Raw genomic sequence first — 144,179 nt, 5'->3', positions numbered from 1 at the left:
GACGTCTACAGCAGCAGTTTAATAAAGCATTTATGTCGCTACCTCACCACTCCCGTGTTTAATAACTGATCTGGGACATTGAACTTGCTGAACAATAATTTTTCCCAATGAATTAGCAAATATTGATTGTTCTTCATTTAGACACATTAAGCTGCTCTGTATGTCAGTAATACAAGCACGAATCTGAAGGCCGACGAGGAACAGTTCCAATGTCCTTTCCTGCTGCTTTACTGCACTTCTAGACACTGACAATGTTTGGCAGAACATCCCGACATTACTTATCAATGTGTCTATTGTTTGGTGATGTGGTCGATGCCTTTTTTTGTTTTGTGCTCTGTAACCTTTCCCCGTCCGTCATGTGTAACTTTCCATAGATGATCATCATACATGTGTTACCTAAAGACTATAATCTATTACAGTTAGGCTGGGTTCACACAATGTTTTTGTAGTCCATTTTTTAAATCTGTTTTATGCAAAAAAAAAAAAAAAAAAACGGATGAAAAAACATACGTATTTTTGTGCCTCTGTTTTATTCATTTTTACATCAACTTCCATTATAGAAAAAAGGATTTAAAAAAAGAAAGAAAAAAAAACGGATAAAGACACATCATTTTTTTTAGCACACACAGGAACGTGGTCAACCAAATTTTTGTGTACACTAAAAAAATAAAACGGATGCGTTTTCATCCGTGTTTCGATCCTATTTTTTTAAAAGTGGAAGGTAATGGAAAAACAGATCAAAACGGAGACACGCAGATACATCTGTTTTTTCATCCACTTTTTCATACGTTTTTGCATAAAATGGACTGCAAAAATGCTGTGTGAACCCAGCCAACATTTTTATAAGATATAGACAAGATGTACGGTTGACAATATTTGGCAGTATTGGCCATAAAGGACATGGAAATGGATAGCAATCTAGAAAAGAGGGTAGAATGAGAAAATGAGTTGGTGTTCCTTTCTGTAAGAAATGGTTCATTTTCAGGATATATTGTATACTGGTCTCTGTTGAAAATTGATAGATAAGCCTTACTACAATAAATTCCAGTTTGCAAAGCCCAGGATGCTTGGCATTTTGACCATAGGCTGTATTCATGTTTTCCAGGCTGCATTTATTTTCTCCAGCCACTGGGAATCAAATGCAGAGGGTTCCAGTTTCATGAACCGAGCCTAAGGGCTGTATTATAGGGTCCGATTAACCCAGTCAGTTGAGAGCCAAGAGCGTGGACAGGAAGGCATAGGAGATTTATCAAACATGGTGTAAAGTGAGACTGACTCAGTTGCCCCTAGCAACCAATCAGATTCCACTTTTCATTTTCCAGAATCTGTGAGGAATTAAATGTGGAATCTGATTGGTTGCTAGGGGCAACTGAGCCAGTTTCACTTTACACCATGTTTGATAAGTCTCCCCTATAGTGTTTACTATTTTACTTTACACTGTCATCAGCCGTGCATCACTATTAGAGATGAGCGAATCGGGTTCGGGTTCGAGTCGATCCGAACCCGGACGTTCGGTATTTGATTAGCAGGGGCTTCAGAACTTGGATAAAGCTCTAAGGTTGTCTGGAAAACATGGATACAGCCAATGACTATATCCATGATTTCCACATAGCCTTAGGGCTTTATCCAGTCGTGAGAAATAGTGACCGGCGCTATCGCAATATGAACACAGTCTTACAAGGATATCCTGTTTAGTGATGATGCCCTAAATATACAGGTATTATGGGGTGCTCCATTCCTACAGAAATGAGACGGCATGAATCATAACTTTGAAAAGAAGTAGCGGAAGGGCACTCACCATAAAACGTAACTTTTATTGTAGCTTCATAAAATCAGTCCATTCTTTTTAGGTGATACAGACGCCAGCACCATGAGGTGAACAACACGTAACAGCCGCTTCGCGTGCGTCAGCACGCTTCTACAGACGTCTGAAGAAGCAAGCTGACGCACGCAAAACAGCTGTTACGTGTTGTTCACCTCATGGTGCTGGCGTCTGTATCACCTAAAAAGAATGGACTGATTTTATGAAGCTACAATAAAAGTTACGTTTTATGGTGAGTGCCCTTCCGCTACTTCTTTTCAAAGCTTAGGGCTTTATCCAACTTCAGCAGCCACCGCTAATCAAATGCCGAAAGTTTGGGTTCGGATCGACTTGAGCATGCTCAAGGTTCGCTCATCTCTAGTCACTATTACACAAATACATGCGGGTCCGTCAGCTGATGAGTTTTAAATACAACCATCAGCTGATGATCGGCTCTTTGGCTGATCATGGTCTTTATTTCTGCTGGAATTGGCCTGATTTGGCCTGATTTGGCAGATTATAGCCCTGTGTAATAGGACCCTCAAGGCCCTATTACACGAAACGATCATCAGTCCATTACAGCCCATAATCGCTATCTCCTAAGGGCTGCCTGGACAATCTGACGATAACCCAGACAACACAAGCCCCCCCGGCTCTTACCCGCTAGCTGCCGATGCATGTAATTGCGTCGGCATAGAGCGGGTAACGAGGAGCAACCGAGCGCTGACAGCGTGTAATAGGGGCCTTAGTTTCCCTTATCTCTAATCATAGTGTATGAAAGTGCTTGTCAACCTTCTATATAGTTCTCTCATAAGTCAGAATATTGGAATGCCTAGATCTTACCATGGTGGTTAACCCCTTCACGTCAGCAATACGTATATATATATATATATATATATATATATATATATATATATATATATACTTTCCTGCTGCAGATGCCCCGTTTCTGACAGTGAGGGGTTGAGATGTGTGCTGGATCAGTGCAGTGTGAGCGGCCCTGCACATATAAGTGTGTCCAAAGCCCAAGATGATGACAATCCCGCAGCTGCCTGTCATTAACCCCTTAAACGCCACAATCTATAGCGATTGCAGCGTTTAAAGAGGACCTGTCACCCCCCGTGCCGGGGTGACAGGCTCCCGACCCCCGTTAGATCCCCCTATACTCACGTGATCCCGCCGGGTCCCGCTTCCTGAGCCGGTCGGGTCACGGAGATTTCAGCACCCGAAGCCCGGCACGCGCTGAGAGATGAGTCCGATGCCCATAGAGAATGACGGAGCATCGGACTCCCCATTCATTCTCTATGGGCATCTGACTCTGCTGTCAGCGCGCGCGCCGGGCTTCGGGAGCTGATATCTCCGTGACCCAACCGGCTCAGGAAGCGGGACCCGGCGGGATCACGTTAGGGGGATCTAACGGGGTCAGGAGCCTGTCACCCCGGCACGGGGTGTGACAGGTGTTCTTTAAGGAAGTCAGTGACTGGTTAAGCACCTGTCAGTGAATGATCGGGACTGTCCCGATTAGGCTAGGTTCACACAGCGTTTTTGCAATCCGTTTTGCAAAAAACGGATGCATTTGTGGGCATCCGTTTTGATCCATTTTTTTTTTTTGTCAGACACAAAAGTAGTGTCAGCTACGTTTTTGTGTCCGTCAAAAAAACTGATCTGTTTTGATCCGTTTTTATTACAATGAAAGTCAATGGAAAAATGGATCAAAACAGATGCACACAAATGCATCCAATTTTTTCATCCGTTTTTTGCAAAAAACGGATTTCAAAAACACAGTGTGAACCCAGCCTTTCAGGTACCGACGGGCAGGGGTAAGACACTTTCTTCCCTCCTGTTCGGTCGGCAATCTGTAGATAAAGTCTTCTCTCAGGCAGACAGCATAGATCAATATATGCAATCTAATGATTGCATGTTTAAATGTAAAATAAAAGTGTAAAAAAAAAAGTGTAATAAAAAAAAGTTTTTAAAAATATTTAAAAAACCCTTATAACCCTCCCATAAACGTAAAACGTACCTTCTTGCCTACTATAAAAATAAAAATATGTAAAAAAAGAAATAAATTAACAAACATGATTTATAGTAGTGTGTGGAATTGTCCGATCTTTTAAATTTAACATTATTGTTTATGAATTGTAAACGAAAAAAACACCAGGCTTGCTTTTTAAAATTATATATCAGAAAAAAAAATTAAGGAAAAAAAAAAAAAAAAAAAAATTTTCTTTTACACCAATATGATACCAATAAAATCCTCCTAAAAAATATTTTTTTTAGGCGACACGTCTGTGTCAAGGATAGTGCTCGTAGTAAGAGAAAATTCCCATAGCACGTTTCGGCGTCAAGCCTTCCTCAATTTCCTCGTCCTGTTGCTGTTGTATTTATTGCAATGAATTTTTTTCTACAATAAACTTTTGAAGCATGATGAGTGCCGAGAATGAACTTTTTATACCAATAAAAACCTTGACTCTAGGCTCACATACCTCTGCTTCCTTCTCTCTCTGCTCAAAGAATTGACATGTCAATTCTTTGAGAGGATTGCTGAGGAGAGCAAAGGGACGCGAGTTCCGCCGTGGAATTCAGACGAATTTGCTCAGTGTGAACATACCCTTAAAGGGAACTGACAAAACTTAATCTTAAGCTCAAGTGTGAACAAACGGACCCGAAAGATGAGGTTGAGAAGGAATAAAGAGAAGGCTAAAGCGTTGTGAAGTAGCCTGAGGGGGTAACATTCGTACCCTCTTAGAAAGACCTTAATTAAAAAAAAATGTTGAGGAAATTCAGAACGAATTTTATTCTAGAACCAATTCACTTATCTCTAATATTCGGGTAAAATTGGATGCTCATATTTCTTGGACATGTTGGACAAATGCTTGCTCTTCTCTGTTCAGTATGACATAAAATTTTTGTTAATAATAAACTAAACAGAATTCGGTGCTTGCATTATTATGACATTTCTACGCATTTCTGTGCCTATATGGTTTGCCCTAATTTTTCTGGTTGGTCACCACGGATCTATACACATTGTCCCCGAGGTTCGTTAGCAGTCGCGTAAAGTCTATGATGAGGAAGGTTATTGTCTCATCAGCTCATTAAGCAGACTCCACGGAAAGTCACACAACTGTCAGGCCGCTCAGCTTTGATGTTCCATTAAGTGATCAATGTAGATTACTGATGTTTGGCTAAATGTTTTTCAACTGCATGAGGTCAATATTTGTTAGTTTGTTGGTGGAATAATTAATCAATCAATACAGGATGCCTTTACTCCAAAAGATTCACCGCTATGTATCCACCCGACCTCGGAAGTTATAAATATTTCAGCTCTTCATTAAATATCTGTCAGATGTCACTGGCTGAAACACATACAGATTTTTCCTTTTTGGACCCGGTGGAAAACAATGAAAATAATGGCAGGGTTTCTCAAAGCCTTTAATATTTCCAACATCAACAGGGGTGCGGTGGAATTATTTACTGAAATTTTAGATAAGAGTTTATGGTAAGACGCAGGGCTGTGAGCAAAGGGGAAATACAGGAAGGGACCTGCAATGCATTATTAACTAAGGTGGTGTCATCGGGCATGACACCAGTTCTATGGTGGTGGGCTGAGATATAGCCGTGCACAGTGATGTTATGTCGTGACACCAGTGCCAGTTGGGCACACAGGTATGATGGCACACCTGCTTTTATTTTAAGGGGCAGGCTATGCTTTGTTCCCCTGTGGAAAGTGACCTGCTGTGTTGTTGCGGGGTTCCTTGGGTAATTATCACAGTGGTCCGGAGTGGAATAGTTACCCACCCGGGCTATTGGTATTGCCACCCACAGAAAGGGGAAATGTGTGTGTACTGTGTCGGTGCTTGACAAGGGATCACAGAGTCTCTTTATCATAAAAAAAATCTTATTTACTCTGAATATACTTGAGGTAGGCAGTAGATCATACAGCTTTGCCTTGATACAATACTTTACACTTTATAAGACAGTTAAGACTTAAGGATGCAGATCTGTATTGAGAGTAGAAAGAGTGGTACAGTCGTGCTGACTGAGCTGAGTGCTGAGAGGTATGAAAGAGGATAAGAAGAGTAGAGAGGAGGATGTCGAGAGAGTCCCAACCCAAGTAGCACTGTGCTCTGCCGGAACTTCGGAGGTGGAGATAGAAGAATACTTGAGAAGAGAAAGAGAATACTTGTGCCTGTGTTTTGACTCTTTGGTCTTTGCGCCAACTATTGTCCACCAGTGTCGAGTGACCCATCCTAGAGGGTGACACAAGCCCCAGACCTTGTTACCTGGGATGAGCAGAATGCTGAGGGTTCCCTGCTTACACCCGCACTGCGAGATAGAGTTCATAGACTTCTATTAACTTTGCTCTATCCAGAACAGTTCCTTACTTTCTTTATGGATACTGTCCTGCACTGTGTCTCTCCTTGCCAACGACATAGGTTGAGATGATCCCTGACTTGTCCTCTCTAGTGAAGGTTTAACACTGCATAATGTTGAGTGGAGTTACTTGAGAAGAATCTGTAGGTTGCTGCATGTGCCTAGGTCTGCTTCTAGACTGCACACTTTGACTGGGGACTTGGCAGGGGTCAGGGCCCAACTGGACCGCTGTAGAGAGCGTTCTGGCTTGTGTCCTTCCTCTACAGAGTCCAATGACAAAAGACCCTACACTTCCTCGACCCATGTGACTTCCTTTCTACAGCCCCTGTAAGGTGTGCTGTGAGTGGGTGAGAAGTGCATATGTGAGAAGCAAAGAGAGAGATGATAGGTGAGAAAAGGAAAGAACTCTCATTGGCTTACAGATCCATGTGGCACACACATTTCCCTCCTTTTTTTGTCCATGTATAATCTGCCTGAAATTTGGCACCAAGGCTCATAGAAAGAGGAGTGATAGGAGGCTAACTAAATCCATAGGTTAAAGATGAACACTGTTGCTGCCACCTATGGCACAATCACAGCCCGCTTAGCCAATCACTGACTGAAGATGAGACAGCACTGGGGCCAGTGATTGGCTAAGCAGGCTGTCACTGCTGAAATGAGTCCCATAGGTGGTGGTGTGTCCCAGAGGCCCTGCAGGGCAACATAGTGAGGTAAGAATAACATCTTTATTATGTTGTATATTAAGGCAGCATTGTAAAAATTAAAAAAAAAAGTTTTAGGGTAGCTTTACGCGTAGCGGATTGCATCTTTCACAATGTGCGTTCCACAGCAAAATCTGCTGCGATTCCTGCTACTATAAGTTTGAATGGGGTTACATACACATTTTCATTTTGCTGCAAGTATGTAAATGCCGACCCCCTTAACCATTTGCCGCTCGGAGCATACTTTACCATGTCCGCGATCTAGCTGCATTGGAGGCTACCGGTTCCTGTAGGTCCCACTCAGCCAATCAGTGCATGGCCCCACGGAAGTCACTGATTGGTTGGAAGGGACCTACGGGAGTCTCCGATGGAGTTGGAGTGCGGACCAGGAAAGTATGCTCCAGGTGGCTGGTTAAGGGGAGCGGCATTTGCTGCGAGTATGTAACCCCATTCGAACTTACAGTAGCGGAAATCACAGCAGATTCGCTACGTGTGAAGCTGCCCTAAAAGTGCATTTTAGATGACCACAAGAGCACCAATAGTATTTATATTGGTTTTTAGTTTTACAAGTTTTGCAGGGTATTTCAGCATTGTGCTAACTGCTTAAATGGGACAAATTTTTAATCAGCCGTTTGTCGGGAGCAAATAGACTCTAGTCAATTTATTATCGATGGCCGGTTCTGGGGAAAGACAAAAATTCTAAACAATCTTTCTTCATGCTACAATGGACTGCAATTCACATAACAACCACCGGGCGGGGCACATACAGAAATATAACATATATACTTCCCGACAGAGGAAAGCATGCATTGGAAAGGAAAGGGTTGGCTCCTTTAACAATAAAAAAAAAAAATATATATATATATATATATATATATATATATATATATATATATATAAGAAATTCTTAGGACTGTTTGGAAAACTATTCTGTATTGCAAACAAAGGCATATGTGTGTGTCTATTATTCTTGAGTACTCAAATATCTCCATAAGATTGCTAAGGAAAACTATAATTTAAAAATACTCTTAAATAAGCATTGTTCTGTACGGCTCACACGCTATTTGCGACTTGTTTTCTTCCAATACTGCACAAAAGTTGCACACTTTGCACAATGAACTACTTTAGCCCGGCGTTCTTGCTCAGCAATCAGTGTTGATTACTCCTGGCCTCCTTAGAAACCAAACAACTGACTCCTCCAGTCTATATTCACGCTCGCCCATTTGCTGCTAAAATAACCACCTAACAAACAGTGACAAAGTGTATCTCAATAATACCGGGAATTTTTTTTTTTTCTTATAATAATTGAGCAGACTAGGTAAAATTGTCAGCTAGTTGTTGGAGATAAATTTTCTGGCGAAACCTTCTGCTTTACTAAGATAAATGTCAGTTCACGTAGATTCAGTCTATTGTGGATCAACAGCTAGAAAACAGCTAAGATTATATTTTATCTAGCTCATGTCCAATATGTCTAGCATTGTATTTCGCAGACTTCAATACGTTCAATTGCATGCCTGCCATTTAATTGTAATTGCAATGCTTTGGTCGAAAAGAGTTTTGATTGTTTTACGTGGCTTTTTTATGTTGCTGGTTTGGAGTTTAGAAGCCTTTTTGATGTATTGGCAGAGAAAGAGAAAGAGAGAGCTGGTTACACTGAGGTACATTGCACTATTTGTAAAGCAGGAAAAGTAAAATGTAAAGATAATTGATACCGAAAGAAAGTGAAAAAAAAAAAGATTGCACAATCAAATACCCAAAGTTATAATAAAAAAAAAGTCAAACTTTTTCCTATGAAAAGTTGAAAATAGTATGTCAGTGATGGGCATGTTCTAACTGTCAGACCACTGAGCCACTGCAAGTGTATCCTTAAAGGGGTACTCTAGCATGGAACTACTTTTATTAATAGTGCTGCAGTTATAAGAAAAATAATGAGGAGCCTACTTTTACCTCACCGCCTTCCTCCGTTGTCCTCCTGCACTATCTATGATCCCCCACTGACCATTGCCACTTCCAAGACTAACTTATTTCGGCAGTGACAGCCTGCTCAGCCAATCACTGACCTTGGCACTGTCCGACCTTAGTCAGCGATTGGCTGAGCGGGCAGTGACTGCCAAGATAATTCCAACTCAGAGGAGGCAGTGGCAGCGGTTAGAAGGGGACCCAAAGACACCGCAGGAGGACAATAGCTTATTATTTTATTACGCTCATTGTTTAAATGTACTTTCTGTGTACCACTGTATTTATGTGTAAAGGACAAGTGATGCCACCCTTAGCAGATGGAGCCCAAGAAGAACTCCAGCAAGAAGATTGGACTTTCCGAGTGCTGGTGCAAGGTGCGTGGGGCCACAATGTTTGTTTGGACTTCCTCTGGTGCATACACTGGTGAGAGAATGAAGAAGTAGCTGAGGTACCCTGATGGTCATATGTGGAATAAAACAACAGATTCAGAAAGTTAAACCAAATGGCAGTGCAGCCGTCTCTCCTTCCTACTTGATCAAGTTCAAATACAGTTACCTTAATGTTAATAGAAAAAGAAAACAAATAGAGTTGAGTGAACTTTCAGCATTCTCAGGCTCATCCAAACACGAGCGTGCAGCATTTTCGCCCTAGGGAGTCCCAGAAAACATGGATACAGCCTATGGCATTTGGTTTTATTTTTATTTTATTAATAACATTTTATTTTGATAGTTCAGAGAGTTTGCTCACAACGGCTGATCTCTGGCTCTTTTACATGAGCCGATTATCCGCTAAATGAGCGTTCCTAAGAACACTCGTCAGCGATAATTGGACCATGTAAAAAATCCTTAAAGGGTTACTCCAGAGAAGAAAAGATGTGATCAAATAAACTGGTGTCATGACGAAAGTTATACAGATGTGTAAATTACTTTAATTTAAAAATCTCAAGTCTTCCAGTACTTATTAGCTGCTGTATGTCCTGCAGGAAGTGGTGTATTCTTTCCAATGCTCTCTACTACCACCTCTGTCCATGTCAGAAACTGTCCGATTCAAGAGAAGTTCACTATGGGGATTTGTTACTGTTCTGGACAGTTCCTGTCACAGACAGAGGTGGCAGCAGAGAGCACTGTGTCAGAGTGGAAAGGAAACTCCACTTCCTGCAGGACATACAGCAGCTGATAATTACCGGACGGTTTTTTTTTAACTAGAAGTAATTTACAAATCTTATTAACTTTCTGATACCAGTTGATTTTTGTTTACTCTGGAGAACCCCTTTAACAGTGCTACAAACCCTGCAACCCCTCTCTTATGGTTCTGCTGAACCAAAGTTACAGAAACATAGTTTGAGTGAACAGAATCACAAGGAGATGGGGTATTACATGAGTAATATAGCCAATTAAACAAGAGTACAACACACCCATCTACTCTACAAATGCTATGATTTAATAAAATATTATGATCATTATCAGAGCATAAAAATCCGGATAGCAATTAGCGGAGTTAATTAGGTATAATCAGCCCCCGTGCAAACACTCGTATACAAAAGAATACAAAATCTGCACAAAACCCCTCGTCTGTTCGGCAGCCATTCAGCCCGCAGTCGTCTATTATCAGGAGCCAGAGATGTTACATAGGAAACGTTCTTTGATGCTGTAACGTGACTTATATTTGGCGAGTCCAGATGCATAGTGCAATGCGGTGCCGGTTGCATCTACCAAGCACTCCATTATCTAAAATTTCACTGCAAATGGAGAAAAATCCCAGCTGCGATATTTTGAAACCTTTCACCTTGGCAGAGCTGGAGGCAGCAAATATAATGGTATGATATACAATAGAACAAAGTTAAGAGCCCCTACAACATAGCCTTTGTTGTGCGACTACAAGGGTTTGATAACATGGAGCTACATTTTTTACTCTCAGTGGACATCAGAAGTATCTCTGCTAATGGAAGCAGACATGGGACAAAGTGCACCGAATAGATACAAGCAGGAGAACGGCAAATGGATCATAAATAGAAGGCGCAAAACTGAAATTCTATTTTTAAGGGAAGAAACAAGTGAGACGTGTCTTTGTATTTTCTAGAAGCAGTTTGGTATGACGATAAATGGATCAACTATTTTATCTTTCAGCTGCACATATATCTATAACTATATCTAGTTCACTTATGGGAAATAGTATAATGAACCCACCAGGCGTAAAGGAAAAAAAATTGTTGCACGCAATAGCAGCACCTTGTAATCCAATGTGGTAGATATGCAGATAATGAAAAGATAGAGTAAAGACCATGGGGCACTCGGCGATCCTGTAGGCTTAAAAATCCTACTACATGAAGCGATTATCGTCCATATTCGGTTGATATCAGCCGTTAATCGCCCCATTTAATAGAAGACAACGATCGACCAACATGCATGATGTCAGCTGATCGTTGTCTTTCAACAGGCTGAAGCGCTAACGATCAGCCTGGCAACTATCTGCTGCCGTCGCTCCATGTAATAGGAGCAGTGGCAGCAGACCGCCGCTATCTCCTATGGGCTGCCCGGAAAATCTGATGATCGCCCAGGCAGCCTCCCCGCCTCTTACCTGCTCCTCCTTACTCATTGAAACGAACGAGGAGGAGCGTGGTCAGCGCTTACTTGCTTTCTACATTGCCCCGTGTAATAAGGGCTTTAGGCTTTTTATTCAGCAATGTACATCAAGGGGGGAGAGGGAGAAAAGGTGTCCACGCAAGCGCGTACACACTGGGAACAGCCATTTCACGCTCACTGGTGTTTCTTCCTGCCGAGTCCTGAAATGGCGTGTATGCGCCCGCAAGTCCATAGTTAGGCTGCTTGTTACGGCGCATGTGCAGGGAGCAGCCCATAACAAGCAGCCTAACTTTGCATATACGAATATGTATAATGGGCGGGCCTGGAGGGGGAAGGCTAGGCAAGAAGAGCAGGTGCTCCGGGCACATGAGGAATGCCCCAAATCCTCCGAACTTGTTAATTAGCATATAGGCATTAATCAGAAAACGCCACTATACTGGACCCCACAGAAATAAGAAGTACAGCCGTGCAATCATAAGGTAAAGAGCGGCTGGCTCATATCAGCAGGTTCACTAGCCCAAACCTGCTAATAGTGCTGCTTTAAGTGGTGTGTGATCTGGCATTTTCACAAGAATTGCTCACCCATCTCTCCGGCCCCTGCTATGCCTTCAGACCACCCTTTACTCCTCTGAGAATAATTGACAGTCGGCTCATCATTGACTGTCTGTCAATCATTCTAGGCATGCATATCTGTGCTGTCAGTTTTCCTTTGGGCTAAGTTCACACAATGTATGACAACGGCCGTTCTGTGACACAGCCTTGTCACAGAACGGACACTGTCTGTGAAGTTCATTTCTTTCGAATTGAAATGCTGGCATACTCATATGTCCAATGACACACCCGTATGTCCAATTACCCATAGAATCATGTATCTAATTATGCGCATGCGTTAGCGATTTTCGAAGTTTGTAATTTGTATTTTTTGATTTTTAAGGTGAATGGGGTGGAATGTAAGTCTAATTGTCATTTTGAAATATATTTAGTTTTTAAATGATGTATGTTCACTACTATTAAGCCATGGAATTGTTTTGATCATGGCACTTCCGGTTATTTCCGCATGTGATCTTTAGACACGTGACGTACATGTCACATGATTGGTTTTGGAATAGGCACTGTACGTTTCAGTTTATACATGAAGGTAATATATTGTATTATTTTGTAGTCTCTGTGTTGGAACCGCTGTTATATATATACTTTTTTGCACTTTCTTGGATTTTATTTACATATTTCTTTTTGTTTGATATTGCGCACATGTGACCGGACTTGGCAACATGTCACTTCCGGTTTTCTGCGTTCCACCGTGGCGTGCGTTCCATGGCCGTGCGGGATCCATAGCAGGTATCTAATCAAAGAATTATGTGATAACATATATATATACCGACTCCAGCGGTTGAGTATCACAACTCCTGATGAAGTTATGGGGGCATAACGGAACGCGTGGGGTGTAGGTGCTGTGTGCCAGTGGAGGTCCTGCTATTGTGATTATTGCTTTCTATACATACATTGATTTAGGTTATTGCGGTATGATTTGATATACATATTATTTCTTTGAACACGTGTTATATATATTTTGACATTTTCTTGCTTTCATTACACTTTTTTCTATGTTTAGTGCATTATTGGCAGGACATTTATTGTGAGGGTTGTCCCTCGTCTGGCACACTACTTGTTACCCTAATATTGTATGGGTACTTGTGTATTGACATCTTGGCCTTTTTAGCCTTTTTAAGTGGTTTTAATAATTTTGCTGTTGTTTGTCGGTATAAATAAACTATTTTTGATATCCTGTTATACTGAGTGTGCAATATTGTTGGTTAGTCTAGCCGCTTTTGTCTTTTGTTTTCCTTATGTATATTTTGGCTAGCTATTTTGTTGCACCTACTTTTTCTATTTTGACATTAGATTGGCAGTGCCCACCACACTCACATACATAGTCAATTACCCATAGAAGACAATGTAAAGTCTGACCGGAGCAGCACTTGCCATTGTCTTTTTGCCATTGAGTTTTGTGCGGTCGCTATTTAATGAAGAGTGGCTGCACAAAACTGACATGTCAGATTTCTGTGCGACCGCATAGAATCCTGGACGAAGTGTATACAGTTTGTATACACTTCAGCCGGGATTTCATATAAAACAATGCAATGTATTTTTTCAATAAGTAGCAGCCGTTGTTTCAATCTGCAACAACTATCATGGTTTTTTTTTTCTTTTTTTTTTTAAGGAAAGTTTTTTTTTTTTTTCTTTAACTAGTAAAACATGCCACCATACCAAGCCATGGAATACAGATAACATGTCAATTTAACCTCACAATTTTTTTCCTGTTTCACAGTATACTTTATTGTAAAATGATGGATGTTGTAGCAAAGTACATTTGGTTCAGCAAAAAAAAAAGAAAAAGCTGTTATAAAAGTGTAAAAAATAGATGTGATAGATGGAAAAATAAAAAAGAGTAATGGCTCTTAGAAGAAAAAAAAGGAAATGCAAAAACTTAAATTTATAGGGTCCTTAAAGGGTTAAAAATGGTTGCTAGAGATGGTCAGATCACAGAAAACAGCCAAGTCGACTGCCTTATGCAATTTACATAACTCCCATTGGCATTAATAGGATGTTTATATGTGGTGTCAGCTCAGCCGGAGGTGTTAAAGGGGTTATCCGGCGAAAAAAATTATTCACAGAATAACACACATTACAAAGTTATACAACTTTGTAATGTATGTTATGTCTGTGAATGGCCCCCTTCCCCGTGTCCCACCACCCCCACCCGTGTACCCGGAAGTGTGGTGCGCTATACATTACCTGTCACGTGCCGACCACGGTCTCCGATCCTCAGCAGTGACGTCTTCTTCGGGAGGCCAGCGGATCTTCCCGAGTGCTGGCCGCCCTCTGCAGCGTCATCCGAAGCTCAGCCGCGATTGGCTGAGCATAACTGTGCTCAGCCAATCGCGGCTGAGCAGCTGATGACGTGGCCGCGTCATCAGCCGCTCAGCCGCGATTGGCTGAGCACAGTTATGCTCAGCCAATCGCGGCTGAGCTTCGGATGACGCTGCAGAGGGCGGCCAGCACTCGGGAAGATCCGCCGGACTCACGAAGAAGACGTCACTGCTGACGATCGGAGACCGTGGACGACACGACATGCGGTGAGTATAATGCACCACACTTCCGGGTCTAGCGTGGGTGGGGGGAAACACGGGGAAGGGGGCCATTCACAGACATAACATACATTACAAAGTTGTATAACTTTGTAATGTGTGTTATTCTGTGAATAATTTTTTATCGCCGGACAACCCCTTTAATTGTGGTGACGCCAGTGCTAGTCCAGCACACAGGTGTGATGTTGATACCTGTGTGCTGTCTGGCTATGTTCCCCAAATGGTCGGTAACCTGTTGCGGGTCCGTTGGGCTCTTGTCACGACAGTCCTGAGTGGCAACTCACTCACCCATACTATCGGTACCGCCACCCACAGAAGGGGGGAAAATAACCCAAGGTGTGCGGTGGTGTGTGCATAGGTGCCAGTGCAGACAGAAGATGACAGAGTCCAGTGCGTAGTATAAAAAATATGACAGCTTTATTGTAGAACTCAGTGGGTCAGGGTGTTCCCTGGTGACTAATCTCCAGGGCTGTGGAGTCGGTAAGCCGCAGCTCCGACTCCAACTCCGACTACGTCTCCCAACTCCGACTCCTGCTCCTTCATAAATGGCCAGTCATATACCAGGGGAGTTATTTATCACACTGGCTCAGCAGCTTCTCCCTAATGTCCTACATGATCCTGGAGCGACTTCTGAAACATATAAAGTAGCTTCTCCTGTGTGAGCAGTGGATGCAGCCAGTCTCCAGCCTCCATGTCCTGAACTACTCACAACTAGACTAGAAGGAGCAGGTGGTCTTTTCCTGCTGACAGTCTTCTATGTTTCTAACTAAATATTCACCATACACACAGAAACACTGCTAACACTGCCAGACACCTGTAATATAGAGGTCAGCTATAGTGATATAGAGGGGTCACTGTGGGTGTGGGGGCACACCATAGCGTGCGCACACACACACACACACAGTGCTGCTCACAGTCTGACACCAAAGCACCAGGCTGTGCCCAATATATTGTGCTCAGCACAGCAAGTAGAGAACAGTATGGGTCCCAGTGGGTTAAGTGGATGCTATGCATCTCCACTTAATTCCCATGGGGTCAGACTGTTCTTGAACTACACCTGAAATAAAGGGTTTAAATGACCCCCTTCCTTCCTGGAGTGGATGCAGTGCGGGTGGGCATGTGGGGGGAGTCATACTCACCATCCAATGTCTTTACCAGACCTAGAACTGAGCTTGATGTGTGCTGTGCTCTGGCAGTGTCCGCTCGGCCAATCAGTGGCTGAGGCGGGACACCACCTTAGCCACTTATTGCCTCAGCGGAAACTGCAGGAGCGCCAACCAGGCACAGGTGTCAGGTCTGTTGAAGACATCGGATGGTGAGTATGAAAATTGAACCTTCCTCCTTCCTCAGGGATGTGGGCATGGACCCGAATGTTGCAGTACGGGTCCGTTCATCCCTATTTACAACTATAAAAAAAGCTATTTTACTAGCCTTGTGTTTCAGTAGGGTACATAGGGTGTATTTTTTGTGTATATGTGGTTAATCAATTACATGTGTGTGCTTTACAGTGGGCTTTATTACACAGCACAACCACCAGAGGGCATCAGAGCCCAGAAGATGACTCATTGTAGGTCTGTTTTTAGAAAATATATATTATATGACTTATTTTAGATGATTCAGTCTGTCAGTTTTTTGTGCTATTGACAGGCATAGCACCTTATTTTCTTTTGTACTGTTTGTTTAGGAAGAAAATTTAATAGGGGCAGAAAATTATTGTGTGGACCTGGAGATACATTGTTTAGTTGATGCAGGGAAAAAAAAGTAAAAGAAAAGAAAATCACGATAAATCGGATACTGGAAGAGGTCACCTGGTACACACAAAAAAAAATCTGCAACTTTTTCCAGGACGTATGGTGAGTGTGGGGTTGATAAATGGGTCTCCTACCTATCCTTTATTTGATATTTAATTTTGTATTTATTCGGGTGACTTTGCTATGACATAGCAGATGGGCTCATACAATTTGATGAATAGGGTCAGTAAATGAATAAAGCAGCAATGCAATCTGAAATCACATACAGATAAGATAGAGAGAGAGTGAGAGAGAGAGAGAGAGAGAGAGAGAGAGAGCTGTAGTGAGGCCACATGTGAATTACTGTGTTACATCTGGAGACTTTACTTGAAAAATGATATTGGTAAAAAAGAATTAGTGCAAAGATGGTGGACGGTGTGAGACATACTGTAAAACTTAAAATCGTGAAACTCTTAAAGTGAATCTGTCACTTTAAATGACTTTTCAGGGTGCGCTGCCCTGTGTATGTATATGGGGAGCAGGACTATATCTGCCCATTCTATCAATAGTTTTTCCCTTGTTAAAACCCTGAAAACTCCAACCCTGTATCTGCTTTCCCTATGCCCAGCTTCAGTGTGGATACAGACTAACCTCTGTGCTGCATCCCATACACTATATACATACTAAACACACCATCCTGCAATCCTACCTCACTGTAGCAAACCTTCAGAAGTTCCCAGACCAGCCCTGAGAAGTCTAAGCTGTGCTTTTAGCCACTTCACAAACCAGAAGCCCTTCATCTTCTCAGCACTACCTGCCTACTCATTCCCCTCAGCCCCCCCCCCCTCCATAGACTTGTGTGTTTGCTTGTACATTGGTACCTTGATCTAAGAGTAACTTGGATTATGAGCGTTTTGCAAGAAGAATTGTAACTTGGTTTAAGAGCATTGCTTTGGTTAAAGAGCTCCCTGTACTGGGTGGGAGGAGTGGGGGAGGGGCATGGCCTGCATAGCGGGGTCTACAGCACTGTACTCGGATCCAGGAAGTCTCCCTCACCTTTCAAATGATAGCAGATCCAGTTCAGGCTGAGGCTTGCATCAGGGGACAGGACTGTGGGGGGTAATCTCTTCATAGCTGTAACCCCTCTCTCCCCGGACAGAGAGTGCTGTATTTATCTGCCCTGCTCATTCCCTCATGCTCCCTGCAGTCTCTGTCCACCCTTGTGTTTCCCATCCTCTCCATTCCTGCTATAATCTGCCTGTATTCACACTCAGATATACACATTGCTGCTATAATGTGTCTGCACTTACCCTCAGCTACACATACTGCTGCTATAATGTGCCTTCACTTACACTCAGCTATACACGCTGCTGTATAGTAACGTTTCTGTCACTGTCCTCCTGCACAGCTCTGTGAATCTCACTTCCTGATTGGTACATGCTAATCACACCCTCCCCTTCCTCATTGTGGTCATGTGACCACACAGATCTCTGACAGCAGTCCTGCTTCTCTATTCTAGCCTGTTGTACTACGCTATTGCATTATTTGGATCTGCATCTCCATTTGCTGCAGTTTTTTTTCAGGTTTATGCACTTACTATACATTATACTCCACATGCTGATTGCTATACTGTACAGTAACTTATAAAATCAAACATCCATCTTTCTGTTTGTTTCATTTGTTCTATATGTAATTCAGGATAAAAAAAAATAGGTATTTTTGGGTGTGGAACCATTTTTCAGCATTTCGATGATTTCTTATGGGAAAATTTGATTTGGTTTAAGAGTGGATTTGCATTACAAGCACAGTCCGGGAACGAATTATGCTCGTAATCCAAGGCACCACTGTACTATTCATTTCTGAAACATTGTTTGCTATGACAGTTACACAAATCTATATACTCTGGAGTAGAGAAGGGAAGAAGGGAAAGGGCGGAATGATTGAAACCTTTAAATATGCTAAGAGCAAGAAAGAATCTTTTGGGGGTTTTTTTTAAATAATAAACTGAACCCAAGAACAAGTGGCAAAAATCTAAAGTTATTGGGGAAAAGATCAGAAGCAACCTATTATTATGTTACTCAAATAGTAGTAAATGCTTGGAACAAACTTCTAGCAGATGTGGTTGGTAACATATATCGATCGTTACTTAAAGTGTACCTGTCATTATAACTTTTAAAATCTAAATCAACAGTAGATGTGAAATAAAACAAGTTTGCAATTTACATTCATTATTTATTATTTAGTTATCATGGAAAACATAGCATTTCATGTTTTCTGATTCTAGTTTAAAAAAAAAACTCAGGAAACAGTCAGAAGACAGGAAGTCCTGTGTATCCCAGGCCATCTGAGCGCTCACAGAGAGAAGGCAGTCATGTGACTGTTGGACACAGTTGTGACTCTCTGTACTGGCCGGAATTCCTGGGTTTAGTCTCTGTTTTTAAATCAGCACAAGTAAGAAAATCTGCCTTCAGGAGACTGGACCTGGATTTCTGGTAAGTACAGCTTTGTTTTACAGCATGAAAACAACAACAAAAAAAATAATGACTGTATATGGCAAACTTGCTTTATATCACATCTACTGTTGATTTAGATTTTGAAAGCTGTAACGACAGGGACACTTCAAAAGGAAAGACAATAATATAAGGGGATGACTAAGTATACGTATATTTACATTACAAAGTATCTGTTAGGGTACTGTTGAATCTACAGGACTTGATAAAAAATCTAAGCAGGGCAAAATATAATAATAATAATAATAATAATAATAATAATAATAATAATAATAAACAACTAAAATAACACTACATCTAGGTTAAACACTCCCATCTAGTGGCAGACAACCAACATGACAAACTACAGTACAGCTTATTTGTTTAGAGATATAATAGTAGATTTATGCAGGGAAATGTACTGAATTTGTTTCCTATGCAAAAGAAAATAACATTTTTAAAACCTTTCTGGTTCAATTGAAGAAATTAGTGAAAAGCAAAAGCAGCACAACTTCTACACCAAGTTAAAGTCAGAAGAGATGGGAGTTACAATATACTAGGGAAGATTTCACCTATGTCCACTCCTTTTTTCACTATGTTTGGGACAGACGCCAGGGTAACACCTCCTTAGCAGGTTGCATTTTCCTATAAAGAAAAAAACTAGTTATTCTAATATATATATATATATATACCTGCAAACACTCTTGACATTTCTTGAGTTCAGAGAAGTCAATAGACACATCCAACATGTACCATAAATATTTCTGCCATATTCTGATAGCAGCCCTTTGCACAGCCTCTGCACCAACTTCTGGAGGTAGCTTTCCCTTCAAGTAAATGATTTCTTCAAGAAGCCTTAGAACTTTACAGGAGATTTAAATGGGTACCTAAGTGATTTCTTTTTTTTTTTTTAGTCAACTGTTGTAAGAAAGTTACACAGATTTGTAAATTATTTCTATTTAAAAATCTCCAGTCTTTCAGTACTTATCAGCTGCTGTATGCTCTGCAGGCAGTGTTGTATTCTGTGCATTCACATGTACAGGATCTGCAGCAGATTTCATGGCGCAGATTTGAAGCCGCAGATCTGCTTTGAATCTGCAACTTCAAATCTGCGCAATAAAATCTGCTGCAGACCCTGTACACGTGAATGCACCCTGAGGCTATGTTCACACTACGTAAAACTACGGCCGTAGTTCTCGCCGCAGAACTACGGCCGTAGTTTTGAGGGGTGGAACATAGCCTTATTTTCAATGGGATCCCGGCTGGAGCGTACACACATCGTATACGCCCCGGCCGGGATCCCATGCGGCGCCAGAAAAAAATGACGTGTCAGTTTTCTGCGGCCGGAATTCAGTGAATTCCGGACGCAGAAAGACCTGTCAGTTCACACAGTGAAGCAAGCGGCTCACTGTGCGCTATGAGAAGCACTGATGCGGGCGCGCGCTGATGCGCCTGCATCAGAGCTCCGCGTTCGGAAAGATCACCTAAAGATCACTTAAGTACCGGCCGGGATGATCCGAGCTGAGACCGACCCTTCCGTGACCCGGCAGGGGTCACGGAACAGCCTGGTGTTCACGTTGTGTGAACATAGCCTGACAGTGCTCTCTGTGCCACCTCTGTGTGTGTCAGGAACTGTCCAGAGCAGTAGCAAATCCCCATAAAAAAACTCTACTGCTCTGGACAGTTCCTGACATGGACAGAGGTGGCAGCAGAGAGCATCATGTCAGACTGGAAAGACTACACCCTTTTTCTTCAGGACATAAAGCAGCTGATAAGTACTGGAAGACATAAAATGTTTAGATAGGAGTAATTTACAAACTTGTTTGGCTTTTGATTTAAGGGTAGCTTCACATGTACCGGATTTGATGCTGCAGAACAGCAGAAGATTTTATCTAAATAAATAAACACAGCAACAAATCTGACCAAGAAATCTGCTGCAGATTTGATGGCACAGATTTGATGCTGTGTTGATTTATTTAGTCAAATCTGCTGCGGATCCTGTAGGTGTGAAGCTACCCTAAGGGTAGAATTACACGCAACAAGTTTACAGTAGATGTCACACTGCGCATATCGCAGAAAAACTGCTGAGTTACTCGAGTCTATAGCATTGCATTCTTGCTGTAAGAACTATGTAAACGGAAAAACTGTTGAAAATAAGATACAACATATTATGTGAACATAGCCTAAAATTTGCTGTTTGATAACAACCACTCCAATCTGTTCTCACTGTTAGGCTATGTTCACACAGACGTTTTTTGATAATGATAGTCATGAATAATGATCATTATTTACGGCTGATATTTTAAGAGAGGTTGTTAATATATAAAAGACATTGTGGGAACGTTAGGGTATCGCCTTAAAGCGATACTGTATTCAGCTACCCCACTCACCCCCACCCAAAACGCAGGTACTGTCAGGCTGCTGGGCTGAAGAACTTCCCTCTCGAGCATTCCAAAATGCAGAAAAACTATTTTTAATCCACAGCAACTGAGTCAATGTGGCTTGGACGTCCGTGACTTAGGCCTACTACGCCTCTCCTTCTTTGTTCTCCGCCCTCTTCATCATCTGTAATCTTCCCAGAAAGTAGTTCTCCTCGTCATTGGAGAAGAAGGAAGGAGAGGCGTAGCAGGCCTACGGCACAAACTCCTAAGCCACGCCTCATTGACTCTGCCACGGATTACAGATTTTCTTCTGTCCATGCAAGGCACCAGCTGAATTCTGGAACCCACGAGCGGGAAAAACTTCAGCTCAGCAGATGGACGGTACCTGCAGTTTGGAGGGATGTGTAGCTCATTACAGTATTAATTGAAGCTATGTTCACATATAGTTTATGGAGTGTATCTTTCCTGCTTTACATTTACTTTATTTTTTTGCATTGAGTTAGATTGAGTTCACATTAGTCTGCTTACAGTATCTCATGAACTCTGGTCCCTCAGGCTTGTACTTTGTATTAAACACCAGTACATATTGTATCTCCATACAGAGAATGTCAGCACTTGACAACAATGTCAATGTCAACACTTGAAGGTGTGGCTTGTGAGGGTGTGGCCTATCATGGATGTGCTCTGTGGCCTATTGTGGGTGTGGTTTGCGAGGGGATGTGACTTGTTACAGTTGGGTTTTTCCTATATTGTTCTCTTTGTATAGCCCTTATAGTTAGGACAATACAAAGGGAGCATTAGAGACCCCATTATCAGGCCTGCAGCATTTTACAGGCCCTAATATGAGGCCCCCAGCATATTATAGACCCCAATATCAGGCCCCCCAGCATATTACATACCCCATTATCAGGCTCCCAGCATATTATATACTTCAGTATTAGCGGATTGCTGGTAGAGATGAGCTAATGGCTGATCTAAATGAAGCAAAGTTGTATTTGCGCTCCTCTCATCAAGCCGCCAGCCTTTCATGGCTGCTCCGCTCCCTGTCACTCCACCCCAGGTGCCAGGAAAAAGCTGGATCCAATCCTGTGAAACAGAGAAGTTTCCCAGGATTGGATCCAGCTTTTCCAGGCATCCTGAGAGGAGCGGCAGGGAGCAGAGCAGCCATGAAAGGCTGGCGGCTTGATAAGCGGAGCGCAGATCAAACGCTTTGCTTCATTTAGATCATTGATTTACTCATCTCTAATTGCTGGTAGTTGACATAGAGAATGAAGGGAGGGAGGAGGATAAACGCTGCTTGCTGGCAGTGATAATCAGTTCTGTGGATAGAGATGACCACTCTCCCTATACCCTTCTCTATGTCACTGCCAGCAAGCAGAGTTATCTTTTCTGTCCACATAACTGATTATCACTACCAGTAAGCAGCTTCAGAGATCATCCTTTTCATTCTTCCCTATACCCTTTTCTATGTCACTGCCAGCAAGAGTTAAGATTAAAGGGGTTGTCCGGCGAAAAAAAATTATTCACAGAATAACACACATTACAAAGTTATACAACTTTGTAATGTATGTTATGTCTGTGAATGGCCCCCTTCCCCGTGTTTCCCCCCACCCACGCTAGACCCGGAAGTGTGGTGCATTATACTCACCGCATGTCGTGTCGTCCACGGTCTCCGATCGTCAGCAGTGACGTCTTCTTCGGGAGCTTGGCGGATCTTCCCGAGTGCCGGCCACCCTCTGCAGCGTCATCCGAAGCTCAGCCGCGATTGGCTGAGCATAACTGTGCTCAGCCAATCGCGGCTGAGCGGCTGATGACGCGGCCACGTCATCAGCTGCTCAGCCGCGATTGGCTGAGCACAGTTATGCTCAGCCAATCGCGGCTGAGCTTCGGATGACGCTGCAGAGGGCGGCCGGCACTCGGGAAGATCCGCCAAGCTCCCGAAGAAGACGTCACTGCTGACGATCGGAGACCGTGGTCGGCACGCGACAGGTAATGTATAGCGCACCACACTTCCGGGTACACGGGTGGGGGTGGTGGGACACGGGGAAGGGGGCCATTCACAGATATAACATACATTACAAAGTTGTATAACTTTGTAATGTGTGTTATTCTGTGAATAATTTTTTTTCGCCGGACAACCCCTTTAAGATCTGTGAAGCTGCTTGCTGACAGGAAAAATCAGTTTATAAACAGAGAAGATGATTCAGATAAGCGATTACAGTGCAGTTACACACAGTGACTCACAGGGGGTATCTTATCTGATTGTAGTCGCTCACTTTTCCTTTTCTTCCTCATCTGACCCAGCCACAGAATCTGCTGGACAAACTATTTTGGGCTTTTGTCTCCAGCACCATCTTCACCTCTATACAAAGTCCCCATGCGTATTGCTCCACATAATTTCCATGCCTTCAAGCTCAACACTGTTTTTACTAAACCTTCACTTCATTCAATATGTAAATGAGGCAGTTTGGTGCACTTGGGGTAGGCAGGGCCATCTTAACAGCATTATGGGCCCCTGGGCAGAGGTGCAAATTGGGCCCCCCCCCCAACCGCCGCCATCAAATCCCCCACATCTTTGCACATAGTGCCACACATAGTAGCCAATCACCCCATATAGTGCCCCCCATAGTAGCCAATCCCCCCATATAGTGACCCCATAGTAGCCAATCCCCCCATAGTAGCCAATCCCCCCATAGTAGCCAGTGCCTCCATAGTAGCCAGTGCCCCCCATAGTAGCCATTGCCCCAATAGTAGCCAGTGCCCCAATAGTAGCCAGTGCCCCTCATAGTAGCCAGTGCCCCTCATAGTAGCCAGTGCCCCCATAGTAGCCAGTGCCCCCCATAGTAGCCAGTGCCCACTAGTAGCCAGTGCCCCCATAGTAGCCAGTGGCCCCCATAGTAGCCAGTGCCCCCATAATAGCCAGTGCCCCCATAGTTGCCAATGCCCCCCATAGTAGCCAGTGCCCCCATAGTAGCCAGTGCCCCCCATAGAAGCCAGTGCCCCCCATAGTAGACAGTGCCCCCATAGTAGCCAGTGCCCCCATAGTAGCCAGTGCCCCCATAGTAGCCAGTGCCCCCCATAGTAGCCTGTGTCCCCCATAGTAGCCAGTGCCCCCATAGTAGCCAGTGCCCCCCATAGTAGCCAGTGCCCCCATAGTAGCCAGTGCCCCCCATAGTAGCCAGTGCCCCCATAGTAGCCAGTGCCCCCCATAGTAGCCAGTGCCCCCATAGTAGCCAGTGCCCCTCATAGTAGCCAGTGCCCCCATAGTAGCCAGTGCCCCCCAAAACAACAAACCAGTTACTCACCTGTCTGGCGGCCCCAGCAGCTCCTCTCCCGTCAGCGCGCCACTCCCGACATCCACCGGCAATACAGGGGGGTGGGGCGGGGGGGCTTCCTTGCGGTGCTCGGCACTGCTTTGGAGCCGTCTACGCTTCATAGGATGCACTTAATTTTATAAGTGAGTCTTATAAAGCAAAAAATACAGGCCTGTCACAGAGGGCAGGGGCCCCCGGGCAGCCGCCTACCATGCCCAATGGGTAAGACGGCCCTGGGGGTAGGGCTACCACTCCTAATGAACTGATTCGTCCCTGCCAGCCCACCCCTACTCATGAATATTCACCCAGAATTCTGCAGGGACCCCAGACTGGTTGCTCATCACTGCAGAGCGCTGGATGAATATTAATTAGGAGATTTAGGGTGTTTATTGGTGCACTAAGGGGCTGTAGTACCACCCCCAGTGTACCAAACTGCCAGATGGTACTGACCAGCTTGTTTGTAGATGGCTGTTCTCCTGTATACGCCCTGTAGACTAAGGGGAAAGAGAACCTTGCTTATTTCTCCCACAAAGGCATAAAATCTACAAGGAATTGGGAGGGGGGGGGAGGAAAGTTTTATGTAACACTCAGGGAGGGATTTATGAAGACCGGCGTACAAGTTAAGCCCTGCACCCTTTTTTGTGGCAGGATTCGCTAACAGGCACACGCCTCTTAGTGAATCCGGCCGGCCAAGCCCCCAAATCTGTGCCTGGTGAACCAAATCTACACCTGCTTCCAGCAGATGTAGATTAGCGTCATGATTTACGCCTGGCGTAAATCATGATGAATGAGGTGCGGGAGGAGGCCACTTCTTATGGGCTGCACAAAATTTTATGGTTGAAAAAATTTTCATTAGGCGCAAGTGCTAATAAATACTTAAAAATACTATGCTAAGGTAACAGTGGCGTACTAGTGGGCAAATTTTGCACAAAAATTTAAAACTCGCACATGATAAATCAGCTGAAAAAGGTGGCTAATCTGAAACCACACACCTTGGTACAAAACGGAGAAATGGCGAACATGGCAGAAAGTGGAAAAATCTAGCTAACTTGCCTAGATAAATGTTGCACAAAAAATACACAGTGCGCAAAACCTCAGTTTTAGCCAAAAAAAAAAAAAGAAGAGAGAGAGAGAGAAAACTTGTTGATAAATTTGCCTCCTTATTTTCAGAACTTTGTATTCGTGTGTGTATATATTGGTTTGCATACTGATTGATGCAGAGCAAAGTGAGATCTTTAATAAAAAGAACTGAATTTTATACAGTATGAAATTAGAATGAGCTCTCAAATGAGCCATCATCCCAAAATAAGGCCGACCTAGAAGTGACCCAGACACAACCACCTTTTCTAATGTCTCTCTTCCGCCTTTAGGTTGCACACTCTTTGTATATTTGGCCCTCTCCTTGTAACTAATAATTATAAAATGTTTTTTATATCCTTAAAGGGGTTATGCAGCGCTACAAAAACATGGCCACTTTTCCCCCTACTGTTCAGTTCAGGTGCATTTTGCAATTAAGCTCTATATACTTCAATGGAACTGAGTTTCAAAACCCCACCCAAACTGGAGACAACAGTAGGGGGAAAGTGGCCATGTTTTTGTAGTGCTGGATAACCCCTTTTTTATTTCCTTTTTTCTATGTATTTTGCAATATGAAGTATTTCAGACTGCAATATGTGAGTCTACCACTAGGTGTTGCTCAGTGTATATGGTGCTTATGTTGCACCTTACAGAACTTTTTCTCTTTGGATACAGACAATTGGGATCTAATACAATTATTTAAAGAATGGAAACAAAAGAACTTGGATACGGTATAAAGGACTAAAAATAATAAGAATCTTAATCTGAGAAATATTTTAAACACAATAAATCTGAACATAACAACATAGTAGTACCTATTCAGGGAAGAAAAAGAGCGCTGCACCTCACACCTATGGCTGATACTAGTGCCCCTAGGCTAAATAAAAAACACATCAGAATTTTGTGTATGAATTGATCAAGCCACACTGCCCCATGTACCATCGTGCAGGTATCTGATACACATGGGTCCTTACACTAAGTCCACACCGTGCCGGTCAGTGGCTACCAACCCCGCAGGCGTGCACAGTCCGGGAATGGGGGCCATGGGACGGCCCTGCGACCCCCATGCCACAGGACCAGACCCAAAAACACCACACCAGAACCCGGCCAGCACCGCCGGTGGAGAAGGCCGCCCCCAAACAGCACAAGTCTGGATGAGGTATTGGGCTCACCATAGCTGCTGCAGACAGAATGGGAATAGACAGGAGGGATTAAAACCATGTGCACTCAGGTGTCTCCTGCTAATTGCTGTCATGTGGGTTGCCAGGAGAAAAGAGAGAAACAAAATACTGTTCAGGGAAGAAAAAAAGCGCTGCACCTCACACCTATGGCTGATACTAGTGCCCATAGGCTAAATAAAAAACACATCAGAATTTTGTGTTTGAATTGATCAAGCCACACTGCCCCATGTACCATCGTGCAGGTATCTGATACAGTGTGGACTTAGTGTAGGGACCCATGTGTATCAGATACCTGCACGCGGTACATGGGGCAGTGTGGCTTGATCAATTCACATACAGAATTCTGATGTTTTTTATGCAGCCGAGAGGCACTAGTATCAGCCATAGGTGTGAGGTGCAGCACTCTTTTTCTTCCCTGAACCGTATTTTGTTTCTCTCTTTTCTCCATGTTTTGCACTCCTCCTTGTGAGACCCACATGACCGCAATTAGCAGGAGACACCTGAGTGCTCATTGTTTTAGTCCCTCCTGTCTGTCCCATTCTATCTTTGATAGCTATGGTGAGTGCAATACCTTATCCAGACTTGTGCTGTTTGGGGGCAGCTTCCTCCGCCGGTGGTGCTGGCTGGGTTTTGGTGTGGCTTTTTTGGGTCTGGTCCTGTGGCATGGGGGTTGCAGGGCCGTTCCATGGCCTCCCTTCCCTGTCTGTGCACACCAGCGGGGGTGGTGGTCGCTGACTGGCACAGTGTAGACTTAGTGTAGGGACCCATGTGTATCAGATACCTGCACACGGTACATGGGGCAGTGTGGCTTGATAATTCACATACAGAATTCTAATGTTTTTATGCAGCCGAGAGGTACTAGTATCAGCCATAGGTGTGAGGTGCAGCATTCTTTTTCTTCCCTGAACCGAACATAGTAGTACCTATATACTCGAGTACCAAATATATGCATTATATTGTGTAATATATAAAAAAAATTGGCTTGGGTTCTATGAAAATATTTAGATGCCATAATAGCTGATATTTTGGTGTTGTGGTTGGTATAATATGGACAGTAGAAATGTAGTATCATGTTTGTGGTCATTATGGCTAGTATGGTATGGCTTCAGTGTGGTCATTATGGCTAGTATGGTATGGGTGCAGTTTGAGCATGATAGTTGTGAGTCTTATGCTTGGTATGATTTGGTGACAGTAACTGGCAATATTATGTTTGAACAACTACATATATATCCTATAGTGCCAATGTTATTGTAAATATAGTCAAGGTGTAGCTGTTCAATTTACCTTGAATATGCAAAATGAAGAGCCCGTGGAGCCTCATTGAAGAGTCTCGAAACACAGGACTAGCCAGATATCCCTCTGAGAAGGACCCAGCCAAGGGTCAGCGATCTGTTTCTCTTCTGGCTCTACTAGGCATTGCTCCCACCTAGCCAGAATCCTGCTCCACACTGATGAGGGGCAACACCCCGAAACAGCTGTATTTGGATGGATGCTTGGCCAAGGCCTTGGCCTTGGATTGTAATCCAATATTTTTCATAATTATAAACCTATTACCAGAGAAATGCACCCCAATAATTATTGCCTCGTTTCTGCAGTTTATAGAAATACCCCATATGTGGCCCTATTGCGCTATTTGACGCAACCACAAGTCTCAGATACAAAGGAGCGCCTAGTGAATTTCAACGCCTCCGTTATATTTGGTCATTTCTGACTGTACCACTTCAGGTTGGCAGAGGCTCTGGGGTGCCAAAACCTAAAAAACACCCCTAAAGGGACACCATTTAGAAAACTACACCCAACAAGGAATGTAACAAGGGGTGCGGTGAGCATTTGGACCCCACAGGTGCTTCACAGATTTTCCGAACAATATGGCGTGAAAAAAGAAAAATTTATTTTTTACACTAAAACGTTGTTCTAGCCTTCAATTTTTCATTTTTTTAAAGGGATAAGAGGAAAAAAAAGACACAAAATGTGTAGCGCAGTTTCTCCCGAGTACGGAAATACCCCACATGTGGCGATAAAGTGCCAAGGGGGCGCAGGACAAGCCTCCAAAGGGAAGGAGCGCCAATTGGCTTTTGGAAGCTAAATTTCACTGGAAAGGATTTCAAGGGCCATGTCGCATTTACAGAGCCCTCGTGCTGCCAAGACACTGGAACCCCCCCACAAGTGACCCCATTCTGGAAACTACACCCCTCAAGGAATCTAACAAGGGGCACAGTGAGCATATGGACCCCACTGGTGACGGGCACAAATGTGGAACAATGTGACGTAAAAGTAAAAAATTTAATTTTTTCACTTTCATGGCACAAATGTGCCCGTCATCAAGGGGTCCATATCCTCACTGCACCCCTTGTTAGATTCCTTGAGGGGTGCAGTTTCCAGAATGGGGTCACTTGTGGGGGGTTTCCAGTGTTTTGGCAGCACGAGGGCTCTGTAAATGCGACATGGCGTTCATCATCCATTCTAGCCAAATCCAACCTCCAAAATCCAAATGGCGCTCCTTCCCTTCGGAGGCTTGCCCTGCGCCCACATGGCGCTTTATGTCCACATGTGGGGTATTTACGGACTCGGGGGAAATTGCTCTACACATATTGTGTGTTTTTTTCTCTTTTACCCCTTTGTGAAAATGATAAATTCAAGGCTAAACCAACATTATAGTGTAAAAAATGTAATATTTCATTTTCACGCCACATTGTTCCACATTTGTGCCCGTCACCAGTGGGGTCCATATGCTCACTACACCCCTTGTTACATTCCTTGACGGGTGTAGTTTCCATAATGGGGTCACTTGTGGGGGGTTTCAACTGTCTTGGCAACACAGAGGCCTTTTGAATGCAACATGGCCCCTCGAAATCCATTCCAGCCAAATCCAGCCTTCAAAAACGAAATGGCGCTCCTTCCCTTCGGAGGCTTACCCTGCACCCGCATGGCGCTTTATGTCCACATGTGGGGTATTTCCGTACTCAGGGGAAATTGCTCTACACATTTATTGTTTTTTTTTATCTTTTAGCCCCTTGTGAAAATGAAAAAATTATGACAAGATTAATGATTTAGAGTAAAAATTTTACAAAAATTACACTAAATGTTGGTCTAGCCTTGATTTTTTCCATTTCCACAAGGGGTTAAAAAAGAAAATGAACACAAAACGTGTAGGGTAGTTTCCCCTGAGTACGAAAATACCCCATATGTGGGCATAATGTGCCATATGGGCACAGGGCAAGCCACCAAAGGGACAGAGCGCCATTTAGAGGCTGGAATGGAGGATGGAGGCCATGTCGCAATTACAAAGCTTCTGTGCTGCCAGGTCAGTAGAAACCGCCCAACAAGTGACCCCATTCTGGAAACTACACCCCATAAGGAATCTAACAAGGGGTGCAGTGAGCATATGGACCCCACTGGTGACAGTCACTTACATAGAACATGTGCCGAGAAAATAAAAAATACCATTTTTTTCATTTTCACGTCCCAAATGTGGCCGTCACCAGGGGGCCATATCCCCGCTGCCCCCCTTGTTAGATTCCTTATGGGGTGTAGTTTCCAGAATGGGGTCACTTGTGGGGGGTTTCTACTGTCCTGGCCACACAGAGGCTTTGTAATTGCATCATGGCATCCTCTAATGGGAATGGCGGCCATACCTACTTAGCTGGGGAAAAGGGACAATTCTAATTTATTTGGGGGTATTAGGCCAATTATTAGTTTATAAGGTTGGAAATGACAGGTGTCCATCAAACTCAACCTGTATTGATCCAGAGGAAGGCAAAAACCCCTCGTGAGGCAGACGACAGTAGCCTCATCACAGGGGAAAAATTCCTTCCTGACTCCATAATGGCGATCAGAATAATCCCCGGATCAACGTGACCCCTGAAATAGGAATAAGGGACAGAATTTAGAAAATGTAGAACTCCAATGACGTGTGGTACGCCTTGAAGCGATCCAGTATGCAGAGGCCGGGGGGATCAGGACAGGTGTCACACTGGAAAATGGCGTCCTTCCTGATCCCCCTGTTACGCCACACTCTGCACTTCTTCTGGTGTATCCTGTTTTCCAGTGTGGGGGACGTCACCTGGAGAATGTTGTCCTGGTGCGATACGGGGTCCCTCATATCCAGAAGCGCTGGGTCCGCTCCATGGCTGCTAAATATTAGGGCTTTATTACGGCTTCTGATATTTTCGGATCGTGCCGCAAGCTACAGTAGCTCGGGCAGCGAGGGACCAGAAGAGGGGGTGCTGGTATAAAGGTTATCCCCGTACAGGTGGTGACCTTTATCCAGCAGTGGGAAGATCAGTTCCCGGACGATCTTTCCACTTGTTCCGAGGATGGGGGGGCATCTGGGGGCATTTGGGGGCTGGATTCAGGTGTCCCTTCCTACATACAATCTAAGGGTACGTGCACACTGCGGAATCGCGACAGATAAACCCTTCGTGCATTCCGCAGTTGGCACCCGCCGGCGGAGTGATGCAGGCACACATCTCCGTCCGTGTCATAGACTCCATTCTATGCACGGGCGGATTCCGCTCTCCGTCCAACGTATTCATTCTTTGGATGGACGACGGAATCCGCCCATGCATAGAATGGAGTCTATGACACGTGTAGAGACATGCGCCCGCATCAGTCCGCCGGCGGGTGCCAGCTGCGGAATGCACGAAGGGTTATTCTTCGCCATTCCGCAGTGTGCACTTACCCTAAATCTGTAAATGTACCCTGAGGTACGCTCACAGAGTTTGGAGAATTTCACACCATACCGTGATCTCTTATTGGGACGGTACTGGCGGAAAAGACGTGTCTGGGAGGCAGCGTACGCTACGCTACCCCCAGACACGTCACTGGATGATGAGGATGAATGGAGGAAAGAAGGATCCCCCCCATTCATCCTCACTGGCTGTTTCGGTGTCGGAGGCAATAATAACGTATCCCTCTGACGCCGAAAACACCCTGGGGGCCATCTTTATATGGGGATTGGTATATGGGGTATGTAGTGGTGTAGTGTCAAACTTTATTCAATGTAGTGTGGTGTAATGTAGTGTTTTTTACGTGTGTTTTTTTACAGTAAGTATAAAAAAAAAACCTACGCCAACAAAGGAGTTGCTGATAAATGCCGCACTTATGCGCGGCACTTATCAGCAGACCGTGGCAGTAGAATATAGAAAAAAAACACCCTACGCCAAAAAGGAGGAGTTGCTGATTAGCAGCGCACTTTCGTGCGATGCTGATCAACACTCATCGGCGATAGGGTGCGGAAAATAAAAAAAAAAAATTTGGAAAAAAAACAAAAACTTTTTCTACATTCTGAACATCCCTGTAGCTGCTGATAAGTGTATTACACATATCAGCCGCTAGAGGGCAGCAGAGCGCAAAATCCGGAAAATGACGAGGCTGGAGCCGAAAATAGCCGAAAGAAGACGACGGGGACCGCCGGAAAGATCCGAAGACGCGCCGGAAAGACGGAGGACGCCGCGAACCCCGAAGACGCCGATCAGGACCCCGGGACAGGTGAGTAATGTACAAATACCTGCTCTGGACCCCTCCGCTACCTAGCAGAGGGGTCCAGGGCAGGTATTTATTATTTTGTGGGACTCTGATCGTCGTGCCACCGGCCCGATCGCCGTGAACGGCCGGCCGGCCGTTCACGGCAATCGGGCCGGTGGCACGGTGACCACCATTACTTTTTACAGTAATGGGGGTCGGTGCCGTCCTCGGACAGCACCGACCGCCATTTTTTTCCGGGTCATCGGGTCACCGATGACCCGGAAAGGTTCCGATCGCCGCTATTGGCTGATCTGAATTGATCAGCCTATAGCGGCGATCGTAAGCACGGGGGGTGTTAACCACCCCCCGTGCCGAGAAGCTATGATGGCCTGCTATGATTTATAGCAGGCCATCTTCCCCGATCGCAGTGTGCAAGCACGCAGCGATCGGGGAAACATCGGGCGTAAATTTACGCCCTGATGCGCCAAGTACCAGGGCGCGAGGGCGTAAGTTTACGCCCAATGTCGTTAAGGGGTTAAACATGCTGAAAGACAACAATCATTGTGTCTTTCAGCATGAGCTGTTATACAAAACAAAACTGCTATGTCACTAACCTTACCTACCAAACCTTCTCCTATGTCACTAACCTTATCTACCAAACCTTCTCCTGTCACTATCCTTACCTCACAAACCTTCTCCTATGTCACTATCCTTACCTACCAAACCTTCTCCTATGTCACTAACCTTATCTACCAAACCTTCTCCTATGTCACTAACCTTACCTACCAAACCTTCTCCTATGTCACTATCCTTACCTACCAAACCTTCTCCTATATAACTATCCTTACCTACCAAACCTTCTCCTATGTCGCTATCCTTACCTACCAAACCTTCTCCTATGTCACTAACCTTATCTACCAAACCTTCTCCTATGTCACTAACCTTACCTACCAAACCTTCTCCTATGTCACTAACCTTACCTGCCAAACCTTCTCCTATGTCACTATCCTTACCTACCAAACCTTCTCCTATGTCACTAACCTTACCTACCAAACCTTCTCCTATGTCACTATCCTTACCTACCAAACCATCTCCTATGTCACTAACCTTACCAACCAAACCTTCTCCTGTGTCACTAACCTTACCTACCAAACCTTCTTCTATGTCACTATCCTTACCTACCAAACCTTCTCCTATGCCACTAACCTTAACTACCAAACCTTCTCCTATATCACTATCCTTACTTACCAAACCTTCTCCTATGTCACTATCCTTACTTACCAAACCTTCTCCTATGTCACTTACCTTAACTACCAAACCTTCTCCTATATAACTATCCTTACCTACCAAACCTTCTCCTATGTCACTATCCTTACCTACCAAACCATCTCCTATGTCACTATCCTTACCTACCAAACCTTCTCCTATGTCACTAACCTTACCTATCAAACCTTCTCCTATGTCACTATCCTTACCTACCAAACCTTCTCCTATGTCACTATCTTTACCTCATAAACCTTCTCCTATGTCACTTACAAACATATTAAAAAGAATAGGACCCAGAACAGACCCTTGTGGCCAGCACTTGTAACCAGTTTCTGCTGAATATACACCATTACCAACAACCCTCTGATATCTAAGCTTCAGCCGACAACAAAACCTCTGAAATATCCAGGGATTAAGTCCAATCCTCACTAATTTCTCTATCAGCTCTTTATGGGGAACTGTATCACAGATTTTGCTGTGCAGATAGGCAGGGCCGGGACAAGGAGTTTTGGTGCCCTAGGCACAGAGGGCAGATAGTGCCCCAACCCCCCCCCCCCCCCCACACACACACACACATATGCAAAAAAAAGACATATATACACATTTTTAAATACAATAAGTTCAGGTTCACACAAACATAAAATCTCGATAATTGAATGCTGATGGTTGGAGAAGATAGATGCATAGGCTGCATCCATCTTCTCCAGCTACTAGGATTGTATTGTGGTATTAATTATGCAACTCTGTGCCACAGATAGTAGTTGGGCCAACCCCTGTGCTCCCCTATAAAGTCCCCACATAGTGTATAATCCCCACATAGTATAGCCCCCACACAGTGTATAGTGCCCACACATAGTGTATAATCCCCACACAGTATAGCCCCCACATAGTGTATAGTACCCACATAGTATAGCCCCCACAGTGTATAGTGCCCACACATAGTGTATAATCCCCACAGTATAGCCCCCATATATTTTATAGTGCCCACAAAGTATAGCCCCCACACAGTGAATAGCCCCCCACATAGTGTATCCCCCACATAGTGTAGTCTTCACCCCCACATAGTGTAGTCTTCACCCCCACATAGTGTAGCCCTCACAATGTATACCCCCCACATAGTGTAGCCCTCACAATGTATACCCCCCCACATAGTGTAGCCCTCACAATGTATACCCCCCCACATAGTGTAGCCCTCACAATGTATACCCCCCACATAGTGTAGCCCTCACAATGTATACCCCCCACATAGTGCAGCCCCCACAGTGTATACCCCCACATAGAGTATACCCCCTAAATAGAGTGTATAGCCCCCACATAGTGTATAGCAGGGGTCCCCACACATACTGTATACCTGCACCCACACTCAGCCTATGATGGAGCTGGGCAGGATGCTGCAGACTGGGGACTGAGGGAAAGGGGGCAGCTGCACTATAGTACAGTATAGGACTCCCCCAAGCTCTTTCAGGTATCTGGGCATGACAGTCAATCTTTCACCAAATAACTTACTGGGCCTGGAGGACTGGAGAAGGAGAGAATGCTGGGAGTACACAGAATGGAGGTGGGGGCGGAGCCTCATACTGCCGGGATGGGGCTGCTTTCTGGCAGGGACAGAGAGACCATAGACAATGTGCAGGTGATCTGTTAGTAGCTGTGAGAGCGGCTCCTGAGCTGCAGTCTGTGGGTTTCCTGTACAGGCAGCAGCTCCAGGACCAGGCTCTCCTGTGTGCTCTGTGTCCTGGCTGCTCTGCCTCTGCGGTCTGCAGCCTCACTTCCTCCTCACAGACCCCGAGGAGGGGCGGAGCCTGACACTGTCTCCTAATATCCTGATTGCGGCCTCCTCTGCACACACAGCATCAGATGAGAAGGATCATATTCCTCATCTGTCTCTGTGGAGGGGATGGGGCATGTTGGCAGGGAGAGGCTGTGGGGGAGGGGATGGTGCCAGGCTGCAGGGACATGCAAGGAGCTTTCTCCTTGCTGTGTCACAGAGGCTGAGTGAGTGAACTGCGCCCCCTGTAATTAACCACCAGATGGCGCCCTAGGCCGTCGCCTATCCCTGCCTACTCTTTGTCCCAGCCCTGCAGATAGGCAATATTCACATCACCACCTTCCAGCACTCTTTGTGATATAGTCAAAGAAATCAATAAGAGTAGTCTGATATGATCTTCCAGCAGTAAATCCATCCGTGTTTAAGGTTTTTATTCCCCTGTCCTGTTACTACAGTTTTCATTCAAAATAATCGTCTGCACATGAGACATCCCTTTACCTCTGTAGAAAAGACAAGGAAAGACCCACATATGCAGTATAATCCATCTCTCTTATATGTGGTTAAAGATTATACTATTTGTATATTATATGACAAACCAAATCAGGAAACTTATTCATTAAAAATAGAGCAGATACTATGACTAAGTAGTATCATCCAAGAGCAATAAATGTGGATTAGTGACACAGAATAAAATCCTGTAGGTGATAAAGCTCCTATGAGGCTGCAGTCACACATAGCAGGTTCCTTAAGGCCCTATTCCACCAACAGATCTGACGACAGATTATCTGCCAAAGATTTGAAGCCAAACCCAGGAGTGGATTTGAAAAGAGGAGAAATCCAGTCTTTCCCTTATGACCTGTTCTCTGTTTATAGTCTGTTCCTGGGTTTGGCTTCAAATCTTTGGCAGATAATCTGTCGTCACATCTGTTGGTGGAATAGGGCCTTTAGTAATCCGCCACTGCAGTTTTTAACACAACACTAAAAGTGGATTCAAAAGGGAAGGACTAACACCTCTGCTTCCTAGGGTTCTATACAAGGGCCAGGTGGACCCCAAAGCTAGTCCTCTAATAGGGGTTATCCAGAGCTACAAAAACATGGCCACTTTCCCCCCTCTCGTCTCCAGGTCAGGCGTGGTTTGCAATTAAGCTCCATTTACTTCAATGGAACTGAGTTTCAAACCCCACCCAATCTGGAGAAAAGAGAGGGGGAAAAGTGGCCATGTTTTTGTAGCGCTGGATAACCCCTTTATGCTCAGACTAGCAGGTGCACTTGTCTATCGGCAATGTAAAATATATGGCTCATAGTCTCACAATCTATCATAAGATGGCGGTATAACACATCAGATAAACAGGCTGTAACAAGTGTATAGTCTATGTGGGACATAATAGAGTGTGTAGGTTGCAAACAATTGGTACAAAGTCAACAACAGTGAAAAATACAGCTGTCATTGTGACCATAATTATTTGTGGCATTATTTAAAAAAATAACAGCGTTATTTGCACAATAACAGTTGTTATTATGAAAGAAGGGCATCACTTTTACATAGACATAGCCATAAAGTGTACGAAAAGTATAAAAGTATTGTTCTTTTGCAGCACGCCGAAGATGAAGATCCAGCCTATGAGTGTGCCGAAAAAGGAGAAAGGAAGGATGATAGGCGCTACAGGCCCAGGGCACAAATGCTCTAGGTCATGCCTTATTGACACCCGCCCTCGCCCTGCTGCCGAATGAAAGTTGATTTCACACCGAATAACGGCCCCAGGAGGCAGGAAGACCCCAGTACTGGACATGATGCCAAAATAAAAACGTTACCTGTGGTTTTGTTGGTGTCTCCAAGAGTATGGATTTGCTTTAAAGGAGAAGTCCGGCCAAAATTTGTATTAAAGTATTGTATTGTCCCCCAAAAGTTATACAAATCACCAATATACACTTATTATGGGAAATGCTTATAAAGTGCTTTTTCCCTGCACTTACTACTGCATCAAGTCTTCACTTCCTGGATAACATGGTGATGTCACTTCCTGGATAACATGGTGACGTCATGTCCCGACTCCCAGAGCTGTGCGGGCTGTGGCTGCTGGAGAGGATAATGGCAGGGGGATGCTCAGTGTCCCTCCAGTGCTCTGGGTCCCTCAGTGTCCCCCAGCCATCATCCTCTCCAGCAGCCACAGCCCGCACAGCTCTGGGAGTCGGGACATGACGTCACCATGTTATCCAGGAAGTGACATCACTATGTTATCCAGGAAGTGAAGCCTTGATGCAGTAGTAAGTGCAGGGAAAAAAGCACTTTATATTCATTTTCTATAATAAGTGTATATTGTTATTTGTATAACTTTTGGGGGGGCAATACAATACTTTAATAAAAAAAAATTCACTGGACTTACCCTTTAAATCGTTACTGTAATTTGGATCAACTTTTGACATAAAATACATACTAATATAAAACTAATTATAACATACCTCCCAACTGTCCCGGATTCAGCGGGACGGTCCCGATTTTGGGGTCACGTCCCGCTGTCCCGGTACAGCCCCCGTGTGTCCCGCCGCCCCCCGCACACTGGCAGAGCAGGAAACATCAGCTTCCTGCTCTGCTAAAACTCTTGTGGCCGAAGGCGTCATTCTGCCTCCGGCCACAAGAGGCCGCTCTCTCCCCCATAGCTCCCAGGGCCGGATTATCACAGGTCTATGGTGCGCCCCCTATACACCATCAGTACCTGGCAGAGAGAGCTGCGGCCGGAGGAGGAGGCTGCCGGGGTCCAGAGCAAATTACCTGCATCAGCCTGGACGGAGGGAAAGCAGAGCAGTGGTGAGTGCTCCGGAGAGGGGGGTCTGTCAGGTGTCCCTCAGCTGTCCATGGTGCTTATCCCCCCTCCTTCCCCAGCTCTGTGACCCCTGTGCTTATCTCCACCAGCTCTGTGCCCCTGTGCTTATCTCCACCAGCTCTGTGACCCCTGTGCTTATCTCCACCAGCTCTGTGCCCCTGTGCTTATCTCCACCAGCTCTCAGTGCCTCCTGTGCTTATCTCCACCAGCTCTGTGCCCCTGTGCTTATCTCCACCAGCTCTGTGCCCCTGTGCTTATCTCCACCAGCTCTGTGCCCCTGTGCTTATCTCCACCAGCTCTCAGTGCCTCCTGTGCTTATCTCCACCAGCTCTGTGCCCCTGTGCTTATCTCCACCAGCTCTGTGCCCCTGTGCTTATCTCCACCAGCTCTGTGCCCCTGTGCTTATCTCCACCAGCTCTGTGCCCCTGTGCTTATCTCCACCAGCTCTGTGCCCCTGTGCTTATCTCCACCAGCTCTGTGCCCCTGTGCTTATCTCCACCAGCTCTGTGCCCCTGTGCTTATCTCCACCAGCTCAGTGCCCCCTGTGCTTATCTCCACCAGCTCTGTGCCCCTGTGCTTATCTCCACCAGCTCTCAGTGCCCCTGTGCTTATCTCCACCAGCTCTCTGTGCCCCTGTGCTTATCTCCACCAGCTCTGTGCCTCTGTGCTTATCTCCACCAGCTCTGTGCCTCTGTGCTTATCTCCACCAGCTCTGTGCCTCTCTCCACCAGCTCTGTGCCTCTGTGCTTATCTCCACCAGCTCTGTGCCCCCGTGCTTATCTCCACCAGCTCTCAGTGCCCCTGTGCTTATCTCCACCAGCTCTCAGTGCCCCCTGTGCTTATCTCCACCAGCTCTCAGTGCCCCCTGTGCTTATCTCCACCAGCTCTGTGCCTCTGTGCTTATCTCCACCAGCTCTGTGCCTCTGTGCTTATCTCCACCAGCTCTGTGCTTATCTCCACCAGCTCTGTGCCTCTGTGCTTATCTCCACCAGCTCTGTGCCCCCTGTGCTTATCTCCACCAGCTCTGTGCCCCCTGTGCTTATCTCCACCAGCTCTGTGCCCCTGTGCTTATCTCCACCAGCTCTGTGCCCCTGTGCTTATCTCTACCAGCTCTGTGCCCCTGTGCTTATCTCCACCAGCTCTCAGTGCCCCCTGTGCTTATCTCCACCAGCTCTCAGTGCCCCTGTGCTTATCTCCACCAGCTCTGTGCCCCTGTGCTTATCTCCACCAGCTCTGTGCCTCTGTGCTTATCTCCACCAGCTCTGTGCCTCTGTGCTTATCTCCACCAGCTCTGTGCCTCTGTGCTTATCTCCACCAGCTCTGTGCCTCTGTGCTTATCTCCACCAGCTCTGTGCTTATCTCCACCAGCTCTGTGCCTCTGTGCTTATCTCCACCAGCTCTGTGCCCCCTGTGCTTATCTCCACCAGCTCTGTGCCCCCTGTGCTTATCTCCACCAGCTCTGTGCCCCTGTGCTTATCTCCACCAGCTCTGTGCCCCTGTGCTTATCTCTACCAGCTCTGTGCCCCTGTGCTTATCTCCACCAGCTCTGTGCCCTTTTGCTTATCTCCACCAGCTCTGTGTCCCTGTGCTTATCTCCACCAGCTCTGTGCCCCCGTGCTTATCTCCACCAGCTCTGTGCCCCTGTGCTTATCTCCACCAGCTCTGTGCCCCCTGTGCTTATCTCCACCAGCTCTGTGCCCCTGTGCTTATCTCCACCAGCTCTGTGCCCCCGTGCTTATCTCCACCAGCTCTGTGCCCCTGTGCTTATCTCCACCAGCTCAGTGCCCCCTGTGCTTATCTCCACCAGCTCTCAGTGCCCCTGTGCTTATCTCCACCAGCTCTGTGCCTCTGTGCTTATCTCCACCAGCTCTGTGCCTCTGTGCTTATCTCCACCAGCTCTGTGCTTATCTCCACCAGCTCTGTGCCTCTGTGCTTATCTCCACCAGCTCTGTGCCCCCTGTGCTTATCTCCACCAGCTCTGTGCCCCCTGTGCTTATCTCCACCAGCTCTGTGCCCCTGTGCTTATCTCCACCAGCTCTGTGCCCCTGTGCTTATCTCTACCAGCTCTGTGCCCCTGTGCTTATCTCCACCAGCTCTGTGCCCTTTTGCTTATCTCCACCAGCTCTGTGCCCCTGTGCTTATCTCCACCAGCTCTGTGCCCCCTGTGCTTATCTCCACCAGCTCTGTGCCCCCTGTGCTTATCTCCACCAGCTCTGTGCCCCTGTGCTTATCTCCACCAGCTCTGTGCCCCTGTGCTTATCTCCACCAGCTCTGTGCCCCCTGTGCTTATCTCCACCAGCTCTGTGCCCCTGTGCTTATCTCCACCGGATTTGTGCCCCCTGTGCTTATCTCCACCAGCTTTGTGCCCCTGTGCTTATCTCCACCAGTTCTGTGCCCCTGTGCTTATCTCCATCAGCTCTCAGTGCCCCCTGTGCTTATCTCATCCAGCTCTGTGCCCCTGTGCTTATCTCCACCAGCTCTGTGCCCCTGTGCTTATCTCCACCAGCTCTGTGCCCCTGTGCTTATCTCCACCAGATCTGTGCCCCCTGTGCTTATCTCCACCAGCTCTGTGCCCCTGTGCTTATCTCCACCAGTTCTGTGCCCCTGTGCTTATCTCCACCAGCTCTCAGTGCCCCCTGTGCTTATCTCATCCAGCTCTGTGCCCCTGTGCTTATCTCCACCAGCTCTGTGCCCCTGTGCTTATCTCCACCAGCTCTTAGTGCCCCTGTTCGTATCTCCACCAGCTCTGTGCCCCTGTGCTTATCTCCACCAGCTCTGTGCCCCTGTGCTTATCTCCTTATGGGGGGCACAGAGGTGGGGTATCTACTATATGAGGGCACAGAGGTGGCTTATCTACTATATGAGGGCACAGAGGTGGGGTATCTACTATATGAGGGCACAGAGGTGGTTTATCTACTATATGAGGGCACAGAGGTGGGGTATCTACTATATGAGGACACAGGTGGTTTATCTACTATATGAGGGCACAGAGGTGGTGTATCTACTATATGAGGGCACAGAGGTGGGGTATCTACTATATGAGGGCACAGAGGTGGTTTACTATATGAGGGCACAGAGGTAGTGTATCTACTATATGAGGGCACAGAGGTGGCTTATCTACTATATGAGGGCACAGAGGTGAGGTATCTACTATATGAGGGCACAGAGGTGAGGTATCTACTATATGAGGACACAGAGGTGGTTTATCTACTATATGAGGGCACAGAGGGGGTGTATCTACTATATGAGGGCACAGAGGGGGTGTATCTACTATATGAGGGCACAGAGGTGGGGTATCTACTATATGAGGGCACAGAGGTGGTTTATCTACTATATGAGGGCACAGAGGTGGTGTATCTACTATATGAGGGCACAGAGGTGGCTTATCTACTATATGGGGGCACAGAGGTGGGGTATCTACTATATGAGGGCACAGAGGTGGTTTATCTACTATATGAGGGCACAGAGGGTGGGGGGTATCTACTACATGAGAGCACAGAGGGGGTGTATCTACTATATGAGGGCACAGAGGGGGTGTATCTACTATATGAGGGCACAGAGGGGGTGTATATACTATATGAGGGCACAGAGGGGATGTATCTACTATATGAGGGCACAGAGGTGGCGTATATACTATATGAGGGCACAGAGGTGGGGTATCTACTATATGAGGGCACAGAGGGGTCTTACTACTATAAGAGGGCACATAGGTGGTGTATCTTCTATATGAGGGCACAGAGGGGCCTAAGTACTATTTGAGGGTCCACAGTAGGCCTAAACACTACAGGGTGGCATAGAGTGAGCACTGTTACAGTGCAGAGCAATATAGATGGGGACTTAGTATAGATGGTGAGGATGGTGCAAAAGCAAAAAGCCTAAAATATTTGTCTGCCAGATTCTTCAGGGATGAGGCATTGCCCGGAGTGGTTTTCATGATGGACTGTACCAGATGGAGAAGAAGAGAAAAAGTGAGCAATTCCGATCAGAGAAGATGCCCCCTGTGAGTCACTGACTGTAGCTGTACTTTAATCATGTATGTGGTGTAAGGAGCCTGTGCAGCATTTGTATCTACCTCCATATGGGTCAGTGTATGGGGAGATACTGGTCTTTGTATAGTGGATGTTATGTAGTAATGGTATGGGGGGTATAAGTCATGATGTGGTGATATTTTTGTTTTTTATATAATGGTAATAGGTGACGTGGATATGAGGGTGTGGCTATGGGGGCATGGTTATGGGGGGCGTGGCTATAGGGGGCGCGGTGCATTGCCGTAACTGTCCCTCTTTCCTCTCAGCAAAAGTTGGGAGGTATGATTATAATACTCACCAAGCCCCCTAAAATACATTTTAATATGTACTTTGCTCCCATGTTTCTTATATACTGTGCCCGAATTAAACTGGTACTCCAGTAAAAATGAATGTTTATAAATGAACTGGTGTCAGAAAGTTGTACAGAATTGTATATGACTTCTATTTAATGATCTCAGGTCTTCCAGTACTTATCAGCTGCTGTATGTCCTACAGCAAGTGGAAGAGCTCTCTGCTGCCTCCTCTGCCTGTGACAGGAACTGTCCAGAGCAGAAGATGTTTGTTTTTTTTAATAGAGATTTGCTAGTACTTTGGACAGCTCCTGTTATGTACAGAGGTGGCAGCAGAGAGCACTCTTTCAGGCATCTATTAGATGTCTATCAGAATACACATCTTCCTGCAGGACACAGAGCAGCTGATAAATAGTGGAATTTTTAAATTGATGTAATTAAAAAAAATTTGTATAACTTTCTGATACCAATTGATTTGTAAACATTTTGTTTCTCCCGAGTACCCCTTTAATGTTAGATGTACCACTGCAATCTCCCACATGTTAGATACTCCACTGCTGTAACCTTCATAAAAGTTATTTTGCCACTGGGCCCCCTAAATTTTAGATACTTGGCCCCATAAATGTCACTGTGTCTTTCCTAAACTGTACTCTGATATGGTGAGCCCAACCCCTTAAAAAATTACTGTATCTCTCAAAATTTTACAGTCACTGTGCTCTCTCTCCATAAAATTTTATTGTGAAAGGGTTTCCCTCAAAATTTTACTCCCAGTATGCCCACTTCCTCCCTACAATGTTACTGTGTGACTGTGCACTCCACAATTGCACAGTTCTACTGTGCCCTTTATAATTTAATGGAATGGGAAATAGTAGAAACTAATGGCACCCATATCACTGACTGCAGGCTCATTTTCGGCTGTGCTGGATTTCAATGTCAATCTTTCTGGAGGAGGCAGGGGAGACCTGAAGACAGAGCGGTGGGCCGAGAGAGGGGCAGGCACAGACAGTGTCACAGACCCGCCTCAATGACATCTTCAACCTGAATTCTTTTTTAAGATGCTGGATCACAGAAACAAGTAAAAGGTATGAGATGTCCACTTAGGAGGTAACTGGAAACTGCATATCCGTGCTGTCAGTTTCCCTTTAGGAGCAAAACTGGCGGAATTCTCTGCCGCGGAATCCCACCAGCCTCCCTGTCATTATGACAGGGAGGCTGGCAGGATTCCCCTGCGGAGAATTCCGCCAGTTTTGCTCCGTGTGAACGGAGCCAAAGGCCGGTTCCAGTGGAGGGAGAGAGGTGGCACAAATGTGTAATCCCCAGTGTTATTAGCTCTATTTACCCTAATATCCCTCTCCTACACAACTGACTTGAATTGATTAGAATTATATTGAGGGTAACAGCACTGAATCCTGCATCTTCCAAGTTCTCTAAACCACCTGTTATTTTAACATAAGGTTTGCGACAAGCAGAGAAAATCGTCCGGATCCCACCCCTGGGTATAACTAGGAAACAGTTAAATAATATATGTATACACAGGAGATTCACCATAGAGGACAACCCAAGGAAGTAATGTTTTTTCTCTGTAAAAAAAACTAAACTTTAATTTATAAAAGTAGATCTATCAATTTGTAAAATTTCAAGGAAAGAGGAAGCTAGGGATTACAATGCCGGAGTCTAAGTATTTTCTGAGGAGCGTGCACAGACTTAATTATTATCAACAGATCATAAACTAAAAGTAATGTAACCTAGAAACTAACGGCCGGTAGCGTGCCAGCTACTGCAATCCTAAGTGTGCAGGCTCAATATAGCCGTATCATTTATTATAGAAAGTACAGATGTTCCAGAGAGTTTATCCTCACTGTAAACCAGCGCAGACCTGACTATATTAGTACATCCTAGTATAAGCTCATGTGATGGGACTACTTGTTAATTCATAAAGGTTAATAAACTTCTTAACAATTTTTTTTTTCATTTTTGCCTGCCAGAAAAGGGGCCGAGAGCACTGAATGTGGTCTACTCCCCCAGATGCAAACAGGAAATGTCTTCTGGGTTTGTGCAGTGAGGACTATGGATTGTTTGATCTGCTCTGACAGTCTACAGTTGTATATTTAGGTTGTAACCGCTGTCTTATTCACCAGAAGAATGTTTCCTCTTTTGATTTCTTCTTTCGTTTGCAAGACCAGGAAATAACGTACGAGAGAGAGGAAAAGAATAAAAAAAAAACAATATTATTTTTTTTTTTTTTGGACAGACCTCAGCTTTCTCCTAGTGGCCGGTCTCACTGTGCTGAATTATTGGAGTCTGGTGGGACTGCTTGTAAAGCTCAAGCACATTTTCCCACAGTGATGTTCGCAGATCGATGTCTTTGGAAATGTGAGCAGATGGCCGTGCATGATCCATCTTTCTGCCTGAAAATATTTCTTTAGGAAGTTTTCGAGGACTCGTACATTTACAATCTCTGAGAGTATCGCTGCCTACAGGAACGTCAGCTGCTGGACACAAGGGCGAGACAATGTGCTGCAGCCCAGCTGTGCACTTCTGTCTTCTGACAGGTAAGAGACCATTAGGGTTTTTTTTTTATCTCTATGTAACTGTAACGTTGTTCCTTATCTACATGGTTAAGAAGATACAAATACATCTACAAATACAGCTGAATTTATTTATCTCTTTGGGGCTGGATCATTTCTGCAAAATATACACCAACTAAGTTGGTTTACTTACAGTCCTATATAATACTTTAGCAGAATTTATAGTCAGTTTTTTCCCCAATTCCATATTCAACAAATGTATCCATACATGTACATGGACCTGTCAGATTTGCTTAAAGCATCACTGTCATTTTAAAAAATTAAGTTTTGACCAGTTGGGACCTCAGAGCTGAAACCTCCACTGATCTCACATAGCCATGCTTAGACTTAGGCTATGTTCACACAACGTACTTTTTATGAAAATAACAGCCGTTGTTTTCAATTTACGGCCATTGTTTTCATAATGCAATGATTTGCATTGAAGTCAATGGAAACAACGGCCGTTGTTTTACACAAAAATAATGATCATGTCAATTATTTCTGGCCATTGTCCATAGACTTCAATGCAATTTTAATTTAAAACAACGGCCTCTGTTTGATACTCAAAAGAATGGTTGTTGTTTTGAGTGCCAAATCAGCCATTGTTTATTCTTTTGTGTGATCATGGCCTTATAATGTAGCATGTCTCCTGCAATGAGACAGATTGAATGCAGAGTTGAAGCGCGCTTTTCCTGGCTGTATCTAAAGATCGTTGGGAATCCTAACACTTATGCCCCAACTAATCAAAAAGGTTTTTTTATGACAAAATTACTTTAAGGCTTAGTTCACACACAGTATTTCCATCAGTTTTTTAGTCAGTATTTGTTCAACCAAAATCAGGAGTGGAACTCACAAGGCAAAATTTTAATGGAAAGATGTGCACAGTTTCTGTGTTTTCAACCCACTCCTGGTTTTGGTTGAAAAAATGCCAACCAACATACTGGAGGAAATACTATGTGTGTGAACATAGCCTAAGACTATGTTTCCACATAGTAAAATAATGCCATTTTGGTTTTATTTTACTGTGTGTGAACATACCCTTTGTTCATGCACAGTATACACAGTAAAATAATACCAAAAAGTGGGCCTATTTTCAATGCAATAAGGCGCTCTAATGAAGCCAATAGAGAATTGGCCAAGAGTGCAAACACTGTATAGAGTAATGACCGTAATTGAATACAATTAAATGAACAAGTTCATTATTTACCACCTGCTTTTGCAAAAAGAGGCAATTTTTTACCTATTTACACATTCTCCCTGTAGGTAGTCCCCCTGGAAGTTGACCCCCCAGAAAGTAATATCCCTTTAGGAGGTAATCCCCCTGTAGGTAGCCTTCCCATGTAGGCACCCCCCTATAACCTCCTTCATGTAGACATCCCTCTGTAACTAGCCCCCTATGTAGACATTCCCCTGTGAATAGCCCCCTATGTAGGCATCCCCGGTAGGTAACACCCCAGTAGGAAGCCCTCCTGATGTAGGCATCCCTCTGTATGTAATCCCAAGTAGGCAGCCTCCCCATGTAACTATCCCACTGTAGGTAATCCCTAAACAGGCATTGCACATGAGTATTCCCCCTGTAGATTGCCCCAACTCACCCATGTAGTCATCCCCCTGTGTAATTTTAAAAAAGCTGTATATTTGAGCACACGGCTGATACCATTTGTGCACCAAAGAGGTGAGGAAAGGAGTGGCCTCTTGTGGACGCCGGGGGCATAATGTTGCCAAGCATGATTGACAGGGCAGGGAGCCAATGGATTTTCACTCTGTCAATCACAGTGCACCATTATTTAACTGTGTGCACTCATAATGAGCACTTGCAGTTTAAGGGACAAGCACACCCCCACTTCTAACCACAGGGGGTGGTACCCTAAGGCCATCAGTTCATGTGGCCTCATAGACCGCCTATACTAATATACACAAAAAAATGCCAAAAAGCAGTAAAAAGTTGCAATTTAAAATTTGTGTCTGAGGGAAGTCTTAAGGATACAGCATGTTATGGAGCAGGAGGAACTGAGCAGGTTGATATTTAGTTTTGTGGGAAAAGGTGTTCCATGAGTAGTTAAGTGGGTGGTCCAACTCAGAGACAAATCCACACTTATAAACAGATAGCTGACAATTATTTAATAGGACCGCCCACTTGACATCTGCTCATTTTAAGCTAAGTAGTCAAGTGGGTGGCCCTACTAAGTGATTGACAGCTATTTGTGCATTTTCCTGCAGGACAAAATAAATTTGCTCAACTCCTCCTGCTCAATAACTTGCTGCCTGCAGACCAGATTGGACTGCAGTGGTATCAAATTTGCATGCTGCATTTCTTTACATTTTTTAAGGTATCTCATACAAAGTAATGGCTCTCTCAGTACTGTATGTTGTGTATAATCACTGTACAGCAGACTAATGCTGGCCCCAGTATGAGATCAAGTATGGATAAATCAAGCTTCTAGTTTTATGTTTATTGATCTTACTGTTTTCTCCAAGTAAGGAAAACTTTTTTTTTCTTTTTTTTTTTTTTTACAGTTTTGGATCCTGTTCAATTATTAGAATAATTTCAGAAATTCTGGCATGTATGATAAAAGAGTGGCCACTATGTATTGAATCATTAGACTGTACTAGGCACATTCATAGTACATTTCAGCAAAGGAGAGAGAACGTAAAGTTCAATCAGTAATATTAGATTAAAGTGACACTGTCACCCTCTTTGTGCATTATGACTTCTGTACACAGGTGTAAGGGGTAAATTTTGCAGTTTTCATGCCTTATTTTGTATCATACATCATGGAGTTTGTTCCAGTAAAAAGTGAGTCTCTTATCATCTGCGGATTGTACTGCCTGGGCGGGGCTTCTTGACCGAAGCACCACTTAGTCCCGCCCACAGTGCCCTGTTAGCCCCGCCCCTCCATGAAAGCATCGTTGCATAGGCCATTGGTGTGGGCTGACTTAGAGGGGGTGGGGCCTAGACCTTTAGGCCGGCCTGTTCCAATGGCCGTCGAGGTAACAGGCCTCTATGCCAGTAACGAGCCTCTAAGGCAGAGAGCGGTGACTAGATGACTACCACCCAGATGACTACCTCCCTGCCTCTGCCCGGTAATAAAACCTCTTTTTCTCCGGTTTACAGCTGCTCAGGAGCTGTATACAGTGCTCCCAGGAACCATATCAGCCCAATTGGGCCAATTTGTTTCCTTTTAAAGTGTACCTGTCATGACAAAAAATAAAACAGCAAATATACACTCAATGCTTGCATTATGTAGGTTGTCATTTTTTATTTTAACTTTGCTGCTCCAGTGGCCTGTTTAGTGTCTCATTGTGCTGTTTATGCCTCTGTATTTCAGTCTGAGAAGGTGAACAGACTTTTTAAGCAGTTTGTTTATTCATCTGCACCCCCTGTCAAATGATCATTCCTCTTCCCTGGGCCAGATGACATCACTTCCTGCATTTGGTCTTTTTTTTTTGCTGTTACTAAAGACCCAATGGCCTTAGTGATGGAGTCTTAAAGCGACTCTGTACCCACAATCTGCCCTCCCCAAACCCCTTGTACCTTAAGATAGCTGCTTTTAATCCAAGATCTGTCCTGTGGTCCGTTCGGCAGGTGATGCAGTTATTGTCCTAAAAAACAACTTTTAAACTGGCAGCCCCGTGCCCAACAGGCGTGTCCTATTGTGTATGCATTAGGCTGGCACACCCTCTTTGTCCCTCCTCCCCGCCCTCCTCATCATTAGGAATGCTCCAGGCAGATTGCCTCCTATTCCCCCACCTGTGTGAATACTGAACATGGGCTGGATCGCTAAGGCACCTGTGCAATGTTCAGAAAGGAAAAAATGTTCCAGTGGCATTCCTAATGATGAAGAGGGTGGGAAGGAGGGACGGAGGGGTGGTGCAAAGTTAGGGCACAAATTCTCTAAGCTCCGGCCGTTGGGCACAGGGCTGCAAGTTTACTGCATCACCTGCCGAACGGACCACAGGATAGATCTTGGGGTAAAAGCAGCTATCCGAAGGTACAAGCGGTTTGGGGGGGGGACAGATTGCGGGTACAGAGTCGCTTTAACTGCAGTTTACCAGTAAGTGAGACACCTAGTGGCCAAATGTATAGCATTGCATTTCATATAGAAAACAGGCAAAAAAAATAATTATTTTTCCTGAGGAGGTGCTGTAGGGATTTTGAATACTTGCTGTAAATCCCTTCAATGGATTACTTATGTAATCTTTAGAATTTACTATCATTTGATACCAATACCTTTAGGAATCTATGATACAAAGTATACAGATATAAAATAAAGTATATTTTAGAAATAAAAGCCGTTTTTCTCCAAATTTAAATAACACTACATTTTAAGCCGCAATGTTTTTTTTGTTTGTTTGTTTTTTTCCAGACTTTTCAGACATGATTAACATTGCTCAGCAGAAAAACTGATTGTGATCGACCAATCAGCTATTAGTATGGCAGGGAAGCTGAGCTTATGTATTGTGATAGGGACAGGCAGGGGAGGATCTGCAAGTGAATATTCATGAACCCAGGAGAAATTTAGAAGGCTCACAACACAATTTAACTAAACTAAATAATCATTATATAGTAAGAATTGTATGTATTTATTTTATAAAAACTCAGACCCCCCCCCCCCCCCCCATATTTTGCAGTTGGATGTTCTTCGATGTCTGGCACTAGATAATGAATATTACAAAACATTGGAGGAATGTTAATATTAAAAGATTCATCTGCTGACATTTTTCCTGAGAGCTTGTGTGCATATCTTCACAAATAAAACAGTCCACAACTTCAAACTGTTTACCGCATTGATAGATAAGTGTAACACATTCCACAAGCTAGGGCCGGCTTCACTTCCCTTGCTGCTACGTCCTCAAAGGTTTCCTGAACTCTCTACAACAGGGGTAGAGAACCTTTGGCCCTCCAGCTGTTGCAAAACTACAACTCCCATCATGCCTGGACAGCCAAAGCTTTAGCTTTGGCTGTCCAGGCATGATGGAAATTGTAGTCAGGGCCGGCCTTTGGGGTGTGCAACCTGTGCCTCACTCCTGGCCAGCAGGGGGAGCACTCCGGGACTGCAACTGAATCTATCTGACACTGTCAGCAGATCTGTCAGTGGCCGCTGACAGTGTCAGATTCAGAGACGCTCTGTCACTTTGAAAGCCAGCCTCACACTCACTCAGCTACCTTCCCCCGAAGCTCCTATCTCCAGCTCTGCGGCAGCTGCACTGTTCTCTCCTGTTATCTTCCCCACGCTGCAGCTGCTGACGTCACATGTCAGGGACAGGCAGGAGTGAAGAGAGTGCAGCGCAGCGGAGCTGGATATAGGAGCTTCGGGGGCAGGGAGCTCCCTGTATGTGGAAATAGCCACTTCTGGGACCAGGAGGAGAAAGGTGCTGCTGATTAACCTTGTGAGAGGTGAGTATCCTTTTTTTTTCAGTTTTTCTGCTACACAGGGGGGCTGGTGGTGTTAGTTGTGTGGGGAGTTGGGGGTGGTAGTTGTGTGGGGAGCTGGGGGGTGGTAGTTGTGTGGGGAGCTGGGGGTGGTAGTTGTGTTGGGGCTTGGGGTATTAGTTGTTTTGGGGGCTTGGGGTGGTAGTTGTGTGGGGGGTCTGTAGTTGTTTTGGGGGCTGGGGTTGGTAGTTGTGTGGGGAGCTTCGGGCTGGTAGTTACGGCCGGTCTCCAACGTAGTGTGAACATAGCCTAAAGCTGAAATCTTACAGCAGTCCTTGCTGGGTCAATTCTAGAATGCAATGTTGGCCCAATGACAGGCTCCAGGGATTCAGCAGATGACCACTCCATTTGGAGCTGAATTTGGAGCCATTCCATTGTCTCTATTCCCCATTCATATATGCAATAAATGAATGAATTTAAAAATATATTCAATCTTATATGCATTGTATGTCTGGATCTCTAGAATGGCCCCCTGACTTCTTTGTTTTCACTAGTTATAGAGAATACTGGAGTTATCTAAGTGCTGTAGTCAGCTCCATAGAGAATGAATGGAGAGGTAGGTCACATAGATCAATTTAAAAGAAAGGAGTCAGGGTGCCATTCTAGAGACCCCCGCCCTGCCTCTCGCAATTCCATATTGTTCCATATCCATATGTGTTTCAACATCTCAATGAACCCAAAGGACCCTCATAAAAGTACAAAAAAAAGCAGAATTAAAGTAGTTCCGCTATTTCCTATGAAGTGTATTTACTAACTATCCCTATCTGGTGTTTATCAGTGTACAACCTAATAGCATAGAGAACAGAGGAATGGACTCAGTGACATAAATGACCATTTAAAGGCAAGAGAATCTTCATATTGCAAAGAAATGCAGCACTGCCATAAAACGACAGTATCTCTGTAATAACAATCCCAAATCCTCCCTGAGATATGGCTGAGCTGTTTGCACCGCTCCATATCCTGCCATTGAGCAGACGAACAGTTGAAGGGTTCAGCGTTTTATCTGAAATTCTCCAGGAATGACATTGCACATCCTGCTCTGCTCCAGATTAACAGGACTCTTGTTTCATCTAAAAATATTTGGATAAAAACTAAAAATCATATTTTTAGAGCATTTTGCTATTTTAGCTTTGTGCTAAATCCAGTATGCATGTGAGTTATAGAGAGCAGGATCAGCACAATGTAAGAAGTCTTACCTATAGTGACCTTTCATCTCTGGTGATAAACTATACTTACCTGGAACCTAGTTCCACTAGACATGAGATATAGACACTGGCGTAGGTACCATGGAGGCAGACCACGCAGCTGCTACAGGGCCTGTGCAGTAGGGGGGCCCACATCAGCAAATCGTGACCTATCTCCATGGTACAGCTCACACCAGTACCTCTCCATCCTGGACATCTTCAAACCTGCACCAAGCTCCCCCATCTCTCCTCCCCCCCCCCCCAGACAGCTGCTGGCCCTACCCCCTGAACACTCACCATCCTGCACTAGCCCAACTCCTTCACCTCTTGGCTGCTGTCAGCCGCATCAGACTCCCAACCAGCACTAATTCTTCCAGAAACAGCTGCCAGTCCGCACCAACCCCCTCTCCGCCAACAGCCACCAGTGGTGCACTTAACATTGTCTGCACAGTTTTGTGCAGCCGCTATTCAATGAATAGTGGCCGCACAAAACTGACATGTCAGTTTTTTGTGAAGCCGCAAGGAATCCCGGCCGGAGTGTATACAGAGTGTATACACTCCGACCATGATTCCATAGACTTCAATTTGAAAGGCGTACTCCAGATTTTTTTTATTTTTTTTTGTGATCAACTGCTGTGTATTTTGTCCAGTCTTACACAGTGCTCTCTTCTGCCACCTCTGTCCAGAGCAGGAGGGGATTTTTATGGGGATTTACTTCTGCTCTGTACAGTTCCTGACATGAACAGAGGTGGCATCAGGGAGCACTGTGTTAGACTGGAAAAAATACACCACTTCCAGCAGGACATACAGAAGCTGATAAGTACTGGAAGACTTAATTTAGAATAGAAGTAATTTACACATCTTTAAAACTTTCTGGCACGAGTTGAGTTTAAAAAAAAATTCCCCAAAGTACCCCTTTAAGCAATTTTACAATGTATTGTATTCATATATTCTGGTCCCTTCTTTCTGTAAAAAAATGCTTAAATTTTGCAATTAAAAAAAAAAGATACTGACAGTTACACAATAGTCTCACAGCTGCGGGTTTGCTACAGTTGTCTAGACAATACAATAATAAAACCACATCAACATAAAAAGAAAAAAAAAATTACAAGACCTCTTTCCTCCTTAGGATAAATGTGTAAGAAGCTGCAGTGTTTGCTGCCAGGACCTATCGTAATGAATGGTGACAGGGGAGTCACATTAGAGCTCCGCTTTGTCTCTTTTGTCTGTAGTAAGTGAGCATTGTTCTGCTTCCACTTGAGGATATGAAAGTTAGTGAAGGACATTTGCCAGCGTGTAATGGCCTCTGCCGCTGATCGTATCTATGTCTGTTCTGGCTCAGATTCTCCTGGCTACTTTGGGTGAGAGTTTACTAATCTGGGAAAAGTTGGAAACAAAAGAAACTTTACAGGCAGTGGAAGCGGATGACACGCTTCCTGTGCAAAGCAACAACCGACTGATAAAGAAGTTGAACGAACTTTATCTAGAGATTCTCTAGTTAAAGGGGAACTCAGGGGAAAAATATATATACAATGGGGCCTTGGATTACGAGCATAATTCGTTCCAGGACCGCGCTTGTAATCCAAATCACTCTTAAACCAAAGCAAAATTTCCCATAAGAAATCACTGAAATGCAGACAGTTGGTTCCACACCCAAAAATAATGATTTTTATTCTGAATAACATGTAGAACAGATGAAACAAACATTCAGAAACAGCAGAATATGTGATATTATAAGTTACTGTACAGTATAGCAATCAGCATGTGGAGTATAATGTATAGTACACAATTTGTAGATACGGGATGAAACTGTAGATCCCCATAATGCAGTAGTGTAGTACAACAGGCTGGAAGAGAGAAGCAGGGCTGCTGTCAGAGGTCTGTGTGCTCACATGACAGCAATGGGAAAGGGGTGTGTGTTCAGCATTGACCAATCAGAAAGTGAGAATCACAGAGCTGTGCAGGAGGACAGTGATAGAAGCTTCTTTATATAGCAGTGTGCAGCGGCGTAACTACCAGGGTCTCAGCGGTTGCCGCCGCGACCCGGCCCGCCACAAGGGGGGCCCGTGGGGGCCGCAGGGCCCCTGAGGCCCCCCTCATCAATCACTCTTGTGACCGCAAGCATTGTGTTGCTTGCGGTCACAAGAGGCCACCTCCGCCTGTCCCCGGATCATGCGCTGCTGCCGGGGGTGTTGCGTCCTATCCCCGGCATCGCACGCTTCATAGAGTTCTATGATGCGCACGCGACTGGGGATAGGACATGACACCCCTGGCAGCAGCGCATGATCTGGGGACAGACGGAGGCTGAAGAAGAAGAGGATCACTGGGGGAGCGCGTTGTTAGGTGAGTTGTGTGTGTTTTTTTTATTTATTTTTTTTATTATTTGTTTTCATAAGGGAAAGAGGGGGCTATCTATAGGAGGGGGGGGGGCATTTATAAAGGCGGGGGAGAGGTGGCCATCTATAAAGGGGGGCAAGAGAGGGGACCATCTATAAGGGAGGTCAGAGGAGACCATCTATAAGGGGGGGAGGGGACCATGTATAAGGGTGGGGAGGGAACCATCTATAAGGGGGAGAAGAGGGGGACCATCTGTAAGGTGGGGGAGAGGTAACCATCTATAAGTGGGGAGGGGACCATCTATAAGGGGGGAGGGGGACCATCTATAAGGGGGGAGGGGAACATCTATAAGGGGGGGAGGGGGACCATCTATAAGGGGGGGAGAGGGGACCATTTATAAGGTGGGAGGAGGGGACCATCTATATAAGGAGGGGTGAGAGTGGGCCATCTATAGAAGGGGGCCATCTATAAGGGGGAAGGGGCCATCTATAGGAGAGGGGGCCATCTATAGGAGGGTGGGAGAGGGGGCATCTATAAGGGGGGAGAGGAGGCTATCTATAGGGGGCAATATATAGTGGGACAAGGGGCCATCTATAAGGGGGGCATCTATAAGGTGGGGAGAGGGGGCCATCTATAAGTGGGGCAACATAGGGGGAGAGGGGGCCATCTATAAGGGGGGATACACAGAGGGGGCATCTATAAGGTGGCTACATAGTAGGGGGCATATACTATAAGGGGGATACACAGAGGGGGACCATCTATAAGGAGGCTACATATAGGGAATACACTATAAGGAGGTCACATAGAGTCAACCTACCCATGAGGGCATAATCAGGGCATAAAGGGGCCAATACAAATATGCAGTTTGTAGAGAGATGAGGATGGTGTCAGTGTGAGGAGCCTAATATGTCTGTCTGGCAGATTCTGTGGATTCGTGGTTCGGAGAAGTTCTTATGATGGCCCAGGGCAGATGGAGGAGAAGATGAAAATGGAAGAACTCCAATCAGAGAAGACGACCTGATATAACAGCACTGTAATGTATATGGTGTACAGAACCTGTGTGGAGCTGCGTCCACCTTTATATGACTGGATGCGGTGATACGTGTACAGTGGATGTTATTCAGTAGCAGTGGTGGTGTTAGTAGGTGGTGGTAATAGTCAGTAGCAGCGGTGGTGTCAGTCAGTATGTGGTGGTGTTAGTAACAGCGTTGGTGTTAGTCAGTATGTGGTTGTGTTAATCAGTATGTGGTGGTATTAGTCAGTATGTGGGGGTATTAGTCAGTAGCAGTGGTGGTGTTAGTCAGTATGTGGTGGAATTATTTGTTACTTGCTATCTGGTACTGTGTTTTATTGGTCTTAGTATACAGGATTTGGTCAGTAACAATATGGCGGTAATATGTATGGTGATAACATTTTCTCTTCCTATCTTCCTTATATGCTGGTGTTAATGGCAATATCTGTCTTGGTGTGTATATATATATATATATATATATATATATATATATATATGTATATATATATATATATATATATATATATATATATATATATATATATATATATACAGTGTATATATATATTTTTTTATATAAATGTACATATATATATATATATATATATATATATATATACCAATAGCATCACTTGGTCGAGGAAGGGGGGGGGCTAAGTTGACCTCAGGGCCCAGAAGTCATTAGCTACGCCCCTGGCAGTGTGAATGGCTGAGTGTGAAGGAATGAGCAGGGCATAGGGTGAGCACAGTACAGTAGCACTCTCTGTAGAGAGTGAGTTATAGCTATGGCGAGATTACCTCCACAGTCCTGTCCCCTGATACAAGCCCCAGCCTGAAGTGGATCTGCTATGATTTGAAGGTGAGGGAGACTTCCTGGGCTGTAGACCCCGCTATACAGACCATGTTCCTCCCCGACTCCCACCCAGTACAGGGAGCTCTTACAATTTAGAAAAACTGTGAGCTCTACTTGCAAAATGCTTTCAATCCAAGTTACTCTTAAACCAAGGTACCACTGTATATATATATATATATATATATATATATATATATATATATATATTTATTTTTTTATCAAATGGTACCATACCTTTATATAGATTTGTAATGTACTTCTATTTAAAAATCTCCAATCTTCCAGTACTGATTAGCTGCTGTATGTCCTGCAGGAAGTGGTGTATTTTTTCCAGTCTGACACTGTGCTCTCTGCTGCCACCCCTGTCCATGTCAGGAACTGTCCAGAGCAGGACGGGTTTTCTATGGGGATTTGCTACTGCTCTGGACAGTTCCTGACACGGACAGAGGTGGCAGCAGAGAGCACTGTGTCAGACTGGAAAAAATACACCTCTTCCTGCAGGACATACAGCAGCTGATTCATACTGGAAGACTCAAAAATTTTAAACAGAAGTAAAAATCGCTGGAGATCCCCTTTAAGGACAGAATAAATTCCAGTTGCTGGAAGGAACAAGTATTGCTGAGCCAATTAGAGTATTCGAGCTGTGTTTGTCATTTAGCATAATGTGTCAGATCTGTGATTAAAAAATCCTTGTAAAACATTTTGATTTGTTGGGGACTCACTGCTGAGACCACCACCGATTGGGAGAACAAGCGAGTTTCACCTCCCTGTTATCCCTAGGGTTGAGCGGAGATGCCGAACTGTTCTCCAAGCCCAAACATTCACTCGACATTTTACTCCCCATTGCTGCAGAAGTTGCATGCTAAGCTAGAAAGTCCTGGAAAACATGGACACAGCCATAGGCAATAGGCTGGCATCTCTGCTCAACACTACTTATAATAGATCAATAGTACAAGCGATTGTAAGAAACTCTGTAATAGGTTTTATTAGGCAAAAAAGCCTTATTCTGTATTCAAAAAGTTGATCAGCCTTAGGGCAGAGTCTGATTGGCTTCCGAAGCTATGACACTGTAGGCCGATGGTTGTTATTGCTACCATCGGGACTCTGCAATCACTGCTGCAATCCGCACCATCTATAGGGGTAACTGGCAAGATCTGAGCGCGGCTCCTGACAGTTGCAGCAGGTTCCTGGCTAACACTGATGTAACTGTAAGTCCAAAAGGGAGACTGCACAACAGAAATGGACGTAAAGTCACGTCCCTGGCCCTGAAGGGGGTTAAATTTATTGTTCACCCAAAGAAAAATTCTTTCAGATCAGCTGATTATACAAAGTGTCAGAGATTTGTAATTTACTTCTGTTAAAAAAATCTTAAGTTTTCCAATACTTATCAGCTGCTGTATGTCCTACAGGAAGTGGTATTATTTTTAAGTTGTCTGGAGAGCAGGAGAGGTTTCCTATAGAGATTTGCTACTGCTCTGGACAGTTCCTGACATGGACAGAGGTGGCAGCAGAGAGCACTGTGCCAGACTACAAAGAATTCTTCACTTCCTGCTGGACATACAGCAGCTGATAAGTAGTGGATGAGCTGACATTTTTTTTTATAGAAGTAAATTACACTTGTAAATTGTCACTTTCTGGCACCAGTTGATTTAAAAGAAAACTTTTTTTGTAAACTACCCCTTTAAGAAAATATTAGTAATTTAGGATTTATTGACAACCAAATGTTTACACATTATTTTAGCATACAACATTAGAATCCCCTTTACAGCATCTAAAACATTATATGTGTTTATATATATATATATATATATATATATATATATATATATATATATTTGTTTCAGAAAGCAAAATAAAGCATCATAACTAGTATAAAACCCCCTTGTAGTGTTCAGGAACAGGATAGATGACCGCACGCTGTAAATTTCCAGAGGCTTAAAGGAAGCTGAATTGTTTGTGACGAGGATAAACTGACATTTGGGGTCTGATGGTTATTAGCAGGACACATTCCGCAGATAACATTCCGGGCAGAGCTTTGGTTTCATTTTAGGTATTAATGATAGAGAGGGTCAAGTTCATATAAAACACAAAACACATGCAGTGTGCAGAATTTATTATTAGATGAATATTAGTTTTAAAAATAAATTGGAAAATGTTTCCAATCCGACAGATTATGTGCTACATGATGTATACAAGGTGAGGATATGAGGGTGGGGATACGTGGGTGTGACTGACAGCTTTGATCTAGTATCTTGTTGCATTGTCCAGTGCTCAGAGAACATTAAAGGGGTACTCCAGTTTTTAAATCAACTGGTGTCATAAAGTTATGCAGCTCTAAATTCCTTTTGTTTAAAAATCTCAAGTCTTTCAGTACTTATCAGCTGCTGTATGTCCTGCAGGAAGTGGTGTACTCTTTTCAGTCTGACCCAGTGCTCTCTGCTGTCACCTCTGTCCATGACAGGAACTGCCCAGAGCAGTAGCTTTCCCATAAAAAAAACTTCTATTGCTCTAGGCAGTTCCTGTTACAGACAGAGGTGGCAGTAGAGAGTATCATATCAGACTGAAAAGAATACACCACTTCCTGCAGGACATACAGCAGCTGATAAGAACTGGAAGACTTGAGATTTTTAAATAGAAGTAAATCTTTATAACTTTTTGACACCAGTTGATTTGAAAACAGTTTTTTTCCCACCAAAGGACCCCAATAAATAAGGTGGTCATTTAGCATTTATGGGAATATTCCGGGAACTTTAAAAGACTGTACATACTGTAGGTACCTAAGGCTTTGTTCATATCTTCAACATGGCCTTATAACTGATAAAAACTGGTGCCAGATCCATCATATAATAGATATTGGAGCAGGATGGACCCTATTATTTTACAATGGAGACCATCAGGATACCATAATTTTGCTACAAGAATAGCCACGTATTCAGCATTATTCCATCAAATCCACTGAATTATGATATGGAAGCTCCAATGCAAACATGGACAGAGTTAGGCTATGTTCACACACAGACCTTTTTTTGGCAGCTTCATGCCAAATACCGGCAGCTATTTTATCATAGCGGCCGGTACTTGTATTATGATGGGAATTTTTATAAAATAAAAGATGTTATTTGTCATTAAATGATGATCTTCTATTAAAAACGGTGTGTGTGAACATAGCCTTTTATAGGCCATGTTCCTACAACACCTTATTTTGCCTATTTTATGGACGCCTTTTTGGACGTCCATAATTTTGGCTCCGAGATACGGGTGCATTTTGCAAATGATGGTTCTAATGTGCAGAATATGCCCAGATTTTAGTCCCAAAGTGACAGCTTCCCAAAATGACGTCCGTAAAAAGGCTAAAAAGGATGTTATGGAAACATAGAAATGCCTTCTTTAATAGAATTTGCTTTTTTTGTTGCCCCCTTAGCACCATGGCCCCATAACAAACAGTCCCGCTAGGAGGTACAATATTCAGCTTTTAAATCTGCCATTTAGTCCCTTGTGTCATGTTAATCTATTTACTTCAGTTAGGCCATGGGCTGTTGTCCCATTCTGTCCCTAGTGATTCCATAGTTTCCAGTGGGCAATAATAACTTCAGTTCACTTGTGTCTAGTAAAGAAGAAAAAAATGAAAGCTAAAATAATAAAAAGAAAATATAGACAACCAGAGTGGATATGTAAACTAAGGATAATAGACAGGCCAGATGGGGACCCCACTATAGATATTGCCATGGCTATGTATGTCCCTAAGTTAGAGAACCCCAAAAGGAGTGCTGCCATTCATTTCAATGGTATACATTGGTCTTATGTCATATAGGTATACTCCACTGTACTAGCAGCGGCTCCATTAAAGGAGAAGTCTGGGCAAAGCAATTTTTTAATTGCTGGGGGGAAGAGGATAAACGAAATAACATGCTCTTAGCTCCAGAAGTAGTGTAGAAAGGAACTGCTGCAGTCACCTAATGGACTTTGCTAAAGGAACTTTAATCCATATAAGATCAAGAGGATATGTTAACAATTGGTAATTAAAAATGGACTGTTTCACGCTTAATAGCAAACGCTTCATCTCGGCCTCTCAGACCAGGAAGCGGGCAGAAACCAGAGTGGCTGTAGGCATCCACCAGGACTCGAGCAGGGGAGGTAAGAGCGTGTTATTTCTTTTATCCTCCCCCTCCCCAGCACTGCCATTCATTTCAATAGTATACATTGGTCTTATGTCATATAGGTATACTCCACTGTACTAGCAGCGGCTCCATTAAAGGAGAAGTCTGAGTAAAGCAATTTTTTAATTGCTGGGGGGAGGAGGATAAACAAAATAACATGCTCTTACCTCCAGAAGTAGTGTAGAAAGGAGCTGCGGCACTCACCTAATGGACTTTGCTAAACTAACTTTAATCCATATAAGTTCAAGAGGATGTGTTAACAATTGGTAATTGACAATGGACTGTTTCACGCTTAATAGCAAACGCTTCATCTCAGCCTCTCAGAGCAGGAAGCGGGCAGAAACCAGAGCATCCACCAGCACTGGAGCAGGGGAGGTAAGAGCATGTTATTTATTTTATCCTCCCCCTCCCCAGCACTTTTTTTTTTTTAAATCGATTTGCGTGGACCTCTCTTTTAAGTTTAATGGACTGAACTTTGTCATTTAGTGATTAAGTTTGGTTAAGTTGCTGCATTTGCTGCAGTATATATTTGGAATATGAATCAAATGTGGTCACCAGTACATTGTATTCTGTCCTTTCTGCTGCCAGTACACTTGGGTATATATGGAGATAACTTTTTGGCAATTTTCTGACATATACCCTCAATACCTTGAAGAAACAGGATGTGGACAGAGCATCGGAAACTATCTTTATGACTGTTCTTTACTGTGGCCAAGATCTATGAAACATAAAATTGCACATGTTCCTAGTAATTAGAGATGAGAATCCGGTGAATCAAAATTTGCTGTGAATCGCGCTGTCTATTCGCTTAGTTCTGTGAAGTGAATTCCCACTGATTTGTTGGGAAAATTCTCAAAAAAACAAAATGGCGGCCGCACTTGCTGTCTGGAGGGTCACTGGGCAGGAGAAAGGGATTAACCATAATCCGTAGCGCCCGACCAATCAGCTGCAGGCCCCTCTGTGATGTCAGCACCTCCCCCTCTATATAAGGCGGTTCGGTAATGGAGGTGGCCAGTCAGCTGTGTGTTGAGGAGAGAGCAGGATGGCAGCAGGCAGTTACAGCAGAGCAGGGAGAGACTAACAGAGGGATATAGGGACAGAGAGGAGAAGAATGGCGGAAATTGGATGAGTGACTGGCTGATTGTGCTTTTTTTTATTGTAATTTTCCGATTTTTAAAACTTTTACAACAACATGCTTTACCAAATTCGCCCTTCTGTAATAGTCCCAGTACTGTAGCTTCTATAGTTTTGGCTGTTTTAATTAAATTTGTTAAGATTCGGTTCGTGAATCTTAACAAGTTTGACCGAAAATTCACAGTTTGTGAAACAAATTTCCAGCTTCTTCACTCATCTCTCATAGCAATATATCATACTATAGCTATAATGTGGACCCTTGGGGTGTCTAATAAATAGAACTCATTGAACACAAAAGTTACTGATATAACTGTATATTATACAACAATAAGACAAAGCAGCAAATATTTATAGAATTCGTACAACTATTTAAGGATTGAATCCTGGGCCGTAGTCGGTGAGCAGAACTCCAGTTCCCCCAGTATACTGGGGAATTAGCTGTTCTTCTGGAGTATAACATGACTTTTGTTACTGGGCTTGTTCATTGAGACTTTTAACCTTTTGGTAACAAAGACTTGGTTGGTTAGATACATTCCAGCAGAAGGCACTTCTGGTTTTATGACATGATTAGAATAGAGGGATATTTCTGACATGAATCGTTTTCTGTGTTTCTCGCTCTGGAATTAGATTTACTTGTATTTTCTATTATCTTTCTTGTGCACATATACTAATGCGACCTAATGGATGTGGTTACCCATACTAGATGTAGTTGTATAACCCTTTGATATTAATCAACCTCCTTACTGTTATGAGTTAAAGTGGTACTTCAGAGAAAAAAAATCAACAGATTTTTTTTTCAGATCAACTAGTGTCAGCAAGTTATACAGATTTGTAAAAAACTCCTACTTAAAAATCTCAAGTCTTCCAATACTAATCAGCTGCTGTATGTCCAGCAGGAGGTGTTGCATTCTTTCCAGTCTGACACAGTGCTCTTTGCTGGCACCTCTGCTCTGGACAGTTCCTAACATGGACAGAGGTATAGAGTTAAAGTGTGTCTGTCAGAAGGAGTCCTGTATGTTTATTACAGGGAATTTGTCACCTAAAGTTTCTTTGATTAGAGTCAGATACTTAAACTTATTCTAATCTGTTTATTTTCTGACTTTTTTTAATTTTAATTTCTAGTACATTGTTATGGGAGCTGCCATATTGCCTGGCCAATATGGCAGCTCCATTTAGCGACATGCTTTCCAGCAAGACTCATGGACATGGATGACAATAGACAGACTCTTTCCCCGTGAGATAAATGTTAAACACCACTTAGCATACTTTAGAACTTTTGAAGAGGTAATTCCACAGGGAGCTGCAATTGTCTCCTTTATCTCCTGGTGTCACATGTCACTGTATTGTTTTGTCTTATGACTACAGACACAACAGGAAGTATCAGCTTAGTTTTAGACCCAGTGGTGAGAATGAAAACTGCAGGATTTCCGGATTATTTTATAATAAAGATAGAAACATGGAAAATTAAAAAAAAAAAAAAAAAAAATTACAAAAAATTCCTAAAACAAAGTTAAATATAGAAAAAATATATATTTAAACAATAAGTCACTTTCTGAAGACACATTCCCTTTAACCTCTTAAGGACCCATGACGTACCGGTACGCGGGTCCTTTAAGAGGGCGCCGCTGCCGGCCGGGTCCCGATCGGGGGAGATAGCCTGCTATAATACATAGCAGGCCATCTCTCCCTGTCGGCATGGAGGGTTGTTAACCCCCCCATGCCGAGGATCGCCGCTATTGGCTGATAAGCCCATAGCGGCGATCGGAACCTTTCCGGGCCATCGGTGGCCCGATGACCCGGAAAAAAATGGCGGTCGGTGCTGTCCGAGGACGGCACCGACCGCCATTACTGTAAAAAGTAATGGTGGTCACGGTACCACCGTCCCGATCGCCGTGAACGGCCGGCCGTTCACGGCGATCAAAGTCCCCACAAGTAATAAATACCTGCTCCGGACCCCTCAGCTAGGTAGCTGAGGGGTCCAGAGCAGGTATTTGTACATTACTCACCTGTTCCGGGGTCCTGATCGGCGTCTTCCGGGTTCCCGGCATCCTCTTCATCTTGTCGGGTCTTCGGCTTCTTCCGTGAGTCCCGATCGGCTTTTTCCGGCTCCAGCGTCGTCTTTTTTCGTATTTTTCCGGCTCCAGCGTCGTCTTTTTTCGGATCTTGCACTCTGCTGCCCCCTAGCTGCTGATAAGTGTAATACACGTATCAGCCACTACAGGGATGTTCAGAATGTAGTAAAAAAAAAATTTTTTTTCCCAATTTTTTTTTTTTCTATTTTCCGCACCCTATCGCCCGAAAGTGCGCTGCTAATCAGCAACTCCTCCTTTTTGGCGTAGGGTGTTTTTTTTTTATATCCTACTGCCACAGTCTGCTGATAAGAGTGCTGATAATTTATCAGCAACACCATTTTTGGCGTAGGTTTTTTTTGTATACTTACTGTAAAAAACACGTAAAAAAACACTACATTACACCACACTACATTGAATAAAGTTTTACACTACACCACTACATACCCCATATACCAATCCCCGTATAAAGATGTCCCCCAGGGTGTTTTCGGTATCGGACGCATACATTATTATTGCCTCCGACACCGAAACAGCCAGTGAGGATGAATGGGGGGTCCTTTTTTCCTCCATTCATCCTCATCCTCCTCATCATCCAGTGACGTGTCTGGGAGTAGCGTAGCGTACGCTGCCCCCCAGACACGTCTTTTCCGCCAGTACCGTCCCAATAAGAGATGACGGTATGGCGTGAAATTCTACAAACTCTGTGAGAGTACCTCAGGGTACTCTTACAGATTTAGGGTACGTGCACACTGCGGAATGGCAAAGGATAACCCTTCGTGCATTCCGCAGCTGGCACCCGCCGGCGGACTGATGCAGGCGCGCGTCTCCGCCCGTGTCATAGACTCTATCCTATGCATGGGCGGATTCCATCATCCATCATTCCATCAACACGTTGGACGGAGAGCGGAATCCGCCCGTGCATAGAATGGAGTCTACGACACGGACGGAGACGTGCGCCTGCATCAGTCCGCCGGCGGGTGCCAGCTGCGGAATGCACAAAGGGTTATCCTTCGCGATTCCGCAGTGTACACGTACCCTTAGAGTGTATGAAGGAAGGGACACCCGAATCCAGCCCCCAGATGCCCATTCCCCCCCCCCATCCTCGGAGTTAGTGGGGACATCGTCCGGGAACTGATCTTCCCACTGCTAGATAAAGGTTACCACCTGTACGGGGATAACTTTTATACCAGCACCCCCTCTTCTGGTCCCTCGCTGCCTGAGCTACTGTAGCTTGCGGCACGATCCGTAAATATCAGAAGCAGTAATAGCGCCCTAATATTTAGCAGCCATGGAGCGGACCCAGCGCTTCTGGATATGAAGGACCCCGTACCGCATCAGGACAACATTTTCCAGGTGACGTCCCCCACACTGGAGAAAGGGAGACCCCAGAAGAAGTGCAGAGTGTGGCGTAACAGGGGGATCAGGAAGGACACCATTTTCCAGTGTGACACCTGTCCTGATCCCCCCGGCCTCTGCATACTGGATCGCTTCAAGGCGTACCACACGTCACTGGGGTTCTACATTTTCTAAATTCCGTCCCTTATTCCTATTTCAGGGGTCACGTTGATCCAGGGATTATTCTGATCGCCATTATGGAGTTGGGAAGGAATTTTTCCCCTGTGATGAGGCTACTGTCGTCAGCCTCACGAGGGTTTTTTGCCTTCCTCTGGGTCAACACAGGTTGAATTTGATGGACACCTGTCATTTTCAACCTTATAAACTAATAATTGGCCTAATACCCCCAAATAAATTAGAATGGTCCCTTTTCCCCAGCTAAGTAGGTATGGCCGCCATTCCCATTAGAGGATGCCATGATGCAATTACAAAGCCTCTGTGCGGCCAGGACAGTAGAAACCCCCCACAAGTGACCCCATTCTGGAAACTACACCCCATAAGGAATCTAACAAGGGGGGCAGCGGGTATATGGCCCCCTGGTGACGGCCACATTTGGGACGTGAAAATGAAAAAAATGGTATTTTTTATTTTCACGGCACATGTTCTACACATGTGCCCATCACTAGTGGGGTCCATATGCTCACTGCACCCCTTGTTAGATTCCTTATGGGGTGTAATTTCCAGAATTGGGTCACTTGTGGGGGGTTTCTACTGTTCTGGCAGCACAGGAGCTTTGTAATTGCGACATGGCCTCCATCCCCCATTCCAGCCTCTAAATGGCGCTCTGTCCTTTTGGTGACTTGCCCTGTGCCCATATGGCACATTATGTCCACATTTGGGGTATTTTCGTACTCAGGGGAAACTACCCTACACGTTTTGTGTTCATTTTCTTTTTTAACCCCTTGTGGAAATGGAAAAAAAATCAAGGCTAGACCAACATTTAGTGTAATTTTTTTAAAATTTTTACTCTAAATCATTGATCTTGTCTTGATTTTTTCATTTTCACAAGGGGTTAAAAGATAAAAAAAAAACACAATGTGTAGAGCAATTTCCCCTGAGTACGGAAATACCCCACATGTGGACATAAAGCGCCATGCGGGTGCAGGGTAAGCCTCCAAAGGGAAGGTGCGCCATTTGGTTTTTGAAGGCTGGATTTGGATGGAATGGATTTCGAGGGGCCATGTTGCATTCAAAAGGCCCCTGTGTTGCCAAGACAGTTAAACCCCCCACAAGTGACCCTATTATGGAAACTACACCCCTCAAGGAATGTAACAAGGGGTGTAGTGAGCATATGGACCCCACTGGTGACGGGCACAAATGTGGAACAATGTGGCGTGAAAATGAAATATTACATTTTTTACACTATAATGTTGGTCTAGCCTTGAATTTATCATTTTCACAAGGGGTTAAAAGAGAAAAAAAACACAAAATGTGTAGAGCAATTTCCCCCGAGTCCGTAAATACCCCACATGTGGACATAAAGCGCCATGTGGGTGCAGGGCAAGCCTCTGAAGGAAAGGAGCGCCATTTGGATTTTAGAGGTTGGATTTGGCTAGAATGGATGATGAACGCCATGTCGCATTTACAGAGCCCTTGTGCTGCCAAAACACTGTAAACCCCCCACAAGTGACCCCATTCTGGAAACTACACCCCTCAAGGAATCTAACAAGGGGTGCAGTGAGGATATGGACCCCTGGATGACGGGCACATTTGTGCCATGAAAGTGAAAAAATGAAAATTTTCACATACACGTCACATTTTTCCACATTTGTGCCCGTCACCAGTGGGGTCCATATGCTCACTGCACCCCTTGTTAGATTCCTTGAGGGGTGTAGTTTCCAGAATGGGGTCACTTGTGGGGGGTTTCCAGTGTCTTGGCAGCACGAGGGCTCTGTAAATGCGACATGGCCCTTGAAATCCATTCCATCCAAATCCAGCTTCCAAAAGTCAATTGGCGCTCCTTCCCTTTGGAGGCTCGTCCTGCGCCCGCTTGGCACTTTATATCCACATGTGGGGTATTTCTGTACTCGGGAGAAACTGCGCTACATGTTTTGTGTTTTTTTTTTCCTTTTATCCCTTTGTGAAAATGAAAAATTGAAGGCTAGAACAACATTTTAGTGTAAAAAATACTTTAGTCTTTTTTCAAGCCATATTGTTTGGAAAATCTGTGAAGCACCTGTGGGGTCCAAATGCTCACCGCACCCCTAGTTACATTCCTTGAGGGGTGTAGTTTTCTAAATGGTGTCCCTTTAGGGGTGTTTTTTAGGTTTTGGCACCCCAGAGCCTCTGCCAACCTGAAGTGGTACAGTCAAAAATGACCAAATATAACGGAGGCGTTGAAATTCACTAGGCGCTCCCTTATATCTGAGGCTTGTGGTTGCGTCAAATAGCGCAATAGGGCCACATATGGGGTATTTCTATAAACTGCAGAAACGGGGCAATCAATATTGGGGTGCATTTCTCTGGTAATAAGCTTATAATTATGAAAAATATTGGATTTCAATAAAATCTCTGCACAGAAAATTAAAATTTTCAAATTTCTTACACACTTAGCTTTTATTTCTGTGACTCCCCTAAAGGGTTAAAAAACTTTCTGGATGTGCTTTTGCAGAGTTTAGGGGGTGCAGTTTCTGAAATGGGGTGCTTCGTGGGGCTTTCTAACACACAGTCCCCTCAAATACACTTTAAACCTGAACAGTTCCCTAAAAATATCTGATTTTGAAATTTTACTGAAAATTTGGAAATTTGCTGCTAATGTTTTAAGCTTTCTATTGTCTATAAAAAATGAAATATAGTTTAATAAATGCCGCCAGACATGTTGCTAATGCTATTTAATATATAATTTATGTGGTATAACCATTTTCTGTATAAGCAGAAAAGTTTTAAAGTTGGAAAAATGCATTTTTTCACAATTTTTCACGCTATTTTGGGTTTTTTCATAAAGATTCGTTATAAGTATCGACTCCAATTTACAAGAAATGTGAAGTACAATATGTCACGAGAAAACAATCTCAGAATCAGCCGGATAGGTAAAAGCATCCCGAAGTTATTAATGAATAAAGTGACACTGGTCAAATTCATAAAATTTGCTCCGGTCCTTAAGGCCATTTCAGGCCCGGTCCTTAAGGGGTTAAGGGACAGTTCACATGGAGCAAAAGCAGCTGAACTCTCCACCACAGAGTCCCGATTGCCTCAGTGTGACACTGTTTCTCTATGGGAGGGCTCAGGCGCCTCCACTCTCCGCGGCTCTCTCTCAATTCTTTGAGTGGAGAGCGACTGAAGCGGAGGCGCGCGAGCCCTGCCATAGAGAAACATCGGGATTCTGTGGTGGAGAGTTCAGCTGCTTTTGCTTCGTGTGAACTGGCTCTAAAGTAGAGAAAGGAATAAAGCCAGAGGACTCTAGCCCTCAATATGTTTTGAAGCTACACATTGACATGCATCAGACACATTGACATTAGCACAATTCCATAAGGTCAGTGTGCCTCGCCACCTCCTCACTTGCACGGATGTAGTGATAGCCGCACAGGCTTTGCCTCCTGTCCCTTCCTCTCTTTTTATGAGGCATATTTGCACTCAAGTAAAATGTCTCATGGTTCTCTTAAATGACTTCCACAGCTGTGATGAGACCAACACCCCTAATGTCACATATTTAGGAGACATGGGAATGGTTAAAGGGGTTATCCAGCGCTACAAAAACATGGCCACTTTCTTCCAGAGACAGCCCCACTCTTGTCTCCAGCTTAGGCGGGTTTTGCTGCTCAGTTCCATTGAAGTGAATGGAACTTAATTGCAAAACACACCTGAACTGGAGACAAGAGTCGTGTTGTCTCGGAAAGAAAGTGGCCATGTTTTTGTAGCGCTGGATAACCCCTTTAAGATCCAACCTAACTCTTCTATCCTTTGATGGAAGAAATTAGGAAACCATCAGTCTGACCTCAATGTCAGTGGATATTAGGTGCAGTCTGTCAATACTCTGTATATGTAAGGAACATGACCAGCATTGAATCCTTCAAACATTAGATTATCCTTTGGATTTGCTGTCTAGTATCTAGCAAATTTGACAAATGTTCATGACTTCCTTGCTGCTTTGTTGCAATTAGATTTATTGGAAAGCATTTCCTCTCATGTCCATGTAGTTGTAGTGGTTGTGAGAAGGACCATCAGGAATCCAGTAGGGGTTGATGGCCCCAGCAGGACAGCCAAGTGAAGTTAAAAGAAATGAAGGTTTAGTTCCACGTCCTCTTTAGGTTCACTCTCAGCTGTGGTCGTTGTGAAGTCTGCATTTAAGACATTACCAGAAAAACAATGTTATTGACTTTGTCTACTGGAAGCAGCAGACAGGAAGCAATGGGTTTGTCTGACTTGTCCAGTTCCACTCAAATCTCTATTCTGTAATATAATCTTTGTATAGTTTCCTGGGAATATCTTTAAGAACTGGAAGAACCTACTGTATATGGTAAAGACATGCCATAGTGTGTGCGTGTGTATCTGTGTGTGAGTGTAGGTCTGTGTGTGTGCATGTCTGTATGTATATCCGTGTGTGAGTATATGTCTGTGTGTATATCTGTGTGTGTTTTGTGCATTTAAAAGCTTTGTAAGCTACTGAAATAAAACCAATACCTATAATACATTTACGCCCCCCCCCCCCCCCCCAGCCTGGGCCTTGGCACAGGAGGACATAAATGTATGCCCTGCCAGGGTCCGGGCTATGGGGCGGGCTCAAGAGCTCAGTTCGCTCCATAGCCGCCTGCCATTAACCCCTTAAACACCGCAATTGGCATTTAAGTGTAGGTGACAGGAACATCTCCTGTCACTTACCGATCATATGGCCTGACTGTCGTAGGTATATTCCTTACTTCCGTGCAGTCTGATCTGATCTTCCACAGGCAGGCTCTATCAGAAGATCACAGATAACACTGATCCCTGCTATTCTATGGCATAACGGGGATCAGTGTATGAAATCTAATGCATTGATGTAAAAGTCCCCTAAGGGGACTAAAAAAGTGTAAAAGAAAATCAACAAAAGTTTTTAAAAATGTCCCGAGGCCTCTCCCCCAGTAAAAGTGAAAATCACCCCCCCTTCCCATTTTATACATAAAACACATAAAAATAATAAAGTTAACATATAATATACTGTAGCGTGCGCAATCGTCGGATCTCTGAGAATAAAAACATTATTATTCCCAAAAGGTGGGAATAACGGCGTGAACAATAAGCGGTAAAAAAATGCAAAGATTGCTTTTTTAAAATTACATTTTATGTATAAAAAAAAGTTAATAAAAAGCTATCAATACATTTGATCTAGAAAAAAAGTTACTAATAAAAACTAGAGATCATGGCGCCAAAAAATGATGCCCTAAACGACCACAGAGGTGAAAAAATAAAAGCACTATAAGAGTCAAAAGAGGGCCATTTTAAATACACCTATTTGCAAAAAAAAAAAAGTTTTACTGCTAATAAAAATAGTAAAACATTAGAAAACCTAGAAAACATGCATATCGCTGTGTTCAGACTGACCTACAGAATAAAGAAATTTGCGGAATCGCATATTTAGACCCAAGTTCCCCCTATAAATGATATTTGGGGGGTCTCGTCATTCATTATATGGCAGCTTGAAAGATGCCATTATAAAGTACACCTGTTCCTGACAAAAACAAGCCCTCACATGGCCCTGTAGGTGGAAAAATGAAAGAGTTATCGGTCTTAGAAGGCGAGGAGGAGAAAACAAAAACGCAAAAGTGACAATTGGCCCGGTCCTTAAGGGGATAAATTCAGAGCGCTATACAATAGATAGGGGTAACAAACAAGAACATTAGGGCTTACAATCTATAAGCTTTCGGCTTTCGGATGAAATTTATGGAAAGCTAGAAAATGTACCCGGCGCTGCCCAGGTATAAATTGTCAGTGTGTTAATTAGATTTGTTCCAAGGTCGCCCAGGAGGCCAATCTATGCTCTATGTTTTTGTTTTGTTTTTGTTTAAGGGGAAATTGCCAGAAGCCCTATATACCCCGACACGTCTGCACTGTTTATGTAAATTGTAGCTTATGAACATTAGAAATAAACTAAAAATGTTTAACATCCTTAAATACCTAATAGCCAATCTGAGATGTTATGTAATCAGACTGTATACAGAGTCTGGTTATATACAACATTGGCAGTACTTTATATACAGCCTGGTTATATACAACATTGGCAGCGTTATATAAAGCCTGGTTATATACAACATTGGCAGTGTTATACAGAGCCGGGTTATGTAAAACATTGGCAGTGTTATATACAGAGCCTGGTTATATATACCATTGGCAGTTTTATACAGAGCCTGGTTATATACAACATTGGCAATGCTATGTAAAGCCTGGGTATATACAACATTGGTAGTGTTATACACAGAGCCTGGTTATATACAACATTGGCGGCATTATATACAGCCTGGTTATATACAGCATTGGCAGTGTTATATACAGAGCCTGCTTATATACAACATTGGCAGTGTTATTGCTAGGTGCATAGACATAAAGATTTTTACCTGATGGAACTCTGGAGCAGAAACCTACAATTGTCCATGCAGAAAACATGCAGAATCCAGATTTATGCCACCACCTGCAGTGATCGTCCTTATGCCTTGTTTATTGTCATTCAAAATGATGTTTAAAAGGAAACTGCAATCGTCTAAATATATTGTTTCATCTGAGTTAATCTGTAGAATTCATGTATACCTGTAGTGTATAGTTGGAGGGGTTCTGTATACCTTAAGGGTTTAGTTTTTAAGGGTCCTGTATACCTGTAGTGTATAGTTGGGGTGAGGGCGGGGGACTGTATACCTATAGTGTATAGTTGAGGGAGGTCCTGTATACCTGTAGTGCATAGTGGGGGGCTGTATACCTGTAGTGATTAGTTGGTGGTCCTGTATACCTGTAGTGTATAGTTTTGGAGGGGCTGTATACCTGTGCTGCATAGTTGGGGAGGTAATCTATACCTATACTGTATAGTTCAGGGAGTCCTGTATACCTGCAGGGTTTAGTTGGTGGAGGTCCTGTATAGCTGTACTGTATAGTTTGGGGGTCCTGTACACCTGTAGAATATAGATGGTGGAGGTGCTGTATACCTGTAGTGTATAGTTGGTGGAGGTCCTGTATACCTGTAGTTTATAGTTTGAGGGTCCTGAATACCTGTAGTTTATAGTTCGGTGGTCCTGTGTACCTGTAGTGCAGAGTTTTGGGGGCCCTGTATACCTGTAGTGTATAATTGGGGGATCCTTTATACATGTAGTGTATAGTTGGTGGAGGTCCTGTATACCTGAAGTGTATAGTTTGAAGGGTCCTGCATACCTGTAGTGTATAGTTTGGGGATCCTGTATACCTGTAGTATATAGTTGGTGAAGGTTCTGTACACCTATAGTGTATTGTTTAGGGGTCCTGTATACCTGTACTGTATAGTTATGGTGTCCTGTATACCTGTAGTGTAGAGTTTGGGGCCCTGTATACCTGTAGTGTATAGTTGGGGAGTCCTGTATACCTGTAGTATATAGTTGGTGGAGGTTCTCTATACCTGTGGTGTATAGTTTGGGGGGTCCTGTATACCTGTAGTATGTAGTTGGGGTGGGGTCCACCATTTAGTTCTGTGGATCTGTTGTGATGCAGCTGGCCAATCAGATTCAAGCTCCCTTTGAAAATAAAAGTAGTAATCCTATTGGTTGCTAAGGCTTCCAACTGCCATTACTGCTGGGGAGCTGCAGCACTAATTATGTCACCTGTGTGTGCAGTGTGAAAATTCTCCCAGTCATCTCTATGGGGCACTCTTCCCCCTCCCCTCCTGTACATCTGGCAGAATGGGACCTTCGCTCTAACCTTCCCGGGCACCCAATGTATCTGACTGCCAATTTTGGGGTCAAACGGTTCAGTCATTCGGAAGTTTATAGAGGACAGACAGACAGACTTTCATTTTTATGATATAGACATAAGAAGTTCCCATTCCAGTAATATATCATAGGACATTTAGATAGAAGCAGTAATGGTGATTTCCTCATCCCAAACAATTTATTGAAACAAAAGCCAACACCAGCGGTGGGTATAGCCCAACATATCATTGCCTCTATAACTTGTCCTGTGCCCTTGAGCATCAATAATAACTTGACGACGTCTCATACTGTTCACAAGATACCTTATTATCTGCTGAGGCATGGCATCGTACTCTGCTTGAAGGGCGGCCCTCAGGTCATTTAGTTCTGGGGTACAGAGTTATGAGCCTCTGCATGGTTATAGTTGATCCCCATAGGTTTTCTATAGGATTTAGGTCTGGAGAAAGTGCAGGCCGCTCCCAGTCTCCAGAAGCCGTTCCCTAATTATGTGACCTCATTGAGCTGGAGCATTGTCCTCTATGGTGATGACATTAGTCCTGTGCTGTTAATGCAGAGGCACAATGACTGGATTACTGATGTTATTCAGGTAGTATGGGCTTGTCACTGCACCATTCACAAAGTGTAGGGCAGTTCTGTATTGACTAGATACACCTGCCTACTCTAACATCGCCACCACTAGACACACCTGTCCTCACTGTAACACCACCTCTATACACACCTGCCTACACTGTAACACCCCCACTAGACACACCTGGCCTTACTGTAACACCACCACCACCAAAAATAGTGGCTGATGCATAGCGATCAAATTTTTACAATTGACATATTTTAGAAAAAGGATTTTCAGATTTTTTTTATTTATTTTTTTGGGAGGGGAAGTTGCACTATACTAACTAATCGCACTTATCACTGATGCCCACAATAGGATGACATGCCCTGTTCTGTAGAGATCATTTCTCAGCATAAGGCTAGGTTCACACTATGTAACTGTGCGGCTGTATTTTTTATGCGGCTGTAAATGTGCGGATGAAACTACGGCCGTGGGAAAAAATAGACATGCGGCTCAAAACATACGGTCATTTACTTTGAAATCTGGTTCAACTAAAAATAACAAATAAAATCTTAAGAAAGTGATGCAAACACCTCTGGATGCATCTGGGAAAGCAGGGAACACAGTTTACATGAATTGCTATTACCGGGGTATGCGATCCTCTGCACTAATGCCGATGTCTCTGATGGTTAATCTATTAAAATAATAAAACACATTTTCGTTGTAATAAAGTGCTTTTCGTTGTTCACTAATTAAATTTAAACTAATCCATCATTTTGCAATTAAATATACTGTTAAAATAAATTGATATATAAATAAATGTATATTTATATATATATATTTATTTTTTGACAGTATATTTAATTGCACAATGATGGATTCGTTAGAATTAAATTATTGAACAACGAAACTGAATTTATTTAATTGAAAATGTGTTTTATTAATTAAATATTAATTAGTACAGGAAGCTCCAGTAAGCCGTTAATTCATATTGCCGGCAAAAGAGCTTTCTGTACTAATCATCACTTTACTTTAATTAAAACATCAAATGTTTCTTCTAATTATGTTATCACAATAGCATTATTAGAAGAAACATTTAGAATTATATGTGCGCTCAGCTGATTGGCTGATCGGCTGAGCGCACATATAATGAGCCGGTCCGCAGTACAGTGACTTCATTGTGCTGCGGACCAGCGAAGAGGACACATCGGGGTGAGTATAGAGCTCTCCCCACCCCCTCCCCAGCACTGCACCCCTCCCAGCAAGGAAGGGGGGTCACTTAACCCCTTCCTTGCTGGGATGGGTGCAGTCTGACATCAGTCTGGCCCCCAAGGGGTTAAGGGGGATACAATACATCCTCCCTTAACCCCTTGAGGGCCAGACTGTAAGCAGCGATCTGTAAAGATGCTGCATACTGTAAGGTGCACAACACCGCTCACAATGATGGGTGTTGTGCTCCTGTTTGTGTGTTTTTTGTGTGTTTCTCCCTTTTTGTTTTTCAGATATCGGTATCCTGTGGATTACGTCGGATTCCGTGGACTACGTCGATGACCAGCGTTTTTTTAATGTTTTTTTTTAATAACATGGTCAATGAGGGGTGTGGGGGTGTTTTTATTTGAATAAAAAAAAATTTTAACTTGTGTCTTAACTTTATTTCTTTACTTTATAGACTTAGTAGTGGAAGCCGTCTAATAGACTGAATCCATTACTAAGTTGGGGCCTAGTGTTAGCCGGTCTAAAATGGCCAACACTAACCCCCTATTATTACCCCAGTACCCAATGCCACCAGGGGTACTGGGAAGAGCCGGGTGCCAGTGGTCCCGGAGCATCAAAATTGGCGCTCCTGGACTGGGCGGCAGCAGGCTGGTAAGATTTAGGCTGGGGAGGGCCCAATCCAATGGCTCTAAAAATAGGGGGACCCTATGCGTTTTTTTTAAATTATTTATTTATTTAAAAAAAAAAAACGCATAGGGTCCTCCCTATTTTTATAACCAGCCGGGTTAAAAACCAAACGACAGCAGCCTGGTAACACCAGGGTGGGAAGAGCCATTGGTTTAGGCCCTCCCCAGCCTAAATCTTACCAGCCTGCTGCCGCCCGGTCCAGGAGCGCCAATTTTGACGCTCCGGGACTACTGGCACCCGGCTCTTCCCAGTACCCCTGGTGGCATTGGGTACTGGGGTAATAATAGGGGGTTAGTGTTAGCCATTTTAGACCGGCTAACACTAGGCCCCAACTTAGTAATGGATTCCGTCTATTAGACGGCTTCCACTACTAAGTCTATAAAGTAAATAAATAAAGACAAGACACAAGTTAAAAAAAATTTTTATTCAAATAAAAACACCCCCACACCCCTCATTGACTATTTTATAAAAAAAAAAAACGCTGGTCATCGACGTAGTCCACGGAATCAGACGTAATCCACAGGATACCGATATCTGAAAAACAAAAAGGGAGAAACACACAAAAAACACACAAACAGGAGCACAACACCCATCATTGTGAGCGGTGTTGTGCTCCTTACAGTATGCAGCATCTTTACAGATCGCTGCTTACAGTCTGGCCCCCAAGGGGTTAAGGGAGGATGTATTGCATCCCCCTTAACCCCTTGGGGGCCAGACTGATGTCAGACTGCACCCATCCCAGCAAGGAAGGGGTTAAGTGACCCCCCTTCCTTGCTGGGAGGGGTGCAGTGCTGGGGAGGGGGTGGGGAGAGCTCTATACTCACCCCGATGTGTCCTCTTCGCTGGTCCGCAGCACAATGAAGTCACTGTACTGCGGACCGGCTCATTATATGTGCGCTCAGCCGATCAGCCAATCAGCTGAGCGCACATATAATTCTAAATGTTTCTTCTAATAATGCTATTGTGATAACATAATTAGAAGAAACATTTGATGTTTTCATTAAAGTAAAGTGATGATTAGTACAGAAAGCTCTATTGCCGGCAATATGAATTAACGGCTTATGGAGCTTCCTGTACTAATTAATATTTAATTAATAAAACACATTTTCGATTAAATAAATTCAGTTTCGTTGTTCAATAATTTAATTCTAACGAATCCATCATTGTGCAATTAAATATACTGTCAAAAAATAAATATATATATATATATAAATATACATTTATTTATATATCTATTTATTTTAACAGTATATTTAATTGCAAAATGATGGATTCGTTAGAATTAAATTATTGACCAACGAAAGGGACTTTATTACAAAGAAAATGTGTTTTATTAATTTAATATATTAACTATTAGAGGCATCGGCATTCGGCATCATTGCCGGCTATTTTTGAAGTACTCCGTACGGACCGCCTGTCAATCCTCGGCCGCATGTCCAGCCGCAAACAATGGTCTTGTTCATTTTTTACGGGTCCGCTTACGATCGGGCCGTAGATTCATACATAGTGTGCACTGTGCAGCCGTATATCCTATACTTTCCAGCGTACGCATGAACCACCAAAAATACCGCCGCACAATTACAGCCGCAAATACAGCCGCACAGTTACATAGTCTGAAACTGGCCTCACAGCGTACATTTAAACGACAACTCCCACAAAAATTTTTTTTAGCTCATTTAAGACACATTACAAAATTATATAACTTTGTAATGTGTGTAAGCGCTCTGGCCCCCTTCCCCCACTTTCCGACATCAGACACACACACACACGGAAGTTAAATAAAGTATACATTACCAATTACATGGACCCGGAAGTGAAGGAGATCGCTGGACGGCGGCTGGAGGTGACAGAGAACCGGATAGTGGGCGATTTAAGTGGCGATCATCACCGGAGGGATGGTGAGTATGGTGTGTGTGCGTTTTTTTACAGGTCCCGTGGGAGTTGTCCTTTAAAGATAACACCTAGATAGATAAAATAAGATCCACCACTGAAAATTCAGTAGGTGATATACATAGCTCACCTGCTTTTCCTTCCTGCACAGTAATAACCTCTACACAAGTCACAAAGCATGCCCTCGACACTAGCCCAGAAGTCAAGTATTTTTCTAACTGAATATTTCCATGTGGCTGTTGTAAAGCTAATCTGTGAGTTGCCCCATGACCCCTCCCTTTTTTACATTTCCCTAACCTGAGCTTAATTTATGCCCCCAAAGCCTTATATTCACCCCCCCCCCCCCAGCCTGATTCACTCCCTGCAGCCTCATATAGTTGTAATTAAATAAAAGCAATTTAAAAATAATACAGTATTAAAATTAATTTTAATGAGATTATCTAGGTTTTTCAAATGAAAAAAAAAAAAAAAAAAAAGTTTTCAGGCCATCTCTATGAAAGGATGGGTAAGGGTGTGCCACCCAAGCAGCAATTGTAGAGAAAGGCAAAGAGAAAGCCTGCCCTAAAGCTTGGCTTCATCTTTCCTTATAACAAGGACAAACATTGCATTCTCAAAGACATGGGGGTGGTGTCTGCTGTGACATGTACACCAGTGTCAATCCCTCCCGGCATATTGGCAGTCATAATCAAAGTTTTTATGAGAACTACAGAACCCAAACTAGAACATGTCTTTGTGCTTAGGTCAAGCTTTGGGGTCATGCTAAAATTCTTCTTGAAATAGCAATGAGAATGGTGAAGCGGAATTCTCAAAATGCAAATTGGTGTTGAATATAAACAGAGTCGTCTATCAGAGAAAGAGGCTGGAAGTGCAGGCTGCCAGATATCTGCTTTCCGAGAATTAATAGCAATGAGAATTTCTGCAGAAATCCAAAATAAAATTAAAAAAAAGTATTAGTATTTTATGGGAATTCTTCCTTTTTTATGATGCCTAAGTTTACTGCTATTCAGCGCTTCTAAAACATTGCCACTTTTCCCCCTACTGTTGTCTCCAGTTCAGGTGCGGTTTGCAATTAAGCTCTATTTACTTAAAAAAAAAAAAGCTAAATAACTCAGTCAGATTAGTAGAACTCAGTGTTAAAAGAGTCCACACTAAAGCTGCACAAATGAATTGACTGTAACCACATCAACATTATCAGGCCACGTTCACACAATATATCTTTTTTATTAATCACGGCTATTGTTGCCAATCTTAAACAACGGCCATGATTAATACGAAAGATAGATTGCCTAGAAGTCAGAGGGAATCCTAGCCGGAGTGCATACACATGGGGTGGGATTTACGAACGGTACGCTAGAGGCATACGCCAGGGACAAGGTGCAGATTCTGCCCTTTTCCCTTGCGTACGCCTCCCGTGCGCCCCGCTCGCCCGATAGGCGGGCTGTCGGAGCTTGTGGGGGCATGATGAGGTGGGGAGGAGGCGTGGCCACCTCCTGCACTCCTTTTATCATGATTTACACCTGCTCGCAGGCGCAAATCATGACGCAAGTCTACATCTTCTGAAAGCAGGTGTAGATTTGGTACGCCAGGTGCAGATTAGGATGCCCGGCCGGATTCACTAAGAAGCGTACACCTCATAGTGAATCCTGCCGTGAAAAAGGCGACCGAGCTTAATAAAAGACTGGTGTCGTTGTACTCCAGTCTTCATAAATCCCCCTACAGTATACACTCCGGCCGGGATTCCAACCGGCCGCATGAAAAACTTATATGTTACTTTTGTGCAGCCACTATTCATTGAATAGCGGCGCACAACTCTGACAGTGCACACAACGTAGAGTGCATCTTCCGCTGCACTTTCCATTGTGTGCAATAGTGAATTGGGATGCGGGTGCACATGGATGCACCCGCATTCCAATTGAATAAAAATGGATTTTTTTCCCGGCAGGAGTGGATGGTATAAACTTCACTAACACCGGCCGTTCTGTGACACGGCCGGGTCACAGAACAGGAGGTGAACAGGGCATTAAATAAGTAATATATGGAGTAACATAATAAGAAATACAGCAATATGTGATTGGCTTCATTGACAGCTTCAGATTTATTTTCATTTACTGGACCAGATGATCCCTTTTAGAGATGTGCAAACACTCAGTATTTTCATCTCGATGGCTGGAGAAGATTGTTGCAGCTCTAAGTCATCCATAGGTTTTATGTTTTCCAGGCAAAGACATGGTCCTTAGAGAATCGCCAATACTGTCTGTATCAGGCACCGCTCAGAAGAAGTCAAGGGTTGCTCGCTCTTGAACTGCTTAATAGTAATAGCTTTTTAGTAATAGTAATCAGTAAAGAAAAAGAGTAGACAAGCTGCACTTACCATCTGATGGTTTCCAATTATTTTATTGTTCCAAGGAAATAATGAACCGACACGATTTGGATATAAAATGGGGAGACACCAAGCAGGTAATGGTAACAACTAACAACCTGTTTCACGCTGTTGGGCTTCAACTGACCACCTATATTCTTCATGTCATCACGTTATAAATACTTAGCAGGTCAAAGCACCATCAGTTACTTGCTTCGTTATTAATTATAATGTGATGACGTAAAGAATGTAAGTGGTCCGTTGAAGCGCAACAGCGTGAAACAGGCTGTTACCATTACCTGCCTATCGTCTCCCCATTTTATGTCCACTTTGTGTCCGTTCACTTTTGCTGTGGAACAATAAAAGAATTGGAAATCATTGGATGGTGAGTGTGGCTCTTCTACTCTTTTTCTTTATTGATGTGCTGTTTTCTAGGCAGCCCTAGGGCTGCATCCATCTTCTCCAATGCAAGCCACTAGGACTCAAATACCAAGTGTTCATGAAACCGGAACTTACTGTAAGTTCACTCCTCTCTAGTTCTTGTTAAAGAAGTCCCAATATGATGATCGTGAAGTCTATGATACCAACAACTGAGTCTCTTTACTCTGCCTACTATAGACCATACTATAGAACGTTACATTTTTTTTACCATTTTAGCTAAGAAATAAGAAAGTCAGAAATAAACTTCTTCACACTAAAATGAATAAACCACTCTGTGTTACCTATGTCAATGTAGCAGTCATCTCACCTTTCCAAACCATCACCATTGTCAGTCTGCTCCGTCTATTACAGGAAGCACTTCCTGGTGATGTTTCTTTATTGCTAAGTTACCGAAGCCGATATAGTACTATTTTTGGTTTCTTGTTATTTTTGTGGGTTAGAAGGTGACATACCACAATTGGTGATATTGCACATTTCAAAGAAATAGTCTTTCCTTGCACAATTGCAAAAGTTACAATAAATAAGTATTTTTACTGGTCTTAAAAAAGTCATAATGAATGTTTGTTTCCAAGAAAGATGTTCATGGAAGAACTGTGGGTGCTGTTTGGGGGCGACCTTCTCCGCCGGCGGTGCTGGCCGGGTTCTGGTGTGGTGTTTTTGGGTCTGGTCCTGTGGCATGGGGGTCGCAGGGCCGTCCCACGGCCCCCGTACCCTGACTGTGCGCGCCTGCGGGGTTGGTGACCACTGACTGGCACGGTGTGGACTTAGTGTAGGGACCCATGTGTATCAGATACCGGCACGAGGTACATGGGGCAGTATGGCTTGATCAATTCATACACAAAATTCTGATGTGTTTTTTATTTAGCCTAGCGGCACTAGTATCAGCCATAGGTGTGAGGTGCAGCACTCTTTTTCTTCCCTGAACCTTAAAATGAGTTAACATTGCAACCAGGTGGTGGGGAAAGCAAATTGTATGCTGGGCTGTATAGCTAGAGGTATAACCGGTAGGAAGAGGGAGATTGTGATCCTGCTGTATAGAGCTCTAGTGACTTCAAATCTGGAATACTATGTCCAGTTCTGGAGACCTCACCTACATAAAGATATTGATAAAATAGAACGGGTTCAGAGACGGGCTACAAAATGGTGGAGGGTGTGAGGCATAAACCATATCAGGAAAGACTTAAGTATTTAAATCTGTATAGTCTGGAGGAAAGAAGAGATGGGGGGAGCATGATCGAAACCTATATTTTAATAGACTAAATAAGGTTCAAGAGAGAAGAGTTTTTAATAAGAAACTGAACACGAGAATAAGGAGACACAGTCTGAGGTTAATTGTGGGAAATATCAAAAATGACACAAGAAAATATTGTGTCTCTGTTTGTTTCATCATTCCATCTTTTAAAATATAAATAGCGCATTTTCTATTATTTCACTTTTTATCATCTTAAAAATATTTTTTGCTGTTTTTAACTTTTAACATTAATTAATATGTTATGGTTTTTCATGAATTTAGATTTATCTGCCATAAAAAAGACTAAGAAAACACAATTATCGCACTCGTTTTGTTGTTTGACCTTGCAGCACTTTTCAAGATGTCCGAACCTTTTAATGTGGACGTGAAGAATGGTCTGTCCTTCAGTGGATCGGTGGAGGACATGTTCGGTTATACTGTTCAGCAATTTGAAAATGAAGAAGGGAAATGGTAACAGACATACAATATTATTAGCACTTACTGGAATTATAACCATCAGTTCTCACATACTGTATAGTCTTACTTCCTGAACATGCAGAACATCTTTTTTTGTTTGTTTCTTATTCTTTTTAGTGTTCATCTAGTTACACAATAAAACCTATGCTTTATGATAATGTCCCACCTTTCCTAATAAAAAACTATGTCTTAAGCTAATTCCACAAGGAAGGGGAAGATCTAAATACACAACAATATGCCAAAAATAATAAAACAAAATCCTGTGCTCAACTTGTCTTCAAAGTAGCAGCTTCAGAGGATCAGAATTCTCCCCAAAACATACACTACGATGCGTAATATCTAACCTTTCTGTCCTGTATTCTAAACTCCTAAATACATAGTGGGAGGGAGTCAGAGCCTATGGATGTATGTATTTTTTCCCAGCAGCCCCAGGGCTGCATCCTTCTTCACCAGCCGCCAAGAGTTAAAAGCCGAGCGTTCTGCATTTTGCGAAACTGTAAGTTCACTCATCTCTCCTAGAACCCTAATATGACCTTTTAACTTGTAATTTATATTAGATATAGATAGATAGTACATGGAGATCTTGTAGCACTCCGATAATTTGTGAATCAGATGGTGTTTATTGTTCAATAGTTAAGCATACAAGCAACGTTTCGACGTTTTTTCAAGCAAAAAGACGTCAATTGAGACGTCGAAACGTCGCTTGTATGCTTAACTATTGAACAATAAACACTGTCTGATTCACAGATTATCGGAGTGCTACAAGATCTCTGTGTACTATTTGACTGGAGAACAAATCAGAATCTCCTAGCAGTGCTGCTCTCTTGTGGACTAGATAGATACAGGGGCAAATTAACTTAACCATGGGCCCCGGGCCGTTCACCAAGCTTGCCCTCCCCCCCAACCCACTGTAACTATGGAGGCACTAGCTTTAGTCTTTTTCTTCCATAATGCAGCCTGTAAAGGACCTGTGGTGACATCATTGTCACATGATAAGGTCCTTCAGTATGTTCTGTAAAGTTACTACATTGTCTCCTGGCTGCAGTCTTGCCCTGATTTCTGCAAAATTGCGGTAAAAAGCAGCGTTTTTTATGCAAATCATAGAAAAACTGTAGGTTGGAGATAATACACCACTGAAAGTATAAGTCTTTTGGGGGGGCCATGGGCCACCCAGGAGCTCAGGGCTACCGGCAGAAGCTGACCTATTATTATCGGCTACTGGAAAGATAGATAGATAGATAGATAGATAGATAGATAGATAGATAGATAGATAGATATTCTGGTAAAACTCTATAAATATCATCTATATAAATTGTTTTATAATGTGTTTCTCTTTATTAAGGGTACTTATTGGCTCCCCACTGGAGGGCCAACCAACACGAAGAACGGGAGATGTATATAAGTGTGCAGCGAATGGGAAGTCAAAGTGCACAAAGGTTAACTTACCAAGTAAGTGAACATTTACAAGTAATAATTCTGCCCCATGGAAATTAAAGGGGTAGTGCGGCGCTCAGAAATTATTCACAGAATAACACACATTACAAATTTATACAACTTTGTAATGTATGTTATGTCTGTAAATCGCCCCTTTCCCCGTGTCCCCCCACCCCCACCCATGTACCCGGAAGTGTATGGTGCATTATACATTACCTGATCCGTGTCGAGGGCCGTCCGCCATCTTGTGCCAAACGTCATCTTCGGACGGACGGCCAAGTTGCTGCCGCCCGTCCCCCCTCCGCCACGCCACGTTATGCTCAGCCAATCGTGGCTGATGACGCGGCCGAGTCATCAGCTGCTCAGCCGTGATTGGCTGAGCACAGTTATGCTCAGCCAATCGCAGCTGAGCATCGGATGACGCTGCAGAGGGCGGACGGCATTCGGAACAGTCGGAGCTGTTCGCCGTCCGCCCGAAGAAGACGTCGCTGAATGAAGATAGAAGACTGGTGTCGGCACGTGACAGGTATGTATAGCGCACCACACTTCCGGGTACACGGGTGGGGGTGGTGGGACACGGGGAAGGGGGCCATTCACAGACATAACATACATTACAAAGTTGTATAACTTTGTAATGTGTGTTATTCTGTGAATAATTTCTGAGCGCCGCACTACCCCTTTAAATAATCTTTATTTCAGTTTTTATTAATTTATCAAAGAGCATTTCTACCTGGAACAAACATCTTTGATAAAAATAAGACTTTGAGTTGTCCTCTTCTGTTGTCCTGTTCTGTTCTGTAATTTTATGTTTGTTTTATATTACTGTTTATGTGTTTATATCAGTGTTTATTAATTTTTTATAGAATCTACAACCATTGCAAATGTAACAGAAGTGAAAGAAAACATGACTATGGGATCTACTTTGGTCACCAATCCTAAAGGTGGTTTTATGGTAAGGAAATGTTGACAGACAACTATCTACTGCTATTGCCAAGTTGAAAGGTCATATTGCCCATTGCTATGATACATGTCTTTTATATTACCATATATACGATATATATGTATTTACGATATCATATAATCATGTGTACAGCCCCTTTAAATAGTAAGTATCATTTAATAAAACTGTTTGCATCGGTCAGGGTACGGGTGCTGAGATCCCCGATGATCCCTAGAACGAAGGGGCATACGCACTCAGCAGGGTCCCTTCTTCTCTGCTATAAGCATGTAATATGAGCAATCTGCGTTATAATGGGAGCCTATGGAACCTCTAGTAGATTGCCAGAAGTTCCATAGGCTGCTATTATAATTCCATAGACTGCTTGTATTAGCCATTACATAAGAGATGAAGAGACAGAATGTGTGCTGCAGAGCGCGTCTGCCCCTTCGTTCTAGCGATCTACGGGGTTTCAGAGCACTCAGACCCTGACCAATACAAACCTCTGACATTTTACTATGACATATCCAAAGTTTTTTTAAATTGATAGTTACACTTTAAGTGCCATTATGTTCTCTTGATCACTGCAGTGTCTACTTCAAAAACTACAATGTGACATGTCAGCCCTGCTCAGCCAGTCAGCAGCCATAGTGGGGTCCCGCCACAGCTGCTGACTGGTTGAGTGGGGTTAAAATGTCACGACCCCGGTCCCCGCTCACAACAAGAATCGACCGGAACCAGATCAGGGGACAGCGGACCCCTACATTGGAGCCAGGGAGGTCGGTGCATGTTGTTATGTTTAGTCACCTTCTCCCTGGCTCTTTTGAAAAAAATGTCCGACACCGGATGTCTTTAATTCTCTTAACTTGTAAGACGTTGGGAAGACAGTCGTGCCTTTGATTAAGAACGTATTTTGTTCCGGGGACATGCTTGTAATCCAAATAACTCTTAAACCAAAGCAAATTCTCCCATAAGAAATCATTGAAATGCAGACAAATGGTTCCACACCTTAAAAATAATGATTTTTTAATTCTGAATAACATGTAGAACTAATGAAACAAACATTTAGAAACAGCAGAATATGTCATATTATAAGTTACTGTACAGTATAGCAATCAGCATGTGGAGTATAATTTATAGTAAGTGCATAAGAATGAAAAAAAAAAAGCAGCAGCAGTTTGTAGATAGAGGCAGGCACATTATAGCAGCAGTGTGTATAGCTGAGTGTGAGTGCAGGCACATTATTGCAGCAGTGTGTGTATAGCTGAGTGTGAGTGCAGGCACATTATAGAAGCAGTGTGTATAGCTGAGTGTGAGTGCAGGCACATTATAGCAGCAGTGTGTATAGCTGAGTGTAAGTGCAGACAGATTATAGCAGCAGTGTGTATAGCTGAGTGTAAGTGCAGGTACATTATAGCAGCAGTGTGTATAAGTGAGTGTGAGTGCAGGCACATTATAGCAAGAATGGAAAGGATGGGAAACACAAGGGCTGACAAAGAATACAGGGAGCATGAAGGAATGACCAGGGCATATGTGGGCACATAAATGCAGCACTCACTGTCCTGGGAGAAAAAGAGTTACAGCTATGGAGAGATTACCTCCACAGTCCTGTACCCTGATGCAAGACCCAGCCTGAAGTGGATCAGCCATGATTTGGAAGGTGAGGGAGACTTCCTGGGTCAGAGTACAGTGCTGTAGACCACCCTGCGCAGGCCATGCCCCCCCACAGCTGACCAAGTACAGGAGCTCTTAAACCAAAGCAATGCTCTTAAACCAAGTTACAATTTTGAAAAGCTGTGAGCTCTCCTTGCAAAACGCTCTCAAACCAAGTTACTCTTAAACCAAGGTACCACTGTACTATATTTATGAAGTGATTTGTCTTATACTCCCACAGGCTTGCGGCCCTCTTTATGCATACCGGTGTGGAAGCTTGCACTACACAACTGGAATTTGTTCAAATGTCAGTTCTACATTCCAAGTTCTAAACTCAATTGCTCCAGGAGTGCAAGGTAGATAGGAGTTGTCATATTATTGAATATTATAATCTATAACATTATAGTCTGTATAATAAACCACGAGTGGTATCTTTCCAGAATGTATCACTCAACTGGACCTGGTGATTGTTCTTGATGGATCTAACAGTGTATATCCTTGGGTCAGCGTGACTGAATTTTTGCAGAAATTATTTAAAAAAATGACGATACATCCAACTCAAACACAGGTAATAAAATGCTATATGTTTACCTGCTTTAAACAAGGTGACCTAAAGAGACTCTGTCAGTAGGTTTATGCTGCCGTATTTAAGAGTAGCATACACTAGTGACAGAGAAGATGAACAGAATGATGTGTCACTTACATTGTTCTGTGCAGCTGTGCAGATATCTTCCTGGATAACATGGACAGTAAGTATTCCTTTCAATTTTGTGCCTGTACTCAGTAATCCTGAATATTCATGAGCTTAAGCAAACTCCGCCCACTAGCTGCTGATTGACATTTATCTATCCATGCTGTGTATAGGCTGTCAACTGTCAGTCTGAAGCTAGAGGGTGGGGGGAGCTGAGTGGCAAGAATCCCATTCTCCTGCATATTAGGAGAACAGCTGAAGAGAATCATGTAATTAATACACCGATCTATTCTGCATTTCTATCACTAGTTAATGCTGCTTTCATTTACAGCAGCATAGACCTAGGGAAAGATTCCCTTTAAAGGGGTTCTCCAGCCCGGGGGTATTTTTCAGCTATGGCCGGGGATGGGGTGGTTATGGACAGCAAAGGTCACTTACCTACCCCATTCCAGCGCCGGGTCCTGGATCGTGCCACCCGGTACACCCATCCCACAGACACTTCCTGGTGTGAGCTGCCGCATGAGACGTGACGTCTCAAGGCAGCTCAGCCATTCAGCGGCCGTAGCAAAGTCCCGCCTCGGCCGCTGAATTGCTGAACTGCCTTGAGACGTCACGTCTCATGCGGCAGCTCACACAAGGAAGCAGCCGCGGGACGGGTGTACTGGGCGGCGCAATCCGGGAACTGGTGCTGGAATGGGGTAGGTAAGTAACCTATGCCCTCCATAACCACCCCATCCCCGGCCATATCTGAAAAATACCCCTGGGCCAGAGTACCCCTTTAAGATTATTAGTCCTTTCAGAAACATATGGTCCTCACATTTGGAAATTCTCCTCTATTCCCTTATCAGTGTGTTTAATGACTTTTCCCCACCACCCAATTAGTGACCAGATCATAGGCATATTCAGTAATTACCACAAGGGTTAAACTAGCCGTTACTGTCTCCACCTTCTAAATTATGGCTTTGTTATTATTGTAGGTTTCCATAGTTCAGTATGGAGAAAATGTAACTCATGAGTTTAACTTAAATACACATTCCTCTACTGAAAGTGTATTACGAGCAGCAAGCAAGATAAAGCAAAGAGGAGGCTCTCGGACACTGACAGCCCTTGGCATTGATACTGCAAGGTATAGTATGTGTATAAGAAGTAAAATATTTATTTTCATTTAAAAAAAATTTTTACTTCAAAAATGTATTAGTCAATTTACATAATAAAGAAGACACAGTAAGCCAACATTTCCTGTTGCCTGTAATAAACTTTTGAGATTTGCAGTATAGGTTGGCATAGAGTAAGCAGAGCAATTTCATTATCAATAGAGGATGAAACAGTTAACAGCAGCTGTGCTAGTGAAAGGAAGAAAGTAACACGGTCTCAAGTGGGGGTAAAACACCACTTCTTTTATCATTTACAATTTTTTTTTTCCCTGTAATTAAAGGGGAAGTACAGAGAAAAAAAAATGTTGTCATGTCAACTGATGTCAGAAATCTATACAGATATTAAAAAATCTCAAGCCTCACAGTACTTATCAGCTGCTGTATGTCCGGCAGGAAGTAGTGTTCTACCGTCTGACACAGTGCTCTCTGCTGCCACCTCTGTCCCTTACAGGAGCTGTTTAGAGCAGGAAATGTTTTTATAAGGATCTACTATTGCTCTGGATCATTCTGGACAGAAAAGGCAGAAGAGAACTCTGTATCAGACTGGAAAGAATAGACCACTTCCTGCAGGACATCCAGCAGCTGATAAGTACTGGAGATAACTAGTAATAATTTACAAATCTGTATAACTTTCGGATAACAGTTGATTGAAAGACATTAAAAAATAAAAATAAAATAAAAAAAACTATAAAAACCCACTGTGTAACTTTATTTATACAGTTTTTTTTAATAGAATACTTCCTAAAGCTGTCTATGATGTAATATCTAAATCATAGGATTAACTAATGCATATAATGTGTGAAATATTGTCATTCAACCCTCTCCATGGGACTCATCAGCTGCCAGAAACTCAGAAACTCTAAACTTTTTTGAGTATATTTCCCTATTTAACATTGTGTGTTGTTAGCGAGACGGTATAATGGAAATCTCATATGCAGGATCCTTTAACTGTACCTAATATATATCCCAATATGGAAAGGTTACATAGCTAGGAGCCTCCATTGAGTTATGATTCTTGGTATATGTCCTGTCACCATGGAATGCTAAGACTTCTAAATGGAATTATCTTTAGATTTTAAGGATGAGGCATACCAGACGGGAGCATGACATATTTAGATTATTAAACAATATATAGTATATCCAGTATTTCCCTTCTACAGACACACACTACTGGAAAATTCTGATGCTGGGCCTCTCAAACAAATTGAAGGATTAAATATCTGATGACATTACGCCCTCTTCTTACAGAGATTACTGTTATGACTGCACCTGTTGGACCTTGGCGCAGTCCTTGGTTCATAAGATATGACCCAGACCGCACTTTGGCCATGAATTTCCTCTTGTTATGTTTGCATTCTAAGCTCAGTCTTGACACTGTCTAATTGTTTTCTCTACCACACCTGTCTTTTCTGCTGAGTTCTCTCGGGCTACTTCACGATTAACTTTGTTTTGCTTTAGTAATTGACAGCTCTCCATTCACTCTTGCTGTTTCTGTTCCATCTGTGGTCAAATTGCCTTCTGGACCAGGTCTCCTATTTAAAGTGAACTAATCACTCCATATTTCCGGGAAATGCTACTAGCAGTGCCTGGAAGACGTGCCCAACCATGTGTTCTGTACCTTCTGCAGAAACGTTGCTGCTGAAAATAAGGGTCCTATTACACAGAGCGATTTTTAACGATTAAAGGGGTACTCCGCCCGGGGGGCTTTTTTTCGATCTGGCCGGGGAGGAGGTGGCTGAGGGCAGATCGGAGCGCCGCGATACGGGACCCGCTGCTGGAATCGGGGAGGTGAGTGTACGTCACTGCCCTCAGCCACCTCCTCCCCGGCCAGATTAAAAAAAAAGCCCCCCCCACACCGGAGTACCCCTTTAACGACTAACGATAAACGATCACAAACGAGATTGTTTTTAATTAACCTGAAATCGTTCACTATATTACACAGAGCGATGGTCGTTAGTTAGGATCATTATTGCGATCATAACTATGGTAGTTTACTCCATCTGATCCCAGCAAAACAATGAACAATGTGCAATTACACTGAACGATTAGTGCACAAATGCGGAACTTGTGGAATTACAGCGAACGATTAGCGAACAATTAACAATGATTTTAGGTTCAGCTCTAAATCAACAATTAAACACACGCAAAGATTTTTCGATCGTTGCCTGCCATTACACAGAACAATCATCGTTTAAATTCGAACAATATAACGATTTTTCGCACAATAACCGTCCTGTAATAGGGCCCTAAGTCTTTTATTCTCGTGTGCAAGACAGGCACGGAAGCGGAAACTAGTCATCTGGGCCGTGACTAGTTGCCACTGTCTGCCTGTTAGCGTGCTCTGCAGGGGTGATTGACATGAAAAGATGCTAGTAGTATTACTAGAAATCTGAATCATTGGCTTGCTTTAATGTGTACCTGTCGTAATTCAAAACTTTTGACATGTCAGAAGTTTTGATCAGTCTGGGTCTGAGTGTTCACATCCTTACTGACCGGGTGATAGAGCAGGGAGATGATGTGCTGCAGTGCATCCACTCTCCTCTCTTATTTAAAAATAGTCAGACCTATAATGGGCTCCTATGGAGTCCAACTCTCGTGGGGAGAGGCCGCACTCCAGCTGCGGTCCTCTTCCCGCTCTATCTCCCGAACGAGTGCTCAGACCCGGACATGTCAGAAGTTTTGTATAACAACAGGTGCACTTTAAGGTCTCAGTGTATGCCTATATCTTGCTGGCTATTAGGCTGGTTCCCCCCAGCAAGCTCAGCTCCTGCGATTTTACCTGTGTGTTTCCTTTGGCTCATCTGACCTCTGCTCCAATGCTCTGACTATCCTGGTTATCTTCCTGAGCTGACCGGTTTTGGCTTGTGACTCCACTTCTCTTTGGATCACGTTTTTATATGTTTTTGTATTGTGATCTCGGCCTATTTGACCATCCCTACTTGTTTGTCTGTTTTGTGTTCTGTGTTTTCACATACCTTAAGTCAGGGATAGTCAGCCAGATGTCTGTAGCTATCCAGGGATGATTGGCAAGTAGGCAGGGACTGGCAGGGACAAGTGTAGGCTTCACTATCTGTGTTTTTTCCTGTCCCTTTCATGGCTAAGTGTGCCACTATTGATAATAACAATTACAATAACAATCTTCTTTTTACTATGTTGTTACATTGTAAGGTGAAATTTTTTTATTAAAGACCAGTTTTGATCAGAAATGGTCTGGGATTTCAGACCCCATCTATCATTTGAATGAGTGGTAGGTTGCATGTCTCACTCCCTGGCTCATAGAGTTCTCCATTCAGTTACAAGAGATTAGCTCCATTATGTCTATGAGCCCTATCTCCTGCAACTGAATGGATCAGGACCTCTGTGTTCTGTTGATACTGAATCAATATGTGGTTACTACACCTGTTAGTTGCTGTAGTTCATGAATGAACCTATGTTAGTCTATGGACATCCATCTGAAGCAGTTAGTGCTACAGGGACTGTGTTTACTATCAGCAATAGTATTTATGGACTCGGTACTGTACTCATGACTTTATGTACATACTTTAATTAGTAATTTCCACGCCATGTTTTCACATTATTTATACACTGGTTGTGTTCTCACATGCTTCCCCTTCGATTCCCATTCAATTTCCATTGTGTTTCCATCACTTTCTGAAGTTTTCAGCTGAACCAGACACCCTCCCCTCTACCGAGCAGGGGCCACCTAGTCCAGCACTTGAGCATTCAAAAATGCTCGACTCGAGTAAGGAGCACTTGAGTGTTTTAGTACTCCCTCAATACTAATCATAATAATTGCACAAACAAAAGATCTTTCAAGATCATACCCTGTAGATAACCTACACATACTGGTATAGACTGGTTCATGATAATATTTTTCATTAATTGGGTATTTCAGAAAAGAAGCATTTAGCGAAGAAAGAGGTGCCCGTAGAGGAGTGAAGAAAGTCATGGTGGTTGTAACAGATGGAGAATCTCACGATGGTTATCGCCTGGAAAAAGTAACCGATGAATGTGAACGTGATGGAATCGAAAGATATGCAATTGCTGTGAGTATTTCACAACTTAAAAAGTAGTAATTACGCATTAATTCATATGAGGGTTTTTTATTTTTTATGGGATAAGTTGTACTTGTTAGCATTTACTACTGAAAAAAAAATCCTTGTATCAGGTCATGGGGGCGTCACTGACAGTCAAGGGTGTCTAACAGTCTTGTTGTCATGGCTGCGGCCCCGTACCCCTTGCTGCCAGTGCACCGGCTTTCCCGGTTCCCCTCTGTCTGTGGACAACGGAACCCATGTGCTAGGGCTCGGCGCCGCCTCCCCTTCAACCCCTCGGGGCGCCTTATCTGTCTGTCTCCTCATTGCCAGCGCATGTGTCCCCACCTCCTTGGCCACACGTGTGGGCTCAGGGAAATTTAAAGTGAGGCCCTCATTGGTTGTTACACACAAGCACTCCCCTATAAATGTCTGTCCCCGCCCTGAATTTCCTGTGGGAGTCTATACACTGAGCATTGTTGTTCCAGCTCTCCTGCCGTGACTTATGCCCCTTAGACTCCCCTCCCTTAGACCCGCTTACATAATTTATATTTTTACATGTTTGTGTGACACTTCAAAAGTTTTTTTAGGAGTAACAATGACACCTTTTCTTCCTGGAATAGTGAGACTTGCTGTGTACATTCATTTCTTTTTTTTTTTTAGATTCTTGGAAGCTACAGCAGAGGTAATATAAGCACAGAAAAGCTGGTCAATGAGATCCTTTCCATTGCAAGTGAGCCAAAAGAGAAACACTTCTTCAACGTCTCAGAAGAACTGGCCCTATCAACCATTGTAGAATCATTGGGAGAAAGGATATTTGCTCTTGAAGGTAATTTTAGAAAATGTATACTGTTATATAATAACTATAATATAGACATCTAGTAGGATTCCTGTATGGAGCTCACTACGTTTTTAAGATCAGCAACCTACAGTAACTGGTTTGCACATTATATATTAGCACATTATCTTTCTAGTTTAGTGAACCCAAGGATAACCATAACATACTGTGTGTGTCCGAAAGGCAAACATACCATATGTGCATCCAAAGCAATTGCACAGTGGCCCAGTAGAACTCCCCTCTAAACCTATTAATTTACTGTACCGCCCTGTAATAGTATGTGGAGAGAAGGTAGTACAGTGGTGCCTTGGATTACGAGCATAATTCGTTTCGGGATGGCGCTTGTAATCCAAATCCACTCTTAAACCAAAGCACATTTTCCCATAAGAAATTATAGAAATGCAGACAATTGGTTCCCCACCCCAAAAATAATGATTTATTATTCAGAATAACATGTAAAACTAATGTAACAAACATTCAGAAACAGCAGAATATGTGATATTATAAGTTACTGTACAGGAATGGAGAGGGTGGGAAACACAAGGGCGGACAGAGACTGCAGGGAGCATGAAGGAATGAGCAGGGCAGATGTGGGCACATACATGCAGCACTCTCTGTCCGGGGACAGTAGCACTCTCTGTAGAGTGTGAGTTATAGCTATGAAGAGATGACCTCCACAGTCCTGTCCCCTGATGCAAGCCCCAGCCTGAAGTGGATCTGCTATGATTTGGAAGGTGAGGGAGACTTCCTGGGTCAGAGTACAGGGCTGTAGACCCCGCTATGCAGACCATGCCCCTCCCCCACTCGCGCTCCCACCCAGTACAGGGAGTTCTTAAACCAAGGTGATGCTCTTGAACCAAGTCACAATTTTGAAAAACTGTGAGCTCTTAAACCAAAACGCTCTTAAACCAAGTTACTCTTAAACCAAGGTACCACTGTATTAGTATTTTATTACAGTGCAGAAAGAGAAGCTGATTACGAGGTGTTAATAAGTTCATATGACTAACAAAGGCCTCCATGTCTACCTTTTCTGTGAGACTTTTAGGGCCTATCTAAAAGTCCCTAGACACCTTACATTATTGTTGGCTGTACTTGCCGCTGGTACAGGTGTCAGTATAAGGAGTATGGGGCTCTCCCAACCAACCACCAAAACATGAGGGTTGGGTATGATGGAAAATCACTAGTGGTCCCCTTTGTTCTGGGAGCTACTTAACCCTCCCTTCCCCATAGAGAACACAGGAACGGTCGGCACTGCCGTGTGGGGAGGATGGGCACCGGACGGAAGAGATAACTGACGTCCGAAAGATGGTTCTGGTATTGAAGGTGTATGGGGACCCTTCTGGATTTTTTTCCAAAAATGCTTCTGGTGCCGTCTTTTGGGTGAAAAATCATCTTACATTCCTCAGTGGCCTAGACCGCGTGACACGGCCGGGCTTACTGCTCCACGTTAGCATCTAATTGTGCCTGGGCTCTCTAGGATTGCTACGGTGCATGCAAAATTGAATAAATAAGCATTTGGGAACCAGAGATCTGGCTCGGGGGGGGGGGGGGGGGGGGGGGAGGTGGTATAAGAATCTGGGGTGGGGGGGCCAGGAATACCACCACAGAGGTGGTGCAGGCCTAGGGCACGAATGCGCTAGACCCCATCCCATTGACACTGTTTTTTTTCCAACCAAAAGATAGCACCAGCAGCATTTTGGAAAAGACATCCAGGAAGGACTTCACCTCATCTAAGGAACAGTACCGGTAGTTTTGGAGGGAGTTTAGTGTAAATGACTTTACAAAACACAAATAACAGTGTTTTTTCTTAAGTGACAGGTCCCCTTTTTTTTACCATTCTTCATTTAGCTCAGTAGGTTTTACCTGCAGTTCTATGACAAGCATCAGATCACATATTACTGAGGTATGACAACATATTGTTTCAGATTATTCTTTCTTTTATGGGACTTTGTGGTCGAGCTTTTTCCCACATGTGAATGGACTGAGCTCTGAGAAGTGTGGGGTCTCATTCTTCTCATGGGCGCTAGTAGATTTTGTTTATTTTTATTGAAAACGCAGAAGCTCATAGATCCTGTATGTCAAAGGAAGTGTATACAGGCTGTGCTCAGTCTCCAGAGCCTTTCAGTACCAGATGCATACACACCCCTGACTGTATTCTCTCTTATACTGTGCACATCTACATCTTCTTTTATGGAGAGACATAAATGTTGTACAATGTTATTTGATGCAGCTCTATAACTTCTGATAAACCTATTGTATTATATCAACTGCCTGTCAGAAGAATCGGCTATAGGTTACTGCAGCAATGCAATGGGTCAGATTTAGTACAAGCAAATTGGCTTTAACCCTTTCCTCCAAAGTAATATTTATTTCTTCCCTTTCATCTTTTACTTATTCTCCTTTAATAATTATTATTTTTAATTTCTCAGAGACGTATGAGGGCTTATTTTAATGGCTCACTTTATTTATCATATATTACATTATAAAGCAGACATTAGGGAGGCTCCGTATGGCTAGCACTGCATGAACCAGTGTCAGCAATATAGAACAGGTCGGTAGTTCCAGACACAGCCACTAGTGGCAGCAGAGGAACCCTTACTGCTGCCATTCAATTGAAACATGTAAAAAATTATATATATATATATATATGTATATATATATATATATATATATATATATATATATATATATATAATGTTTTTTTTGTTTGTTTGTTTGTTTGTTTTTTTCTTTACAAAGCTGTATAAATTTATGAAAGAAATGTAAAAAAAATTGCCCTTTTTTTTCTTTTTTACTTTTCTGTTTACCAAGTTGTTTGACGCCATATATTTTGCTAATTGTCCGATTTACAGTTCAATGTTGGCATACCAAGCGACAAAATAATGACAAAAAATGACAATGTAATGCAAATCACAGTAAGATTGGGTTGTAATGCAAATTACAGCAAATGAGCCATTTATCCTGTACCTGTGCTAGGGCAAAACTAGTCACGCGGGCAGTGTATTCTGTTTTTAACATGCATCTATTGATCCAGCATAGGTATTGTATACGGCCGAGACTGCAATCTATGACTTAGTATTTGAATTCTACAGTATGTTTCATTTGCACCAGTCTGAACACAGCTCAATTCCTTTTGCCTTGATAATTCATTTTCCACCACACCCGTCTCCTCCCTGCAGAGTTCCCTCTGATCATTTAACAGTTAACCATTATTTTGCGTTGCTTGACATCCTGCCTTTCAACTCATTTTTTGCTTTTTCAGTCTGTGTTCTATGTGCCTGACCCAATCACATGCTGGACAGGGTCCCTGGTCTCCTATAAAGTATTTTTTTGTTCAGTAGTTGTTGCTAGCTATTAAACTCCCTTGAGCATGCTAAGTGTACCCTGTATCTTTATCTCTGTATTTCCATATCTGGTTATCTGATCTTGGCTCTTGTACCTCTGACTACTCTTTGGATTCTGACTTTGTACTACATTGTGTGTTAGGTTTGATCCCGGCCTGTATGACCATACCTTGGTGTTTTGTCTGTTATGTCTCCATTTGGTGTTTCACACCTTAGGTGCAGGATAGGGGACGTTGCCCAGTTGCCTGCAGTCACCTAGCGCTGTCTTGTGGCAAGTAGGTAGGGACAGTGGAGTGGGGCAAGTCCAGGGCTCACTGTCAGTGTCCTTCTTTAACTCTTTCTGATCATCCTGTAACAGCCTAGCTGACAGGTAGTTTCTAGCTACCATAGTAGTTAATACAGCTCTTTCAGTAGTGTATTATAACTCCAAGAGGTGGTTATACATATCCTAGTGTTCAATATCAAAATATGACACAAATGAGACCCTTAAATTTGGATTGCTACTGATTCCCAAACAAAAAAGGGCTTAAAGGGGTTGCCCAGTATTAGAAAAACATGTCTGCTTTCTTCCAGAAATAGCACACGTCTTGTCTCCAGTTTGGATGTGGTTTCGCAATTAGGCTTATTCACTTCAAAGGAACTGAGTTGCAAAACCCTACACAAACTGGAGACAAGAGTGGCGCTGTCTCTGAAAGAAAGCGTCTATGTTTTTTAAGCTTCAAGAGCACTAGACACCTAACCCTGACATGACATACCACCAAATGATTTTGTACTTTATTGTCTCTACAAGAGTAGATATTTGAAAGCTTTCCCCTGGCATTGGGAAATCTCTTTGTGAATATAAGATCATCTGATATAGAAACTCATCTTCAAACAGTAGAAAATGAAACTCATCAATATCTGTATGAGAGCAACAAAAGCAATTATTATATATCTCTATCTCATTGATAAACAGTTTTTTTTTTTTACCTTTTATCTGTATATCACCTTCTTGTCTCCTTTGCTAGCTACAAGTGAGCAGCAAGCAGTGTCCTTCGAAATGGAGATGTCCCAAACTGGATTTAGCGCTCATTATTCCAAGGTATCCAAAAAGTCTATATATACATATATAAGTAAATATGTTGGTACAATTCCAGGAGGGGTCTGGTACATGGATGTATTACACATTTTCCAAGTTGTACGGAGCTGTAAGAGAGTACCCATAGAAAGTGTGTGTGACAATACTGTACTGTACCATGGGGCATGCTCCAACAGAAGCCATTTTACAGAACAGCCTCCGTTATTAATTTTCATTGAAAATATATGGAAGCTTTATAATAATATCCTTCAATTATTTTAACCACTTTCACTGCTATTGCAAAGCAAGTTCATGTACTCGCATCCATATGGACATTAATCAGGCCGATATGGACTGAACCATAAATCCCTAGCCATTTCCTTAACCACTCTCTCCAATATGCCCTTGTTTATATGATGCTGTCAAACCCAACACATTTCTTATACAGGATAGATAATCATCAGGGGAATAAAACAGAATAATAAAAATAAAAGCTATACTGAAACGTTCTCTGACACCACACTGTAATATGTTTCTTTTAAATGCTTCATATTGCAAGAACTACTCATTTACAATATGACATGTATTACTATTCTACAGCAATAAATACATATATAACATCATTATATTATTATTATTTTGTTGTTGTTCTTCTTTTACGGTGTATAGGACTGGGTGATGCTCGGTGCAGTTGGAGCTTATGACTGGAACGGAACAGTTGTTATGATTAAATCGGACGCTATTGTCACCCCAGGAAATAATTCATTTGATACAATGGCCCAAGAAAAGAATGAGCCTCTAGCTGCTTACATTGGTTAGTAAAATTCTCATTTCATTATATGCAAAGGAATAATACTAATACACTCAAATATTACTTAAAGTGTTCTTAGCAATTAAAAAAAAAAAAAAAAACTTGACATGTTGAGATCCCAACTGATCACTAGAAAGAGCAAGGAGAGAAGTGTGCGACTGAGTGCTTCTCCCCAACATTCTCTGTGTGTGTGAGTGACCAACTGTCCCATAGCCTTAGGGTGGCAGGTTGGAAGTCCATTTTATGGCAAAGAGCTAGGAGAATGCACTTCTTCTGGTGTGTTAGGGTATGTTATGGAATACTCGCGGATAACTTGCCACGGATTCCACCGCTCATCAACACCCCCCCCCCCACACACACACACACACACACATACACACATATATACCCTCGCGCTCCTGCTTGGCTTTCCGCCCGTCCCATAGACTCCATTCTATGCTCGGACATGTCAATTTTTCAGGCAGACGGCGGAATCTGCAAAAGCATAGAATAGAGTCTTTGGGAGTAAAGTGGGAGCGCGCAAGGACCAGTGGCGTAATCTGCGAGAATTCCATAGTATGCACATACCCTTATAGGGATCGATTGGGATATGAACATTTGATGTCCGACCAGTCAAAACTTTTGACATGTCTCTTTGACAAATCAAAAGTTTTTAAAAGTGCCAGGGCCCTCTTAAATCCTCTGTATCCAATGTAAAATCAACAGGACCCGAACCCCCACCACCCCCACCTATTGTGTTTTGCTAGGCTGGAGTCCAAATCAAAGGGTCCAGTAGGCCTTCTATATGATTCAGGACTACGGAACAACTATAACAATGCAGCCTCTAAAGCTATCATCCTGGTAATACAATAAGACCAACCTCTTGTCCAACCCCCCAATATGCAGATGAATTGGATCACTGGTGTTCACAGCACTTCTTATGTGTCAGTTTAACCTCCTAGATGCCACAGTCAATAACCATCATGGCAACTCGGCAGTTATTTGACAGATTCCAGTGGCATTTTGTCTACAATTTAAAGGGTATCTAAAATTAGCTGCTTTCTTCCAGACACAGCGCCACCCTTGTCCACTTTTTAAGCATGGTATTGCAGCTCAGTTCCATTAACATGTATGAAGCCGAGTTCTAACACAAGACAGGTGTGGGACTATTTTTAGAAGAAAGATGTATAAGCACAGTTACAGCCATGCATATTTTTTGGCCCTTGAATGTCACAAAACCTTTTGCTGTGCAGGAAGCGCGAGGGATGTTTTCTTTCGGAAAATCATTGTTGTTTTGTCTGCTCATCGGAATCAATGCAGGAGCTGGGCTCTTCATTTCCTAATAAAAACAACAAATACATTATCAGACAGTGACAGGATGTACTCTACATTGTTGGTCAATGCGGGGCGTTACCTAACGGCCTTTATTAGAGTCACAAAACACCATTGTGTCTGTAACACTGTAAGACAAGCGTTCCGGACACCATATGGGACCTACTGTATATGGTTGAGGGGGTTATCTAACAAAAATCTTTTTCTTTCAAATCAACTGGTATTAGAAAGTTATATAGATTTGCACTTTACTTCTATTTAAAACTCTTCCCATACTTATCAGCTACTGGATGTCCTGCAGAAAGTGGTGCATTCTTTGCAGTCTGACACAGTGCTCTCTGCTGCCACCTCTGTCCAGAGCAGGAGAGGTTTTCTATGGGGATTTGCTACTGCTCTGGACCGTTCCTGACATGGACAGAGGTGGCAGCAGAGAGCACTGAGTCAGACTGGAAAGAATGTACCACTTCCTGCAGGACATACAGCAGCTGATAAATGTGGGAAGACTTGAGATTTTCAAATAGAAGTGAATTACAAATCTGTATTTGACTTTCTAAAACCAGTTGATTTGAAAGAAAAAGTTTTTCGCTGCATAATCCCTTTAAAGGGTGCATACTCCATTGTTTTGCTTATTTTCAGATTCATATTGAAATGATATACATTATATAGAAGATCACTTGTATTTTCAGGGTCTGATTGTGATTATTTTTTATTAGGATATACTGTAAGCTCTGCCTCCACACATGGAGAACAAATCTATATTGCAGGACAACCACGCCACAACCATACCGGCCAAGTTATCATTTACCAAATGAATGGACACAAAATTAATATACTCCAGGCATTTAAAGGAGAGCAGGTAACCTGAGTCTATGGATTTCACCATGAGTCATATTTGTATTGTATAGAAATCATTTACTCTTACTTTCGACCGTTAGTTATCTCTCCCGCCCTCCACATACACGGGAACGTTTGGCACAGCTAAGTGTTCCTCTGTTCTCTATGGGCAGGGTCAAGCTATGGCCGGGGAGGAGGTGGATGAGGGCAATGACGTCCCCTTACCTCCCTGGTTCCAGCGTCGGGTCCCGGATCGCGCCGCTCCAGCCCGCGCTGCCCCGCAGCTTCCTGGTCTCTGACGTGGGCTTGAGACCTGACAATTCAAGTCCACTCAGCCAGTCCGTGGCAGAGGCGGGATCCCACGTCAGAGACCAGGCAGCGCGGACCAGAGCGGTGCCATCCAGGACCCGGTGCTGGAACCGGAGATATAAGGGGATGTTGTTGCCCTCATCCACCTCCTCCCCGGCCATAGGTGAAAAAGCCCCCCTTCCTAGAGAACCTCTTTAAAAAGTACCTGTTATTATAAAAATAAAAAATAAAAACTTTTGGTATGTCATCAGGCATGTCTAAAGTTATTGATCACAGCAGGTCTCACTGCTGAGACCCTCTGTGATATGCAAAAAAGAGAGAGCATAATGACAGTGCACTTCACTCCCGGCCACTGTCTGAGTCTGAAACTTGAGCCTCATAGACTAAAATGGATTGAAAGTGTCAGAATTAGCCGGCAGCCAGAGAGTGGAGTAAACTCACCTCGGCTGTGTTTTCATATCACAGCAGGTCTCAGTAGTGAGACCTGCTGTGATCAATAAATTTTAACATGCCTGATGACCTGTCAAAAGTTTTTTTATAATGAAAGTGTTGAGAGTAAGGGGAAACACTGTCATCCTAGGCTTAGGTCCTTGGGTGTCTTGTGGCACATACAGCCCTGCAAAGATCCCACTTGCACATAAAAACACACCAGTATTAGAAATTGCACAAGGTGGGTGGTGGTGAGGTCTTTTTTCAGATTACACTTTGGAGCATGGGAGCTTTACGCCACATGTCTGACTTTATCTAAACTATAAAATTTCGAACATCTGTTTCAGATTGGGTCTTACTTTGGTAGTGTACTCACCACAGTGGATGTTGATGGTGATTCTGTCACTGATATCTTGCTGGTTGGTGCACCAATGTATATGGGAAGTGAAAAGCAAGAACAAGGAAAAGTCTACGTCTATAGGATCGAAAAGGTAATACATTGCATTTCCATTATAGTGCATTATTAACAGTAACATTATTGAAAGTATTAACAGTATAAGGCTATGTTCACACTATGTAAGTACTTACGTAGTGCTGCCGCTGAGGGAATCCCGGCTGGAGTGTTTACACATAGGGGGACATTTATTAAGTCCGGCGTTGTCTGCACCGGACTTAAAAATGTCCCGCAGCTCCGGCAGTACGAAGATTTATGTAGAGGCGCACTGCCTCTACATAAATCCCGTGCGCACCAGTGCGTGCGCCAGGAAGCCTACGGCAGCTCAGAACTGGAGTAGGTTTCCTGACTATTTTTTAGCGAAAATAATGATGAATAGCGTGGACTCTAAGTCCGCCCTCCCCCCAATGCGAATATTTTATTTGCAAAACGCCCATTTGCGAATATATTTATTCGCATCTGGTCCCTTTCCGCCGAAAAATACGCATTTTAACATTGATAAATGTCCCCCATAGTGTACACTCCGGTCGGGATCCACAGTGGCGCCACAAGAAACTGACATGTCAGTTTTCTGCGGCCGCTATTTATTGAATAGAGGCTACAGAAAAACCTGTCAGTTCACACAATGGAGCATTTGTCTATGGCCGCACACTACATTGTGAGCAGTGGGGAATTCGGATGCAGGGGCGCTCGGATGCCCCCACATCCAAATTCAGCTGCAGTAAAGATCAGATGATCTTTTCTTACACCGGCCGTTCTGTGACCCGGCTGGGTCACGGAGCGGCCGGTCTCTTACTACGTGGGAACATGGCCTTAAAATGGGTTATAGCAATTGCAGGAAAGATGTTTATGTACTGAGAAGGGGGTCATATTGGACTGTGATACATTCTTGCAAAACAATGGAATATTATTCTCTAAACTTCTATTTAATAATAGTGTATTTTAAATTTGTCCTTGATTATTTTTTTTTAACTAGACAGCCCTTTAAGAAAAACTTCTACTCAAATTTAAATTTTCTTGTTAAAATATTCAAAGGAGGTTCCTTATTATCCATACTTTAAATGGACGTAGATGGTTAAAGGAGTTTTCTGGCCAGGACCCTTTTCTGTGGAATTCCCAGGAAGGGGGTCAATGAGAAAAATAACATACACTTACCTCCCTGGCTCCCACGCTGCCACCTGTACTTCACTGCTCCAGTCCTTGATATGCAGTTCCTTCCGGGTTCTGAGATGTAATGTAGCAGGCCTGCTCAACCATTCAGCGGCTGTAGCTGTGTCCACAGGTCTGCTACATTACATCTCAGAATCCGGGAGTGTCCACACATCGGGGACCGGAGAAGCGGAGTACAGTTGGCAGTGCAGGAGTCGGGAAGGTAAGTGTAGTCAGGAAGGTAAGTGTAGGTTATTTTTTTTACTCCCCCCTTCCCCCCGGGCATTCCACAAAAAGTGGTCCTAGACAGACAACCCCTCTAAATATTGTTATTCTGTATGTGTATATGTACACATGTGCCTATATATACAGAAATGCTTATGTCTACCTTCTTTCCTACTACAAGGATAACTTACAATATATACAGTAAAAATATTTTGTCATCACAGAAAACATTCAACCTTGAAATGACTTTGGAACCTCTGAACCAAACCTGTAAAGATGACGCTAAGAATGAGCCGTGTGGAGCTCGCTTCGGGACAGCGATAGCTTCAGTGAAGGATCTCAACCTTGATGGATTCAATGATGTGGCTATAGGAGCTCCATTAGAAGGAGATCACAGAGGGGCTGTGTATATTTATCACGGAAGTGGTAAATCTATAAGGAAAGAGTATGCGCAGGTATGGGTATAATGAAAACATTAAGTTCACTGCTAATTGTATACAGAAAACCTGTTATCATTATATACACCTTTGCAATGGGGTGCACTAACATGTATTAGTAGTGTCATAGCCTATCATTATGAAACTATGAAGTTCCATATAGGTCTTATAACCATTATTAGGCTCAGGTGATGCTTAGGCTGCTACTCCTTATCATACAGAACTTGGGGCCGCCTATTCACTATTTACAACATGGCTGATGGCCATTTGGTTAATGCATTTTGCACTTTGGAGTCAGGGGTTGGGACCAAAATTAGATTTGCACTTTTTATTCAATTTTTGCATCCTGGTCCCTTGTTTACAGCATATGTAGATTATGGATTGTCTAGTCCCATGTACAAGCAAAGGACGCTGGTTGACCTCAGGGAGATCAACCATAACACTGCAGAGACACCATCACGTGTCTCGACGTCAGTCAGCTAGCCAGACCTTCCTCTGGGAGGGAACAACCAAGCCAAGGAATGTCTCCAGTCAAGGAAACCACCCAAGCAAGGTATCCATCTACAGACATCTGTTTCGGTGTTTTTGCCCTTCATCAGTGTTGAGTAGGAATCTGGCTAGCGGGAGCAATGCCTAGTAAGTGCATGCAAAAGGACGCTGGTTGACAGGGAGATCAACCAAAACACTGCAGAGACACCATGTTTCTCGCCATCAGTGTATTCTAGGACATTGCCCCCTGGGAAATCAAATATGCAAATTGCATATTTGATACAGGCACTTTACTCCAATGGACCATTAAATTTATCTGACATTGTGTGATTTTTGTACTTTTTGTTGATCTTTTTGGAGTGCCCCTCCACCCTGTCTTGTGTGTATATTTTAAGGTACTTGGGATAATTCTTTGACCTTGAATAAAATGTAATATTTTTCATATTGATTGGTATTTGTGTGTTTTCTTTTTTTTTTCTTTTTTTTTTTTTTATCATTATAGGTTCATTTTCATTGTAGTCAAGAAACATTGGGTTTGTGCCTATTTTTAGGTGAATAATTGGACTTTCCAACCATTTTTTTTCTGAGTACTATTTATAAACCAGTTTTCGACAGGCAGACATTTTTAGAGGCAACTTTTTTTAATCTGCCTGTTTTGAGTATTCACCCAAAGATTTGCATAATCCGGGATTTAGCATTTGCGACTTTTTAAAAAGTAAAGAAAAACTGGTGCAGGATTACGTCTGGTGAATTTGTTTGCCTCTTTTTTGGGACTTTTTACGTTGAGGCATTTACTGTGACAGTGCGACTTTTCCATAAATCACACCCAATATATTGGAACAAAATAAACACCAACCCACATTAGAATAGCCGCATACATTATGCTGCGTTTACACGAAACGATAATTGGCCCGATCGTACGATTAACGATGTCGGAGTAACGATTTTTTTTTCATAACCAGCGTTTAGATGGTACGATATATCGTACGGAAAATTTTTTGTGATCGTTTTGGGATCGCTTAAGCCTATCTCACACATTGGTTAAATCGGCGAACGACTGTTTACACGGAACGATCTGCGAATTTTTTGCGAACGACAAATGACGATTTGAGAACATGTTGGGAGATCAAAATGAACGATTTCTCGTTCGCCGTTTGATCGTTCGCTGCGTTTACACGTACGATTATCGTTCGAATTCGGGTTCGAATATCCCGCAAATTCGCACGATAATCGTTACGTGTAAACGCAGCATTAGACTACTTAGTAAATGTCCCCAATTATCTTAAACTATTGGGTGAAAGAGTTTCAATGGGCCCCATGTCTAGGCTAAAGTATAGCTGGGGGTCCCACCAAGCTTGTTCACCTGCTTTTGGTTGTGGATGTAGAATGCATAGGAAACCAATTTTGTTTGTGATTTTTTATTTATTTGTCTAATAAAAATATATTTGATTATATTGCAAATATTTTACATTTATGTTCCATAACCCTAACAGCGCATTCCATCAGGTGGGGATGGGAAGAAAGTTAAGTTCTTCGGACAGTCCATACATGGTGAAATGGATCTAAATGGTGATGGTCTAACAGATGTAACAATTGGAGGAGTTGGAGGTGCCGCTCTTTTCTGGTATGTATGTAAGGGACTTACTAGGGACATGGGTAAGAAAAGGCAAAAGAGGATATTGCCTTCAGAACCATGTAAAAAAATGCAAATATCATTTCACTGACATTAATAAAAAAAAACTTTGACATGTCAAAAGTCTTAATCTTCAGGGTTTGAGTGTTCGGGAGAAGTCCACATGCCCAATGACCAAGATGGACTTTCAATGTAAGTCTATGGAGTCCGTCTGAGTCGCAGACACAGACCAAGAAAAAGAGAGTGCGGCAGCTTGGTTTTCTCCTCGCTCCTTCTACTAACCAATCAAGCCCCTAACACTCAGACCCTGACGTATAAAAAAGTTTTTACATGTCAAAAGATATTTTTACTGGCCGGTGCTCTTCAAAAGGAACCTGTCATGCAGGGTCAAACAGCACCCTACCCCATAAAAAGGTTTTTATACTTACCCTTTCAGTCATGGTGATACTCTGGATGGCAGTCACGTTGCATAGAAATCCCCAATTCTTTTCATTATGGCACTGACCAAAGATAAATGTTGGGCTCACCATTAGTATAATGACCAAGAAGAGAAGAAGTGGGGATTTCTCGGCAAAGTGTCACCAAGACTGTGAGGGTAAGTATAAAAATCTTTATTACTGGTATGGTACAGTTTACCCCGGTCCCCAGCATGACAGGTTTTTATTTACTTTAACCTTGAACTTGAGCTTTAAAGATTCCATGTCATGAAAGTAAACCTTCCGAGACGTGAAAAGGTAGGGCTGAGTCACAATGTTGGGATCTTGCATAGACACTGTGCAGCTATTGGACATCATGTGCAGGAGCATTTCACCCACTCGAGATGATGGTAACTTAGCCTTGGCCCACTGGCGGAACTACCGCCGTAGCAGCCGTAGCGGCTGCTACGGGGCCCCGCCGCATCAGGGGCCCGTGACGCGGGCCCCTGGAGCATACATATCCTGCAGCACCCGGTGGCTGAGCATGCCTCCCGGGTGCTGTAGCCGGGGGCCGGTCCCGTGCTCCTCCCGACCCGGAGACTCCTTTCCCCAACCATAGGGAAAAGGAGTCACTGGGCCAGGAGGAGCACGGGACCGGTCCACAGCGCTCCTGTCACCCCCTGTCTGATGCGCGGCTGCCGTCTGATGCCACGTCCTAGCCCCGGCAGCGCGCGTATCATAGAGTTCTGTGTGGGCTTGTGCTGCGGTTCAACTTCCGGCACAGAGACGTGTGCCGGAAGTCGCGGCCACAGGCCCACACAGAACTCTATGATAGGCGCGCTGCCGGGGCTAGGACGTGGCATCAGACGGCAGCCGCGCATCAGACAGGGGGTGACAGGAAACAGGCTCGACGGGGGAGCGTGTTGTTAGGTGAGTTTTTTTCTTTTTTTTTTTAAACTTGCTTTCCGGGGGGCATCTATAAGGAAGGGGGCGGGGAGAGAAGGGGGCGGGGAGAGAAGGGGTCATCTATAAGGAAGGGGGGGAGGAGAAGGGGGCATCTATAAGGAAGGGGGGGAGAGAAGGGGGCATCTATAAGGAAGGGGGGGCAAGAGAAGGGGGCATCTATAAGGAAGGGGGGGGAGAGAAGGGGGCATCTATAAGGAAGGGGGGGAGAGAAGGGGGCATCTATAAGGAAGGGGGGGAGAGAAGGGGGCATCTATAAGGAAGGGGGGGGAGAAGGGGGCATCTATAAGGAAGGGGGGGAGAGAAGGGGGCATCTATAAGGAAGGGGGGTCAAGAGAAGGGGGCATCTATAAGGAAGGGGGGGAGAGAAGGGGGCATCTATAAGGAAGGGGGGGAGAGAAGGGGGCATCTATAAGGGGGGGGGAGAGAAGGGGGCATCTATAAGGAAGGGGGGGGGGAGAAGGGGGCATCTATAAGGAAGGGGGGGGGAGAGAAGGGGGCATCTATAAGGAAGGGGGGGGAGAGAAGGGGGCATCTATAAGGAAGGGGGGGAAGAGAAGGGGGCATCTATAAGGAAGGGGGGGGGAAGAGAAGGGGGCATCTATAAGGAAGGGGGGGGGAGAGAAGGGGGCATCTATAAGGAAGGGGGGGGGAGAGAAGGGGGCATCTATAAGGAAGGGGGGGAGAGAAGGGGGCATCTATAAGGAAGGGGGGGGGGAAGAGAAGGGGGCATCTATAAGGAAGGGGGGGGGGAGAGAAGGGGGCATCTATAAGGAAGGGGGGGGGAGAAGGGGGCATCTATAAGGAAGGGGGGGAGAGAAGGGGGCATCTATAAGGAAGGGGGGGGGAGAGAAGGGGGCATCTATAAGGAAGGGGGGGGAGAGAAGGGGGCATCTATAAGGAAGGGGGGGGAAGAGAGGGGGCATCTATAAGGAAGGGGGGGGGAAGAGAGGGGGCATCTATAAGGAAGGGGGCATCTATATAGAAGGGGGGGAAGAGAAGGGGGCATCTATAAGGAAGGGGGGGGGGAGAAGAGAAGGGGGCATCTATAAGAAAGGGGGGGGAGAAGGGGGCATCTATAAGGAAGGGGGGGGCAAGAGAAGGGGGCATCTATAAGGAAGGGGGGGAGAAGAGAAGGGGGCATCTATAAGGAATGGGGGAGAAGAGAAGGGGGCATCTATAAGGAAGGGGGGAGGGGGACATCTATAAGGAAGGGGGGGAGAGGGGGGGCATCTATAAGGGAGGGGGGAGAGAGGGACCATCTATAAGGAAGGGGGGGAGGGGGACATCTATAAGGGGGGGAGAGAGAGGGCCATCTATAAGGGGAGAACATAGGGGGAGAGGGGGATATAAACGTACAACATTGGGGGGAGAGGGGAACATCTATAAGGGGACAATAAAATGGGATCACATATACTAAAATGGGATCACATAGAGTCAGCCTACCCACTAAATGTGGGTGTAAAGGGGCCAATACAGATGTGCAGTTGGTAGAGATGAGGATGGTGACAGAGTGTGGAGACTAATATGTCTGTCTGGCAGATTCTGTGGATTCGTGGCCCGGAAAGGTTCTCATAACGGCCCAGGGCAGATGGAAAAGAAAATGAAAAGGGAAGAACTCCGATCAGAGAAGACGTCTCCTGTAAGTCACCTGATGTAACTGTACTGTAATTTATATGGTGTACAGAACCTGTGTAGAGCTGAGTGTGTTGATGGCATAGTGGTCGATCGAGAGGGGGGGGGGCCCCAATCAAAAGTTTGCTATGGGGCCCAGCCATTTCTAGTTACGCCCCTGCCTTGGCCCCTAACATCTCAGAAGGGGAGGAGGAAAAGTTCCAGCTCCCGGAGCAGAAGACTTTGGCCATCTTCTGCCATCATCTTCCCGGCACAACCCCTTAAAGTAAAATATTGTATCTTAATCACTTTCACTATAAAAAGATTGAGCCTGTTCTTTAGGTCCCGGGATGTTGCAGAGGTGGAAGTGAGACCGGTGTTTAATCCAAATGTCATCAACATGGAACATAAAAACTGCAAAGTGAACAACAAGGACACTGTCTGCATTTCTGCTCGCTTCTGTTTTACTATCAACATTAAATCTGGGACGAATACACAGGAATATTTTGGTGAGTCTGAGAGAGTATGAATAAAATACAATTTTCTTGTAAGTAATGCTGTTATAGCGTGTTTATGATTATGTCTACAGACCTGGAATATAAAATCACTTTGGATTCACATAGATTTCTATCCAGAAGTCTTTTCAATGGAACAAATGGAAGGACCGTCCAAGGCATGATAAAAAAAAGTGGAGCTTGTGTGACCCATAACTTCTATATGGTGGCAAGTAATAGCTTGGTCATAGAATTTTTTTTAAGTACAAAACTTAAAGGGATACTCTGGAGAAAAAAATGTTTTCAAATCAACTGATTTCAGAAAGTTTTACAGATTTGTACATTGTTTACATAGTACGGTTGAAAAAAGGCACATGTCCATTAAGTTCAACTAAAAAATCGCACAGTACTTATGAGATGCTGTATGTCCTGCAAGAAGTGGTGCATTCTGTCCAGTATAACACAGTTCTCTCTGCTGCCACCTCTGTCCATGTCTGTAGTAGCAAATCCCCATAGAAAACATCTACTGCTCTGGACAGTTCCTGACACAGACAGAGGTGGCAGCAAAGAACACTGTGTCAGACTAGAAAGAATACCCCACTTCCTGCAGGACATGCAGCAGCTGATAAGTAGTGGAAGGCTTCAAATTTTTAAACAAATAATTTACAAATCTATAGTACAGAATACTGTAGGGCAGCTTTATTACAAGGTTACACATGGTGTTTGACATGTATTGTACGTATATGCTGGGTCCTCCACAGCAAATGTGTGAGGGTGTTTAAAGGGGGGAACTAATAGGTTAGTTAATAATGTTAATACAGTTCTATTAATGACCAAAAAGGGACTATAACTTTACAAAAATATTCAATGTCCTCCTCTGTCAAATCATTTCTTATATTTCTTATTACAGGAGAAGCCAGATTTTCTGAACTCTGTCAATGTGTCAATTGAGTTTAATTTTAAGGATCCAGAAGACGGTCCTGTTTTAAGTCAAGAACGTCCAAATATTGTCAATGCTTATGTAAGTACTAGTAATTTTGTCATAGTTTGTCATTTAGCACAACTTTCTTTTATTAGGTGCGTTCACATGTATTGCAATACTGCAATACTTGGTACTGTTATGGCCTATGGCTTTGCATTCTCCCAGCAGGGGGAAGAAGGCCTTATAGAGACTGACATTGCTATTTTAGCACGGTAGGACACTTTTATTTATGGACTGTACCATGGCACTATTATGTGCTTATTGCCAAGAGTTACGTTTATTTTATTTATTACTGTATGGTATATTATGATGAGACTGGTATTACTATTTGCTGCAATTTTTTTCAGATTTCTTTGGAAGTTTTATTTAGGATATCTGAGCACTGTAGGACACAATTATTGAGAGACTGTATGACACTATTATTTTTCACTGCTTTTTGTTCACTGTTCACCTCCTAGAGACTAACAATTTATTCCATACATGTCATTACCTTATCGGTCTCCTTCCCTGAGATTTGAGCAAGCTCTTTCTTCTAAAGACATAGAAAACTGTGTGTGAGCTATTCAGTCTGACTCTGCTCTCATCCTCCTTCTCCCAACTCCCTTCCAGACGGCTGATGTAAACAAGTCCCTGGCAGGCTTTTTCTGCAACATTGCAGTTACAAAGTTGCTACAATGTTGCAGATAGGGACTTGTTTACATCAGAAGTCTGGAAAGGAGGGGGGAGGAGGGGGTTGAGAGCAGAAACGGACTGAACAGCTCACACACAGTTTTGTATGTCTTTAGCAGCATGCTCAAATCTCAGGGAAGGAGACAGATAAGGGAATGACATGTATGGAATGAATTGTTAGTCTCCACGAGGTGGGGTGATTCAACATATATTTTTACTTAACCGGATAACACCTTTAAAGTAGTTCTGTATTATAAGATCGGCTTACTATAATATCATGACATGTAATTAAGTATATGCAAATCTTACAAGAGTAAAGTCGACTGACATCAGTATTCATCATATACTATGGAAATAATCCACAAAGACTGTCATCAATTTACCCTTGAATTAAACTAGCAAACTAAGTCCAATGAATACAGTAAATGAATAGCAGTCATAACAATGTGCCGTATAGCCTCTCACTGACGCTGAGTGTATGTAACGCCTGGAGTAGTGGATCCACTGGACCGTCACCAGCGATGGCACTAACCTCACCAGGGAGCGGAGTCTAAGGGGCCGCTGGTTTTCACCAGAGCCCGCCGCAAGGCGGGATGGACTTGCTGCGGCAGGCGACCCCCAGGTCGCTACCCCTGGCTTGGTTGCTGGTGATGGCAGGCGAGGCGTGGCAGGAGCAGTAGGCAGGAGATGGTAGTGGCAGAGGTCTGTAGTCGTGACCGCAGGAGACAGGCTGAAGACAGGAGCAATAGAGTAACGGGGAAGCAGGAACCAGGAACAAGGACTAGGGACCAGGTAGTGGACAGGAATCAGGAACAAGGACTAGGGACCAGGTAGCGGACAGGAATCAGGAACAACAGGGAGCTGGGCCAAACGCTATGGGAAGCATGTAGAGGCTCCAACACCTGTAGTGGGGCAGGGCTGGAATTATAGGGAGTGATTGTGCACATGGACCAATTAGGAGAGCACTGCCCCTTTAAATCTGAGACAGCCGGCGCGCGCGCGCCCTAAGAGGCGGGGACGCGCGCGCCGGCCGGCACAGCGACGGACAGGAGCGTGGAGAGGTAAGGCGCCCCCCGGGGCCGAAGTGACAGCAGCGCCGGGTCCCTGCCTACGGACACCGGCTGCTGCATGGGGCAGTGGGGAGTCGCGGCGGCGGCCCGGAGCACGGGACGCCGCCGCGGCCGTGACAGTGTATGGATGAAGGTTTATGTACCCATGCTTTTGGAATTGAACTTTTGCTTTCTTTCTGCTCAGGAAATTCCTTCATTTACAGAAACCATTACTGATGATCTTTATAACAAATACCAAATGGTTGATGTCACATTGCATTAGGGTCAAGCTCCAGTTTTAAGCTTCATTAACTATAAGTGAATTATGAGCAGCTCCCTTATATACAATAATGTCACAATAAGAATTGCTTCCTTTACAAATACAGACTTATTTTAAGGGTTCCCATGAGTTGGATTTGCTTAAAGAGAAACTGACAGCACGGATATGCATATATGCTGCCAGTTTTTAGTTATCTACTTAGCGGGCACCTTTAGCGGGTACCTTTGCCTTGCCTCTGTAATCCCACTATTTGGGCTGGGGGGAATTATCTTTATTTCAGGCTGGCTGTGTCACAGAGGTGGGTCTGTGACCCTGTTTGCACCTGCCCCGCTCTCCGGCCACCTCCCTGTCAGTAGGCCCCGCCTCCTCTGAGAATGATGGACATCCAGCTTGACTGGCTCTTCTGCTGCCCTGGATTTCAATGTGAGCCATCTGTCAGGGTGTATGGGGCCCTCCCAACTGTCCACTGAGAGATGATGTCGGTGGAGATAGGGGTCGGACGTGATGGAAAATCAATACCTGATTCCCAACAAGCAGCTCTCAGGCTGTGGATAAACACCCCCCTTCCCATGGAGAACATATGATTGCTCTGTCATACCAAACCTTCCTGTGTATAGTAGCGAAGGTCAGGGGGATAACTGTCGAACGATCCATTTACCATCAGTTTTTTTAAGGTATGAGGGGACCTTAAAGGGGTAGTCGGGTTAGGTAAGAGTTAACCCTGTTCAATCCCCACTCATAATCTAAGCTTATATTAGGTTTTTATTTCATGAATTGGTCTGCTTTTCTGCAGCACATCCTGAAGGACACCCTGAAGCTGCTGAAAACCCTCACTTCCTGGTCCACTCTGTCTCCACTCCTCTGTCCTCCCCCTCCCTTCTGAGACAGAGGACTTGCAATCTCTGTCTCTTTTGTGAGCCAGGCAAGCAGTAACACGTCTTCGGTAACCCTGCCCACCACTGATTCACACCTATCAGTGTGCAAAGCAGAAGGAGCCAGTGATGTGCAGGTACCAGGCAGTTGACCCTGAGGTGCAATGCATGTTGGGAGATGTAGTTTTCCAACGGGGTGCCATGATGTAAAACTGGGATCATTTGTAAAAGTTTGAATCCAGGATTATGAGCAGCGTAGGCAAGTTGGAAAGGTGTCATACAATTGGTGGGGGATCGGTGATATGCTTTTTGTGAATTTTATGTTTTTATGGGATCACCTGTGTACCCCTTTAAAAAGCTCCAAACATTTTCACCTTTATCACTAGTGACTAATTGTCAGCTGACTGTCTAGCATGTATATGTTTATTTTATAGATTCCTTTCACTATGGATTGTGGAGCTGAGAAGAAGTGTATTGCTGACCTTGCACTGGATGCGCGGTTAACTATGGGTGACAAAAGGTGACGCCTTATTTCTCTCTGCCTGGGGATATGGATGACTAACTGGGAGAATTTTATGCACATGCAGTCTTTGTTTAAAGTGTTTTTTTCCATTAAGTGGATTCAAAAGAAATGGGGATTATAAGGGAGAGGACTCTGTTTCTTATTCCTACTGGATCTACCTCTGACAATTCCAGCCTAAAGGAAGGATTTACATTATTAGTCTTCTTATCCTATCCATGCTTTTCTATATAAATTGAACTAAACTATTAGTTTTCAGCAGTTCTGTCAGTTTTTTTTTTTTTTTACCGCTGATGTCATTGGGTGATGGAATGATAATCAAAACTTTTTGCTATCAGTCCATCAGTTCTAACTCTCTTCAGTGTTATCATTCCATCAGAGTTTCTGTTTTTTTGTTTCAGCCATGGCAGGGAAAGCAGAACACACAATGTCACACTGTTTTTACCCTCAAACATACTGGAAATACCACAGAATCCAGATGTCTATGTATTTTTTTTATATCCATTGGAAAATGAATCTATTGAAGCCATGGCACTAGTGGGCAAAATGCATAAATTTAAAGAATACATACTAGCATTTGTTTTCAAATGTTTTTAGTTAGTGGGTGCAGAGCCACCAAATTTAGAGCGTCCAAAAGTTCCAACAACGCCTCACAAATGGCACATAGCAGTTGATAGGAGATCCTGTTCCAGAACTTACACTGCGGCCCAGAACTGCCAAGTTGCACCTCTAGGTCTACAAAAATAGATGTAAAATGCTCTGAATGTTATTTTGACATTACCATCCTTATCTTTTCTATTTTTTTATCTAGTTTTAACCAGACAGTAGTAAAGTATAACAAGGACAAGTTCAACATTACTGTGACATTAAGGAACAACTGGGACAGCGCATACAACCCCACTGTAAAAATGAAATACTCCCCAAATATTATCCTAGCTGGACTAGAGGTAAACTATGTCCTTGGTATTCACAGGAATCTGTCAGTTCTAGAGCCAATAGCTGTAGCTTGTCTTGGCATGTCTTCCTGTTTGCTTGCCTCTCTCTGTATACTTACAGATAAATAGCTCCCTAAATTGTCTGACTAGCAGGAGCTGAGCTTACAGACAAGTGCTTTGGCCAAAGCCAGGTCTTAGGTTCACCCCTTTCAAGGTTAACAGAGGCTGGACTAGGGACAGCTCTCATTGGTTGGGGAGCATCATGTAACCAAGGCATCTTACCTCCATGCATGTGACAATAGATGTGGTAAAAACACTGCAGAAATGTAACCCTTGCAGTAGCAATATATTTCAGTGTATGCGTATAAGCATGCATAGCTGTGTAAGAAGTAGTGTAGCAGTACATACAAAGAATATACAACGCTAAAACCTAAATATTGCAAAGTATTTCTGAGCCACATGACAACGTTTTATGTATAGTAGTTTGACATTGGGTACCGGGACACTGCAGTAGAATTTTAATGTAAAATAATGTTCTTTAATAATGTTAAATTGTTCTTTTTTTTACACCATATGCATGGTTCAGGCAGTAAAAAGTAGTAACAGGTTTTCTTTAAAGGAGCTTTCTTATCTAAACATTGTCTCTTTTCTTTTATTACAGGATAAGCCAAAAGTGAGCTGTGAGTCAGATACAGATTTTACATGTAAAGTTGGATATCCCTTCCTAAAGAGGGAGGAATCAGTAAGTTATGGTCAAATATGATCCACTATGTGAATATTGGCTTCATCATTGATTGGTTAGGAAGCATGGGGGAGGGGCCGGATCACTGTATAATTACAGACACCTGCATTATTTCTGCATTCAGGCTCCTAGCCATACAGTACAATGTTTTTTTTTTGTACCTTTTGGCATAGTGACTAGTTGGACCTGCCATAATAATATAGACATAGTAGAATTAAAGCAGAATTAATACATTTTTAATAGGTGGTGAATCTGTAAATGAATTGATCTCATAGTGTTACATGTAGTTTTATGGATTGTTTCTGTTTTGTGTTTTTGAAGGTCACTTTTACTGTAACTTTCCAGTTCAACATCTCGCACCTTCTGGATACAGTGTTTATAATGATAAATGCAGTAAGGTAGGATATCAATAATATCATCCTAATCACTTTATAAGCTATACCTGATACAGCTAATGTGTTTTGTTTGTTTTTTTAATTTCACCTAATATTGGTGCCTAAAAGGAATGTCTCATCTCAGAGAACACCTTTCATAGGGTATGTTCTCATTGAGTAAATGTGGCGGAACTCCGTTGTGGAACTGTCCGCCGCGGAATCCTGCCTGTCTCAGTGTGCCATAGCCTGTCTATGAGAGGGCTTGCGCTCACATTTACTCAGTGTGAACATACCCATAGAGAGGATACAGAGCAATCAGCTGATGGTCTGGGGTACCACTTAGAATCATAGAGGATTGTTGTCAGAAAAAGACCACCTATTATTATTATTATTATTATTATTATTATTATTATTGTTGTTGTTGTTGTGTTCAGGCATTCCCATCAAGCAGCTAGCCATGCATTTCCCCAGCACCATTACTTTTCCAGAGCTACCAGAATAGAAGCCATTGGTATAGAGCAGTTTGATGTTCCTTGCTCAAAAATGGGAGTCTGAAGTAGTATGCCCACTTTGTGACGTTCATAAGCCTTATGTCAGTGATGGCGAACCTTTGGCACGCCAGCTGTTGCAAGACTATAATTCCCATCATCTAGGTCGGCAAATGCCCTATTATTGGCTGCCCAGGCATGATGGGAATTGTAGTATTGGAGGGCCAAAGGTTTGCCATTACTGCCCCATGTCATTGTAAGATATTCCTTAACAACACAAAAAAAATTCATTATCCCCTTGGCCAGTTTATATGGATTGTTTCGACTGTGGTCAGATATCTTAGGCTTAGGGGAACAGAGCAACAAGTGTTTAGAGTCACAGAAAGCAAGACTTTCTACAAATGGATACAGGGCACACTCAGCTCTCCAAGGAAAGACAAGCAGAAACTAAGGGGGCATAGCTGAACACTACTTCACCTTCACTTTTACAGTGTCACGACAGTAGCGTGAACTTCTAAACAGTTTCGGAGCTCTCTGCATCATAATGAATCATGATGCCAGGAGCCCTGAGGTCCGGTCCACAGAACAAAGACAGCTTTTTGTGGACATATGCTTCCCCCCTACTATAACATAACATATTAGGTGTTTGTAAAAAAAATTATATACTGTAGCTGTTATTTAATGGTTTCTAGGGCATCAGTTGTTACTTTTCCTGTATGCCTACTGTGTATATGAAATGATGTCATGGTAAATAGAGTGGTATTGAGATAATATGAATTTACGTCTCTTTCTTGTTGTCTCACAGTGACAGTGAGGAGAAGAACTTTGATGATAACAGAAAAAACATCACATTTCCTGTTAAATACGAGTCTTGGCTGACATTTACTGGGTCTCTAACATTTTTACCTAGAAATATCACCTATCTATCTATCTATCTATCTATCTAAAATAAATCGATTTCCAGCAGCACTTCAAGTGCAAAAATTCTTCAGTGATTTATTTCATCAAACGTAGAAAAAACATAAGTGCAACACAGCAAAAACAAATGAGGATATGATGCGACGTTTCGGTGGACTTTTATACAAGGTATAATGGACAATATGAGACTTTTAGTACGCCAAGTTGGAAGAGGCGTACCTGATTCACTGGGTGGTTCACTAGTTAATAGTATGCACAGATTAACATATGCATGCACTAATTAGGAGGCGTGTTAAACATTTGCACATGTATAAAAAGGAAGTTGTTCACTAGAAGGATATACTTGAAAAAGGTGGAGGAGGCCACCGAAACGTCGCATCATATCCTCATTTGTTTTTGCTGTGTTGCACTTATGTTTTTTCTACGTTTGATGAAATAAATCACTGAAGAATTTTTTCACTTGAAGTGCTGCTGGAAATCGATTTTTTTTTAGCTAATTTGTATCGTTGGTCAGATACCATCCGGCTGGCACTCGGACTCTATAACTGAATGGTGGTGCCGTGATTCATACAGTGGACTATCTATCTATCTATCTATCTATCTATCTATCTATCTATCTATCTATCTAGAATCTTTAGTGTGTGTGTGTGTGTGTGTTTTTTTAACATATACAGTATATATGGAACCAAGGTACCACTGTGTGTGTGTGTGTATGTGTGTATGTATATATATATATATATATATATATATATATAAATAATTTTTATTATTATTATTATTATTACTATTTATTTAACTCTTTAAGAGCTATAAAATATTTTGTTTTGTTAACACCTAGTATTATTATAACTTATCACTGACTTTTTTTTTTCTTGCATGAAGCTCCAAAAAAGAATTCCATATTAGCATCCCTGCCAATGATACGATCCCTGCTGTTATTGATTCAACAGATGTAATTGGACCAGAAATCAATCTAAATTATATGGTAAGAATAATTCCAGCGTTCAGTACAATATTCACAGGAAAATAAAAACTCTTCCACTAATACTGTATACTGTGACTTGTTGTCCTATAGTGACCTTGTTATCAATGTTGCCTGGCTATAGCACCAAGGGCACAACCTGGTCGCTGCGTTTGCAAATCAGTTCCTACCATCTGCAACAGTCTCTTCATATGCAAATTGCACTGGAGGTGGGCCTGGTGCCCCCAATGTACCGATATCCCCTCCCCTCGGTGACACAGTCAGACTTGATTCTGAAGGAGGTCTGTCACTAAGGGGAGGGGATATTGGTACACTGGGAGCCCAACCACCAGTGCATAAAGCGGCCCTATTTGCATATAAACAAACTGGCCCAGATGGCAGGAATTGGGCTTCAGTTTGAAAAATGGACTATGTCATTGGTTCTACATTTTGGCACAGACCAGGTCATGTACAAAAAGAAAATTATGTAAAGAAGTGGTACATTCACTTTAAGGGAGTTTCAGTGTCATTAGTGGTGCATGCAGAAGCCTTAAAGGGGTATTCGACTTTTTATATGTTGCTGGCCATGGTGAGACTAACAATTCATTGCATACTTGTTACTGTGTATTCAGTCTCCTTCCCCCAGTTCCGAGCTGCTTCTTTCTGCTGAAGAAAAAAAAAACAGTTTGTGAGCTTTTCTCTCTCGGTCGCCCCCTCCTCCCTCCTCCCTTCTGAGAAAGCTGATGCAAACAAGTGCTGTATCTGCAACTTTGTAGCTTCTTTGGAATGCTGGGAGGGTTAAATTGAGTCATGTTGCTGATGAACTCACTGTGAATATCCCTCCAGCATTACAAAGTTGCAGTTAAAGCCTGCCAGGGTCTTGTTTACATCAGCCATCTCAGAGAGAAAAGCTCAAACACTGTTTTCTGTGTTTTCAGCAGAAAGCAGCTCGGAACTGGGGTAAGGAGACTTAATAGATAATAACAAGTATGGAAGGAATTGTTAGTCTCACCATGGGCAGCAACATATGAAACTTTATTTTTGAGGGGAATACCCCTTTATCTATATCTAGCAGTGCAGCCCTGTAGTTCCTGACACAGCAGAGGGGCTTTGATGGCTTTGGCTGTTAAGGCATAATAGGAATTGTAGTTTTTCAACAGCTGGAGGGCCTAAAGTTCCCCATGCCTATGATGGTATATGGGTAGTCATACAGTGCACACACTGCTTTGGCTAATAGACGGAGGGATCATCATCTCTTCCTTTTCTCTCATATTTCTGTCGTGAAATATGTCGGAATAGGACTGGACAAAGGAGACAACTCCTTGAAGTGATTTGCTTCTCTCTCTTCCTTTATGTAATATGTTGGTATGCATTTGTGATAAGTTATTGCTGTATTCATGATCCATCTCACTTAAAAACATGGATTTCACTTGCTGTCACTTATTCTTTTCCAGATTAAGAGGCATGATTATGTTCCCATGCCGGTGGTCACATTCCGTCTTTCATTCCGGTTTCAGACTCCAGATGGCAATGTTCTCCTATACTTGACCAACGTGTCATCTTCTGAAGTAAGATTACTAATGTTGTGTATTCCTTAGGGCTCGTATTTACATGTCACTCTCTGTATTCTCTACCGGATATGTTACTTGCTATTATCCCATTTTCCACACATTTTTTTTCTTGTGCTTTTTATTTATAAGGCTGTTTTCGAGGATTCTTTAACCTAAATTCCTATCAAATTCACAGACGTGTGATTTTTCCCTATGGGTATGTTCACACGGCTATTGCACATCTTACATTGGCCGAGTAGGTCCTAAAAATGTACACCAATCTTAATGGGCCTTCTCATGGACTGTGGACAATTCTATGAACACTGATTCCACCATGTAAAATCTAATGCATACAGTAGTATTGCCCTTGTCTTTTGAGGGGGCTCAGCAGTTAAGGGGTTAGAAGGTCCTCAGAAAGGAATGTAACGGATGTTGGTACACAGGAAGGGGCACAGCCCACATAGCTTTGCAGATACAATTCCCTACTGTTAACAAGATGTATCTCCTTAATGTAGGTGGGTCCGGCTTCACTACACACCATTCTCTCTGAGCAGTTTGTTTCAGGACCAAAGTCCTGATCAGCTACCCAGGGGACATCACACGCTCACTGCACCCCCGATGTGGTGGACCCATAGAGGCCACTATAGCTGCTACAGCGGTAGTTCCGCCTCAGTTTGAGGAGTAGATAGCTGAGCTGGCATGGACAGCTTCAGGCTACTGAGCAAGGGAGACTTGCTGGGGGTTGGACATATGTGCATTATGTATAGCTGTGCAGTACTCTCTTTATTATATTTATAGCTGAACATTGCATTAAGAGAAATACCCTGGTGCATGCATAGTAGCATTTTAGCCATCCTATCCTATTATACATAGTGCTGGGATATAAGAAGTAGACTATAGAATTACATACTAGGTGCATAGCAACAGGGAAACTGAACATCACTCTGTATGTCTGTCTACCATCCCCAGTACCAGAGCCAGCGGTATATCACGTATTGCAGGAGCCTTGTGGACACAGAGCAATTCTCTGTTTCACTGCTAAAATTGCCTTATTAGCTCATACTACCTGCTCAGGTACTTAGGAGCCTCTCTCACACAGAATGATGGTCTGTTTCACTGTTTCTATTCACCTATTGTGTAACACTGTTGGCTCCTAGTCCTGGCACAGGATTCAGCAGTGTTATATACTAGGTGAATAGTAACACTAAAACAGAGTATCACTGTTTTCTCCTGATTATCACCAGCTCTTGATTCTGTATACCAGGGGTACTCAACAACTTTTAGTAAAGGTCCACTTACCGGGGTCTATTGTCAGGTAATTGTCCGAGTTGAACATCATTAGTAAACGTGTTGCGCTCCCCCAGTAGTATATAGCCCCACTGTTGCTTCCCCAGTAGTATATAGCCCCCCTGTTGCTTCACCAGCAGTGTATAGCCCCCCTGTGCTCCCCCTCCTATATGGCATATAACATAAAAGAACACTTATACTCACCTGGGTCCGGGTGTCTTCTCTTCTCTTCCCCTCTTGTGGCAGCACTGCAGTGGTCACAAGAGGCCGCTCTCCCCTTGTCCTGCCACCTGCAGTCCAGTGACGTCACTGGAGCGCCGAAACCAGAGACAGGACAGAGCGGCCACTGCGGCCACAACAGTGACTGACAGGGAGGGAGCTCTCTATGAGAGCCCTAACAAAATAAATACAAAAAAATAATAATAAAAATGACACATGGAAGATTTGTTAATCTGAATGAGAATTTGCAGAAATCCATGTACTTGCCACCAAAACAAACCCATAAAACCTAAAATTACTCAATAACATGGCAGCGAACCAACAGAATGTGCAGCCTCCCTGTTGACTGCCCCACTAGGATCTATCAGTAGGTTAGGATCATCTAACCTGATGATAGATTCCTTTTAACGTCTCTGTTTTCTTTTTCCAGAATGTGAACTGTGATACTGATGCACTGATGGATCCTTTCTATATAAATTCCAGAAGACTATATTATATGAGAACATTTACAGAAAGTATAAAAGACACAATACTGGTAAATAGTAACATTACCTTTCACATGAAGCTGTTATTTGATCACGGTTTAGTAATACTGGAGCACTGTATGGTGGGATTTATTTAGGCACTGTGCATTATGGTATTTTTGCCATGGACATGATGGGAATTGTAGTTTTGCAACAGCCAGAGGGCCAAAGGGTCCCCATCCCTGTTATAGATCAACATTGTCTATTCTCTATTGTTTTAGGGTACGTTATGCACATAATAATCTGAAGGTGGACACAAAAACTATCATTTACTTCTGAAATAAAATAAAAAAATTACATTGGCATTCTCACTCCTGTTTAAAATAATTTATACTTGCCAAAATTTAAAGGGGGGCTCCAGCAAAATTATTTTCATTCAAATCAGAAGATTTCATAAAGTTATACGGATCTGTCATTTACTTCTTTTTAAAAATCTCGTCTTCCAGTACTTATCAGCTGCTGTATGTCCAGAAGGAAGTGGTGTATTCTTTTTAATCTGACATAATGCTCTCTGCTGCCACCTCCGTCTGTGCAGAGCAGTAGCAAATACCCATAGAAAACCTTTTCTTTTCTGGATAGTTCCTATCATTGACAGAGGGGGAAGCAGAGAGCACTGTGTCAAACTGGAAAGAATACACCACATCCTGCAGGAGATACAGCAGCTGATAAGTACAGGACGACTGGAGAGTTTTAAATAGAAGTAAATGGCAAATCTAAATAACTTTCTGACACCAGTTAATTTGAAAGAAAGATTTTTTTTTTCTCCTGAGTACCCCTTTAAGAAGCATAAAGAGAGTGGGAGTTTCCATTGTGGAGTGTTCTGCCCTAACCTAACAGCGAGTGCCAGGTTGGGTAGAACTAACCCCAGGCCTTTAGAACTGGGCCTAGCAGACTTTCCAGAAGAGCCATGTGCAGACAGTAGGATGCGTCAGCTTCCAGCTATTTGTCCTACTGGGGTCAGTACCTAGCTGTGGTTGCTGCCATTAAATTAATGAAGAGGGATCCCGGGTGTGCACAAGGTGTCCTCAGAGGACGGCTACCTCCTGAAGATTTAGCACTGCATACTGAAGATAGGCAGAAACAGTGAAGTAGTGTGCTTGCTTGAGTTTCTCAGTCCCTCCCCACCTCTACTGAGAAAAGACAGACAGAAGACCTGAAGACCTCCCACAAGGAACTAACCTCCCTTTTATAGGGGTAACTAAACTGTGTTGTGATTAGTGGGGTTATGAGAGAAGAAGTGTAATAGGTGGGAAAAGTGAGGGAAAGTTCCTGCACATGTGATAGGATAAAACAGAACATGTGACAAACAATAGTTAATCCATTACACCTTTAGTTGTGCTCCCCAAGCAATACAAGAATAAAGCAGAGAGTGACACCTAGTGGGGAAAATATATAACAACATCTCTTTCATCCCCTTTGTGGATACTTGTCAGAGATACTTTGCTCAGGTGTAATAAAACTTAGTGGAACCACCTGTACTGGCACACTACATTATTATTCAAGTCGGGTCACACAGTCGTGGACATGACAAAAAATGTTGTCGGTGGAAATTCTGTACCTGTATAGCAATTAGTTTTTGAAGGTAGTTCACATTGAACTCATCTAATATTCCTTGAGCCATAAGAATCTGTTAGTACTGGTACTATGCCTCTATCAGGTTTCTGTTGCCCCTATTGATATACTGTATACATGCCACTTGGCATCCTCACAGTTGTATATAGCTATAATACAATGCTCATCCATACAGGCCTAGGCTAGGGTCTCGGAACGGCCAGTGTCAGAAGAGATCATCCAGGCCGGTACTGCAGCACCGAACGGATGATCTTTACAGTCGCTGAATTCCCTGTCCGAATTTCGAATACTCCGTTGCACACAATGGAGCGTGCGGCCGGAGCTGCACGCTCCATTGTGTGCACTGACAGGGTTTTTGCGGCCACTTTTCACGTCAGTTTCGGAGTGTACACTATGGGGGAGATTTATCAAAGGGTGTAAAATTTAGACTGGTGCAAACTACCCACAGCAACCAATCACAGCTCAGTTTTTGGCAGTGCTGAAAGGAAAGCTGAGCTGTGATTGGTTGCTGTGGGCAGTTTGCAGCAGTCTAAATTTTACACCCTTTGATAAATCTCCCCCTATGTGTATACATTCTGGCCAGGATTAGAAGGTAGGCAGTAATTACTACGGAACTTACGTAGTAGGAACATGGCCTTTGAAGTGTAGAAGGCTTTGCTACCTACAGACTCATTGTAAGCTGATGGGATCTGTCCTGGAACACATGATTCCAGTGTTAACAGAGTTTAAGAAAATCTCTCCATGTCCCTTTAATACCATATAAATAATAAGGTTATCTATAACAGGACTGCAAGAGGAATAGCTGCCCGGCCTTCTACTGTACCGTGGAGCCATCGGACAACACTCATATTAATATCTCAATGCGAGTATGGAAAGCGACCTTTATTAAGGTAGGTGAATGATGTCCTTTTGATTTTCCTGCATAACACATTAAAGCCCTTTTCTAATATTACATAGTATAATACATGGTCCCTGGAGAGAAGACAGTCCACAGCACTTAGGTTATTAAACGCTTCCTCCCTTTGTTGCTCTATAGCGAGTATACAGTAAGGACAATGACCATTCATTCACATTAGATTCCTCAATGTCTAATGCATGCTTAAAGGGTTTTATCAATGGTCTATCCTCATAATAGGCCATCAAAATCTGACTGGCAAGGTGCCTAGATGCAGTGTTCTCCGATTCGGCAGCGCTGTGGTTCCACCATACACACAATGGGGGAGATAAATCCAACAAGGTGTAAAGTGAAACTGGCTCAGTTGCCCCTAGCAACCAATCAGATTCCACTTTTCATTCCTCACAGACTCTTTGGAAAATGAAAGGTGGAATCTGATTGGTTGCTAGGGGCAACTGAGCCAGTTTCCCTTTACACCATGTTTGATAAATCTGCCCCATTAAGTAGAGTTGGAAGCATATGGCTCCATTCATTTAGCAGTGGCAGCGCTGGGTTACTGCAGTTAATTTCCTATTAAAATGAATGCAATGACCCGACACAGCCATAACACGATGAACAGAGCCATCGGCTGCCGGTCCTTTTCATCATGTGTGACAAACAGCTTATCGACGAGAGTGTCAGTACCCAGCTGATCAGATATTGATAACCTATCCCATTTTCATACATAACCCCCCCCCCCCCCCCCTAATAAATTAAAGGGGTACCCCAGAGAACATTTTTATTTTTTAAAAACAACTGGTGTCAAAAAGTTATATTGTAAATTACTTCTATTTAAAAATCTCCAGTCTTCCAGTACTTACCAGCTGCTGTATGTCCTGTAGGAAGTAGTGTATTTTTTCACAGTTCTCTCTGCTGCCACCTCTGTCCATGTCAGGAAATGTTCAGAGCAGGAGAGGTTTTTTATAGGGATTTGCTACTGCTCTGGACAGTTCTTGATATGCACAGAAGTGGCAGCAGAGAGCACTGTGTCAGACTGGAAAGCATACACCACTTTCTCCAGGACATACAGCAGCTGATAAGTACTGGAAGACTTGACGTTTTTAAATATTAGTCATTTACAAATCTGTATAACTTTCTGACACCAATTGATTTAAAAAGATTTTTCTAGAGTACCCCTTTAAAATATGGTTATGGTATGATACATGCCTTACTGTTTGTATACTGTATATATGAATTTCTATATTGTGTATTTGCATGCAAGGACATGACAAACATTCCCAGCATTGCAAATGTCCAATATACATAAACATGGGAGTTCTTATTGAAGTAGACACAAGTTTTTATATCTATCACCATCTCTGTTTTTTTAGCCTACTATATATATTATATATATATATATATATATAGGGAGTGGCGAGAATAACAGATTATAATAGTAGTAAGTAGTAAAAGCATTTTACAACCTGCAGCTCTGAAGTAATGTTAATGTCTGTCATGCAGGCCAGTATCCACAGCCTGAATCTTGTTGTAAGCGCTGTACTCAAAAGTGACAATCCTATAATGGTGTTGAATCCCGAGGGGGAAAACTTTGAGGTAAGTCCAATACTTACCATAATATTAGGAATCAGCAGCTAAACAATCCAAAGTTGGCATTTTTAAAAATTTCCATTGAGGTATAATATCCGATAAGAAACTAGATGGATGCTCTCTGATCGGTCTGTAAGTTGATATCTGTTTATCAACTCAAAAAGAAGACTTTTCGTCTATATTCACACAATGCATATTTTCGTAAAAGCAGCAACGGACTTACGTTTTAAAAAAATATACGTTGCCTTGTCTTCTACACATAGTATATGCTCTGGCTGGGATCTCTCGCGGCACCATAGAAAACTGACATGTCAGTGCACACTATGGAGCGAGCGGCTCCAGCCGCATGCTCCATAGTGAGCAGGGGGAGTTCAGATGTGGGCGAGCACAGATGCGTCTGCAAAGATCATCCGGCCGCTACTGCAGTACTGGCCGGGAAGATCTTTTCAGAGACCAGCCATTCCATGACCTGGCCGGCTCATGGAACGACCGGTCTCTTACGTAGTCTGCACATGGCCTTAAGGTGTATTCTGACAACTTAAAAAAAACAATAATAATTAGATACTTTTATTTTATAAATTATAAAAAATTTTAATATTACTATGTTACAGAAATTTTTTTTTTTTTTTACATGTTTACATTGAGCTGCAGCAATAAGGGCCTCTCTTCTGCCACCAGTGGCTGTGTCAGGAACTGCAGGGCTGCACAAACCCTGTTCCGACATATTTAGATATGGCTACCGCTGCTTCATTGATATATAGCCTCTCCTAATGTTTAATATAGTGTTAATGTTAGCATTAGAATAGACATTAGACTTGGGGAAGCAGCCCGTGTCACTAGAGCTGCAGCCACAGCACAGTGTATGGATAACTGTCAATCATCGCTTACTTTGCTACAGGCTGACACAGGTTGCTTCCTTAAGTCTAATATCTATTCTAATGCTAACATTAGAGTTAAAGGGGTATTCTGCTCAAACATAACTCTTTATATGTTGCTGCCTATAGTGAGACTAATAATTCATTCCATACTTTTATTCAGTCTCCTTCCCCCAGTTCTGAGCTGCTGCTTTCTGCTGAAGACACAAAAATATGTGTGTGAGTTTTTCTCTCAATCTCCATCTCCCCCTCCGCTCCGAGATAGCTGATGTAAAACTGGCAGGCTGTATCTGCAACTTTGTAGCTTCTGTGTAATGCTGGGAGGGTTAATCTGAGGTCAGGTTGCTGATGAACTCACTGTGATTAAAGGGGTAGTGCGGCGCTAAAAAATTATTCACAGAATAACACACATTACAAAGTTATACAACTTTGTAATGTATGTTATGTCTGTGAATCGCCCCTTTCCCCGTGTCCCACCACCCCCACCCGTGTACCTGGAAGTGTAGTGCATTATACATTACCTGATCCGTGTCGAGGCCGCCCGCCATCTTGTGCCAAACGTCATCTTTGGACGGACGGCCGTATCGCTGCCGCCGCCTCCCCTCTGCCGCGTCGTAACTGTGCTCAGCCGCGAATGGCTGAGCACAGTTATGCTCAGCCAATCGCGGCTGAGCGGCTGATGACGCGGCGGAGGGGAGACGGCGGCAGCGATTCGGCCTCGACACGGATCAGGTAATGTATGATGCACCACACACTTCCGGGTACACAGGTGGGGGTGGTGGGACACGGGGAACGGGGAGATTCACAGACATAACATACATTACAAAGTTGTATAACTTTGTAATGTGTGTTATTCTGTGAATAATTTTTTTAGCGCCGCACTACCTCTTTAACCCTCCCAGCATCACAAAGTTGCTACAAAGTTTCAGATAGGGACTTCTTTACATCAGCTGTCTCAAAAGGGGGGTGGAGACGGAAAGAAAAGCTCACACAGTTTTTTGTATCTTGAGCAGAAAGCAGGAGCTCAAAACTGGGGGAAGGAGACTGAATAGATAATAACAAGTATGGAAGGAATTGTTAGTCTCACCATGGGCATCAACCATATCTTTAGGGTATAGCATAAATGTCTCATAAATGTGAGACACAGCTTTAGGGCTGTTGAGGACCAGTGGCTATGCAGTCAGGTCACCACTTTTGACACCCTCACTTGACCTCTGGCTATCCAACGCCACCTGGAAGGATTCTACTCTTGTTCATGTTCCCTTCTTGGCGTCTGAATTTATTTGTGAGTCTGTCATGAATCTAAATAAGTCATTTAGTCAGGGTTGTATATGGAAACAGAATTTTAGATTTTGTCTTGGGTATAAATAAATTTTGAGGTCTCAGATTATTGGAAGGAGATCTGAATTTTTATGTGCACTTATGTAGTGATTGTGCACTGCGCATATATGTACTATGGGGGGAGATTTATCAAATATGGTGTAAAGTGAAACTGGCTCAGTTGCCCCTAGCAACCAACCAGATTCCACTTTTCATTCCTCACAGACTCTTTGGAAAATGAAAGGTGGACTCTGATTGGTTGCCAGGGGCAACTGAGCCAGTTTCACTTTACACCATGTGATAAATCTCCCCCTGTGTGTGCAAGTTAATATCATAAAGGTAGCACAACTATGTACTGTGTACCTCCAGTTATAACTTTTTTGCCCATATAATACACACTTCCCTCCACCATTCCGGCTATATATAATCTGTGTCACCCTAGTTTCAGAGATGAGATTAAAGGGGTCTTTTTCCTCCAAACCAACTGGTTTCAAAGCAGTAGAAAATCCCCATACAAAAACTCTACTGTGGCAGCAGAGAGCACTGTGTCAGACTGAAAAGAAAACACAATTTCCTGCAGGACATACAGCAGCTGATAAGTACTGGAAGACTTAAGATTTTTAAATAGAAGTAAATTACAAACCTACATAACTTTCTGAAGCCAGTTGACCTGAAAGAAAAAGATTTTTGCTGGAGTACCCTTTTAATACTTGTAGTAATAGGATCGCTGACCTTGGGGCCTTCACTAGGCTTCCAGCTGCCATTTTAGCCGCTTGATATCCCACAATCGTATCACAGGTGGCTTATCCGGTTGACAGAGGGTTGTTACTCACAAAATATCATCTAATGATTAAAGAGCTGGGTAGTTACCTCTGATGCTGGCAGGTGTCAGCTGTATAACACAGCCAGCCCTCGCTATGTATGGAGTGAGCGCAGCTCCTGAGCCCATGCATATTTCCCTCAGCATTATTTTTAAATAAGAGTACAATGCCTGACAGGCACCATACAGTGCCAGCAGGTGACCATACACCTTTAATAACTGATGGACGAATGATCATCCATCTTTCAGTTATCTCTCCCGATTGACTCCCGTCCTCCACATACATAGGAACGTTTATCACATCCGAGCATTCCTGTGTTCTCCATGGGAAGGGAGGGGTTAAGCCTCAGCTTAAAAGCTCTGGCTGCGGCTTATCTTCCCTAGAACAAAGGGGTCAGGCAGTAATTATTTTTTTTTCATTACACCTGATCTCTATCTCCACTGGCATCATCTGTCAGGGAAGCCCCATACACTTGAGTGGCAGGTATGGACGACAGAAGTATAAAGTGTATTAAGGACCTTAAGACCCCATACCACGCAGCTAGCTCACAAATTCATTTTCTTCTAATCAATCATTTTGTAATGCTGATTATGATGGATTCTGCACAATGTAGAGATGCTGGGTGCCATGGTATAAATCGTGCTATCTTTCTATATTAATCTCACATTCATTGATTTACTTTCATTGCAGACGATGATTAAATTGTCCAAGGAGCTGGAGCATGGCACGGTGCCAATCTGGGTGATTCCACTCAGTATAATCATTGGACTTCTCATACTAATCCTTATCATATTCGTACTCTGGAAAGTAAGTATTGTCATACAATTACATTTTTATTTTACAGACCACATACTGACCACATACAGCGAATGGAGATATGGGAAATATTGGGGCTGATTTACTAAGCAGGAGCGGATTAACTTCAGCATAGGCCCGGGCTGTTCACCAAGCCAGGCCCCCCACCCCACTGTAACTATGGCGGCACTAGAGGGGTGTGTCATATCAGATTTACTAAGCAAACCATCCTTTTTTTGACAGGTTTTCTATTCTAAAAACAGACACTTCTAATGTGACGGGATGGTCGGGTTTTAGTTTTGTCCTGTGAAAAAACGTCCACATTTACATAGGCATATGCCACATTAATGAATTTGGCACTGAAAAAAAAAAAAACAGACACAAATGACTGCTTAAATTTGATGCATTGTTAGTAAATTTCTTTAAATTTCCATTTTCTGGCTTTTCGCTCTTTTTTTTTTTTTCGGCTCCTCTACTGCCACCAGTGGATGTGCCAGGAACATCAGGGCTGCTCAAGCCCTGGTCCCAACAAAGTTAGGGCCCTATTACACAGAGCGATGCCCAAAATGGGCCAATTATGCCAATTATCACTCTCTGTAATAAAGAACAGCCGATGACAAAGATCATGCAATGATCGTTGATTTAGGTTTGGACTTCGGGCGCCAACGACTGGCAAGCGACTGCCCAAACACTGATTACCTTACCTCTCCCTGCTCCTGGTCTTCTCTCCACACTGTGCTCCACACAGCTTCCCGGTCCTGGCGGCTGCAGTATTTGAGTGGCCTGTCAGTTGACAGGCTGCTCAGCCAATCACAGGCCGCAGTGGTCCTGTCCTTGGCTGAGTGGTCTGACAGCTGACAGGCCACTCAGATGCAGCTACCGCCGGGATCGGGAGGCTGCAGAGCACATTAGACAAGACCGGGAGCAGGAGAGGTAAGGTAACAGGTGTTCAGGCAAGGGCTGCATGGACATCGCTAATGATGTCCATGCAGCCTTTACTGCCTGATTATCGGGTCGTGTAATAGGTCCAGTAAACGGATAGTGTTTAAAGTGGTTGTTCATTAAATGTATTTATTCATATATTTTTTTTTTTCCAAATCAGCTGGTGCCAGAAAGTGCCAAATATTCGTAATTTACTTTTATTAAAAAAATCTCAAGTATTCCAGTACTTATCAGCTGCTGTATGTCCTGTAGGAAGTGGTGTATTCTCTCCATCATGACACAGTGCTCTCTGCTGCCCCCTCTGTTTCAGGAACTGTCCAGAGCAACAAATGACAAATTAACAGTTATCTGCATTTGTGTTCACTTTTCAGCTCAACTTCTTCAAAAGACCCCTGAAAGAGAAGATGGAAGAATGAAGGATCATATTCCCTAAACATATTCTGATAATACTTGAACATTGCCTCAGGATTATTAATGGTGACATATTGGACAATAAGGGTAAAAAAAATAAAGGTTACACAGTATATACTGTATAACCAGGGCTGGATTTCTCTATAGGCCCAGTAGTCCATAGGTGGCGTAGGATTTATATGTGAATGATCACTTTACCATAGGTAACTGATGTGTACATACAGCATCAGCATACATCATCCTAACTTTTGAACCCCCATTCATGGAACTTTTATATACACTGATAGGTCTGCTTCAGTTTTCCACCCCAAAAGTTTCATAATTGATCTGTAAACCCCAGAACTAGTCAAAGTAGATCAAGAGGGATCACATCCTGCTCACAGACTGGTCTACAGAAATCATTGCAATTCCTCCCATAGTTTTTCTGCTGGCAATGGTTTTCCTCATTGTAGGTTGTCCATAAACTGCTTGAATTTCTGTTTAGCTGGCTAAGATTTCATTACATGGTGATTCACAGAAGAAGAAGTGACCTCAGGAATCAATATCATCTATAACAAGACTCTTCGTCACGCTCTTCAGCCTGGTGTTACGTCCCCAGGCAATAAAAGTGCTTAAAAACAAGGAGAAAAGGTGCAGGAAGAAGAACGTACACTATGGTCCAGATTATCCACATTTCATGAGTTTTTTAGATACTTCAGAGATTTTTTTTTCTACCAGGTCTGAAAGGGGTGTGGCCTAAATGGTGACCATGTGTGCCAAAAAAAGTGCCAAAATGTGGCTTAAAATTTTGGTTCACATTAATTAGCAGGAAATTTATCAAACATGGTGTAAACTGAAACTGGCTCAGTTGCCCCTAGCAACCAATCAGATTCCACCTTTCATTCTCCAACGAGTCTGTGAGGAATGAAAGATGGAATCTGATTGGTTGCTAGGGGCAACTGAGCCAGTTTCACTTTACACCATGTTTGATAAATCTTCCCTATAGTTTATGTAAACTTCGCGTAGACAGTCTTTAGATCCAACAAATTTATCAATGTGCCAAATCTGGTGTATTTGCAGACTCTGTAAGTAGGTATATGCTGTCCTACGTAATCTCCTGACAGAGAAGCTGAACAGAATGATGTATCACTTATATTGTTTTGTACAGCTGATTCAGAGATATTCTCCTGATTACCAAGGACAATAACTAGTCCTCTCCATTATGTGTGTGCTCAGTAGTCCTGGATATTCATGAGCACCAGCAACCTGTACCCACCGGCTGGAAGTTGTCTATACTGTGTATATAAACTGTGTATAGGTAGCCACCTCAATCAACAGCTGGAGGGAATTGGTGCGTCATGAATCCCAGTCTCCTGCAGATTAGGAGAATGGTTGAACTGAATGATGTAAGTAATACATTGTTCTGTTCAGCATTTAAATGAGGGCAGCATAAACTAGTGACAGATTCCTTTTAAGTTAAATCTGCGCCTATGTACAAATGGATTTTTTTTCTAGGTTTTATTATATAAAGGAAATTGTAACATAACTTCAGCTTTTCTAATGTCCTTTGCCTAAACAGTTTGCTTTATAATGTATATTATTTTCCATATTGACATAATAAATGGTACTGTCATACACTTATGTATAAATTACTGAACCATAGGATTTAGATATCACATGTATTTTACCAAAACAGTCTAACAGGGGTCATTTTATGATGACTGCAAGTGTCCATAATTTTAATTTATCCCGTAGACATGACAGCAAAGGGCTGTGTGGGTTAATCTGAGGTCAAGTTGCTGATTAACTCACTGTAATTAATCCTCCCAAAACTACAAAATTGCTACAGAGTGGCAGATAGGGACTTGTTTACATCAGCTGTCTCAGATTGGAGGGGGGAGGAGGGGGAGGGGGGGAGAAAAGCTCACACACAGATTTTTATGTCTTTAGCAGAAAGCAGCAGCTGAGAACTGGAGGAAAGAGACTGAATAGATAATAAAAAGTATGGAAGGAATTGTTAGTCTCACCATGGGCAGCAACATGTATAAAGTTAGGTTTGAGCAGAACACTCCTTTAGGCCCCGTTCCCACTGAGCAAAGCTAGCGGAATTCCGCGACGGAATTGTCCGCCGCGGAATGCCGTTAGCCTCCCGCTCATAATGGGAGTCTATGAGAGGCGCGCGCTCCTGCTCTGTACGCGCTGAAGAATGAACATGTTCATTCTTCAGCGCGTACAGAGCAGCAGAGCGCGCCTCCCATAGACTCCCATTATGAGCGGGAGGCTAACGGCATTCCGCGGCGGACAATTCCGTCGCGGAATTCCGCTAGCTTTGCTCAGTGGGAACGGGGCCTTAATCCTCTTGGGCCCCAATGTAACTCTATAACAAGGCCCACAACTACTAAGAACCATTCATAATATAGGTTCTTCTTAGGCTTTGGTACCAGAAGATCCCTTTCACATAAGTGTGACTGCTACCTTTAGGGCCATTTATCACCATCTGGACTGAATGTTATTGAAGGGGTTATCCAAAAACATTATTACAAAAACATGGCCACTTTTTCCCCTACTGTTGTCTCCAGTTCAGGTGCAGTTTGCAATTAAGCTCCATTTGCTTCAATGGAACTGAGTTTCAAAACCCCACCCAAACTGGAGACAACAGTAGGGGGAAAGTGGCCATGTTTTTGTAGCGCTGGATAACCCCTTTAAGAAGGTCAGCAGGTCCTTTGGCAGCACTTTCTATTAAGACTGAACAAGCAGATTTGTACAGGAGACGTGAGCTCAGAGGCCTGCAGAATTCTACATGTAGCTCTGATTAAGTCTATATGAAATCATGTAAATCAGGACCAGTACTAAATAGGTTATAGTCAATGTTACCCAGCTCTTAATGTTGATTGTATCTTCATGATAACTGTAAAATGGTATTTATGGTGGTAATGTTGTCATTGTAAAAATGTTCATATTGTCTAAAAATGAAATCTGTAATCGCGTCACCACTAGTGATGAGCAAACTTACTGAATGTTCCGGTTCTTTTAAACATTTGACTCCAGATAGCTGGAGAAGTTGAATGCCACCCTAAGGAGTCCTGAAAAAAGATGGGTACAGCCATAGCCATAGGTTGTATCCATATATTCTGCTTCCAACTACTCCGGCCACTAAAAGTCAAATACAGAGCATTCAGGTTTGGCCAAACCTGAACTTTTGGTAAGTTCGCTCAACACTAGTCACCACCCAATGCACTGTAATGGTATTTGTACTGAACCACTTTGCACTCACTAACAAATTTGCACTGTAATGTCTTCCCCTTGTAATATTGTATCTACTGAAAAACACTGCAATGTGAATCTTTGGCACTGTAATAATAGAATAAAGAAATGTTTCCACTCTTACCCATTGTGGTATTTTATCATCATTATAAAGCTACTGTAGGTTTCCACTTTAAGAAGAAAGTGATCCAAACAATTCCCTTACACTATGTCCCCACTAAGAGAACATAGCAGGGAAAGGCGGCGTTTTTGTAATATTGACGACCACTAATTTTTATTGGCCGGCCAACGATATATGTAAAATGACGGATGTTCTTTTAGAATAACATCTGTTATTTATCCTTAAATGATGGCCTTTTTACCTAATTAGACTAATTTTGTTACAATACTCGTTGATTTGTCATTGCCCCAACTAGCCAGAATCCTGCTTCACACTGATGAGGGGCAAATACCCCGAGACGGCTGTATGAGGATGGATGCCTGCCTTGGCAAGCCCTTGTCATGATCGCAATACTCACACCTTGAGTTAGACATTAACAAAAAGGGGCCACCCTGGTATTTCCCTATTTATGTTCCAATACTCGCAACCGAGTGGGACTTAAGCGGCTATTTATCAGGGTGGTGTGGTGCTCTCCCCATCATGGAGGCACCCCGTGGCAACAGACTAGAGATATCTGGCTATCCCGTGTTTTGAGACTCGCAACTGAGACTCCACGGACTCTTGTTTTGCATATTTAAACTTTTGGGGGCATCAGTGGAGACTCTTGATTGAGTACTTCATTGGAGTTTTTTTCACTGTTCTCCTTGAGTTCAGTAATTACTGTGTTTTGCTAGTGAGACTATAGCCTTAAAGGAGAAGTCCACACATTTTTTAAATCTGGCAGCCAATCGGAGCAGGGGGGAATTTGATCAGAAGTACGAACTTACCTGTCCTTGCAGTGAGCAGCGGGAGCCGCCTTGGGACCCCTGCGGAGACCTCCGGCGATGAGACGTCATCACCTAACTGATGGGGTGGGACACTGCTCCAGTCACTGATTGGCTGAGCAGCCAGTCTATCAGCTAGGGTCTGAGCCCCTGCCGGCTGACAGATTTTAAAAATGGACAGACTTCTCCTTTATGGTGTGTTCACACCTACAGGATCTGCAGCTGATTTTCTGCAGTAGATTTCGTTTAAATAACTGAACACAGCATCAAATCTGCTGCAGATCTGCTGCAGATCCTGTAGGTGTGAACGCACCCGTAAGGCGTATTCTGGCCCTAGTGTAACACTTATGCTGCTCGAGCAGGATTTAAAGGGAACCATCATGTTTTCATGCTGCTTAAACCTAGCATCATCAGGGCAGTCCCTGTACGTTGGTCCCCACCACTCTATTCCTATACCCAAACAGTAAGGGATTTATCAATCAAGGCTGGCAGGGCAGGCAGAAACCACTGAGGACGACTCTAATTTTTTAATTTTTTTTATTTTTTAATCTTTATTTATCCATCTTACAGATCTTCAAAAAAAAAAAAAAAAGAGTAGTAATAAAAGAAGAGTAGTAGTAGTAGTAGTAGTTTTTTTCCAACTGGTTGACAGATGAAGGAATGATTTTTGAAGCTATGTTCTGAATCAGTCTAGTGAATCTCAATGACTGTTCAGGACCCCCTACCTCTCCCCATACTGATTTCAACAGACTGTAATCAGGAGACTGTAACCTGGGCCTTATCCCTGCTGCCAAAAGCACTATAGGAAGTAACCAGTAATTGCTGTCAACACAACAACTAACACGAAAAGCTGCAGCCGTAATAACCCTCGCACCACTCTGCCTTCATTTATTTGCAAATTGGCAATATTTCCCAGTCCTCCGAGATGGCCTATGATAACTGATTGCTGACATTTCTGTTAATTCCTAGAAAGTGTTAATTTTTAATGAGGTTCTTCCATATGCATAATGTATCATATACACATTGTTTCCAGCAGATGAAAAGTACTGTATGGGGTTTGGATTCAATGAATTTTGCTCTGTCCATCCAGCTCGGTGTGTGCATATTATTATTACTACTTATTAATACAGATAGTTGTAGGAGTAGCAGAAAGTACCGCTAGTGATAGTAATAGTGGTCTGAGACATATTTGTCACTAGAAACCCGTGATCTGATGCCTAGGGTGACAACCTGCCACTTAACCCCTTCCTTGCTGGGCTTAGCGCAGTGTTCCAGCATAGCCAGTGGAGGACAGTAGCGATCTATATACGTATACAAAATAATTAGTGTTCTGCTCCTCAGCACAGAGCACTTACCCCTCCCTGCTCCTGGAGTGCCTTCATCTGTACTGCAGCCTCTAATTATAGTCACATGATCATTGGAGGCTGCAGTGCAGAGCAATATCCAGTATGTACCTGCTATACAGACAGGGGTGGGGGGATAAGTGTTGGACTGTGTTCTTACATTGTGTTAATGTTAAAAACACAATGTGGAAACTCCTTTCAGCATCTCCTCCCTAATGAGTCACTCATAAAGTGCTGAAAGACTGAGTTCCCACGTTTCGTTTTTAACTTAAACACGATTTGAGAACACAGTCCAATACTTGTGCCTCCCCACCCCTAAGGATGTCAGTTAAGGGCATCAGCACTCAAAGTGTCTAAATCTGGTAGTGGTGGTAGACAATATTCCTGAAGGTCACCACTTCTTTATAGACAGTATCAAGACATCTAATATGGAGTCAGGAGAAGTACTTGGCAAAGCTGCTCACTCCCTGGCTTGCTGTAATCTTTGACTCGCTGCAGGAGATGGCATACCTCCCAACTTTTGCTGGGAGGAAAGAGGGACATTCACGGCAATGTGACATAGCGCCATTTGTAGTAAGCCCCCCCATCCCATGTAGCCATATCCCCCTGTTAGGAGTCCCCCCTTGTAGCCATAGCCCCCTGTTAGCATGCTCCCCCATGTAGCCATAGCGCCCTGTTAGGAAGCCCCCCCCCCATGTCGCCATAGCCCCCTGTTAGGAAGCCCCCCATGTAGCCATAGCCCCCTGTTAGAATACTCACCCATGTAGCCATAGTCCCCTGTTAGGATGCTCACCCATGTAGCTATAGCTCCCTCTTAGGAAACCACCTATGTAGTCATAGCCCCTGTTAGAAAGCCCCCCATGTAGCCATAGCCCCCTGTTAGGAAGCCCCCCCCCCATGTAGCAATAGACCCCTGTTAGGAAACCACCATCCCCCCTCCCCCATGTAGCTTTTCCCCCCTGGTAGGTAGCCCCCCCCATGTAGCCATAGCCCCCTGTTAGGATGCTCCCCCATGTAGCCATAGCCCCCTGTTAGGATGCCCCCATGTAGCCATAGCCCCCTGTTAGGATGCTCCCCCATACAGTCATAGCCCCTGGGCCCCTGTTAGGAAGCCCCCAGTCCCCCTCCCCATGTAGTTATAGCCCCCTGGCAGTCAGATCCCTCCCCATTTAGCTACTGTCCCCTATGTAATAAAAAAAAACATATCCTCACTTGCTTACAGTTAAGCCGTCCTCCGTTGTTGTCTCCTCTCTCTCTGCTCTGAGCACCAGAGCTATGGGGGAGAGAGAGCGGCCTCTTGTGGCCGGAGGCAGAATGATGCCTTCGGCCACAACTGCATTAGCGGGGCAGGAAGTCAGTATATCCTGCTCTGTCAGTGTCACTGTGACAGCTACTGGCTGCAGCAGCGACCAGTGCGGGGGACAGGAAGAACTGTGGGCAGGCTGGGGTCACATCAGGACACGGGGGACGGTGGGACACCACCCCAAAATCGGGACTGTCCCGCCGGATTCGGGACGGTTGGGAGGTATGAGATGGTATCCATTGACTTTTCTGTCTTGCTGCAGGTGACAGTCTCCATTGTAAGTCTGTGAGCTGGCATAGCTTTTCCTGAGTACCTTTTCATGACTGACTTGTCTCCTCCTGATTTTCCGCTTTTGGTTACTGACCACTGCTGTGCTGTAAAAGCAGTTGTCTGGCTGGTGTATATATAGGTATAATGTAGATGTGTGGACAATACAGGGGAATTTACTAACAAATACTGACTGACTGTCGGGAAAAGTCAGAAAATTTTGGAAAGCGCAAACAGGCAGGAAGAACGAAGGCAAATTTGCGAAATTAATGCATTTGCAAAAATATTTAAAGGAAAACTAACAGCAGGCTTCATGAGCCCTACAAGTTTACCTATATTTAGTTGACATGTGAATATCCCTTAAAGGAGTTTTTACCTTGATTGGGTCAGAAGATGGCGTGAGCAGTTATATTTTCTGTACAGAGATAGTAAGTAATGTATCTATTCGCTATAAATTCAGCACAGAAATAAAGGTTGAACTTGGTCAGTAGATGTTCTTTTATTTAATGCAACTAAGGGGCAGTTCCAGTTCTTTGTCACTAGATGGCAGCAACACAACCTGTTTTTTCATAGCCCTTTAAAAATAAAGTTAAATGTAATCATTATCTCCACCGCTCCCTTCATATTCACTTTATATATAGTACTTCGAAATATAAATCCATGATATTACTAACATGATCCTGTTATAGACTATATTACAGCCCAGCGCTGCATTCACAGCCCTGCAACCCTGCTGCCCATCAGCAGCACTAAACGAATTCAGAACATAAAACAACTATGCCATGTGTGTGTGTGTGGGGGGGGGGCATATATAAATGAATGGGACATAAAGTCCAAAAAATTCAGCCTGGAATGCTTTCTATTTCTTCATTTAAAGCATCCCTCTAAGTCACACCCAATCAAACATGACTGCCATTATTACGTAAACAATGTCCCTTTGGAATGTCCCGGATTTCCCTTCTCTAAAGCTTAGAAAATAGCTCAAAAGTGTCAACTACTGGGGACTCTAATTTTTTCAGCATTTACTTAAAGGGGTTATCTAGAATTAGGCAGTAAAAGAATAGCACCATCCCTGTCCTCAGGTTGCGTGAGGTATTACAATTCAGCCTAATTCACATCATTAATACATAGCTGCAATACCACATCCAGACTGAGGACAAGAGGGGGTGCTGTGTCTGGAACAAAAAAGAAGTGGCCATGTTTTTTCTGAGTCTGGATAATCCCTTTAAATTAACTGATAGATATAACACAATGTAAACTGCACAAACATCAAGTTCATTCATGTTTTAAAAAAGTCTTGTCAATATAGTTTGTTATAGAGTCATGAAAACAATCCTATTCAGACTTTGTCCCGATGTTGATGTTTCCTGCTTCCCCTCATTTGTCCGTGTAGTAAAGTGGCCGCAGCGTCAGATAGAAAATCCCTTATGTGTGCCTGGAAGACTCATGGGACAGGAATTTTCTTCAGAAAGGAATGATTGTGACATTAGGAGACAGACATTTCCTCCCTGTGATGGTCTATTAATCACTAAGTGTATGATGTCAGGGAAAGTGACAGAGATCATTTCTCTCCTGATGGGAGATCGGCCATCAGGGACAACAAGACAGATCATGTGAAGCAGATCCACAACAGCATGTATCAACCCATACTGGGAGTCTAGTGTACCATCCCATAATGGGAGTCTAGTGTACCATCCCATACTGGGAGTCTAGTGTACCATCCCATACTGGGAGTCTAGTGTACCAACCCATACTGGGAGTCTAGTGTACCAACCCATACTGGGAGTCTAGTGTACCATCCCATACTGGGAGTCTAGTGTACCAACCCATACTGGGAGTCTAGTGTACCAACCCATACTGGGAGTCTACCCCACACTGACGAGGGGCAAAAACCCCGAAACGGCTGTCTGTGGGTGGAAGCCTGCCTTTGCAAGCCCTTGTCATGATCGCAATACTCGCACCTTGAGTTAGACATTGACAAAAGGGGCCACCCTGGTGTTTCCCTGTCTATGTTCCAATACTCGCAACCGAGTGGGACTTAAGGGGTTATTTATCAGGGTGGTGTGGTGCTCTCCCCATCATGGAGGCACCCCGTTGGCAACAGGCTAGAGATATCTGGCTATCCCGTGTTTTGAGACTCGTAACTGAGGCTCCACGGACTCTTGTTTTGCATGTTTAAATTTTTGGGGGCATCAGTGGAGACTCTTGATTGAGTACTTCATTGGAATTTTTTTCGCTGTTCTCCTTGAGTTCAGTGATTACTGTGTTTTGTTGGTTGATTTTTCATTGCCCCAACTAGCCAGAATCCTACCCCACACTGACGAGGGGAAAAAACCCAGAAACGGCTGTCTGTGGGTGGAAGCATGCCTTTGCAAGCCCTTGTCATGATCGCAATACTCGCACCTTGAGTTAGACATTGACAAAAGGGGCCACCTTGTTGTTTCCCTGTCTATGTTCCAATACTCGCAACCGAGTGGGACTTAAGGGGTTATTTATCAGGGTGGTGTGGTGCTCTCCTTATCATGGAGGCACCCCGTGGCAACAGGCTAGTGATATCTGGCTATCCCGTGTTTTGAGACTCGCAACTGAGGCTCCACGGACTCCTGTTTTGCATATTTAAATTTTTGGGGGCATCAGTGGAGACTCTTGATTGAGTACTTCATTGGAATTTTTTTCACTGTTCTCCTTGAGTTCAGTGATAATTGTGTTTTGTTGAACACATACTGGGAGTCTAGTGTGTCAACACATACTGGGAGTCTAGTGTACCATCCCATACAGGGAGTCTAGTGTGCCAACAAATACTGGGAGTCTAATGTACCATCCCATACAGGGAGTCTAGTGTGCCAACAAATACTGGGAGTCTAGCTTACCAGCCCATACTAGGAGTCTAGTGTACCATCCCATACTGGGTGTCTAGTGTACCAGCCCATACTGGGAGTCTTGTGTGCCAACCTATACTAGATCTATTGTGCCAACCCATACTGGGAGTCTAGTATACCAATCCATACTGGGAGTCTTGTGTGCCAACCCATACTAGGAGTCTAGTGTGCCAACCTATACTAGATCTATTGTGCCAACCCATACTGGGCGTCTAGTATACCAATCCATACTGGGAGTCTAGTGTGTCAACCCATACAGGGAGTCTAGTGTACCATCCCATACAGGGAGTCTATTGTGCCAACCCATACTGGGTGTCTAGTGTACCAGCCCATACTGGGAGTCTTGTGTGCCAACCCATACTGGGTGTCTAGTGTACCAGCCCATACTGGGAGTCTAGTGTACCATCCCATACTGGGAGTCTAGTGTACCAACCCATACTGGGAGTCTAGTGTACCATCCCATACAGGGAGTCTATTGTGCCAACCCATACTGGGTGTCTAGTGTACCAGCCCATACTGGGAGTCTTGTGTGCCAACCCATACTGGGAGTCTAGTGTGCCAACCTATACTGGGAGTCTAGTGTACCGTCCCATACAGGGAGTCTAGTGTACTAACCCATACTGGAAGTCATACTTTACTCTTCCACTACTAGTGCAAAGGTGTAAATTTATATTGGGTGTGCCCCACCTGACACACAAAATGGGGCAATATCTTTTTTGAACTATTATATATTTATTTTTATTTGGGAGGGGGATCTATTGCACTATTATTTTCAGTGGTCCTGTGCGTCACTTTTTTCTGGGGGGTGTTGATGTAAATTAAAGGGGTATTCCACCCAAGAGCTAAATAAATGAAGTGTTCACAAAACTAGCTGGTCACTGGCTCAATCTGCTTCTGCTTTACATTGTAAACAAAATATCTATCTTTCTGTCTATCCATCCATCTACCAAGATAGATGAAATACCTGTGTTTCCTTTTCTCTATACTGCTCAGGAGGCTGTCACTGTTTTGTTGTTTCCCCTCTCCTTGGCCAGGTGCTCAATGGTTGTTTAAATGTCAGTGGTGGGCAGGGTACAGAGGAGGTGTTACAGCCTATCTGGCAACAGAAGAGACAGATCATGTGACTTTGGTCTCAGAAGGGAGGGGTATCACAGAGCAGTGGAGACTGAATGAACCAGGAAGTGAGGATTTTCATCTGCTTCAGGGTGTGAGTCAGGATGTGCTGCAGACAAACGGACCAATTCATGTAATAGAAACCAATAACAAACAAGCTTAGATTATGGTTAGGAATTCAACAGGGTTAAATTATTTTTAAGCGGAGTTCCCCTTTAAGTACAGAATCGGGAATAGCAGCAACAGGATAGGGAGTTTGTGTCAGTTGGGAAAAAAAGGTTAGGACAGAGCTGGAAAAACAAAAAAACTAATGGACATAAGTCATGGTTTGTAGAAGCCTCCAAGATGTTCTGGGAAATTACAGAAGATTTCACCTGTAGTCACTCGGTTTATGGGGAACCTCCTGGACAGCCAAAGCTAATGACAAAATACACCAAAATGCCCTGAAAAAACGCCAGTCCAAAAGATAGCCTGTGGGTATTGAATTTCATTGCACCCATTGACTCTTAGTTAACATCTGGCCTCAGCATTTATTAGGCAAAAAAAAGAAAAAGGGCCAATTATGATGTTTTTAGGATTAAAAAAAAAAATCCTAGTCTGAGTCTAACCTTAAAGGGGTACCTAGGAGAAAATGTCAACTAGTGAAAGAAAGTTGTACACAATTGTAAATTATTTCTATTTAATAATCTACAGTCTTCCAGTACTTATCAGCAGGGCTGTATTTACCACAAGGCACCCGTGGCCCGGTGCCTAGGGCAGCACCTTGCAAGGGGGCAGCACCAGGGAGCAGGGGGAGGAAACTACTTTTTATTTTTATTTTTTTTGTCTCCCACCTCCAGTTCAGACTTGCCAGTAAATCTGGTGGTGGTGGTAGGGGTTATGGCAGTATTGGTCAGGTCTGGTGTGGCGGTGTTATCCAGTCACAGTATGGTGGTATCAGGTCTGGTATGGCGGTGTTATCCAGTCACAGTACGGTTGTATTGGTCAGGTCTGGTATGGCGGTGTTATCCAGTCACAGTATGGTGGTATTGGTCTGGTATGGCGGTGTTATCCAGTCACAGTGTGGTGGTATTGGTCAGGTCTGGTATGGTAGTGTTATACAGTCATAGTATGGTGGTATTGGTCAGGTTTGGTATGGTGGTGTTATCCAGTCATAGTATGGTGGTATCAGGTCTGGTATGGCGGTTTTATCCAGTCACAGTATGGTGGTATCAGGTCTGGTGTGGCAGTGTTATCCAGTCACAGTATGGTGGTATTGGTCAGGTCTGGTGTGGCAGTGTTATCCAGTCACAGTATTGTAGTATTGGTCAGTTCTGGTGTGGCAGTGTTATCCAGTCACAGTATGGTGGTATCAGGTCTGGTATGACAGTGTCATCCAGTCACAGTATGGCGGTATTGGTCAGGTCTTGTATAAGTGTTATCCAGTCACAGTATGGTGGTATTGGTCAGGTCTGGTATGGCAGTGTTATCCAGTCACAGTATGGTGGTATTGGTCAGGTCTGGTGGTGTTATCCAGTCACAGTATGGTGGTATCAGGTCTGGTATGGCAGTGTTATCCAGTCACTGTATGGTGGTATTGGTCAGGTCTGGTATGGCAGTGTCATCCAGTCACAGTGTGGTGGTATTGGTCAGGTCTGGTATGGCAGTGTTATCCAGTCACAGTATGGCGGTATTGGTCAGGTCTGGTATGGCAGTGTTATCCAGTCACAGTGTGGTGGTATTGGTCAGGTCTGGTATGGCGGTGTTATCCAGTCACAGTATGGTGGTATTGGTCAGGTCTGGTATGGCAGTGTTATCCAGTCACTGTATGGTGGTATTGGTCAGGTCTGGTATGGCAGTGTCATCCAGTCACAGTGTGGTGGTATTGGTCAGGTCTGGTATGGCAGTGTTATCCAGTCACAGGATCGCGGTATTGGTCAGGTCTGGTATGGCAGTGTTATCCAGTCACAGTGTGGTGGTATTGGTCAGGTCTGGTATGGCGGTGTTATCCAGTCACAGTATGGTGGTATTGGTCAGGTCTGGTGTGGTGGTGTTATCCAGTCACAGTATAATGGTATCAGGTCTGGTATGGCAGTGTTATCCAGTCACAGTATGGTGGTATTGGTCAGGTCTGGTGGTGTTATCCAGTCACAGTATGGTGGTATCAGGTCTGGTATGGCAGTGTTATCCAGTCACTGTATGGTGGTATTGGTCAGGTCTGGTATGGCAGTGTCATCCAGTCACAGTGTGGTGGTATTGGTCAGGTCTGGTATGGCAGTGTTATCCAGTCACAGTATGGCGGTATTGGTCAGGTCTGGTATGGCAGTGTTATCCAGTCACAGTGTGGTGGTATTGGTCAGGTCTGGTATGGCGGTGTTATCCAGTCACAGTATGGTGGTATCGGTCAGGTCTGGTATGGCAGTGTTATCCAGTCACTGTATGGTGGTATTGGTCAGGTCTGGTATGGCAGTGTCATCCAGTCACAGTGTGGTGGTATTGGTCAGGTCTGGTATGGCGGTGTTATCCAGTCACAGTATGGTGGTATTGGTCAGGTCTGGTGTGGTGGTGTTATCCAGTCACAGTATAATGGTATCAGGTCTGGTATGGCAGTGTTATCCAGTCACTGTATGGTGGTATTGGTCAGGTCTGGTATGGCAGTGTTATCCAGTCACAGTATGGTGGTATTGGTCAGGTCTGGTATGGTGGTGTTATCCAGTCACAGTGTGGCAGTATTGGTCAGGTCTGGTATGGTGGTGGTGGTAAATGTGAGGGCTGGAGCTATTACCTACCAATCTACCAATCCTGTGGTAAGAATTCCATCAGACAATATGCAGACGGCTCTAATCATTGATTCAATGTGGAAGTTTTTTTATGTTTTAAGCCATTAAAAACCATTAAAAACGCGATTCAGACAATGTTTCTACATGTAGAGAAATGTATGTGGCCGAAACCAGGCTCCCCAAAATTGGGCGTCTTCAGGTTTAGTGCCTAGGGCACCAGCAGCTGTTAATACGGCCCTGCTTATCAGCTGATGTATGTCCTACAGGAAGTGGTGTATTCTTTCCAGTCTGACACAGTGCTCTCTGCTGCCATCTCTGTCTTTGACAGGAACTGTCCAGAGCAGGAGAGGTTTTCTATAAGGATTTGCTCCTGCTCTGGACAGTTCCTGACATGGAGAGAGGTGGCAGCAGAGAGCACTGTGTCAGGCTGCAAAGAATACACCACTTTCTGCAGGACAGGACATACAGCAGCTGATAAGTACTGGAAGACTAGAGATTATTAATAAAAGTAATTTACAAATCTGTAAATCATTCTAATACCAGTTGATATGAAAAATTTTTTTCCCTCCGGAGTACCCCTTTAATGAACTAGGAGTGGCACATACCCAAACATCAAGATTTATTCCATGCAGACTAAGGCTATGTTCACACAATGTATATTTTCGTAAAACCTTGACCGTTATACAACGGCCGTGATTATTATACATTACCTTTCTGTCTATGGGATCCCGGCCGGAGCGTATGCACATAGTATACATGTCAGTTTTCTGTGGCCGCTATTCATTGACCAGCAGCCGCAGAAAACCCTGTCAGTGCAC

General features: G+C 43.5%; 1 protein-coding gene across 1 annotated transcript; it reads left to right on the top strand.

The window, feature by feature from the left end:
• Positions 1-44,405: 44,405 nt before the first annotated feature.
• On the top strand, positions 44,406-129,751 carry ITGA1 (integrin subunit alpha 1). The gene is made up of 30 exons (XM_069963048.1): positions 44,406-44,930; positions 81,106-81,226; positions 82,575-82,681; positions 83,530-83,618; positions 85,498-85,612; positions 85,697-85,824; positions 86,925-87,073; positions 90,997-91,147; positions 91,799-91,964; positions 96,325-96,398; positions 97,044-97,188; positions 99,210-99,352; positions 100,416-100,559; positions 102,121-102,351; positions 104,316-104,446; positions 107,791-107,957; positions 108,038-108,171; positions 108,853-108,963; positions 112,229-112,314; positions 113,126-113,261; positions 113,911-113,991; positions 114,313-114,389; positions 115,659-115,742; positions 116,654-116,756; positions 118,187-118,300; positions 120,219-120,323; positions 122,670-122,774; positions 124,280-124,372; positions 128,073-128,189; positions 129,491-129,751. The coding sequence occupies exons 1-30, from the start codon at positions 44,891-44,893 to the stop codon at positions 129,533-129,535; spliced, it is 3,492 nt and encodes a 1,163-aa protein (XP_069819149.1). The 5' UTR covers positions 44,406-44,890; the 3' UTR covers positions 129,536-129,751.
• The last annotated feature ends 14,428 nt before the right edge of the window (positions 129,752-144,179 follow it).

The sequence above is a fragment of the Dendropsophus ebraccatus genome, chromosome 3 (assembly GCF_027789765.1).
Source record: "Dendropsophus ebraccatus isolate aDenEbr1 chromosome 3, aDenEbr1.pat, whole genome shotgun sequence".
Classification (NCBI taxonomy): Eukaryota; Metazoa; Chordata; class Amphibia; order Anura; family Hylidae; genus Dendropsophus; species Dendropsophus ebraccatus.
This window is presented reverse-complemented; position numbering and strand designations above follow the sequence as displayed.

Coding starts and splice junctions, on each gene's coding strand:
- ITGA1 (XM_069963048.1), top strand. CDS start 44,891: ATGTGCTGCAGCCCAGCTGTGCACTTCTGTCTTCTGACAG. Junction 85,825..86,924: donor TACATCCAACTCAAACACAG/GTAATAAAATGC, acceptor TTATTATTGTAG/GTTTCCATAGTTCAGTATGG. Junction 118,301..120,218: donor CCAACGTGTCATCTTCTGAA/GTAAGATTACTA, acceptor TTCTTTTTCCAG/AATGTGAACTGTGATACTGA.